This window comes from Coregonus clupeaformis, chromosome 24, assembly GCF_020615455.1.
Source record: "Coregonus clupeaformis isolate EN_2021a chromosome 24, ASM2061545v1, whole genome shotgun sequence".
In the NCBI taxonomy this organism is placed as follows: Eukaryota; Metazoa; Chordata; class Actinopteri; order Salmoniformes; family Salmonidae; genus Coregonus; species Coregonus clupeaformis.
In genome coordinates, this window is record NC_059215.1 from 25,915,037 (window position 1) to 26,059,215 (window position 144,179).

At 43.3% G+C, this 144,179-nt stretch overlaps 1 protein-coding gene across 1 annotated transcript; it reads right to left on the bottom strand.

The window, feature by feature from the left end:
• Positions 1–22,398: 22,398 nt before the first annotated feature.
• Positions 22,399–91,627, bottom strand: LOC121538375 (contactin-3). Its single transcript, XM_041846309.2, has 23 exons — positions 90,993–91,627; positions 88,603–88,738; positions 88,318–88,453; positions 85,853–86,028; positions 85,551–85,646; positions 83,035–83,238; positions 80,570–80,672; positions 80,044–80,228; positions 71,432–71,568; positions 70,740–70,869; positions 70,446–70,596; positions 66,123–66,250; positions 63,949–64,118; positions 61,364–61,481; positions 50,804–50,962; positions 50,168–50,317; positions 36,197–36,267; positions 34,367–34,601; positions 33,109–33,218; positions 30,566–30,752; positions 30,078–30,190; positions 29,638–29,803; positions 22,399–24,399 (listed from the first exon to the last, which is right to left on the bottom strand). The coding sequence occupies exons 2-23, from the start codon at positions 88,655–88,657 to the stop codon at positions 24,302–24,304; spliced, it is 3,078 nt and encodes a 1,025-aa protein (XP_041702243.1). The 5' UTR covers positions 88,658–88,738; positions 90,993–91,627; the 3' UTR covers positions 22,399–24,301.
• Between the last annotated feature and the right edge of the window lie 52,552 nt (positions 91,628–144,179).

A 144,179-nucleotide genomic window follows, 5' to 3' on the forward strand; every position in this document is an offset into this window, starting at 1 on the left:
TTCTCCTTTCACAAGACAATCCATCAACCTGGCAGGTGTGGCATATCAAGAAGCTGATTAAACAGTGTGATCATTACACAGGTGCACCTTGTGCTGGGGACAATGAAAGGCCACACTAAAATGTGCATTTTTGTCACACAACATAATGCCACAGATGTCTCAAGTTTTTAGAGAGCCTGCAATTGGCATGCTGACTGCAGGAATGTCCACCAGAGCTGTTGCCAGAAAATGTAATGTTCATTTCTTCACCATAAGCCGCCTCCAACATCGTTTTAGAGAATTTGGCACTATATCCAACCGGCCTCACAACTGCAGACCACGTGTATGGCGTCGTGTGGTCGAGCGGTTTGCTGAATCAACATTGTGAACAGAGTGCCCCATGGTGTTGGTGGGGTTATGGTATGGGCAGACATAAGCTACGGACAACAAACAGAATTGCATTTTATCGATGGCAATTTGAATGCACAGAGATACCGTGATGAGATCCTGAGGCCCATTGTCGTGCCATTCATCTGCCGCCATCATCACATATTTCAGCATGATAATTCACGGCCCCATGTCGCAAGGATCTGTACACAATTCCTGGAAGCTGAAAATGTCCCAGTTCTACCATAGCCTGCATACTCACCAGACATGTCACCCATTGAGCATGTTTGGGATGCTCTGGATCGACATGTACGACAGCGTGTTCCAGTTCTCGCTAATATCCAGCAACTTCACACAGCCATTGAAGAGGAGTGGGACAACACTCAACAGGCCACAATCAACACCCCGGTCAACTCTAAGCAAAGGAGATGTGTCGTGCTGCATGAGGCAAATGGTGGTCACACCAGATACTGACTGGTTTTCTGATCCACGCCCCTACCTTTTTTTAACGGTATCTGTGACCAACAGATGTATATCTGTATTCCCAGTCGTGTAATCCACAGTCTTCTTGGGTATGACGCTACAAGCTTGGCACACTTGTATTTGGGGAGTTTTTCCCATTCTTCTCTGCAGATCCTCACAAGCTCTGTCAGGTTGGATGGGGAGCATCGCTGCACAGCTATTTTCAGGTCTCTCCAGAGATGTTAGATCGGGTTCAAGTCCGGGCTCTGGCTGAGCCACTCAAGGACATTCAGAGACTTGTCCTGAAGCCACTTCTGCGTTGTCTTGGCTGTGTGCTTAGGGCCATTGTCCTGTTAAGAGGTGAACCTTCGCCCCAGTCTGAGGTCCTGAGTGCTCTGGAGCAGGTTTTCATCAAGGATCTCTCTGTACTTTGCTCCGTTCATCTTTCCCTCGAACCTGACTAGTCTCCCAGTCCCTGCTGCTGAAAAACATCCCCACAGCATGATGCTGCCACCAACACGCTTCACCGTAGGGATGGTGCCAGGTTTCCTCCAGACGTGACGCTTGGCATTCAGGCCAAGGAGTTCAATCTTGGTTTCATCAGACCAGAGAATCTTGTTTCTCATGGTCTGAGAGTCCTTTAGGTGCCTTTTGGCAAACTCCAAGCGGGCTGTCATGTGCCTTTTACTGAGGAGTGGCCACTCTAAAAGCCCTCTAACCAATTGTACTATTATGTGTGTTTTTCCGCGTTATTTGTAATTTATTTTGTACATAATGTTTCTGCCATCGTCTTTTATAACCAAAAAGAGCTTCTGGATATCAGGACAGCGATTACTCACCTCGTACTGGACGAAGATCTTTTCTTCAACGAGGCGGCCGCGAAGGATATCCTACAGACACCCGACAAGGCCCAAATCCCCGTCATTCGCATGAGGAAGAGACGGAGATATCATGGACGTAGGTCCGGGTGCCTTGTAAGGATCCGACGGCGAGCGAGTAAACTGCCTCTCCCATCAATCCTATTAGCCAATCTTCAATCATTTGAGAATAAATTGGATGACCTAAGATTACGGTTATCCTACCAACGGGACATTAAAAACTGTAATATCTTATGTTTCACCGAGTCGTGGCTGAACGACGACATGGACAACATACAGCTAGCGGGCTATTCGCTACATCGGCAGGATAGAACGGCTGACTCCGGTAAGACAAGGGGTGGCGGTCTGTGTATATTTGTAAACAACAGCTGGTGCACAAAATCAAATACTAAGGAAGTCTCGAGGTTTTGCTCGCCTGAGGTAGAGTATCTTATGATAAGCTGTAGACCACACTATTTACCAAGAGAGTTTTCATCTATATTTTTCATAGCTGTCTATTTACCACCACAAACCAATGCTGGCATTAAGATTGCACTGAATGAGCTGTATAAGGCCATAAGTCAACAGGAAAATGCTCATCCAGAGGCAGCGCTCATAGTGGCCGGGGACTTTAATGCAGGGAAACTTAAATCCGTTCTACCTAATTTCTACCAGCATGTTAAATGTGCAACCAGAGGAAAAAAACTCTAGACCACCTTTACTCCACACACAGAGACACATAAAAAGCTCTCCCTCGCCCTCCATTTGGCAAATCTGACCATAACCGGCTCTGATGCTCGTCGGATGTGGCAGGGCTTGAAAACTATTACAGACTACAAAGGGTAGCACAGCCACGAGCTGCCCAGTGACACAAGACTTCCAGATGAGCTAAACCACTTCTATGCTCGCTTCGAGGCAAGCAACACTGAAGCATGCATGAGAGCACCAGCTGTTCCAGATGACTATGTGATCACGCTCTCCGTAGCCAATGTGAGTAAGATTTTTAAGCAGGTCAACATTCACAATGCCGCAGGGTCAGACGGATTACCAGGACGTGTACTCAGAGCATGTGCTGACCAACTGGCAAGTGTCTTCACTGACATTTTCAACATGTCCCTGACTGAGTCTGTAATACCAACATGTTTCAAGCAGACCACCATAGTCCCCGTGCCCAAGGACACTAAGATAACCTGCCTAAATGACTACCGACCCGTAGCACTGACGTCTGTAGCCATGAAGTGCTTTGAAAGGCTGGTCATGGCTCACAACACCATTATCTCAGAAACCCTAGACCCACTCCAATGTGCATACCGCCCCAACAGATCCACAGATGATGCAATCTCTATTGCACTCCACACTGCCCTTTCCCACCTGGACAAGAGGAACACCTACGTGAGAATGCTATTCATTGACTACAGCTCAGCATTCAACACCATAGTGCCCTCAAAGCTCATCACTAAGCTAAGGATCCTGGGACTAAACACCTCCCTCTGCAACTGGATCCTGGACTTCCTGACGGGCCGCCCCCAGGTGGTAAGGGTAGGTAACAACACATCTGCCACACTGATCCTCAACACAGGGGCCCCTCAGGGGTGCGTGCTCAGTCCCCTCCTGTACTCCCTGTACCGGAGTGCCAAGTCTAGGTCCAAAAGACTTCTCAACAGCTTCTACCCCCAAGCCATAAGACTCCTGAACAGCTAATAATGGCTATATATGCATTTCACTGTAATGTCTGCACCTGTTGTATTCGGTGCATGTGGCCAATAAAATTTGATTTGATTTGATCTACCATAAAAGCCTGATTGGTGGAGTGCTGCAGAGATGGTTGTCCTTCTGGAAGGTTCTCCCATCTCCACAGAGGAACTCTTCTTGGTCACCTCCCTAACCAAGGCCCTTCTCCCCCGATTGCTCAGTTTGGCTGGGTGGCCAGCTCTAGGAAGAGTCTTGGTGGTGGTTCCAAACTTCTTCCATTTAAGAATCATGGAGGCCATTGTGTTCTTGGGGACCTTCAATGCAGCAGAAATTTTTTGGTACCCTTCCCCAGATCTGTGCCTCGACACAATCCTGTCTCTGAGCTCTACGGACAATTCCTTCGACATCATGGCTTGGTTTTTGCTCTGACATGCACTGTCAACTGTTGGACCTTATATAGACAGGTGTGTGCCTTTCCAAATCATGTCCAATCAATTGAATTTACCACAGGTGGACTCCAATCATGTTGTAAAAACATCTCAAGGATGATAAATGGAAACAGGATGTACCTGAGCTCAATTTCGAGTCTCATAGCAAAGTGTCTGAATGCTTATGTAAATAAGGTATTTCTGTTTTTTATTTGTAATACATTTGCCAACATTTCTAAAAACCTGTTTATGCTTTGTCATTATGGGGTATTGTGTGTAGATTGTTGAGAGGATGTTTTACTTTTTTAATCCATTTTAGAATATGGCTGTAAAGTAACAAAATGTGGAACAATTCAAGGGGTCTGAATACTTTCCGAATGCACTGTATATATATAATGTGTCTATAGACAGTATATAAAAGGTGTGTACAGCAGTAGTTATATAGGATGAGCTTTGACTAGAATACAGTATATACATATAATGGGTAAAACAGTATGTAAACATTATTAAAGTGACTAGTGTTCAATTACTCTATGTACATATGGCAGCAGTCTCTAAGGTGCAGGGTAGAGTACCGGGTGGTAGCCGGCTAGTAACAGTGCCTAAGGTTCAGGGCAGGGTACTGGGCGGAGGCTGGCTAGTGGTGACTGTTTAACAGTCTGATGGACTGGAGATAGATGCTGTTTATCTGTCTCTCTGTCCCAGCTTTGATGCACCTGTACTGTCTCCGCCTTGTAGATGGTAGCGGGGTGAACTTGATGATCTTCTTGGTCTTCCTGTGACACCGGGTGCTGTAGATGTCCTAGAGGGCAGGCAGTATGCCCCTGGTGATGCATTGGGCTGACTGCACTACCCTCTGGAGAGCCCCGCGGTTGCGGACGGTGCAATTGCCATTCCAGGCGGTGATACAGCCCGACAGGATGCTCTCAATGTTGCAGGAGGGGGTGAGCACGCATCCGTGGGGCCCCGTGTTGAGGATCAGCGTGGCGGAGGTGTTGTTGCCTACCTTCACCACTTGGGGTCGGCCCATCAGGAAGTCCAGGACCTAGTTGCACAAGGAGGGGTTCAGACCCAGGACCCTGAGCTTAGTGAGGAGCTTGGAGGGTACTATGGTGTTGAAGGCTGAGCTGTAGTCGATGAACAGCATTCTTACATAGGTATTACTCTTGTCCAGTAGGGATAGGGCAGTGTGCAGTGCAATGGCGATTGCATCATCCTTGGATCAGTTGGAGCGCTATGCGAATTGTAGTGGGTCTAGGGTGTCGGATAAGGTGGAGGAGATATGGTCCTTAACTAGCCTCTCAAAACACTTAATGATGACAGAAGTGAGTGCTACGGGGCGATAGTCATTTAGTTCAGTTACCTTCACTTTCTTGGGTACAAGAGCAATGGTCTTTCAGGTGTTAAAGTGGGTTCCTTTTGATCCACTGATCAATAGCATGTGTAGTGCAGCACTCTGGGCATTGACACAGACAAGTCATTATTTGGATCTGTGGTGTGTGGAGAGGAACCTTTTCTCTTCCATTCCTCTTCATATTGATCTTCGCACAGGGTCCTTTTCTCTTATTATCTTAAATGTATTTCCCTGTGTTTGATATATAGTTCCACACTATAAGGTTGGGATAGTACTGTGAAATTGTGAACATTATGATAATGGCTTTTTAGTGTAAGAGCTGTTTGAAAAGACCGCCTGAAATTTCAGCCTGTTTTGGTGGGATGGACCTTTGGCCTGCCTGGTGACATCACCAAGCGTTAAATTAGTTAATACACCAATAAGAAAGAGAGTTCCAAACCTCTCTGCCAATTACAGCTAGTTTTCAGTTTTCCCTTCCCCACGAAGACAACTCCCAGACAGTCCTACCAAAATTCTTTCTTGAGAAATTGCTTTTTTTCTAAGAAGCTATTTTGTTTCTTTTTGACCATTTTAATTGAAAACAATCACATTAAGGTACTCAATTGTTACCCAAAAATGATTTGATATTGAGATAAAAACGGCTGCATTGGACCTTTAAAAGCTTCTCTGCAACACTGGGTTGATAGATATTTCAACACATGGAGTACCTTCCTATGTTGTTTGTGAGAGAAAAGGGGCTGGACTTGAACAGTGGACACATAAATCAAATCAAAAAAGTTTTTGGGTTTAGCAGTAGTTATAGAGGGAGCAGTGAAATGCTTATGTTACTAGATCCTAACAATGTAGTAAAATGCCAGACAATTCAAATGTAAGAAAAAAAAAATTAAAAAAAAAAGACTCTCGTGGACAGACTATGTAACCATAAATGGTACTGCAGATCTATCATGATGGGATATAACGAGCAGCATTAGTTCCCGCGCTTTGGATAAATCACGATTTCACGTGTTAGCGGTCGCGTTCCACTGCTTAGACGTTGCATCATCAACCAATTGTTGCATGCCACGGTATCGACTGTGTCGTCGACTGACAGATTGCTATAATATATATGATATGGTTAGCTGATAGATAAAATACCTATCCAGGCTTTGTAAGATCTGGCAACGTCTAAGTAGTCGAACGCGACCAGTATGTTTCGAATTTTGGAAGGGGAGGGGAAATTTGGCCCATAGACTTGCCGGTAACTTGCAAAAGAGAGGGTGGAGCTCTTCACTCCGGTTCCGATCCTCGTTCTATCTCTTCTCTTAACACGTATGGACCCAGAACTTAATCGAGCATCTGACCAAATACGCAAGACTTTAGTTCTGCGTTAACCGAGATTAATGGACACATGGCTGTAATCCTGATAAATTGGTTATTATAATAGTATTATGCTTGTGTCCAGTACTATCATTTTCTTGTGATTGCAGTTATGCAATGTCTATGTGCATTTTTATGATCTAAACAAGAACTGCACATGTCAAAAATATATTTTATCTTAAAAATAGGAAGACACAGAACTAAGTCTTTAATAGCGCAGCCATGTGCACTTTATGGAAGGATCCTTTGGTCATCTGTTCAATGTCTGCAGACCAATATCAGTAGTTGGACAAACCAGAAAAAAATATGAATAGTCAATATTTATTTCATTCTACTTTCTTGGTCAAAGCAGACTGCCATTATACATTATAAGTCACACAACTCAACAACAACACTGAAGAGAAAATCCTCTGTAAATCGTTTTCCTTTAATTTTTTGTTTTAGAAAACATAAATGCACCAAACAATATTGTACATGCACAGATTCAGTATACAAGATCAGCCAATTACTTTTCATCGTGAAAACATTCTTGATACAATCTCATGGAGATCACTTAACATTTTTTTAATACTGCAGTGTCAAACATAAAGGCCAAGCGTTGCTAACCACAGCCCCTAAACTTTTTAGTCGAATAAATGTAGTTTTTTCATTTCATGAAAGACTGGCATTATAGGCTACCAATTAACTATACAATACTGTTTGATGTCAGTCTTTACTTTTAATAATGCATTAGTCAAGCTCAATAGGTTTGAATCATGTTGTACAAATATAGTGCTATAAAAGACCATTCATAAGGGAAAACTTTGCTGTCTGCTGACCAAATTGTCACAAATGTCACTCTCTGCTCAGGTATAGTTAAGAATTCTTGAATTTACTGGGGATCGCATTCAAAATTAATATTGCATTTTGGGGACAAATCAAATTAAAGTTTCCTTCACGGTTTTAAACCCTTTGAGGGCATTGGTCCATATCATAGTACATGGGCGTGACAGACCAATCAAGATGTATTTCTAAACAAGTTAGAACTCATATTTCTATCTCTTTAAAGCAACACTTGACCTTTGTGTAGAATTGTCAAAACTAAGAAAGCCCATAATCAAACATAAAATAACAAGATCTCCACAGTACTTACTGTATACATTACAAAACAAAGAAGGAGGTGACCTTTCTGCATCAAGGACACAAAGTTCATAGACTGTATATTGTGAGTTTCTAATCAGTTTCTAATCAGTTAAACATTGAAATCAGTCATAAAGATACAGTTTCTCTGTAAACACTGGTTGGTGTGTAATGAAATAAAACTGAGAGTATACAGATGAACCACGAGAAAGCCACAAAAACAAGCATATCAACAAAAACACATTACTCAGACAGCTCTCTTTAAGTTGCCAGCAGTGATAATGAGATCTGATCTTATCTTCCAACAAAGCCCTTTACAACTGCTGCCTTTTTAAAATGTATTGGTTGAACTTGGATCGTGCTCATTAGGGCACGCAATGGAAAACATTTTGCAATGGGAAGTGAAAAGGAGCCTTTTTTTCTTTTTTTCTTTAGGGGGTAGATCAGCTTTAATATTGTAGATAGATTGTCTCACCCAATGTTCAAGAACGGCCTTTTTTCCTTTATTCAGATTACAACCTCTCACTTTCAGTTATTTGAAAAGGAAATAATCTCCCAAATATCACTATTTCTAAAACAAGCCATAGAAAGTTGGTTGCAATTTCAATTTAATCCTCCAGAAACAACAGAACAAATAATGCAACAAATATTGTGGTTAAACTCAAATATACTAATTGATTTGAAAAAATGTTTGAAAAAGGTATAGTCTTCGTAAATGATATCATAGGTAGGACTGGTGGAGTTATGTTGCACATGCAGCTAACAAAAATATATGGAAATGTCGTCTCTACCCAAAATTACAACCAAATAATTGCAGCATTACCACAAAAATGGAAGAGGAAAGTGGAAGGGGGAAAAAGTAAGGAACTTGTCTGTCGGCCCTGCATTAAAGAACATAATTGGTTAAAGAAAATGGTGATACATAAAAGTATACCAGTTTCATTTGAGGTCCAAAGGATTGACAGCCGTTCCATATAGATTGCAAAATAGTTGGGAAGAGATTTTTGACCTACCGATTCCATGGCATAGTGTTTATGAACTTGTAAACGCCAGGGTAGTGGGTTCGATCCCCTGGACCACCCATACGTAAAAGAATGTATGCGCACATGACTGTAAGTCGCTTTGGATAAAAGCGTCTGCTAAATGGCATATTATTATTATTATGAACTGATACGCAAAACAACGCCGGATTAAAAACTTTGAATTTTTCAATTTAAATTATTATACAAAATTCTTGCTACCAATAGAATGTTATTTATATGGGGGATACAATCTTCCCAGCTCTGCAGATTTTGCTGCGAAGACACAGAATCATTCAATCATTTGTTTTGGTACTGTCCATTTGTAGCTTGCTTTTGGACACAGGTCCAGGAATGGCTAAAGGATTGCAATATTTACCTGGAGCTAACCCTGCAGATAGCACTACTGGGTGATCTGAAAAGTCATAGTCAATCGATCAACAATATAACAATCCTTTTAGCAAAAAAAATTATTTTCAATTTACAATCTGTAGAAACAATGAGAATAGAAGGGTTCAGAACTTATGTAAAACATCACAGTACAGTTGAAAAATATATGGCAAATAGAAATACAATATGGATGGTGTTAAGAGATAGATGGGTGGTGTTGAATGGAGTTGAAGGATGGGACTAATAACAACGAACAACAACTAATAACAACAAGATAACTAATGTAAAGCATACTGTGTCCATAATAAGTATATAGGTTATAGGTTGAGAGCTTTTGTGAAAGAGCACAGTTAGGAAGATATGGCATATAGAAGCAAACCGGATGGACATCATGAAAATGATCGGAGAGGTAGAGGGTAGAGGAAGTTCAACAGTAAAAACAAACAAAATATAATTATTGTAAAATTGACTGTGTCCATAAAATGTATATAGTATGTATAAACCAGGAAGTAGAGGCCTAAGCATTGTTGTTCACTTGTTTACTCCAATTAGGGAAGAGGTAGTGGGGTTGAAAAGTAATGAAGGGAAATATATTTTAAAAGGATATGTATATATATGTATGTATATGTATTTATGTGTATATGTATATGTACAGTGGGGAAAAAAAGTATTTAGTCAGCCACCAATTGTGCAAGTTCTCCCACTTAAAAATATGAGAGAGGCCTGTAATTTTCATCATAGGTACACGTCAACTATGACAGACAAAATGAGAAAAAAAAATCCAGAAAATCACATTGTAGGATTTTTAATGAATTTATTTGCAAATTATGGTGGAAAATAAGTATTTGGTCAATAACAAAAGTTTCTCAATACTTTGTTATATACCCTTTGTTGGCAATGACACAGGTCAAACGTTTTCTGTAAGTCTTCACAAGGTTTTCACACACTGTTGCTGGTATTTTGGCCCATTCCTCCATGCAGATCTCCTCTAGAGCAGTGATGTTTTGGGGCTGTCGCTGGGCAACACAGACTTTTAACTCCCTCCAAAGATTTTCTATGGGGTTGAGATCTGGAGACTGGCTAGGCCACTCCAGGACCTTGAAATGCTTCTTACGAAGCCACTCCTTCGTTGCCCAGGCGTTGTGTTTGGGATCATTGTCATGCTGAAAGACTCAGCCACGTTTCATCTTCAATGCCCTTGCTGATGGAAGGAGGTTTTCACTCAAAATCTCACGATACACGGCCCCATTAATTCTTTCCTTTACATGGATCAGTCGTCCTGGTCCCTTTACAGAAAAACAGCCCCAAAGCATGATGTTTCCACCCCCATGCTTCACAGTAGGTATGGTGTTCTTTGGATGCAACTCAGCATTCTTTGTCCTCCAAACACGACGAGTTGAGTTTTTACCAAAAAGTTCTATTTTGGTTTCATCTGACCATATGACATTCTCCCAATCCTCTTCTGGATCATCCAAATGCACTCTAGCAAACTTCAGACGGGCCTGGACATGTACTGGCTTAAGCAGGGGGACACGTCTGGCACTGCAGGATTTGAGTCCCTGGCGGCGTAGTGTGTTACTGATGGTAGGCTTTGTTACATTGGTCCCAGCTCTCTGCAGGTCATTCACTAGGCCCCCCCGTGTTGTTCTGGGATTTTTGCTCACCGTTCTTGTGATCATTTTGACCCCACAGGGTGAGATCTTGCGTGGAGCCCCAGATCGAGGGAGATTATCAGTGGTCTTGTATGTCTTTCATATCCTAATAATTGCTCCCACAGTTGATTTCTTCAAACCAAGCTGCTTACCTATTGCAGATTCAGTCTTCCCAGCCTGGTGCAGGTCTACAATTTTGTTTCTGGTGTCCTTTGACAGCTCTTTGGTCTTGGCCATAGTGGAGTTTGGAGTGTGACTGTTTGAGGTTGTGGACAGGTGTCTTTTATACTGATAACAAGTTCAAACAGGTGCCATTAATACAGGTAACGAGTGGAGGACAGAGGAGCCTCTTAAAGAAGAAGTTACAGGTCTGTGATAGCCAGAAATCTTGCTTGTTTGTAGGTGACCAAATACTTATTTTCCACCATAATTTGCAAATAAATTCATAAAAAATCCTACAATGTGATTTTCTGGATTTTTTTCTTCTCAATTTGTCTGTCATAGTTGACGTGTACTTATGATGAAAATTACAAGCCTCTCTCATCTTTTTAAGTGGGAGAACTTGCACAATTGGTGGCTGACTAAATACTTTTTTCCCCCACTGTATATATATATTTGCGAGAAGAAAAAAACATATTGGGGATTGGAAGTGATGCAGACAATTACATTGATGGAAGTTACGATCTATCTGCAATATTAAAGGTGATCTACCGCCTAAAAAAACAACAACAAACAAACAAAAAAAACATTGTAATTGTCTGCATCACTTCCAATCCCCCATATGTATTTTTCTCTCGCAAATATATATATATATACAGCTGCAAAATTATCATTTATGTGTTTTTTTGTAAAAATATTTTTTTTTGTTTTATTCTATAAACTACTGACAACATGTCTCCCAAATTCCAAATACAAATATTGTCATTTAGAGCATTTATTTGCAGAAAATGACAATTGGTCAAAATAACAAAAAATATGCAGTGTTGTCAGACCTTGAATACTGCAAAGAAAATAAGTTCATGTTCATTTTTAAAACAACACAACAGTAATGTTTTAACTTAGGAAGAGTTCAGAAATCAATATTTGGTGGAATAACCCTGATTTTCAATCACAGCTTTCATGTGTCTTGGCATGCTCTCCACCAGTCTTTCACATTGATGTTGGGTGACTTTATGCCACTCCTGGCGCAAGAATTCAAGCAGCTCGGCTTTGTTTGATGGCTTGTGACCATCCATCTTCCTCTTGATCACATTCCAGAAGTTTTCAATGGGGTTCAGGTCTTGATCTGGTGGTCCTCCATCCACACCTTGATTGACCTGGCTGTGTGGCATGGCGCATTGTCCTGCTGGAAAAACCAATCCTCAGAGTTGGGGAACAATGTCAGAGCAAAAGGAAGCAAGTTTTCTTCCAGGACAACCTTGTACGTGGCTTGATTTATGCGTCCTTCACAAAGACAAATCTGCTCGATTCCAGGCTTGCTGAAGCACCCCCAGATCTTCACCGATCCTCCACCAAATTTCACAGTGGGTGCGAGACACTGTGGCTTGTAGGCCTCTCCAGGTCTCCGTCTAACCATTAGATGACCAGGTGTTGGGCAAAGCTGAAAATTGGACTCATCAGAGAAGATTACCTTACTCCAGTCCTCTACGGTCCAATCCTTATGGTATTTTGCAAACCTCAGCCTGGCTCTTCTTTCCTTCTCATTGATGAAGGGCTTTTTTCTAGCTTTGCACGACTTCAGCCCTGCCCCTAGGAGCCTGTTTCGAACCGTCCTCGCCGTGCACTTCACCCCAGCTGCCAATGCCATTATTTTTGTAGGTCACTTGATGTCATCCTACGGTTGTTGAGTGACATTTGAATGAGTTGGCGGTCATCCCGGTCAGTAGAGAGTCGTTTTCGCCCTCTGCCGGTCTGTTGCTTTGTTGTCTCCAATGTCTGCTGCTTGACCTAGTTCTTATGAACCGCCGTCTTTGAAATTTTAAGGATGGAAGCAACCTGACGCTCACTGTATCCCACTGCCAGTAAAGACAGAATTGAACCCTTCTTTTCCTCACTCAAAACTTTCCTTTTCAACTCTTTTGGCATGGTCAATAGTTATTTCTTGATTAATATTACTTTTGAGGTACTATTAGCACTGTTTTTGCCATCCAGCTGGTCCTACTGCAAGAGGATAGTGATGACCACAGCAGTGGTTTTTATACTTTTCCTCGTTAAATAAGATTTGGTTCATGTGATCACCTAATCAGTACCTATGTCACGGTTCAGACAGACGACAAGAGGACCACAATTGCGACACACCAGAAAGTTTATTAAAACTTAAGGGAAAAGGGAAGTAGGGAGTGAGTGAAGGCTCCAGGGGTTATCCCGTCCAATGTGCTGGGTCTGTGCCCCCCCCCAGTGGCAGCGATGCGTCCGATGACGCCGGTGGTTGGTGGTCCAGAAGTCCGGGGTCGAAGAGTAGTCAGGAGTCGTAATGGCAGAAAGCAGGTCTGGTTTTCCTGGGGCAGAAGAGTATCCAAGAATCAGGCAGGTCCGGGGTCACAAAACAAGGGTGAGCCAGAAGCGCGAGCACACAGGTTCCGGGTGTGAGCTTTGCAGACGATCTGACAAAGGAGAGCTGAAAGACAGGACTTTAAATACTGGGAGAGGTTAGTGGGTAATGCAGCGCAGCTGGCAGAGTAATTAGAGCCGAGCAGAGCAGGGACAGGTGGAGCTAGTTAGGCTGAGTAGAGAGAGAGAGATGAGCAGAGTGGAAGATAGTGGAAACACATTAAGGTGGTAACCCGGTGGAGTGAGAGGGCTCATGACAGAACCCCCCCAAGGGACGGCCCCAGAAGTCCCAAGAGCAACACCACGCCGGGCGGGAGGAGGGGAGCCGGAGGAGGGCTAGAACTCCTCCGAACGGTCCGAGCGAACGCCCTCATCCTCGGAGGAAGCCGGAGGGCCGTGGTCGGGAGATGGGACAGGTCCCGAGACAGGATCAGGCACAGGACAGGAAGCCGAGCGGGCAGGACGGTTAGGGATCCCTCTGGGGCGGCCCCCTACGGATTGCAGGTTGATCAGGATGCCGTTGGTGGAAGGCGGTGATGAGAGTCCTATCCACAATCCGACTAGCTGGCACCCAGGTCCTTTCCTCAGGTCCATAGCCCTCCCAGTCAATGAGGTACTGGAGACCCCTACCCCTCCGTCTGGACCGAAGCAGGCGGCGGACGGTGTAAACCAGACCACCATCGACGAGCTGTGGAGGAGGAGGACAAGGCGCAGCAGGGACCAGCGGACTCTCATGAATGGGCTTAATCTTAGACACATGGAAAGTGGGGTGCACCCTCATGGAATTAGGCAGTTGGAGCCGGACAGCAGTTGGGCTAATCACTCTTATGATAGGGAATGGGCCAATGAACCGAGGTGCCAACTTCTGCGACTCCACCCTGAGTGGCAGGTTCCTTGACGACAACCACACCCTTTGACCAACATGGTAGGTGGGAGCAGGGATTCTCCGACGGTTGGCCCCGGTAGTGTAGCTGGCAACGGATCTGAGAAGTGTGGCTCGGGCCTGTGACCAGGTGCGGCGACATCGACGGGCAAACGCAAGTGCAGATGGGCAAGTAACCTCCCCTTCCTGACTGGCAAATAGAGGAGGCTGGTATCCATAAACACATTGGAAAGGGGACATACCGATGGCAGAGCAGGTCAGAGAATTGTGTGCGTACTCCACCCATGTCAATTGCTGCGACCAGGAGTGGGGGTTGCGTGAGGTCATGCATCGCAGTGCCTTCTCGAGCTCCTGATTTGCCCGCTCTGACTGCCCATTGGATTGGGGATGGAATCCGGAAGTCAGACTGACTGTGGCTCCCAGCAGGTGACAGAACTCCTTCCAAAAAGCGGAGGAGAATTGTGGACCACGGTCAGAAACTACATCCTTTGGCAGTCCGTGGATCCGGAAGACGTGTTCCAGGACCACCTGGGCGGTCTCCTTGGCGGTTGGGAGCTTGGGGAGGGGAATGAAGTGTGCCATCTTGCTGAATCGGTCAACTATGGTGAGAATGACGGTCTTGCCCCTTGAAGGGGGCAGCCCCGTGACAAAGTCAAGGGCGATGTGAGACCAGGGGCGTCTGGGCACAGGCAGGGGCTGCAGCAATCCGGCTGGGGGGCTGGCAGGACGACTTGTGTTGGTTGCAGATGGGGCAGGCTTGGACGAATTCCCCGTACATCCTTTCTCAGAGCGGGCCACCAGAACCTCTGGGCGAGCAGGTTGTAAGTGCGGGTGGAGCCAGGGTGACAAGCTAGGCGGGAGTCATGTCCCCACTGAACGACCTGGGACCTTAGGTTTTCGGGGACAAAAAGGCGGTCAGCTGGGCAAGTGCTGGGACCGGGCTGGTTACGGAGAGCTTCCAGCACCTGTTCCTCAACAGCCCAGGTCAGAGCTGCTACGATGCAGGGACTTGGCAGAATCGACACAGGATCCTTGGAGGGGTTGTCATCCTTCTGGAATTGACGGGAGAGGGCGTCTGGCTTGGTGTTGCGTGATCCAGGCCGGTATGACAGAGTGAAATTAAACCTGGTGAAGAACAGGGCCCAGCGGGACTGCCTGGAGTTCAACCGTTTGGCCGTGCGGATGTACTCCAAGTTCTTATGATCGGTCCAAACGAGAAATGGAATGGTGGACCCCTCCAGCCAGTGACGCCACTCCTCCAAGGCAAGCTTCACAGCCAGCAGCTCTCGGTTCCCTATGTCGTAATTGCACTCAGAGGGGGACAACCGACGTGAGAAAAAGGCACAGGGATGGAGCTTCCTATCCTCCGCAGCCCACTGAGAAATCACAGCACCAACTCCCACATCCGAGGCGTCCACCTCCACAATGAATTGCCGGTCCACGTCAGGCATCTGGAGGATGGGAGCGGAGGTGAACCTTACCTTGAGGGTACTGAAGGCCTTGTCGGCTGCTGGGGTCCAGGTGAAGGGTTGCTTGGTGCTGGTTAGAGCAGTGAGAGGGGCAGCAACGGTACTGTAGTTCCGGATAAACTTTCTATAGAAGTTAGCAAACCCCAGAAACTGTTGCAGCTTCTTTCTGTTCTCCGGAACTGGCCATGAAGTGACTGCTGATACTTTGGCAGGATCCATTTGGATACTTCCCTCTGCCACTATGTACCCCAGGAAGGCCACTGTCTTGACGTGAAACTCACATTTCTCTGCCTTGGCGTAGAGGGAATTCTCCAGAAGACGATGAAGGACTTGCTGGACATGGCGGGTGTGTTCAGACAGGTTTCTGGAGTAGATTAAGATGTCATCCAGGTAAACGAAGACAAACTTGTTTAACATGTCCCGCAGTACATCATTCACTAGAGCCTGGAACACAGCAGGAGCATTGGTGAGGCCAAAAGGCATAACCAGATACTCGTAGTGGCCTGTTGGTGTATTGAATGCGGTCTTCCATTCATCTCCCTCCCGGATCCGCACTAGGTGGTAAGCGTTTCTGAGATCCAACTTGGTAAAAACAGTGGCTCCCTGGAGCAACTCAAAAGCAGAGGTGAGCAGAGGGAGAGGGTAACGGTTTTTCACTGTGATGTCGTTGAGTCCCCTGTAGTCGATGCAGGGGCGAAGAGATCCGTCCCTCTTCCCCACAAAGAAGAAGCCAGCACCAGCCGGAGATGAAGATGAACGGATCAATCCTGTGGACAGAGAGTCATTGATGTAGTCCTCCATGGACCTTCTTTCAGGAGCAGACAACGAATAAAGACGGCCCCTTGGAGGGGCTGTTCCAGGGAGGAGGTCGATGGCACAGTCGTACGGTCGGTGAGGGGGCAGAGATGTGGCTCTTGCTTTGTTAAACACTTCTCTGAGACCATGGTAGCATTCTGGGACATGGGAGAGGTCAGGAGCGGAGTTAGTAGGTACTGGCCGAGGGGGTAGTGCGGCAGCAAGCAGGCAGGTTCGGTGGCAGTCCTCTCCCCACTCCCTGATCACCCCGGTCACCCAGTCGAGCTGAGGGTTGTGCCGGGCGGAGCCATGGGTAACCCAGGATGAGGGGTTGGCCTGGAGAGGGGAGCAGGTGAAACTGGATAGTTTCTTGATGGTTTCCGGACAGACCCATCAAGACCGGGGCCGTGACATGAGTGACCGATCCGAGTAAGTGTCCGTCCAGTGCCCGGGCAGGAATAGGAGGTGTCAAACGGAGGTTCTCCAGTCCCAGTTGGCGTGCCAGCTTGATGTCCATTATGTTGGCTTCGGCGCCCGAATCCACCAGAGCAGCCAGGGTGTGAGTTGAGTCAGAGAGGCGGAGGTGAACTTGCAGCAAGGGGTTTGCGGTCGGAGGACTGGATGGTCATTGAGCTCAACCGGACTCCCCCTATGCCCGGTGAGCTTCGGCTTTTAAAGGGCAGGTTACCACACGATGTCCATCACCTCCACAATAGAGGCAGAGGTTTGAGGTGAAGCGGCGCTGGCGCTCTGCAGGAGTGAGAGAGGCTCGCCCAATCTCCATAGGCTCAGACTGATCAAGCTGACTTGGGTGAGTGGCAGTAGCTGACAGGAGCCCAGTCGGATCTCTCCGAATGCCGGTAGTTGGTGGACCTTGGCGCCCCCTCTCACGACGACGGGTCTGTATCCTTCTGTCGATCCGGACAGTCAGTGCGATGGCTTCATCAAGAGTGGAAGGCAGTTCATGGGAGACCAACTCGTCCTTGATATAGTCAGCCAAGCTATGGAAGAACGCGTCCACCAACGATGGTGTGTTCCAAGAACTTCGTCTTGCCAGGGTTCGGAAGTCGATGGAATGGTCTGCGACTGTACGTCTGCCTTGTCGAATACTGAACAGTTCACGAGACGCCTCTGCGGTTGGTGAATCCAGGTCAAACACCTTCAGCATCTCCTCAGCAAACAGGTCGAAGGTTGCACATGCGGGGGTTTGACGTTCGAACTCTGCTGTTCCCCAGAGTCGAGCTCGGCCCGTCAGGTGAGTGATGGCATACCCGACCCTAGCCCCCTCCGTGGCGAAGGTCCTTGGCTGCAAGGAGAACTGAAGTCGGCAGCTAGTCAGGAATGGCCGGACCTGGGTAGAATCGCCGTTGAACCGCTCGGGGTTTCCAATCTTGGGTTCCGGGGCAGCGGCTGCAATGACCGGGGCAGGTAACTCGGAGGCAGGGCTGGTGGGCAGACTGGCTGGGGTAAGGTTGGTGAGGAGTTGGATGATCCTGGCGAGTTGTTGTTGCTGCTGCTGGGACTGCTGCTGGTGCTGCTGGAACTGCTGATGCTGTTGGTGGCCGACCTGAAGCAGAGAGGTGATGTCGCCGCTCATGCGGCCTAGCTCTCTCTCAGTGTGTTCCAGGCGTAGCATGGCGGTGGGTTGCTCAGGTTCTTCGGTTTCCATGTCGGGGGAAGTGTGCGCTGAGTCCATGATGGTCAGATCGTACTGTCACGGTTCAGACAGACGACAAGAGGACCACAATTGCGACACACCAGAAAGTTTATTAAAACTTAAGGGAAAAGGGAAGTAGGGAGTGAGTGAAGGCTCCAGGGGTTATCCCGTCCAATGTGCTGGGTCTGTGCCCCCCCCCAGTGGCAGCGATGCGTCCGATGACGCCGGTGGTTGGTGGTCCAGAAGTCCGGGGTCGAAGAGTAGTCAGGAGTCGTAATGGCAGAAAGCAGGTCTGGTTTTCCTGGGGCAGAAGAGTATCCAAGAATCAGGCAGGTCCGGGGTCACAAAACAAGGGTGAGCCAGAAGCGCGAGCACACAGGTTCCGGGTGTGAGCTTTGCAGACGATCTGACAAAGGAGAGCTGAAAGACAGGACTTTAAATACTGGGAGAGGTTAGTGGGTAATGCAGCGCAGCTGGCAGAGTAATTAGAGCCGAGCAGAGCAGGGACAGGTGGAGCTAGTTAGGCTGAGTAGAGAGAGAGAGATGAGCAGAGTGGAAGATAGTGGAAACACATTAAGGTGGTAACCCGGTGGAGTGAGAGGGCTCATGACAACCTAATTCAGTAGAATGAGGTGTGCCTGTGTTGGAATTCAACAGACACTGGAATGGAATGGCTGTCATACATGTAGAGATGCTGATTTAAGAAGAATTTGCAGTGGTCTCTTAATTTTTTCCACAGCTGTGTATAGATTGACTGTGTCCATAAAATGTATATAGTATGTATAAGCTGGAAGTAGAGGCCAAAGCATTGTTGTTCACTAGTATACTCCAATTAGGGAAGGGGTGGCGGGGTTGGAAAGTAATAAAGGGAAATATATTATTTTAAAGGATATGTATATATATATATATGTGTATGTACGTATGTATGTATGTATGTATGTATATATACAGTGAGGGAAAAAAGTATTTGATCCCCTGCTGATTTTGTACGTTTGCCCACTGACAAAGAAATTATCAGTCTATAATTTTAATGGTAGGTTTATTTGAACAGTGAGAGACAGTATAACAACAAATAAATCCTGAAAAACGCAAGTCAAAAATGTTATAAATTGATTTGCATTTTAATGAGGGAAATAAGTATTTGACCCCCTCTCAATCAGAAAGATTTCTGGCTCCCAGGTGTCTTTTATACAGGTAATGAGCTGAGATTAGGAGCACACTCTTAAAGGGAGTGCTCCTAATCTCAGGTTGTTACCTGTATAAAAGACACCTGTCCACAGAAGCAATCAATCAATCAGATTCCAAACTCTCCACCATGGCCAAGACCAAAGAGCTCTCCAAGGATGTCAGGGACAAGATTGTAGACCTACACAAGGCTGGAATGGGCTACAAGACCATCGCCAAGCAGCTTGTTGAGAAGGTGACAACAGTTGGTGCGATTATTCGCAAATGGAAGAAACACAAAAGAACTGTCAATCTCCCTCGGCCTGGGGCTCCATGCAAGATCTCACCTCGTGGAGTTGCAATGATCATGAGAACGGTGAGGAATCAGCCCAGAACTACACGGGAGGATCTTGTCAATGATCTCAAGGCAGCTGGGACCATAGTCACCAAGAAAACAATTGGTAACACACTACGCCGTGAAGGACTGAAATCCTGCAGCGCCCGCAAGGTCCCCCTGCTCAAGAAAGCACATATACATGCACGTCTGAAGTTTGCCAATGAACATCTGAATGATTCAGAGGAGAACTGGGTGAAAGTGTTGTGGTCAGATGAGACCAAAATGGAGCTCTTTGGCATCAACTCAACTCGCCGTGTTTGGAGGAGGAGGAATGCTGCCTATGACCCCAAGAACACCATCCCCACCGTCAAACATGGAGGTGGAAACATGATGCTTTGGGGGTGTTTTTCTGCTAAGGGGACAGGACAACTTCACCACAACAAAGGGACGATGGACGGGGCCATGTACCGTCAAATCTTGGGTGAGAAACTCCTTCCATCAGCCAGGGCATTGAAATTGGGTCGTAGATGGGTATTCCAGCATGACAATGACCCAAAACACACGGCCAAGGCAACAAAGGAGTGGCTCAAGAAGAAGCACATTAAGGTCCTGGAGTGGCCTAGCCAGTCTCCAGACCTTAATCCCATAGAAAATCTGTGGAGGGAGCTGAACGTTCGAGTTGCCAAACGTCAGCCTCGAAACCTTAATGACTTGGAGAAGATCTGCAAAGAGGAGTGGGACAAAATCCCTCCTGAGATGTGTGCAAACCTGGTGGCCAACTACAAGAAACGTCTGACCTCTGTGATTGCCAACAAGGGTTTTGCCACCAAGTACTAAGTCATGTTTTGCAGAGGTGTCAAATACTTATTTCCCTCATTAAAATACAAATCAATTCATAACATTTTTGACATGCGTTTTTCTGGATTTTTTTGTTGTTATTCTGTCTCTCACTGTTCAAATAAACATACCATTAAAATTATAGACTGATCATTTCTTTGTCAGTGGGCAAACGTACAAAATCAGCAGGGGATCAAATACTTTTTTCCCTCACTGTATAATATATACATACATATATATACACTTATCCTTTAAAAAAATATATTTCCCTTTATTACTTTCCAACCCCACCACCCCTTCCCTAATTGGAGTAAACTAGTGAACAACAATGCTTTGGCCTCTACTTCCAGCTTATACATACTATATACATTTTATGGACACAGTCAATTTTACAATAATTATATTTTGTTTGTTTTTACTCCTGAACTTCCTCTACCCTCAACCTCTCTGATCATTTTTCATGATGTCCATCTGGTTTGCTTCTATATGCCATATCTTTCTAACTGTGCTCTTTCACAAAAGCTCTCAACCTATAACCTATATACTTATTATGGACACAGTATGCTTTACATTAGTTATCTTGTTGTTATTAGTTGTTGTTAGTTGTTATTAGTCCAATCCTTCAACTCCATTCAACACCACCCATCTATCTCTTAACACCATCCATATTGGATTTCTATTTGCCATATATTTTTCAACTGTACTGTGATGTTTTACAAAATTTCTGAACCCTTCTATTCTCATTGTTTCTACAGATTGTAAATTGAAAATAAACATTTTTGCTAAAAGTATTATTATATTATTGATCGATTGACTATGACTTTTCAGGTCACCCAGTAGTGCTATCTGCAGGGTTAGCTCCAGGTAAATATTGCAATCCTTTAGCCATTCCTGGACCTGTGTCCAAAAACAAGCTACAAATGGACAGTACCAAAACAAATGATCTAATGATTCTGTCTCTTCGCAGCAAAATCTGCAGAGCTGGGAAGATTGTATCCCCCATATAAATAACATTCTATTGGTAGCAAAATGTTGTATAATAATTTAAATTGAAAAATTCAAAGTTTTGAATCCGGCGTCGTTTTGCGTATCAGTTCATAAACACTATGCCATGGAATCGGTACGTCAAAAATCTCTTCCCAACTATTTTGCAATCTATATGGGACGGCTGTCAATCCTTTGGTCCTTAAATGAAACTGGTATACTTTTTTATTTATCACAATTTTCCTTAACCAATTGTGTTCTTTAATGCTGGGCCGACAGACAAGTTCCTTACTTTTTCCCCCTTCCACTTTCCTCTTCCATTTTTGCGGTAATGCTTCAATTATTTGGTTGTAATTTTGGGTAGAGCAGACATTTCCATATGTTTTTGTTAGCTGCATGTGCGACATAACTCCACCAGTCCTACCTATGATATAATTTACGAAGATTATACCTTTTTTAAACATTTTAAAAAAGAATAATGTTTTTTTAATCAATTAGTATATTTGAGTTTAACCACAATATTTGTTGCATTATATGTTCTGTCGTTTCTGGAGTATTAAATTGAAATTGCAACCAACTTTCTATGACTTGTTTTAGAAATAGTGATATTTGGGAGATTATTTCCTTTTCAAATTACTGAAAGTGAGAGGTTGTAATCTGAATAAAGGGAAAAGGGCCATTCTTGAACATTGGGTGAGACAATCTTAACAATTTGCTAGAGAACCAGTTCGGATTTAAGTATAACTTTTGTATGACTGAAGCTTTTAGTGATAGGTCTAAAGCTTTAATATTTAATAATTTCTGTCCTCCGAATTCATATTCATTATATAAATAGGCCCGTTTAATTTTGTCTGGCTTGCCGTTCCAAATAAAATGGAATATTTTATTCTCATATCATAAAAAAAAAACTGTTCGCTAGGCGTAGGCAAGACCATAAGCAAATAGGTAAACTGGGTAATACTAAAGAGTTAATCAGGGTGATTTTTCCACAAATTGACAGGTATTTACCTTTCCATGGTAGCAAGATCTTATCTATTTTTGCTAACTTTCCATTAAAATGTATTGGAGTGAGATCATTTATTTCCTTTGGGATATATATTCCGAGGAGCCTTTCTTAGTCCAGGTAGTCCCTCCATGTTTGAGTCAGTTTTCTTCCATTTGGTGCCTAATAAACACAACCCAGGTTACACCATCGCAGATGTGCAACTTCATGGTTTGTTATTCTATTTGAAAGTGAGCACAAAAATGTGTCAAATGTTTGATTGCCAGTACAATAAATGGTCTGGAGCTTTTAAAAAATCCTTCCAAAAGACAGTCATCTGTGACACACAGAGAAGCAAGTTAATATAAATATATTAACAATGCACACAGGCACACACAGGCTCACACACACACACACACAACCATATTTCCATCCTGATGGAATCGTTCTGATTTAGCTCCTCTCACTGAATCCTGATACATTAATCTTCTGTGGTGTCATAGAACCATTAGTCCTATGCCCTTTCCCATAGAGGCCCCTAGGCTCACTCTAATTTATTAATATGTTTTAATTGCTGCTAAATCATGGCAGATATCAGACTTTTCATTTGTCAAGTCAGGGCATTAAATAGACCACTGTATCATGTGCTGTCAGCCGTCTGATCTAGCTTCTCTCTGCTTTATGACCAGTGAAGGTTGGTGTGTAAAGGACCGAACACCTGAGCAGTTGAGGCTACGCTGAAATATATGTAGGGCCTATAATACAATACATACGTTTCAAGAAAAGGCTAATTGAACCTTGAACAAATGATAGGCAAGTCTAGTACATATTTAGCTGACTATAGGTCAATGTCATGCATGAGTTCAATATACAGTAAGGCGCCATGGGTTTTCTTGTGGGTGAATGACTTTGCCTGCTTGGGTCTCATTTGGCACCATTTTCACCATGCGACTGGTGAGCACTCTAGCACAAAATGGCTGCCGTGCATCACCCAGGTGGGTGTCACATATTGGTAGTGGTGATGTGGGGTAAAGACAGTCCTCCTATTAAATGCAATCTATCCATCCACTGTAAGGTCAGTATTTAGATTTTGGCTCATTATAGTTGTAAGGAGCCCTCGTGATACAATCAAGTCTCTACCACAATGACAAAATGAAAACATTGAGAAAACGACTTGCACTGTCTCAAACAGCTCGTCTTATGGGTCTCATGTAGCACATAATGATACGATAACGATCACTTAAAGAGCTCTGAAATGCTGCACAACACTGACTATAAGTCAAGTGAAGCGATTTTCTTTGTCACACTCTCACACCTTCAAAGGCACAGGCACAGGCAAATGGTTGTGTCTACTCAATGAGTAAGCAAGATAACTTAACTTGGCTCAGCGAAACAAGTAAAAGTTTTCGCTTCAATGACCACCTCAGAGTACGTAAAAATTACAAAAGTCAACTTCATATCGCAACCTTGAAAGTTTAAATGACAAGTATTATTACCATAGGTAATAACTTTCATAACCAACTTTGAGTGTGACAAGGTTTAATTACAAATGAAAATATGAAGAAAAAAAAGCATGGCATTGCTAGCTTAGCATTTAGCCTACAACTAAACGATTCAAACTACTTTGGCACATGAATGGAAGTAAGGCATTTGTATCATTCAGGGCTACAAAAAGTAAATAGCGCATTCATCTGAACATCCACCTAAAATGTACAACCCAAGCAGATATCTTCAGAAGTTGACAGCACTTGACCTAACACAATGTTCATCATAACATGCGCCCAAACAACAACAAATTATGTTCCCAAATTATTGTCTTGCCTCCAAAATGGAAAGTCTGTACCATGACTTTCCCAGTTAGAAAAAATTATAATTGTAGATGGGTCATTTGGAATGGAGCAAAGACAGCTTATTTTATTTCTAAACAAGATAGTAGCCTGACGTTCTGTCACGATGTAGACCTGAACGTTGACAATGCGATGGTGAGGAGCAGAGAGACAGGGGATGTGTTCAGACTCCAGGCCCTCGAGCCTCGCGCACTCATACCTAGAACAAAGCACAACGCCAACATTAAGGATTTATGAAACAGAGATAATACCTCGTCTTAGGTATTTGACCCATGTAATGTTCTTTCGTATGTGATTTTTTTGTTCTCCTATTTTTGTTCTTGTTTTTATATAATAGAGCAATAGATAGCAGTTATGAGAGGCAGACAGATCGAATAGTGAAGGGATGGGACTAGGGAATCGAACCCTGGTCTCCAGGGGCACTTCCTGCACCACCCATGTCCTGCTAATATGATTTTGAAAACAAAAAAGAAGTACAAATACAGGATTTCTCTATATTTCAATAGAGGGGGGGAAACATTTCGTATCTGAAATGAAATTTTATAGAAAAGGCCAGTTTGGAATGCAATCCTCTCCATCCTTTTCAGTGGCTCAACACAGAATATCAATATTACAAAATATAGCTGCAAGCAGCCATGGCGGGGTTCAAACCTCATGGCACCACAGCGCCACTATCAGGACAAAATGGATTCTCGATGAGCTACTTCTGTACTCCTTAAAGCTACATCCTTAGTTGAAACAATAACAAAGCGGCACCCCGCCTCTGTTTTGGTAAAAAGCTGAGGGATGGGCCTGGAGAAATGTAACCACTCTCAAATTCATAGACAGAGCTATGGATATAAGGACTGACCAGCCATGATGTAAAAATTATATACTGAACAAAAATATAAACGCAACATGTAAAGTGTTGGTCCCATGTTTCATGAGCTGAAATAAAAGATCCCAGATAAGGTTTATTTCTCTCAAATTTTGTGCACAAATTTGTTCACATCCATGTTGGTGAGCATTTCTCCTTTGCCAAGATAATCCATCCACCTATCCGGTGTGGCATATCAAGAAGCTGATTAAACAGCATGATCATTACACAAGCGCACCTTGTGCTGGAGACAATAAAAGGCCACTCTAAAATGTGCAGTTTTGTCACACAACCCAATGCCACAGATGTCTCAAGTTGAGGGAGCGTGCAATTGGCATGCTGACTGCAGGAATGTCCACCAGAGCTGTTGCCAGAGAATTGAATGTTCATTTCTCTACTATAAGCCACCTCCAATGGTCGTTTTAGAGAATTTGGCAGTACGTCCAACCACGTGTAACCACGCCAGCCCAGGACCTCCACATCCGGCTTCTTCACATGCGGCATCATCTGAGACCAGCCACCCTGAAACTGTCTCAGGGAAGCTCATCTGCGTGCTCGTCGTCCTCACCAGGATCTTGACCTGACTGCAGTTCGGCATCGTAATCGACTTCATTTGGCAAATGCTCACCTTCGATGGCCACTGGCACTCTGGAGAAGTGTGCTCGTCAAGGATGAATCCCGGTTTCAACTTTATGGCATCGTGTGGGCGAGCGGTTTGCTGATGTCAACATTGTGAACAGAGTTCCCCATGGTGGCGGTGGGGTTATGGTATGGGCAGGCATAAGCTACGGACAAAGAACACAATTGCATTTTATCGATGGCAATTTGAATGCCCAGAGATACCGTGACGAGATCCTGAGGCCCATTGTCGTGCCATTCATCTGCCGCCATCATCTCATGTTTCAGTATGATAATGCACGGCCCCATGTCGCAAGGATCTGTACACAATTCCCGGAAGCTGAAAATGTCCCAGTTCTTCCATGGCCTGCATACTCACCAGACATGTCACCCATTGAGCATGTTTGGGATGCACTGGATCGAAGTGTACGACAGTGTGTTCCAGTTCCCTCCAATATCCAGCAACTTCGCACAGCCATTGAAGAGGAGTGGGACAACATTACATAGGCCACAATCAACAGCTTGATCAACTCTATGTGAAGGAGATGTGTCGTGCTGAATGAGGCAAATGGTGGTCAAACCAGATACTGACTGGTTTTCTGATCCACACCCCTACTTTCTTTTTAAAGGTATCTGTGACCAACAGATGCATATCTGTATTCCCTATCATGTGAAATCCATAGATTAGGGACAAATTAATTTATTTCAATTGACTGATTTCCTTATATGAACTGCAACGCAGTAAAATCTTTGAAATTGTTGCATAATGAGTTTATATGTTTGTTCAGTGTACTTTTAACCATGTTTTGAGGCTATACAGTGTTTGTTTACATTTACATTGTTTACAACATTGGAGTAAAACAAGCTTATATCTTGGGTTCTGATGGGGTACGACAGTTGAACTAAGCTCATGGAGGCATATATAAGTTATATTCTTCAAGAATCAACGGGTATACACAGTGTACAAAACATTGGGAACACCTTCCTAATATTGAGTTTGCTGCCTTTTGCCATCAGGACAGCCTCAATTCATCGGGGCATGGACTAGGCGGTGTCAAAATCGTTCCACAGGGATGCTGGCCCATGTTGACTCCAAGGCTTCCCACAGTTGTTGTATCAAGTTTTGTTACAATATAAATATCCATGTCGGATTCATATGCATTTATGCGTCAGGTCACTTTAATGTTTATTTGTCCATAACAACCTGTGTAGCTCAGTTGGTAGAGCATGGTGTTTGCAACGCCAGGGTTGTGGGTTCGATCCCCAGTATGAAAAATATGTATGCACTCACTAACTGTAAGTCGCTCTGGATAAGAGTGTCTGCTAAATGACGTAAATGTAAATGTAATGTTGTTTGAGATACTAGTCAGAGAAATGTTGTTTTGGGAGACCTTGGTCCATAGATGCTATATATCAAGTTCCATCCAGGTCAGCCCAGTGCTTCCGGAGGAGATGTCATTAAAGTGTTTCCCACAAAATTCTAAATGGTGGAAAATCCATAATGGCGAACCTATGTACCGAATTTTGCGACTCTAGGTCAAACGGAGTGAGGGGCATTAGCTTAAAAAAAAAATCATTTTCAATTGTGTGTTATAGCGCCACCATCTGGCCAACTGGCATGGCATTGCATGAGAGGGTTTCTCGAAGCTTTGCTGCTTGATCTCCTAATAATGAACTTCATCAAAAACAATAAACAGTGCTGGCTCTAGCCTTTAGGGGGACCCAAGCGAGCTTCGCTGCTTGAACCTCTAATTAGCATTTAAAGGAAAGGAAGAGGTCTCCTCCTGTAGTCTCCCAGGAAGGTAATATAGTATCCAGAGAGAAGGGAAGCGAAACTTAGTGACAGAGATAGATTGTGCTGCATATTTCAGCAAAATACGAGCCTGCGGAGCCCAAAAGAGGGAAAAGTCTCTTGGCTAAATTATCAAGTTCCTAAATGACTTAATCTAGAGAAAAACTGTTGAAAAACTGTTTTCAGCTTGATGGAAACAGTGTTTCCAGTGCTATCTCAGCTGTAACTACCTGATGGTAATAGAATGGTAATATGCACTCACATAATATACAGTTGAAGTCGGAAATTTACATGCACTTAAGTTGGAGTCATTAAAACTCGTTTTTCAACAACTCCACAAATTTCTTGTTAAACTATAGTTTTGGCAAGTCGGTTAGGACATCTTCTTTGTGCATGACACAAGTAATTTTTCCAACAATTGTTTACAGACAGATTATTTCACTTATAATTCACTGTATCACAATTCCAGTGGGTCAGAAGTTTACATACACTATGTTGATTGTGCCTTTAAACAGCTTGGAAAATTCCAGAAATGTATGTCATGGCATTAGAAGCTTCTGATAGGCTAATTGACATAATTTCAGTCAATTGGAGGTGTATCTGTGGATGTATTTCAAGGCCTACCTTCAAACTCAGTGCCTCTTTGCTTGACATCATGGGAAAATCAAAAGAAATCAGCCAAGACCTCAGAATAAAAATTGTAGACCTCCACAAGTCTGGTTCATCCTTAGGAGCAATTTCCAAACGCCTGAAGGTACTACGTTCATCAGTACAAACAATAGTACGCAAGTATAAACACCCTGGGACCACGCAGCCGTCATACCACTCAGGAAGGAGACGCGTTCTGTCTCCTAGAGATGAACGTCATTTGGTGCGAAAAGTGCAAATCAATCCCAGAACAACAGCAAAGGACCTTGTGAAGATGCTGGAGGAAACAGGTACAAAAGTATCTATATCCACAGTAAAACGAGTCCTATATAGACATAACCTGAAAGGCCTCTCAGCAAGGAAGAAGCCACTGCTCCAAAACCGCCATAAAAAAGCCAGACTACGGTTTGCAACTGCACATGGGGACAAAGATCGTACTTTTTGGAGAAATTTCCTCTGGTCTGATGAAACAAAAATAGAACTGTTTGGCCATAATGACCTTCGTTATGTCTGGAGGAAAAAGGGGGTCGCTTACAAGTTGAAGAACACCATCACAACCGTGAAGCACGGGGGTGGCAGCTGTGGGGGTGCTTTGCTGCAGGAGGGACTGGTGCACTTCACAGCATAGATGGCATCATGAGGAAGGAAAATAATGTGGATATATTGAAGCAACATCTCAAGATATCAGTCAGGAAGTTAAAGCTTAGTCGCAAATGGGTCTTCCAAATGGACAATGACCCCAAGCATACTTCCAAAGTTGTGGCAAAATGGCTTAAGGACAACAAAGTCAAGGTATTGGAGTGGCCATCACAAAGCCCTGACCTCAATCCTACAGAACATTTGTGGGCAGAACTGAAAAAGCGTGTGTGAGCAAGGAGGGCTACAAACCTGACTCAGTTACACCAGCTCTGTCAGGAGCAATGGTCCAAAATTCACCAAACTTATTGTGGGAAGCTTGTGGAAGGCTACCCGAAACGTTTGACCCAAGTTAAACAATTTAAAGGCAATGCTACCAAATACTAATTGAGTGTATGTAAACTTCTGACCCACTGGGAATGTGATGAAAGAAATAAAAGCTGAAATAAATCATTCTCTCTACTATTACTCTGACATTTCACAATCTTAAAATAAAGTGGTGATCCTAACTGACCTAAAACAGGGACATTTTCCTAGGATTAAATGTCAGGAATTGTGAAAAACTGAGTTTAAATGTATTTGGCTAAGGTGTATGTAAACTTCCGACTTCAACTGTAGATATAACTAGTTTTGGATATAAGCTGAGACAAGACTCTTGGTCCCTCCGAACTTGCTTCTCCTTTGTGCGCAGATCGTATTAAATCTACAAAACATTTCCAAGATCCATCCATTTCTAATAACCTGACCCAGTCCCGATGGGGATTGAAACGTCACATTGTCACATTAAGTTAGTCCAAGGGCCTGTTGTATTTTGTTAATATCTTCATTAACAAATATATTTTAGCTGAACCCAGATTAGTTAATGCTTCACATTATGAGCAGCTTACTTAGTTTGTGGATGCGGATGGGATCTGTGGCTGGGCCGAGCCCTCCCTCGCTCAGCGACCTGATGTGAATGACATAGTCGTCGTCGTCAACAAGGGTCAGCTCGGCTGTGGAATTGTTTGTCAAGAGCATGTTCTCTTCCTTATGTTTCAGACTCCTATAAGACAGCTGATGGGGGAAAAAGAGAAAACATGGAGTAGCATTCTTCATTATCAGCAAGTTCTCTCTGTCTGGTGAAGAATTAGGATGGGATTTATCATTAGAAACTATACAAGGTGGTGGACCAGACGACCACGCAAGGTATGTGATTCTTCCTGGACATAACGGAAATATGTAGGTATTGATCAATAAGTACAGCAGATATTGATAAATATGTAGCTGGACTAATTTGCCATTACTAGTTTTGAAGTAAGTGGGAAGTCTGAGGATAATATAAACTCACCTGATAACCGGTGACCTCTGACTCTGTTTCCATGGCTACCACCGGCTCCCAGTATATAGTGATCTGGGAGCCAATCAAGGTCCACTCAACATTTAGAGGAGGTTGTCCAGGTGCTGTTGGACACAAGCAGCATTCTGTCATTAAGTTTCTTTGTATGTTACCATAACAAGTCATGACCTCTCCCAGTCATCATCACCAGTCATTGTATCTCTATGGCCTGGCTCATTCTACTCAACACACTTTTCTCCTGACAGCTACCCACCATGCAGTTAGAATTGACCTTTAAATAAGAGCTATTTCCCAACCACTGCCTTGACAAAAAGTAAACGTGCTGAAATAGAACCCTACATAGAATGGAGAACCCTACACCCTCTGTCCACTACACCTTTGTCCAGTTTATTAACAAATGTTCCCTTTTGCTGAGCAATTGATGGAATTCCCTCCATTGACCGTCTAGGTCCGTATTTTAGTGTGTTCAAGACACCTACGTGATTTCTTGGTGGTGGCGTTGATGGCTGGGAGGAAAGGGCCAGTACCAGCTGTGTTGAAAGCGCTGACTGTGAGAAAATACTGAGTGTTTCGCCCTAAGCCACTGACAGTGACCGAGATTTGACTCCCAGGTACCCTCACTTTCCCCATTGTCTCTGGCTTGGTGTCATCCTCCCAGTACACCACCTGTTGAAATGGGAGGAAATGGGAGTTTATCTTTTAATGTATTACTTGAATAGGGACAGAAGCAAACACATTGACACACTGAATAAACAACCATCCGATGTTACAGACTTGTGGACATGTGGATACATCTCAAACTGGGGATTTGGTTTATGCTAATTCTGAGCTCTGATTGGCTATATGCCTTTTACTCCCGCCTCGCTCAAGGTAATTATTTTCATGAATCCCGAAGAGTGATGCTTTAAGCAAGAACTTGGTTAAGGTTAGGTTTAAGGTTAAGTTTAGGGCAGTGCTGCCAATTCTCACACATTGGGCGTGAGACACACACATTTGACCCTCTTCACACGCCACACCCCTTATTTCTCACGCATTGGAAAAAGTACTGCTTCTATTTTCTATTTAATCCAGTGAATATTCAGGGCATTGACTTTTCAACCGCGGCAGCTTCACCTGGGAGATACATAATTTTCCTGCCACCGCACTGTGAACCGCAGCAAATTTAAGCTTGTGATTGGTTTAGTAAGGGTCCGGGACAAAGGCGATTGGATGCGCGTTAGTAAAGAAAGACCTCCCACGATTAGAGTGGAGAAGGCAGACACGACAGACTGGACAAGCACGTTCGTTCTACACTGAACAAAGTTTATGAACTCAATTATCAAAGAGCAGCACAGCAACTTGTAGCACTGTTTTTGTACACATAATTGTCAACAAATTAATTTGCTGTCACTCCTGCCCCTGTCGCAAAATGCTTCCTTTTGACAGCATGTGATAATATAGCCTACCATAGTGATTTAATTCACCACTTGCATTAGCCCAGATCCATAGGTTACATTATTCACCTTGTTTGTTCAGCAGGAATTTTGGAAGGGTGACCTGATTTGTCTTACTATATTATGAATATAATTTTGCCCAAACTGATTGTGAACCCAAACTGATTCTAGTGGGGGGAGGAGGGGGCAATACATTGAAAGATAATTGGGTTGGCTATATCATCTTGTCTTCAGGAGATCTTATTGTCTGTTTAATGTATTTGGTCTTTCACAATAGCTGATTTAAGTCATTAGAACAATATCCATCCCCTACAATGGGCTAAAATATAGACTAATTGGTGTGCCTATCTCAGCAAGAACACTACTGTTATTCCCCATACTTTTTCTATTTGACTTTTTACCAATTTTGCTTGTGTAATTCAATTTGAAATCTGATATGTCAATATGTCTTAGATAAAAAATTTTTTTTTTTTTTTTTTTTACAATTCAATGAGGGCTATTCAATGAGGGCTATTCATTTTTGTAAGCATTTATGGACAGTGCTGAATATAGGCTATGTCATAAAATGACAATAGGCTATATTGAAATGCCCCTTGCCTCAAATATCCTGTTTTGTCATTGTATTATTGTGCATACGGTGCTAGGCAGATATGGTAGGTATAAATGCAAAAGATCTTGCCTATGTAAAGAAAGATGATGGAAAGGTTTTGCAAATCAGCCTCAACCACCTGAAGATAGATATTCATTAGATCTTTCTTGAATGTGGGGTAATTTGTAGAAATCAAATGTCACATGAACATGTTCAAATCCCCAGTATTTGGGAAACATAGATCAGGGGTGGCCAACCCTCTTGGGGAGCTACCTCTATGTAGGAATTTCTATGTTCCTATTTTAAAGGGATAGTTCATCCAAATTAATGAAATATTTACATGTTTGTTTCTTATGGACAAGGAGAGACTGCAATCCATCCTATGGTTAGCCATAGCATTTTCCACCAGTTAGCCTACTCCAAATTTCATGCCCAAATAATCTCAAAGTAACTTCAAACCAAGTTGTTGAGATTTGAGTGTGTATTCAACTTTAAATTAATCCTGATTTAAAAATATGCGTATTCCAACCTGGTCATGGGCCAAAGCTGTGTGAAAATATATAGAATTGCAGGAAATTAACTTTTTGGGTGGAGCATTCAGATTTATGATAGGAAATCTCACTCCAAACTATCTTCAAAAGTTGGCAGCGATGGTTTAGGGTTAAGGTTCCGGAAAGTGGTTAAATGCTTGGCATGTTTCTGGCCCAAAAACACAGCCTGGGTTATGTGTTTGTGGTGTTGAGTACAGGTGACAGGAAGTAAAAAAACAGGTAGATCAGCAATTTGCTTTGTATTCTTTAAAAGGGCCAAAGTGCTCTCAGGATGCTGCTGTGAAGGCCTGTATATTTTGCCACACAAGTCATTCAATTAAATCAGCCGTTTCCATGGGAACATGACGTTTTGAAGTTGAGGCTTTGAGGTACACTGTAGGTGACGACAGGCATTGTAATTGTGTTGCACAAACTCGCTGTTTCATTTACATTTAAAACAGGAAATGTACCTCGTAGCCGAGAACTCTTTCAGGAGTAAAGGAGAGAGCCTGCCAATTCACTTCAATTTCTGAGGCGGAAACACTTCTGGCCCAAACTCCCCCTGGCATACCACTTGGCTCTGAAAAGACAACCAAGGAGAGTTTCACCCATTATTGAAAAACAGCCAAGGCAAACGACTCTCCAGGCAAAGACAACCCCTTTCAAACAAACATTTCTGATCCTTCAGTTTATTGTATTAACTTTGGTACTTTATTTAAAGTAACTGTTCAGTGAAAATCTCACTTTTAAAAGTTAATATTCTGTTAATTCATACCCAAATAATGTTGTTGACTCATCCTATACTTGTATTTGTGGGCAAAGCATACATTGGAGAAAAAACACTTCACAAACTCCACTTCAAACTTGTATCTCAAACAGACCTTTTAAAAAATGCTTGCTATTTCCTCATAGAGGATTATTACATTTACATTTTAGTCATTTTAGCAGACGCTCTTATCCAGAGCGACTTGCAGTTAGTGAGTGCATACATTTTTCATACCCTCTTGGGGAGCTACCTCTATTATGTCATCTTCCTGAAGAGGATGAGCTGGCCAATCAGCGGTCTACTCAAATTAATATGTTTTATGACTGGTATACGCCCACACCACTCCAACACAGAAAAGCTGCTTTTTAACATACTTAATTCCCATTTTCTGGATGGAAAACTATTTAACTCATATTGTAATTCATTATAGGTCATATTTCATAGAAATCTGGAAACACTGGACAGTTACTTTAAGATGGTCCCCTATAGATGGTTTATAGATATTCAACGAACTAAACTAATTATCCACTAACCCTAACTCTAGCCCTATTCCTTGCATGTTGTTGTATATCAATCAACAGAGTTGCAGTTGATAGTTTGAGTATTTGTAGACACTGTTTAGGGGGCTATCCAAATAAAATGGGGTACCCTTTGTTTTGATTGATTTATAGTTACATTTGAGTATATTATCATAATGTGAACCTCCCTAACATAACAATACATTCTTTCAAATATGTGAAATGGGTCTGTGTCTGAAATGGCACCCTATGGCTCAGGTCAAAAGTAGTGCACTATATAGGCAATAGAGTACCATTTTGGACACACAGTTCAATAGTCAAACAGTCTGGCTACATGGAATAAATCCTATCATACCCTTTCAAATTAGTGGTTGTGGAAACCAATGAAGCAAGGAAAGGAAAATGTTTAAGACTGTTGGGGAGTAGACATGGTTGACCTCTCACCTTCCTCTGCAGAGTAGATGGTGACCACGGGACTGAACGGGCCCTGCCCTTTGCTGTTATAGGCTCCCACCTTCACGTGGAAGGGTGAGAAGGGAGCGATGCTGTCATTCCGGTACACATAGCGGGATGCCCCCGGAGCGGAGGTGGCGACGTGGGTCCAAGTCATCTCACCGAGGCCACGGAACGCGATGATGTAACCGAAGCTCTCACCGTTCTGCAGTTCCTCGGGAACAGGCTGGGAGTGAAACACAAAACTATAGTGATATTAAAACACATACAAAACACACATTCAGCGAGTCATCACGCCAGACACAATCACATCCAATCTCATACCCATGGAAGAAGTGCATGACCTGCAAATGTGTTTTCTTTGCTACCTGACCATAACTGAAATGAGCAAGAAAAGCAGATATTAAAACTATTGGGCTCATTATATATTTCCCTGCAGCCTTTTTAACGGAACATTATTCCCACAGTTCTTGAAATTAAACCTTTTCAATAATAACACTTTAGGTGAAGAGTTGTGGACTACAGGAAAAAGAAGAGGACCGAGCACGCCCCCATTCTCATCGACGGGGCTGTAGTGGAGCAGGTTGAGAGCTTCAAGTTCCTTGGTGTCCACATCACCAACAAACTAACATGGTCCAAGCACACCAAGACAGTTGTGAAGAGGGCATCACAAAACCTATTCTCCCTAAGAAGACTGAAAAGATTTGGCATGGGTCCTCAGATCCTTAAAAGGTTCTACAGCTGCACCATCGAAAGCATCCTGACTGGTTGCATCACTGCCTGGTATGGCAACTGCTCGGCCTCCGACCGCAAGGCACTACAGAGGGTAGTGCGTGCGGCCCAGTACATCACTAGGGCCAAGCTTCCTGCCATCCAGGACCTCTATACCAGGCGGTGTCAGAGGAAGGCCCTAAAAATTGTCAAAGACTCCAGCCACCCTAGTCATAGAATGTTCTCTCTGCTATCGCACGGCAAGCGGTACCGGAGCGCCAAGTCTAGGTCCAAGAGGCTTCTAAACAGCTTCTACCCCCAAGCCATAAGGCTCCTGAACATCTAATCAAATGGCTACCCAGACTATTTGCATTGCCCCCCCTATTTTACATTGCTGCTACTCTCTGTTTATTATCTACGCATAGTCACTTTAATAACTCTAACTCTGACTAACCGGTGCCCCTGCACATTGACTTGGTAGCGGTACCCCCTGTATATAGCCTCGCTATTGTTATTTTTACTGCTGCTCTTTAATTATTTGTTACTTTTATTTCGTATTATTTTATATTGTATTATTTTGTGATTTTATTTGGTATTCTTTCTTAAAACTGCATTGTTGGTTAAGGGCTTGTAAGTAAGCCCTGTAAGGTCTACACCTGTTGTATTCGGCGCATGCGACAAATAAAATTTGATTTGATTTGAGTACAATTCTTAATGTATTTAGCTTATATAATAATTACATTATTTGTTTGGCACTTATGACGCCTAAACATTTGTTCTGATGTAACTTTGCAGTACTGCAGTTTGCAGCAGTGTGGGATTTCCAAGGTTCGGATTTGATTGAATTGTACCCTTTTAACCATTCAAAGTATAATTAATTGAAAACTGTGAGGTGTCATGTTCTGCTTGTGTTTGCCAAGGGCTTATATGGGCGCCTCAACTAAGGAATTACAAGCGCTGCTCCGGAGCCACATTTCAACTGCCCTGGATTTACAACACTCACAAGCCAACTAACTGATTTAATGTAAAATAATAAGCACCCTTTTTAATGACATGCAAGTAAGGACAACAGCTGCCCTTTAGAGGAGACTGGAGCATAAGATGACTTACCTCCCATGTAACAACCAACTCCGATCTGCTGCCGCCCCCTCCTCCAACATCAGTGGGTGCAGCATCAGGAACTACACAACAGACACCATGTTTATGACAACACTACATTTACATTTTAGTTATTTAGCAGATGCTCATATCCAGAGCGACTTACAGGAGCAATTAGGGTTAAGTGCCTTGCTCAAGGGCACATCAACAGATTTTTCACCTAGTCGGCTCGGGGATTAGAACCAGCGACCTTTCAGTTACTGGCACTATGCTCTTAATCACTAAGCTACCGCCCGCCCACTAGACTGCCATGTGGGCACGTCTTTTGTTTCAAATAGCTTGAGACATTTGTATTGTCAAAGCTATTTGAAGCAGAACTGGGTTCAAATAATATTTGTTTTGCTTTATACTTTGAACATTGATTGAGCCTGTCTGGAGTTCCAGATGGTTGGGGTTTGTACTTTTGGGACATCCAATTCCATTGGTTCCACTGCGCCAGGCAAGCTCGTTTAAACACGGCTTAAGTATCTTTTATAGAAACAAATACTATTTGTGCCCGGGCCCGATTGGAGGAGGGTTGTAATCCAACAGCTGGGTAATTCCACCAGTTGAGTGCCTTTTGGGTAGTGTAATTTGCACCTATAACATTCTGTCATAAAGAGCACATGTTCAACTTCATAAAAAACATGTTTTCCCATTTCAAGAGGTTTAATGAAGAAAAATTAATAAAGTAAGTGCCAATTAAAGTAACAGGGTTGATGTAACAGGATTTAAATTAATCTTAAATCAGCCATTTCCCCTTGTGACATGGGGAATGGAAGCTTGTTGTGTGCAACAGGGAGGGGCAATTGAATGCAAGCTTCACACATTTTTTTTTACTGCTAAAACATTTCTAGCCTTCCTATCTATGGGTAACAGGGTAGACGTGTTATGGTCATCTGGCTCAGTTTTCCACCACAAAACACCAGAAAATGGCCAAAAGGAGTAGATCCAGCTCAGCTGCTTTTACACTATGATTTGAGTACTAGTTTGATCAATGTTTTTTTTATTTTTTTTAAGGAATAGTTTCACCATATTAAAACGAGTGTTCAGTTAATTTAACAGGGTTGACCTTAAAATGAGGGACAAAGGTCAATTAATCTCTAATCACATTAAATAAATAATAATCTTCAGAAATGACTTTGTCAAAGCAAAGTAACTAGGGCTATACAGTAATGGTGAAAACTCTGGGAATTGTTTGGGTTAAGTGGGTAACGTTAAAACTCTTTCTAGAAGTCAGAAAAACATGAGGGACATGTTTGAAAATCAGATTTATTAACTTTTCCATGTGGTCTATATTAAAGGCATGAGTAAGTAATTTCAGAAGGTAGTAGATTCATTACTTACCAACAACAGCTGCAAATCCCAATAAAACTACATCACGTTTTGAAGTTCACTTGCTTTGTCTAATAACACTATTATGAATCTAGCAAAGATGTTTGTGGGTCAGAGTGCAGTATTTATTTTTGTCTCATTGCACAAACTTTTGCTAGCAAGTTTCTCACACTGGCTATAGCCGGGTGAGGGGCAGGCCTGCCTGGGCAAATCCAGGAGGGTTGCCTAGCAACCCGTGACTCGGAAAAGAGGAACATCTGCATGGTTTCCACTAGTTACCACAACGTCAAAATATGTGGCTATATCGTATAAATTCATGAAAACAATGGTCTTAATTTAAGGTTAAGGTCAGGCAAAAGTTAGCAGTATGATTAAGGTTAGTGTTAAGGTTAGGGCTAGATTTTAAAAAACACATTTTAAGAAGAGAAATTGTAGAAATAGGCGGAGTTTATGACTTGTGGCAACTAGTGACGACCTGCCTGCATCATCCATGCTATCCGGGATCCTTGGGACGTCTCTGCATAGCGCGACAAATTCCCTTGATTCAATGCTAGGTTCGGACCAAGCAAGAAATGTAATGTCAGCGCTTGACTTGGGATGAAAGAGGCGCAGGAGCAGTGGTGACCCGTCATTCAGGGCAGGGGCAAAGCCCCACCTGTTTTGACCCCCACCTGTTTAGCTAAAACAAATATATATACAAAAAAAGAGTGTGCCTGTTTTGCATGTTATTTTGGCATTAATACGTGTCACATATCAGTTTGCAAACAATGTAAAAATATATAATCTTTGAGTTAATAAAGCCACATGCAAACATGGTCTCTTTTTTGCTTTCTTGAGTAAGGCAGCTCCAAAATGCAGGTGTTTCAGCCTAGCTCAGTGCTTTCTGTGGTGGTGGGACAGCCAGCATAAAATACAGAGCGTAGGGGTCTCTATGTGCTCCGTGATTGGCTCAGTGTTCTGTCACTCATTGGGACACTACGTCACCGCAAAATCTATGGGTAGAGCTCGAAAATTCAAGCCCCTTGGGTGCTGCCATAGAGTTACATTAGAAGTGCACATCCAAGAAGGCTCAAGGTCATTTGCCACAGATAAAAATGACGTAAAATCACGTTATATCTACCGTAGCTTTGATTGGACTGATCATGTCAACATCATACTTTCAAAATCTTAGCTAGCAAGCTAGCAGTCATCATCATGAATCAAGTCGACAATTTACTGGCAAATCCTTTTCAATCCTTGTCATATGAAGAGAAATTATAGATAAAACATATCAGTGCTCATCGGCCATTAACATTACAAAACAAATTGTAAATCGCAAATTCAACAATGAGTGGTTTTGAAGGAATCAGTGGCTAACTGCGAGCGTTGCAAAGCAATCACTAGCCTGCTATTCAGTAGAGTGGTCCAAGTCTGGGTTTAAGGGTTTCTTTTCCAAGCTTAAAAGGATAAACATTCAACACGATGGGCCAGAAAAGGTAGAATACATTGGCCATGCTGTCAATCCAGCATGATTTTTGCTATGTTTAAAACAACTGGAAACTCGGAACTGGGAAATCTCAGACTTCAATGAGTTCAAGACAACTGGGAACTCAGGAAAAAACGAGCTCCGACTGGGAAAATACGTTTTGAACGTTCATGCAACTCAAAATTCCAAGTCGGGAACTCTGGCCTCTTTCTAGAGTGCCGACCTGAAGATCACTGACGTCATGATTTGTTTTATTCCGAGTTCCCGGTTGTCTTGAAAGCACAATAAATCCAGAGAATACCAGACTTTGATGACAAAGTTTGATGAGCCCAGCACAACAAGGTGAGTCCAAAAATGTATTGTATGCTACTGCATAAATGATGTAACATGCCAGGGAGATATGTATACTGTAGCTAAGAAAGTAATACTAAGTGTATGTTGTGTAGTAAGCTGTTAGTAGCCCATGTGCCTCACCCTAATAATTTGGTCCTTTTCCCCCTCCTAACTTAGCCTACTGTTCTGACTTGGTGGTGCACATGTAGCCTATAGCCTGTTTTAGAGAACTGTCATCATCGAATATCGTAAGAGCTTTCATTGTCTGCTTATATGCCCCCTTTATTTATCCTACTGTTCTGACTTGGTGTACAGGGAGAATACTGTAAGAACGGCCCATGTTCTGAATTCTGTCACTGTACATTTCAAAAGTGCTGAACAAATAGTTATACTGACTACGTCCGTCCTGTCTCACTCATTAATGTCTTAATCGAAATTACGGATTGCCTCTTATACGCTCGTCGTCCCCTTATGCCATAGGTCGTACATCTCAATTGTCAGTAGAAACCACATTTGTTTAAGCAAGTCAGCCATATCAGCTATGTTTTTTTAAAAGGCGGTAAATTAGGCTGAATGAACTGTTTCGTTGCCAGACAAGGCTCCACTGATAGCCAGGTGTAGCAGTGGTAAGTATTCACTCCATTGTGCTGAAAAGAAAGCTCTGCTGTTGAGACAGCTTTATGTAGGCCCTAACAGTTTGTGGGCACAGTTTGTTACCGTTATAGTGCAATTAATGTATTGTTTAGTGTTGTGTTGTGTTGTGTTGTGTAGTGGCTTTGCTGGCATGCATCCCAATTATTTGGGGGAGTGTCACGCCCTGGCTCTGGGGACTATGTTATGTTGAGCCAGGGTGTGTAATTCTATGTTTGATTTTCTATGTCGGGCTGAGTGACTCCCAATCAGAGGCAACGAGTGTCAGCTGGGTGTCTCTGATTGGGAGCCATATTTAACTGTCTGTCTTTCACTTTGTGTTTGTGGTTTCTTGTTCATTTCGGTTTGTGTTAAACTGTAGACGTCACGTTATCGTTTATTGTTTTGATCGTGTGATCAGTAATAAAAAGATATGTTCACCTTCAACGCTGCGCCTTGGTCCTCATCTCTAACCAACGATCGTGACAGGGAGTTTGCCCCACCAATGCTAAAATCGCCACTGTACAGAAGCTGTCTTTTTTCATGTCGGTCCATTAGACTATGTTCACAGAAATTCCCAAATGACATTATGCTATTCAGACCTCGGATTATTCACTGTTAAGGGTTCATAAACATTTTGACAGATGGAATCTCATGACTTTTCCATGACTTCTCCATCACTTTTAACCACATTTCCATGACCAATAATTGGTGGCGTCTATGTAGCCTACATGGAAAAGTCTGCATAAATGTCTTATTGACACTAGAAGGCTGCTGGTCTCTGATCCCATGTAGGCCTACTATCTCCTGCCGTTGTGCCCTTGATCACTTAACCCCCCACAAAGTAGAATTACTGCACTGTAATTCTGTCGAACAAAAGCCTGCATACCCAGTAGCTCTCCTGGAGGATGGTTGACCACCCTTGATATAAAATACTGCAACATTACAACCAAATACTTTTGTCATTATACAATTATTCCCTCATTCAATGAATCAGGGATAACATGGATAAGGCAGGCTACTTCAATGCAAGGTAGCTAACTAAGACATGTTTATCTATAACCTGATAAGGCTAAAATACAGTATTCATGTTTCAGGGGAGGTCTATGCACAGCATGGAAGTTATTTGTTAATTAGGCTATTCTTAGTATTTTTAACATTGTCGGAATTACATGGCTAGCCTGTTTAATAGCGGGGAATCCTAGCTTTCCAATAATGATGTCAGATATATTTCTCAACAGTGCCGGTGGAAAGGCTACAACGAGTCTACGACGTTAATGCATATAGCTAGCGAGATAACTAGACATACTACAAGCTATGTTTTGAATTGACTATATAGTTAGTCTAATTATTTTCTAGGCTACCTGCTGCTGAAATGTCTCACTCTCTCTCCTCGAGCAACAGCCCATTCGCAATGGCACACATGCAGATGATGCACAGCACACACAGAGGGACGCACTGAAGGGTAGGCCTAATTCTGATCATGGCTGATATGTAGATTTTTAAGTGATTGATCATATATTTAAAAAGAAAAACACATTAAAATTCCATGACTTTTCCTGGATTTTCATGACCGTAAGAACCCTCATTTCGCAATTTGGAACAGCGCATACTGCACATTCAGGCTGGCGCATTCTCAATCTGTGAATTCTCAAACTCGAACAGACTACTGCCACGTATACACCGGATTCACAGACCAGCGGCAAATAAACTTGAACAAAGAAGAATCAGGATATGAATGCCCACTCTCCATTGTTATTCAATGCAGATCCCGCCTTCATTCCGCTTTGATCAACCTTTTTTTGACGCTGTATGTGTGAATCCAGGCTGGTGATAAGCCACTTTGTTTTATAGAGGAGGTGCCGGGACCGCGCTCTGGACAGCTCCGGCCCAAGTCAAGCACTGAGTCAGATGCATCATAATACCCCGGAAGTAAAGCCACACTGGGAGCCAGATTTTTTACGGAATTACATTGAAAATAATGGAGCAGGGTGGAGCAAATTAAAACAGAATTCAATGTGATCACAACTCTAGTAATAAATTACATAAAGACAGTACCAGTCAAAAGTTTGGGCACACCTACTCATTTAAAGGTTTTCTTTATTTTTTTTACAATTTTCTACATTGTAGAATAATAGTGAATACATCAAAACTATGAAATAACACATATGGAATCATCTAGTAACCAAAAAAAAAAGTGTTAAACAAATCAAAATATATTTTAGATTTTAGATTCTTCAAAGTAGCCACCCTTTGCCTTGATGACAGCTTTCCATTCTCTCAACCAGCTTCATGAGGTAGTCACCTGGAAATATTTTACAACAGTCTTGAAGGAGTTCCCACATTTGCTGAGCACTTGTTGGCTGCTTTTCCTTCACTCTGCGGTCCATTCAAACCAAATCAAATTCTCAAATCTGGACTCATCAGACCAAAGGACAGATTTCCACCAGTCTAATGTCCATTGCTCGTGTTTCTTGGCCCAAGCAAGTCTCTTCTTATTATTGCTGTCCTTTAGTAGTGGTTTCTTGGCAGCAATTCGACCATGAAGGCCTGATCACGCACTCCTCTGAACAGTTGATGTTGAGATGTGTCTGTTACTTGAACTCTGTGAAGCATTTATTTGGGCTGCAATCTGAGGTGCAGTTAACTCTAATGAACTTATCCTCTGCAGCAGAGGTAACTCTGTGGCAGTCCTCATGAGAGCCTGTTTCATCATAGCGCTTGATGGTTTTTGCAACTGTACTTGAAGAAACTTTCAGAATTCTTGAAATTATACGGATTGACTAACCTTCATGTCTTAAAGTAATGATGGACTGTCGTTTCTCTTTGCTTATTTGAGCTGTTCTTGCCATAATATGGACTTGGTCTTTTTCCAACCAAAACATAATTACTAGCAAAGACTCGCAGCCCAATTCATAGGCTTACACTACACATTGAACACACCTGGTTAGTGGGCTAATTAATTAAATGACAATTAACATAAACATTTCTATGTCTCTATACAGTATTCATGTTAAGAGATATTCATCTCACCGTATTTCTCCAATGCCAAACCAGTCTTGTTTGCAACGAAACTGTCGCTGTTAGCAAATAATCCACCCCAGACATGAGGCCTGAGTCCGATGCAGAATTTGAAGCTGGCTACTCGTCCGTGGCTTAACCCAAAAGCAGAAGGTACAAGTGCGTCCCTAAAAACTGCCTGGGCTTAAAAACATATTATCTTTTACATAACATGAATAGCTCAATTGATAGCAACAGTCACATTGTGATTGTATTATATTACTAAATACTTCCCAAGGAAAGTCAATATTGTTGGTGTCCTCGACTGCAGAAGGTCGTAGCTCAGCCTCTGAATGTCATAGACTAACCAAATATACTGTATCTCCATGTGCATCGGAGTCGCGTCTTTCTTGTGTATTTTACAGCTCGTTAATCATTATGTTAATCATCAAGTTTATCATCGTTATTGATTGCTTTAGATAATCTGGATCCATTTTATTTCCTCCTACAATTGTAAGCCAACAAGGGGTATTCTTTTTGCTCTTTACCCCTTCAATTCGAGCCCTGGTTTCAGCCAAACACCAAGCCCTCCACAGACATGGAGGTGGGCCTGGTGACAGTATTTGAGGAAATAGCTAGGCCTACCGACAAATATATGAATAGCATAATTGCATCTGTCAAACAGGTAAGCCTACCTCTTATTTCTTAAATGGGGCTCCAACAAAGTCCTCTTGTTATTAAATTAGCCTACTCAGCTTTCAGCATCGGGTGCTGTCGTCCATATTGATTTTAGAAATAGCAATCCACACACAAGTGGTGGCTGCATCTCAACTAATCTTTTTTTCTAATTTATCCATTTATATTCCATTCTCTTGTTTTTATCATGGACATATTCTATCCTTTATGTAATTAAGCTTTCACGTGTGTTTTACACTTTTTATCAAGTGTGTTGATGCTTGCTTCTAAATACGGCATATAATTTGACCTCTGTAGGTTGGAATTCTTGTTTCCTATTCCCTGACGAAAATAAGTTGTTACTGGGGTTTATTATGATTTCTTTGTGATATTTTAGTTAAATCGAATTCTACAAATTAAATTGCTTTGCCCAAAGCATCTTATAAAATTGAAATGGGAAAATAATGGACCCATGAAAAAAAACGCTGAAATAGCTCGCCAATACCGTCCACTATTCAGACCCCTTGACTTTTTCCACATTTTGTTATGTCACAGCCTTATTCTAAAATTGATTACATTTATTGTACCCCATAATGACAAAGCGAAAACAGGTTTTCAGAAATGTTTGCAAATTTATTAAAAATAAAAAAACAGAAATACCTTATTTACATAAGCATTCAGACCCTTTGCTATGAGACTCGAAATTGAGCTCAGGTGCATCCTGTTTCCATTGATCATCCTTGAGATGTTTCTACAACTTGATTGGAGTCCACCTGTGGTAAATTCAATTGATTGGACATGATTTGGAAAAGGCACACACCTGTCTATATAAGATCCCACAGTTGACAGTGCATGTCAGAGCAAAAACCAAGCCATGAGGTCGAAGGAATTGTCCAACGAGCTCAGAGACAGGATTGTGTTGTGGCACAGATCTGGGGAAGGGTACCAAAAAATTTCTGCAGCATTGAACATCCCGAAGAACACAGTTGCCTCCATCATTCTTAAATGGAACCACCAAGACTCTTCCTGTCACAGATACAGCCGAGGCTGCCCCTCCTCCTTGCTCAGGCAGGCTTCGGCATTCGTCGTCACCGGAGTACTAGCTGCCACCGATCTATGTTTTTGTGTCACACTAGTCCTGTCTTTATTATTCACACCTGTTACTCATTAGGCTTATTGGTTTCCCTATATTACCTCTGTTTTCCCTCCTGGGTTTGTGCGTGATTGTTCATTGTTACGTCGTCTGTTGAGCTGTTGTTTTGCTCTTCCCTGCGTGGAGGGTTTGATATGGTTTACTTTGTGTTTAGTAAAGCCATACTTTTCTCAATTCTATGTCCTGCGCCTGATTCCGTTTCACCACTTCACCCAGACGCTGACACTTTCTAGAGCTGGCCGCCCGGCCAAACGGAGCAATCGGGGGAGAAGGGCCTTGGTCAGGGAGGTGGTCACTCTGACAGAGCTCCAGAGTTCCTCTGTGGAGATGGGAGAACCTTCCAGAAGGCCAACCATCTCTGCAGCACTCCACCAATCAGGCCTTTATGGTAGAGTGGCCAGACGGAAGCCACTCCTCAGTGAAAAGGCACATGACAGCCTGTTTGGAGTTTGCCAAAAGGCACCTAAAGGACTTTCAGACCATGAGAAACAAGATTCTCTGGTCTGATGAAGCCAAGATTGAACTCTTTGGTCTGAATGCCAAGCGTCACGTCTAGAGGAAACCTGGCACCATCTCTACGGTGAAGCATGGTGGTGGCAGAATCATGCTGTGGGGATGTTTTTCAGCTGCAGGGACTGGGAGACTAGTCAGCAGGATTGAGGGAAAGATGAACGGAGCAAAGTACAGAGAGGTCCTTGATGAAAACCTGCTCCAGAGTGCGCAGGACCTCAGACAGGGGAGAAGGTTCACCTTCCAACAGGACAACAACCCTAAGCACACAGCCAAGACAACACAGGAGTGGCTTCGGGACAAGTCTCTGAATGTCCTTGAGTGGCCCAGCCAGAGCCCAGACTTGAACCCGATCGAACATCTCTGGAGAGACCTGAAAATAGCTGTGCAGCAACACTCCCCATCCAACCTGACAGAGCTTGAGAGGATCTGCAGAGAAGGATGGGAGAAACTCTCCAAATACAGGTGTGCCAAGCTTTTAGCGTCATACCCAAGAAGACTCAAGGCTGTAATCGCTGCCAAAGGTGCTTCAACAAAGTACTGAGTAAAGGGACTGAATACTTATGTAAATGTCATATTTCCGTTTTTTTTTTGTTGATAAATGTGCAAAGATTTATACAAATCTGTTTTTGCTTTGTCATTATGGGGTATTGTGTATTGATGATAAAAAAATGTTGATACATTTTAGAATAAGGCTGTAACGTGACAAAATGTGGAAAAAGTCAAGGGGTCTGAATACTTTCCGAATGCACTGTATTACATTTATTAGTAGAATTGTGACCAAAGACCTTCCGAAAATACTTGATACAATTTTTTTCCACCCTGCTCCATTGTTTTCAATGTAATTCCATTTCAAATTTCGCTTCCAGTGCGGCTTTACTTCCGGGGTATTATGATGCATCTGACTGTTCGTTCTCTTTACATTACTTGGGACCAAGGCCCAAGGGTTCCGGTCTAGAAGCATGCTTTTCACTGTACCCAGAGGACACTTTCGGTATTGCAGTTTAGCTGAAGTCCAGGCCAAAAATACAATTCTCATAGAAGCTCCCGTAGAGAAGTCAAATGAGCAAATAAGACACTTTACAAAAACATCCATTACATTTTTCAAGTAATTGTCTTACAGGCTGATTTTTTCCATCACTCACAGCCGAAGATACAGTGAGGGAAAAAAGTATTTGATCCCCTGCTGATTTTGTACGTTTGCCCACTGACAAAGAAATTATCAGTCTATAATTTTAATGGTAGGTTTATTTGAACAGTGAGAGAAAGAATAACAACAACAGAAATCCAGAAAAACGCATGTCAAAAATGTTATCAATTGATTTGCATTTTAATGAGGGAAATAAGTATTTGACCCCCTCTCAATCAGAAAGATTTCTGGCTCCCAGGTGTCTTTTATACAGGTAACGAGCTGAGATTAGGAGCACACTCTTAAAGGGAGTGCTCCTAATCTCAGCTTGTTACCTGTATAAAAAGAAACCTGTCCACAGAAGCAATCAATCAATCAGATTCCAAACTCTCCACCATGGCCAAGACCAAAGAGCTCTCCAAGGATGTCAGGGACAAGATTGTAGACCTACACAAAGCTGGAATGGGCTACAAGACCATCGCCAAGCAGCTTGGTGAGAAGGTGACAACAGTTGGTGCGTTATTCGCAAATGGAAGAAACACAAAATAACTGTCAATCTCCCTCGGCCTGGGGCTCCATGCAAGATCTCACCTCGTGGAGTTGCAATGATCATGAGAACGGTGAGGAATCATCCCAGAACTACACGGGAGGATCTTGTCAATGATCTCAAGGCAGCTGGGACCATAGTCACCAAGAAAATAATTGGTAACACACTACACCGTGAAGGACTGAAATCCTTCAGCACCGGCAAGTTCCCCCTGCTCAAGAAAGCACATATACATGCCCGTATGAAGTTTGCCAATGAACATATGAATGATTCAGAGGAGAACTGGGTGAAAGTGTTGTGGTCAGATGAGACCAAAATCGAGCTCTTTGGCATCAACTCAACTCGCCGTGTTTGGAGGAGGAATGCTGCCCATGACCCCAAGAACACCATCCCCACCGTCAAACATGGAGGTGGAAACATGATGCTTTGGGGGTGTTTTTCTGCTAAGGGGATAGGACAACTTCACCGCATCAAAGGGACGATCTTGGGTGAGAACCACCTTCCCTCAGCCAAGGCATTGAAAATGGGTTGTGGATGGGTATTCCAGCATGACAATGACCCAAAACACACGGCCAAGGCAACAAAGGAGTGGCTCAAGAAGAAGCACATTAAGGTCCTGGAGTGGCCTAGCCAATCTCCAGACCTTAATCCCATAGAAAATCTGTGGAGGGAGCTGAAGGTTCGAGTTGCCAAACAACAGGCTCGAAATTTTAATGACTTGGAGAAGATCTGCAAAGAGGAGTAGGACATAATCCCTCCTGAGATGTGTGCAAACCTGGTGGCCAACTACAAGAAACGTCTGACCTCTGAGATTGCCAACAAGGGTTTTGCCACCAAGTACTAAGTCATGTTTTGCAGAGGGGTCAAATACTTATTTCCCTCATTAAAATGCAAATCAATTTATAACATTTTTGACATGCATTTTTCTGGATTTTTTTTTTGTTATTCTGTCTCTCACTGTTCAAATAAACCTACCATTAAAATTATAGACTGTCTTTGTCAGTGGGCAAACTTACAAAATCAGCAGGGGATCAAATACTTTTTTCCCTCCCTGTATTACAATTTTATATTAATCCACTCTGTCATGTTTCTAGATGACCTGATGACGTCGTCACAGCTCGCTCTGCTCCAGTGCGCACTAAGTGCTAGTGCGCAGGCGTAATCAGCTCTCTAAAACCGAATCTAGACAACCACGAACGCTGTCTCTAGTTCATATATACAGTGAGGGAAAAAAGTATTTGATCCCCTGCTGATTTTGTACGTTTACCCACTAACAAAGATATGATCAGTCTATAATTTTAATGGTAGGTTTATTTGAACAGTGAGAGACAGAATAACAACAACAAAATCCAGAAAAATGCATGTCAAAATGCATGTAAAAAATTGTATAATTTGATTTGCATTTTAATGAGGGAAATAAGTATTTGACCCCTCTGCAAAACATGACTCAGTACTTGGTGGCAAAACCCTTGTTGGCAATCACAGAGGTCAGACGTATCTTATAGTTGGCCACCAGGTTTGCACACATCTCAGGAGGGATTTTGTTCCACTCCACTTTGCAGATCTTCTCCAAGTCATTAAGGTTTCGAGGCTGACGTTTGGCAACTCGACCCTTCAGCTCCCTCCACATATTTTCTATGGGATTAAGGTCTGGAGACTGGCTAGGCCACTCCAGGACTTTAATGTGCTCCTTCTTGAGCCACTCCTTTGTTGCCTTGGCCGTGTGTTTTGGGTCATTGTCATGCTGGAATACCCATCCACGACCCATTGTCAATGCCCTGGCTGAGGGAAGGAGGTTCTCACCCAAGATTTGATGGTACATGGCCCCGTCCATCGTCCCTTTGATGCAGTGAAGTTGTCCTGTCCCCTTAGCAGAAAAACACCCCCAAAGCATAATGTGTCCACCTCCATGTTTGACGGTGGGGATGGTGTTCTTGGGGTCATAGGCAGCATTCCTCCTCCTCCCAACACGGCGAGTTGAGTTGATGCCAAAGAGCTCAATTTTGGTCTCATCTGACCACAACACTTTCACCCAGTTCTCCTCTGAATCATTCAGATGTTCATTGGCAAACTTCAGACGGCCCTGTATATGTGCTTTCTTGAGCAGGGGGACCTTGCGGGCGTTGCAGGATTTCAGTCCTTCACGGCGTAGTGTGTTACCAATTGTTTTCTTGGTGACTATGGTCCCAGCTGCCTTGAGATCATTAACAAGATCCTCCCGTGTAGTTCTGGGCTGATTCCTCACTGTTCTCATGATCATTGCAACTCCACGAGGTGAGATCTTGCATGGAGCCCCAGGCCGAGGGAGATTGACAGTTATTTTGTGTTTCTTCCATTTGCGAATAATCGCACAAACTGTTGTCACCTTCTCACCAAGCTGCTTGGCGATGGTCTTGTAGCCCATTCCAGCCTTGTGTAGGTCTACAATCTTGTCCCTGACATCCTTGAAGAGCTCTTTGGTCTTGGACATGGTGGAGAGTTTGGAATCTGATTGATTGATTGCTTCTGTGGACAGGTGTCTTTTATACAGGTAACAAGCTGAGATAAGGAGCACTCCCTTTAAGAGTGTGCTCCTAATCTCAGCTCGTTACCTGTATAAAAGACACCTGGGAGCCAGAAATCTTTCTGATTGAGAGGGGGTCAAATGCTTATTTCCCTCATTAAAATGCAAATCAATTTATAACATTTTTTATATGCGTTTTCCTGGATTTTTTTGTTGTTATTCTGTCTCTCACTGTTCAAATAAACCTACCATTAAAATTATAGACTGGTCATTTCTTTGTCAGTGGGCAAACGTACAAAATCAACAGGGTATCAAATACATTTTTCCCTCACTGTAGCTCAGTGGTTTGGACCAAATAGCTAGCGTGACAGCTAAAATGACTTCAGTAGTATCTAACAAAAAAACTACATTATGACATTTACTAATCATAAACTATTTCCCTACAATAGAAATGTGGGTACATTTGAAGACATAAATCTAACTTACTCAACCTTTAAAGGGCACTTTCATTAAATATAACTGGATTTTAAAATTCAATATGGTGCACAATTTCTACTTAAAATCAAAAGGGACGCAAAAGGCACTATTTGTGGAATGACCCAGCTACTTGTCATGAAAAGTTTATGAAGCGTTTTATGGAGTGGAATTTGCGTGAACAACTCACCTGCATCCTCTGTCCGTGTCTGGAGGGAGGTGGGACTGGGCTCACCCACTCCCACGCTGTTCTTTGCCACAACTCGAAACTCGTACTCCACCCAGGCATTGAGATCCACCACCGTGGCCGTCAGTGTGTTGCCATCAATTACCTCAGGAACTAGGGACAAAGGGAAATAAGGCTAAGATCAGGCATCACATCAACGTAGATAAACCTTAATTTCAATAGGAAAGTCCCTTAAGGTAAAAATATATATACACGGTTCCCTTTAATCCGAGGATAGGGCATCTATATTATCTGTTGTTGTGGCTCAACAGTAAATATTCTTTCACATGTTCATTATCAAATGCAGTGATGACACTTATGGATTTTGGGAACTGGCCAGCCGGCCTAGAAGACCGCAATTTTTACTAGCCCGGTTCCAAAATCTGTGCGAAGCGATATTTGAAAAGACAGAATTTCACTATTGGGCAGGCTAGTTGGGCACATTTTCTGCTATCCCAGTCTGAAAAGAACTAGCCACGGGCTAGTGGGCTAGCTTAATTTCCATCCCTGATGAAATGTATGATCTATCAGTCAATTCTGCACAGATAAACAAGAAGTCTCCAGTAACACAATGATTTCTAGATCAATGTCCAGGCCTACCTGTGTCCACCCTCTGCCAGCCAACAGTGAAGGGGGTCCTGGTCTGGATGAGGTAGCTGGTGATGGGGCTGCCGTTATCCCTGCCGGGGCTCCAGGAGAGCTGGGCTGTGCTGTCCGTCACCTCATCCACTGCCACTGTGTCTGGAGGGCCAGGGGGGCCTGACTCGATCGCAAAATAAGCAGAGTTAGAGTCCCCCCTACTGTACACGCACACACACCTCTTCATTATCTGCTGCTGCAACAGCTCCTTAAATCAGTTGCCATCCACACTGAGCCAATCTCAAATGACTCCCTATTCCCTATACAGTGCATTACTATATGCACACAAGACTTTGGATAAAAGTGTCTGCTAAATGACATACAGTGCCTTATGAAAGTATTCATACCCCTTGACTTATTCCATATTTTGTTGTGTTACAGCCTGAATTCAAAATTAATTAAATAGATGATTTCTCACCCAACTACACACAATACCCCATAATGACAAAGTGAAAACATGTTTTAAGAAATGTTAGCTAATTTATTGAAAATGAAATACAGAAATATCAAATTTATGTATGTATTCACACCACTGAGTCAATACTTTGTAGAAGCACCTTTGGCAGCCATTACAGCTGTGAGTCTTTCTGAGTAAGTTTCTAAGAGCTTTCCACACCTGGATTGTGCAACATTTGCCCATTATTATTTTCAAAATTCTTCAAGCTCTGTCAAATTGGTTGTTGATCATTGCTAGACAACCATTTTCAGGTCTTGCCATAGATTTTCAAGTAGAATTAAGTCCAAACTGTAATTTGGCCACTCAGGAACATTCACTGTCTTCTTGGTAAGCAACTCCAGTGTAGATTTGGCCTTGTGTTATTGGTTATCGTCCTGCTGAAAGGTGAATTAATCTCCCAGTGTCTGGTGGAAAGCAAACTGAACCAGGCTTTCCTCTAGGATTTTGCCTGTGTTTAGCTCCATTCCTTTTCTTTTTTTATCCTGAAAAACTCCCCAGTCCTTAACGCTACAAGCATACCCATAACATGATGCAGCCCCCACTATGCTTGAAAATATGGAGAATCGTACTCAGTAATGTGTTGTATTGGATTTGCCCCAAACCTAACACTTTGTATTCAGGAAAGAATTGCTTTGCCACATTTATTTTGCAGTATTACTTTAGTGCCTTTTTGCAAACAGGATGCATGTTTTGGAATATTTTTATTCTGTACAGGCTTCCTTCTTTTCACTGTGTCCATTAGGTTAGTATTGTGGAGTAACTACAATGTTGTTGATCCATCCTCCGTTTTCTCCATAGCCATTAAACTCTGTAACTGTTTTAAAGTCACTATTGGCCTCATGGTGAAATCCCTGAGCGGTTTCCTTCCTCTTCGGCAACTGAGTTAGGAAAGACGCCTGTATCTTTGTAGTGACTGTGTGTATTGATACACCATCCAAAGTGTAATTAATAACTTCACCATGCTCAAAGGGATATATAGATTTTTTTGTTACCCATCTACCAATCGGTGCCCTTCTTTGTGAGGCATTGGAAAACCTGGTCTTTGTGGTTGAATCTGTGTTTGAAATTCACTGCTCGACTGAGGGACCTTACAGATAATTGTATGTGTGGGGTACAGAGATGAGGTAGTGATTCAAAAATCATGTTAAACACTATTATTGCACACAGAGTGAGTCGATGCAACTTAGAGACGGATCAAAATGTACAGAATGGTTACCTGGAGAAAAATGTCATGCTTTTTTAATTTCAGTGAAGGGGAGGGTTTAGTATTTTTTAAAATCTAGCCAAGGGGAGGGTCATGTAATTTGTAATTGATGAAATTTCAATATTTCTCAGTGTTTTAGAATTAGTTGCTTATTAGGCTATACTGTATATCGATGTGTGCCCAATGCCGCCCCTCACCTCTGATTCTCCGATGGGTGCAATATCAATTACGTCTTTAGGCTATTTAGTGTGGTCTCAATCAAATTATCCATAGCTTATAGGCTATAGGCTACGAAATGCATGCTCGGAGAAGCACAGAGCAAAGTTATACAGTATTTCTGAGATAGCTGCTGGGATGGTGTAAATAAAACTAGGCTGCATTGCACACCGCAATGGATATTCCAACCCTGAGCCCCGGCCTGCTCTGCTCTTTCTGATCAAATACTTTTTTGTGTGCTACTTAAACAATGGCTGTGCTGTGTAGAGATACGGTGGCAGTTCAGGAGGAGAGCCAAAGGTTTCTTTCAATTTTGTTGTTGTTGATTAGGCCCAGTAATGCACTATCTTGAGTTCTGTTCAGTTTTAGAAGGAGAGCTTAAAGATGAAGAGGACCAGAGGTCAACTTTGATAGCTTGCTCCTACTATAATAGATTTTTATTAAAAACATTATGTTTCTTGGCTATGATGTATTTATCAAAGGTATTGACCTCACAATAAGCCAGATTCTAGTAACTTACATTGTAGTGCTGAAACTTGAAGCAGCAGCAGTGGCACAGTCGGAAATGGACAGCTCATGGTGCTGAAAGAAGGCAAATTCGAGTAGGCATAATTCATTTCAACCGTCTTCATTTTAATTAGACTTTACTAACAACAAGAGGGCTTTGTGTTGGAGCCTATTTCTTTCTATTTAAGAAATAAGAGGTAGACCTACCTGTTTGACAAACGTAATTAGGCTACAGACTGCTATATCCATAGATTTTTGGGTCAATTCCTCCAACCACCACTTTAAATAGCCTACCTCCATGTCAGTGAAGTGGCTGTTAAATTAAAACCAAGACTCGAGGGGGTATGAGAGGGTATGCCATAGGCCTACATTTTATTAAAGAAAATGACAAAAAGCACAGTCCTACCCCTTGTTAGCGTACGTTTTTGAAGAAAATAAAATGGATCTGATTATATAAAGTGATCTATAACAGCGTTTTGGTCCGCAATGCTTTATGCTAGAAACAAGCTGTAAAATACCCGGGAAAGACATCACTCCGATGCATATGGGGATATCATTGTTTTGTTTCTTTGACATTTAGAGGCTGACTTTGCTTGGGAAGTAATCTAATTATGTCACTATCAATTGATTAAGCTATTCACTTTCTGTATAATAGATGTTTAAACCCAGACAGCTTTTAGGGAAACACTTCTGACCATCTCTCAATGGGTTAAGCCACTGAAGAAGAGTAGCCAGCAGTTAAAGCTTACATTTTTCTGTGTCGGTAGGCCTACTCTGTCTGGGCTTGAAAGGTAGGCCTAACTTTTGAAAGTAACATGCTCAGATTCCTAATGACGTCTCAGATTTAATTATTTGCAAACATGGACAGTTTCTTTACAAACAAGACACACTGATTTGGCATTGGAGAAATATGATAAGATGAACACATTGTCACGAATACCGCCGAGGCTGCTCCTCCTTGTTCGGGCAGGCTTCGGCGTTCGTCGTCCCCGGAGTACTAGCTGCCACCGTTTGATGTTTTCGATGTTTGTTTGGTCATGTCTAGTTTAGTGCACCTGTTTCGTATTCTGTCCTGATTATGTCACCTATAAGTTTCCCTGTGTTATGTTTTGTAGTTGTGTGTTATTGTCCGCCTGTCGTTTTGTTGTGAGGTTCGGTACTTTGTTTATGAGTGTTTTACGCATTTCGCGTATCTGTTCGCCTCCGTTGGTTCGAGGCCATTTATGTTGTATATTGTTCAAATACTTCAGTAAAGTCGTTTTGACTTATCCGCTGTGTCCTGCGCCTGACTTCACCACCACATCCACATCAGTACCGTGACAGAATAACACACCATAAATATAAATAAATATGCCATTTAGCAGACGCTTTTATCCAAAGCGACTTACAGTCATGCGTGCATACATTTTTGTGTATGGGTGGTCCCGGGGATCGAACCCACTACCTTGGCGTTACAAGCGCCGTGCTCTACCAGCTGAGCTACAGAGGACTATGGAGTCAGCAGGAGCAGCGGCGGGAACCGAGTCGCTTGAGGATCGGGTCAGCTGCCAGGACGCCAGGATCCAGCAACTCGGATCCGCTATGCAAGAAGTAATGAACACCCTGCGCCGATGGGAGAGAGGAGGCTTGCCCACATCTCCTCCTACCGTACCACCACCATCGGTCAGCTCCACCATACCAGCTCCGGAGTCCAGTGGTATTCGGCTCTCGCTCCCGAGGGCATATGATGGCACCGCAGCCGGGTGTCAGGGGTTCCTCCTTCAAGTGGAACTCTACCTGGCAACCATACACCCGGCGCCCTCGGGATACGAGAGCGTTTCCGCCCTCATCTCCTGTCTCTCCGGAAAGGCGTTGGAGTGGGCCAATGCCGAATGGAGGGGAATAGACGCCGCCACCATCAGCTACGCGGAGTTCTCCCACCGCTTCAGGGCTGTTTTCGTTCATCCCCCTGAGGGTAAAGCGGCAGGGGAGCGTCTGTTCCACCTTCGACAGGGGAAGAGGAGCGCACAGGAGTTCGCCCTGGATTTCCGGACTCTAGCGGCGGATGCGGGGTGGAATGAGAGGGCCCTCATCGACCACTATCGGTGTAGCCTGCGTGAGGACGTTCGACGAGAGTTGGCCTGCAGGGACACCAATCTAACCTTCGACCAGTTGGTGGACATGTCAATCCGTCTGGATACCCTGCTGGCCACCCGCGGACGTCCAGAGTTGGGGCCGTCCATTCCATCCCCCAGCACCTCCGAGCCGAGCCCTATGGAGCTCGGGGGTGCTGGCGCTAGAGAGAGGAGGAGAGAGATTCCGAGGGAGGCCGCCCCTGCACCAACTGTGGTCGTAGAGGACACACTGCGGCTAGGTGCTGGGGAGGGTCTCCAGGGGTTCGAGGCAACAGGTCGCGCACTGGGGAGTCATTCCAGGTGAGTAGGCGCCCAACTCACCCAGAGCTCTCTGTTGTTCACTTTTGTATACCTGTAGTATTTCCTCAGGTTGCATCTCAGTCCCAGCATAAGGCGCTAGTCGATTCAGGCGCAGCTGGGAATTTCATTGATCGTAATTTTTGTGTGAGGTTAGGGATTACCCTCCTGCCCGTTGATGCACCCTTCCCTATCCATGCCCTAGATAGCCGTCCGTTGGGATCTGGGTTGATTAGGGAGGTCACAGCGCCACTTAAGATGAGGACGCAGGGGGGTCATGAAGAGATTATTCAGTTGTATTTGATCGACTCTCCTGCGTATCCCGTGGTACTGGGGCTTCCTTGGTTAATCGCCCATGATCCCACCATTTCGTGGCAACAGAGGGCTCTCAAGGAGTGGTCTAACCAGTGTGTCGGGCGATGTTTAGGTGTTTCCGTAGGGGCGACCACGGTGGAGAGTCCGAACCAGGTGCCCGCAATGCACATTCCCCCCGAGTATGAGGATTTGGCACTCGTGTTCAGCAAGACTAGGGCGACGCGATTGCCACCTCATAGACGGGGAGATTGTGCAATAGACCTCCTGGCGGGTGCGGCACTTCTGCGGAGCCATGTGTATCCCTTGTCTCAAGAGGAGACGGCGGCTATGGAGACATACATAGCCGAGTCTCTGAGACAGGGATACATACGGTCCTCCACTTCCCCTGTGTCCTCAAGTTTCTTTTTTGTGAAGAAAAAGGATGGAGGGTTGCGCCCGTGTATTGATTACCGTAATCTCAATCAGATCACTGTTAAATACAGTTATCCTCTTCCTCTGATTGCGAGTATGACGGAATCATTACGCGGAGCGCGTTTCTTCACAAAACTGGATCTCAGGAGCGCTTACAACTTGGTGCGTATTAGGGAGGGAGATAAATGGAAGACAGCATTTAGTACCACCTCGGGTCATTATGAGTATCTCGTCATGCCATACGGGTTAATGAATGCTCCTTCAGTCTTCCTATCCTTTGTGGACGAGATCTTCCGGGACTTGTATGGGCAGGGTGTGGTTGTGTACATTGACGACATTCTAGTGTACTCTTCTACACGAGCCGAGCATGTAGCCCTGGTACGCCGAGTGTTGGGTAGGCTGTTGGAGCATGACTTGTATGTCAAGGCAGAGAAATTTCTGTTTTTCCAGGAGTCCATCTCCTTCTTGGGTCATCGGTTGTCCGCGTCAGGGGTGGAGATGGAGATTGACCGTGTGTCAGCCGTGCGTAATTGGCAGACTCCAACCACTGTTAAAGAGGTGCAACGGTTTTTGGGTTTTGCCAATTACTACCAGAGGTTTATCCGGGGTTTTGGACAGGTGGCAGCTCCCATCACTTCCCCTGCTGAAGGGGGCCCGGTGCGTTGCAGTGGTCGGCTGAGGCGGACAGGGCGTTTGATAAACTGAAGAACCTGTTCACCTCGGCTCCGGTGCTGGCGCATCCGGACCCCGCTTTAGCGTTCCAAGTGGAGGTGGACGCGTCAGAGGCCGGAATTGGGGCAGTATTGTCTCAACGCTCAGGCACGCCTCTTAAACTGCGCTTTTTATTCTAAAAAGCTCAGCCCGGCGGAACGAAATTATGACGTAGGGGACAGGGAGCTGCTAGCCGTAGTTCAGGCCCTAAAGGTGTGGAGGCATTGGCTTGAGGGGGCTCAACACCCTTTTCTCATTCTGACTGACCATCGTAACCTGGAGTACATCCGGGCAGCTAGGAGACTGAACCCTCGTCAGGCTAGGTGGAACATGTTTCTGACCCGGTTTGTTTTTAAGCTTACTTACATCCCAGGGTCCCAGAACGGTAAGGCAGACGCCCTGTCCCGGCGGTATGACACAGAGGAGAGGTCCATTGAGCCCACTCCCATACTGCCGGAGTCTTGTCTGGTGGCACCGGTGGTGTGGGAGATCGATGCGGAAATCGAGCGGGCGTTACGCACCGACCCTACTCCTCCGGAGTGTCCAGTGGGGCGGACGTACGTGCCATTCGAGATCCGCGATCGTCTCATATATTGGGCTCACACGTCACCCTCCTCTGGACATCCAGGTATTGGCCGGACAGTGCACGGCCTTAGTGTTAAGTACTGGTGGCCAACATTGGCTAGGGACGTGAGGGTTTATGTCTCCTCCTGCTCAGTGTGCGCCCAGTGTAAGGCGCCTAGACACCTGCCCAGGGGGAAGTTACAGCCCCTGCCCGTTCCACAACGGCCGTGGTCTCACCTCTCGGTAGACTTTGTCACTGACCTACCCTCCCAGGGGAATACCACTATTCTGGTCGTTGTGGATCGGTTCTCTAAGGCCTGTCGTCTCATCCCAATGCCGGGTCTCCCTACTGCCCTACAGACCGCTGAGGCTTTGTTTACCCACGTCTTCCGGCACTACGGGGTTCCCGAGGATATAGTGTCCGATCGAGGTCCCCAATTCACCTCTAGAGTCTGGAGGGCGTTCATGGAACGTTTGGGGGTCTCGGTTAGCCTTACCTCAGGTTTTCACCCTGAGAGTAATGGGCAGGTGGAGAGAGTGAACCAGGATGTGGGTAGGTTTCTGAGATCGTATTGCCAGGACCGGCAGGAGGAGTGGTCGGGTTATATCCCTTGGGCAGAGATTGCCCAGAACTCTCTTCGCCACTCCTCTACTAACCTGACCCCTTTCCAGTGTGTGTTAGGGTATCAGCCGGTTCTGGCACCATGGCATCAGAGCCAGATCGAGGCTCCTGCGGTGGATGAGTGGTTTCGGCGCTCGGAGGAGACGTGGAACGCTGCACACGTCCATCTGCAGCGGGCTATCCGTAGACAGAAGGCGAGCGCCGATCTCCACCGCAGTGAGGGTCCAGTGTACGCACCTGGAGATCGAGTCTGGCTCTCGACTCGAAACCTGCCCCTTCGTCTGCCCTGCCGGAAGCTGGGTCGGCGGTTTGTGGGGCTATTTAAAGTCCTGAGGAGATTGATCGAGGTATGCTACAAGTTACAACTGCCTAATGATTATCACATTAACCCCTCGTTCCATGTGTCTCTCCTCAGGCCGGTTGTAGCTGGTTCACTCCAGGACAGTGAGATAAGAGAGACTCCTCCGCCCCCACTGGACATCGAGGGGGCTCCGGCGTACTCAGTCCGGTCCATCGTGGATTCGAGACGTCGGATGGGGGGTCTACAATATCTCGTGGAGTGGGAGGGGTACGGTCCGGAGGAATGGTGCTGGGTGCCTAGGAGGGACATCTTAGATCCCTCCCTCCTGACGGAGTTCCACCGTAACCATCCCACGCGCCCTGCTCCGCGTCCTCCTGGCCGCCCCGAGGCCGGGTCGGCGCACGGCTGGAGCCGCGCGGCCAAGGGGGTACTGTCACGAATACCGCCGAGGCTGCTCCTCCTCCTTGTTCGGGCAGGCTTCGGCGTTCATCGTCCCCGGAGTACTAGCTGCCACCGTTTGATGTTTTCGATGTTTGTTTGGTCATGTCTAGTTTAGTGCACCTGTTTCGTATTCTGTCCTGATTATGTCACCTATAAGTTTCCCTGTGTTATGTTTTGTAGTTGTGTGTTATTGTCCGCCTGTCGTTTTGTTGTGAGGTTCGGTACTTTGTTTATGAGTGTTTTACGCATTTCGCGTATCTGTTCGCCTCCGTTGGTTCGAGGCCATTTATTTTGTATATTGTTCAAATACTTCAGTAAAGTCGTTTTCAGTACCGTGACACACATCTCTCTGTCCATTCTTAGCCTGTAATTTTGGTAATTTGTGTGGTATTAAAAAAAGACACCGCTAATATGTACAATTATGTAGAATTGCATGACATTTTTATTAACGGCAGACCTGCAAATACAATGATAGATTCATGCAATGCTTTTACTATAAAGGAGATCTTTACACCCCCACGTTGGTCTGCGAATCCTCAAAATTGACGCATTGCTATGTAATGCTTAAAAGACAAAGAACTGTTTCTAAAACTGCATATCTTAGGATCTGGCCTGTCTAAGAAGTGGGGGTAAACATGTTCTCTACTATCCACTTTGTTTTAATTATTATTTTGGGTGTAGGGGAGGGTCACTTGTTTTGTTTTTTCCAGAGGTCCGATTTTCTCCACGTAACCCTTATTATAAATAACGTTCACTCCCTTATAATGTGATTGTTAAGCAATATTTACTCCTTAACTTATTTAGACTTGCCATAACAAAGGGGTGGAATACTTGACTCAAGAAAAACATAATTCTACTTTGACATTATGGGGTATTGTGTGTTCAGGCTGTAACACAACAAAATGTGAGAAAAAGTCAAGCTCACTATGTGCTGTAATGGAAAAACCCTATTAATAAGGAATAGGAAGCCACTTCAGGCCTATACATTTTTTTCACTCTAACTCTCCTCCTCTCACTTGCACTCATCAACAATACTGTAGTAGTCACAGGGCTACATTAAAAGGTGAAAATGAAAACCATCTCGTAGCCTTCGAGAACCCACGTTTTTATTATTTAGTTTTATTATCTGACCAATTAGAGGGGCTGAAGTTTAAAGCTCATCTGCTGTTTCCTGTTGTAATGAAGGTGTCTGTTCGCCAAAGCTAATACATAGACCACCAGAGAACAATGAGAGTTGTTTAACAACACCCACCTTTGTTCTTCAAAGCCTAAACACCATACTGTAAATATATGTTCTATAATAAAGACATGCTAAATATATTATATTTAGAATGTCAACATCAGCTTAATTTTTACGATATCGATCTATGTAAAACTCATTAGCTCTTCCCGATAAGAAGCTTTGATATGTCGCCCTCATTAAAACCTATTAATGGAACATACAATCAAGGATCAATTCTTTATCTCGTTAATTATATTTTCTTGGCAGGGGCCGAGAGAATGCTGTCAGAATCTCAGGGGCGTTAAAATAGTATGTGATTAAAATGAACATACTAGATTTGTTTTGTATTAGGCATCACTACAATGGGAAGAAAACAAATGTCCCCTGTTTAATACAGTACACTGTATGGACATATTTAGGTAATCTACATTCACAACACCTTTATGAAACCAGTCATAACACATTCATGAGTATTGTAATATGATTCATAACAACCTTCATTAAAAAATATATCTACAAAATAAAAGTCAATTTTCATTTCAGAACTAAAAGTTATCAGTAACACAGAAATATATGTTTATTTATCTATTGTATAACATACATTCGTATTTTTTCAGCCACAGTACCCAACCCCCTCTGTGTTACCCTAAGAACACATTTTTGGCAGAGAACATGTTGTAAGCCCAACATGACATTTACGATTGATGCTCTAGGACAGAACTCGCTTTAGGCCAGGTAGGCCTGCTCTGTTTCCTTCAGATCCGCCATCTACTGGATATTGTGACTGAAAAGATCTGTAATTCAGTAAGATAATATCGATGACGACTCAATGTACAACCTAAGCTGATATTCGCAAAATGTTTATCATACATTTATTATAAATGTGTAATGTAGTCCTTAAAGGCCCTCTCTCTCAATAGTTAAGAATGCCTGCTGTGTGTCAGTTGTACGTTTCCCACTAGCAACAACAGCTCACTTACATGATGCTATTCTATGTGTCTATAATTAAGCTAACCACTATATTCCCTCGTAATGGGTGCTACTAAATGGGCCTTCAACCCTACTCTCTCTGTGTTTACAGGAACTGACTCAAGTTATAATTAGTGAGTGGTAATTCTGCGAAAAGGAGGGTTTCTTACCTTTTACAATCAATATGGCCACTGCTGACAGGCTCTCCACATCCGTGTCCACCACGCAGATGTACTTTCCGGCATGATTCAACTGGATGTTTCTGATCATCAGATCCCCAGCTGTCCTCTACAAAGGCAATCATAAGAAATCCCAAACAACTTGGGTAAGTAAAAGGGCATTTGTAATGTAACCCCCTCCTGCTTCTATGGGTCTTCTGGCAGTTTTCTCCACTGTAAATAAAAAAAATGTGGGCCCTGTAGACTTTCATTTCTGAAGACGACTGCCAGCAGTGAATTCTAAATTAATGGTGGAATGTCTTCCTTTGGCTGTGGTGGAGGGAAAGTGGCGAGGCTGATCTGGTTTAATTATGGAAATTAATTCCTTGAAGCGGGTAAGTTAAGTTGATAATCTCTTTGGATTTGGGGACATTATAGAATTTGTGAGGAGTGAATCTCATTAGCGATAAGAAAATTGTCAGTCACACACACATATGCCCGATGTATAATCTCTCAGAGTGTGTGGGTGTTCCATATCTTCCAGTAGTTTTGGGTTTTTTGCAGTCCAGGCACTGCATGACGTGATTGTATCCCACTGATATCCAATACAATTGAAGATCTGTTCCAAGACCTTGATCAGTGATAATTTTGCAGCTGAACATCAAAATATAAAACCTCAGAGGATACAACAGAGGCAAAATATTAATGTTAAGTTGAAAAAGCTCTGACACTGTAAAATGTCCTTGAAACCAAAGATGCAGTAAAAAGTTTAATATGTTTTGATCAGGCTAACCTAATAATTAATGTTGGGCTACCATTGACAAAACTACAATTGGAACAATTGATTGGAGACTGATCAAAGACTACTCTTGCATTTTTCGAATGAATGAGACAGACAGACAATGACTAGTTTAATATTTGCGTGGGAGCCAGTGAGTGAAAGTGCCAGAGAAGCTTGAAAATCGAGACTCAACAAGTGTTTTAATTACTTCCTGTAACTTCCGTGAGCATGAGGAAGATTCGGACAGAAGCCAATGGGAACGTGGCACTTTCTTATTTACAGAAAGTAAATCGCATATCTCTCAACTTTCAAGCTTCTGTGGCACTAGCACACATTGGCTTGCATGGATATTGCGCAATAATGGGTAGGTGCTATTGACCACAGTAACCAACCCAGAGCTACAACTAGCCAAAGGCCCTGCTCAAAAAATACTTTAAGAATGCCTGCTTCCTTCCTTGAAGGATCTGATCGGATCCCTCATCTGACATGGCTGCATTTTTATTTAAATCTTAACCAGACAAGTCAATTGAGAACAAATTCTTTTTTACAATGACGGCCTGGCTGGATTGGTTAAAGGTATGTGATAGAGCCATTGCTTACAGAAATCATTGTGTTAGGAAGAGTCTGCGCGTTTAAAGTATTTGAACAGGGCCAAAGTCTCCCCTAAAAACAAATAGGGGAAACCAGGGGACACCTCACTTACACAGCACTTGCAAACTCTGGAGTTGAAGAAATGGGACCTAAGGGTAGGTAACAACACATCTGCCACACTGATCCTCAACACGGGGGCCCCTCAGGGGTGCGTGCTCAGTCCCCTCCTGTACTCCCTGTTCACCCATGACTGGACTACAGGAAAAAAAAGAGGACTGAGCACGGCCCCATTCTCATCGACGGGGCTGTAAAGGAACAGGTAAAAAGCTTCAAGTTCCTTGGTGTCCAAATACACCAAGACAGTCGTGAAGAGGGCACGACAAAGCCTTTTCAAGGAGACTGAAAAGATTTGGCATGGGTCCTCAGATCCTCAAAAAATTATACAGCTGCACCATCGAGAGCATCCTGACTGGTTGCGTCACCGCCTGGTATGGCAACTGCTCGGCCTCCGACCGCAAGGCACTACAGAGGTTAGTGCGTACGGCCCAGTACATCACTGGGGCCAAGCTTCCTGCCATCCAGGACCTCTATACCAGGCGGTGTCAGAGGAAGGCCCTCAAAATTGTCAAAGACTCCAGCCACCCTAGTCATAGACTGTTCTCTCTGCTACCACACGGCAAGCGGTACCGGAGTGCCAAGTCTAGGTCCAAAAGACTTCTCAACAGCTTCTACCCCCAAGCCATAAGACTCCTGAACAGCTAATCATGGCTACCCAGACTATTTGCACTGCCCCCCCACCACCACCCCATCTTTTTACGCTGCTGCTACTCTGTTAATTATTTATGCTACATGTGGGTAGAGTCACTTTAACTCTACCCACATGTACATATTACCTCAACTACCTCAACTAGCCGGTGCCCCCGCACATTGACTCTGCACCGGTACCTCCCTGTATATATAGCCTCCCTACTGTTATTTTATTTTACTTCTGCTCTTTTTTTCTCAACACTTTTTTATTGTTGTTTTATTTTACTTTTTAATAAAAAAATAAATGCATTGTTGGTTAAGTGCTGTATGTAAGCATTTCACTGTAATGTCTACACCTGTTGTATTCGGCGCATGTGGCCAATACAATTTGATTTGATTTGAAATTGGACTGAATGGAGAAAGATATGCCAGATGTTCAAAGAAATAGTGTAGAAGACAAAGTGTGTCGGTCACTCACCCCTCCCACTAGCTCAAAATGCCTGTCTGTCTTGGTGATGAGCTGTCCGTTGAAAGCCCAGGAGAAGAAGACGTCAAGGATGGGGTCACAGGCGATCTGGCAGGGCAGCACGATGCTCTCACCCACTATGATCTCCATGTCCACTGGCCCCTGAGTAATTCTGGTTGGGTCTGCCCAAAATGTACAAACAATCCCACGCACAAAGCACCAGGGATGGGGTCAATTTCATTTCAGTCAATTCAGGAAGTAAACAGAAAATTCCAATGTATGATCAAATGCTATTCTGTCAAGCTTTCTGTGTTCAATAACAAGGTAATTATGGATAGTGGAACTGTTACACCTACTGTCATAAACAGACAGGTTATGATAATTCTTACAGTATTCAGGCCATCATTATGGAAGTATCACAACGGATTAGCCAAGTAAAGGGTTATTAAACAGGCTTGTCACTAATAAGAGCTGATACTGTTTGCTGACATGACTCAAATAATATTTTGTAATCCTGAAAGCAATTACAATACCCAGATAAATCCTATAAAAAAGCAGAGGTGATTGATACTTCGAGGTGGTGGGACTGTTATCCACAAGATGGGTTAAACCACACACACACACAGCACATGCTGACCACACAATAAGGGCCCTGAGTTGCAACCACTACAGCCATTGTTTGTCGGAGGCCGCTGCGCTTCAAAAGTCAGGGCAATTAATTACAGCCTTGCTAAATCTTGCTAAATGAAATCAATGAATTAGAAAATAAAGAATGAAGGGATAAGAAATATATCACTATTGCAGGGATTTTATTTGGAGCCTCGGCATTAACAATGATATCTAAAAGATGTCTCATGAGTCTCTATATATCTATTCTCTGAATTAAATCCTCAAAAAATGCAACTACCACAGTACGGTTTAAAAATAAATGCAGTGTTTGGCAGCCAAATTATTGGACAGTTACCACTCGGGTCACCTGTTAAACTCTGAGGGGTATCATTTGAAAGCTACAGCCCTTGTCTTTTTGGATATTGAACTAAAATCTTACTGCTGGCAATGTCATAATCTCCACCCCCCACCAAGCCTCCATAAAGGCCATAAATCATGAGCTATGGTCATATTCATAGAGTACGCTATGCAGGTCAAGTCACCAAAATTGCAAACATTTAGTAAAGCAATGCATTTCCTTTTCTATCCACATTTCCTTTGTATGCATCCTCCACATGCGCCATTGATCGATCTCACTAATTTACAATAGGAAAAGTGAATGGGAAAATAATCTTCACCTGTCTGTGTCTTATTTTAAAACACTAACCCAATAACTTGAAAGGCCTGATTCCTATGGTAATTTTAAAATGTCAGGCTTGAAAATCATTTTGGCACTGTGACTCACTACCCAAACGAGACGCAACTGGTTTCAAGTAGCCAAGAGTCATGTGATCTCCTACTGCTCTCTAGTGGATGAACTGGGAATCAGACAGGGGATATATTTGCATCAATGCATAGGTAGAGACTAAAGCTTTCTCCTCATTATGTATATCATTCTTGTAAGACAAAAAAACATTCCTGTAAGACAAAAAATTACATTGCACAAGCCCTGCGCTTTTAAAATAGCTGTGTGCATGCTTAAACGGCAATTTTTTTTTTTTTACAAATCCTTTTGTAACATTAATTTATTTCAAACCTAAAAAAGTAGTCACAGTTCTTACCTTTCTAACAGTACTAAGCATGTGTTTGTAGGACTTATAGTTTAAAAAAACAAAATGTACTTTATGAGGGTAGTATACAATATTATGCATAGTTTAGAAAATGCCACCAGAGGACGTCAGAGTTTAAGAGGTTAATAGTTGCATGAGGAACCTGGAAAGCAACCAACTCTTCTAGAAATACACTTCAAAATGGGCAATAAAAACATCCTTTTACGACAACTTTGTTATTTCGGCTCAGGGGCATTTCATTTGTTTGAGTCAATTGGTTGGCTGCATCCAAGTATACAAAGGTCAAGTAGTTTCACAAACACCTTTCCAATGCATTATTATACCTACTGCAAAATGGCCATTAGGGTGTACTCTACAGTAGAGAACACAGCTCAGCGCGATGAAATTAGCTCTTACCTTTGGTAACCCTTGGTTAGACAGAGCGTAGGTTTAGTTAGGGCTAAACTACTGTGTAATGCAACACCTTACCTGTGATGAGGAGTCTTCCAGTGGTGCTGGAGGCCCCAAATCGGTTTCTGGCAAAGCAGGTGTAGCTGCCTGCATCAGACTTGGTCACATTAGTGATTCTCAAAGTTCCATCTGGAGAGAGAGTGATTCTGTGGGGGTAAATGGAGAAGCTGGTGACACGGGTGGGATTTGAACCCCCGTCTCCCACGGGCGAAACCAACGTCTTAACTGTTAGTCTAATAGGAAATTCCATCTGGGGCCGAGGCTGACACTAGTATTAGTATTATTTATTAGGATCCCCAATTAGCTGCTGCCGAGGCAGCAGCTACTCTTCCGTGGGTCCAAACAGAAATCAAAACACAACAAATAAAATACATAATATACAAAACACAACATTTACATCACAATTTAGTCACTTAGCAGATGCTCCCATCCAGAGCGACCCACAGCTAGGGCATTCATCTCATGATAGCCAGGCGAGACAACCACGCATCACATATCACTACATAATACAATACAATGCAAAATACATATAAATGTCTGTGTCTACTCACAGTCCCCGTCGTGCCGTATGGTGTTCTTTTATCCGTTTTTTAAATCTGATTTTATTGCTAGCTTGAGTTACCTGGGGTGGCAGAGAGTTCCATGTAGTTATGGCTCTATTTAATACTATGCGTTTCCCAGATTCTATTCTGGACCTGGAGACTTTGAAAAGACCTCTGGTTGCATATCTTGTGTGGTACCGATGAATGTCCAAACTGCTTAAGCAAACTGTTCGTGACTTTCAACACATCAACACCTCGCACAAAGACCAATAGTGATGCAGTCAATCTCTCCTCAACTTTGAACCAGAAGAGATTGACAAGCATGTTTCAGCCAGTCATCAGTCATTTGTGTCAGTGCCGAGCATGTTGAGTGCCCTTTCCTATAAGCATGCTGAAAGTCTGTTGTTATTTAGTTTTCTGTAAAATAACATTGTATTTGGTAGAACACCATTTTTTCCAAAAGTTTGCTAAGCACTGGTTGATTGGTTGGCTGTTTGAACCATTAAAGGGTGCTTTGCTATTCTTGGGCAGGATGCTTTAATATTCTCCCAGGCAGGGCTACCTCATCAGGAGACCGTAAGGCCGACTCACGTCCGCTACACTGGGTCATTTTCATAAAGGCATTGAACGGAAAACATTTAAAAAGGTTTTGTAATGGAAAACGAAAATGAGTTTGTCTGTTTTCTTGCCTAATGAGTATGACCCTGTTTACATTGAACTTGTCATGTGTTAAACCCTATCAACACCAGTGGGCACCAGTGCCTAAAATTATATCAAAGAAATCTACCCACTGGGCACACACTGGTTGAATCAATGTTGTTTCCATGTCATTTCAATGAAATTACATTGAACCAACGTGAAATAGACAATGAATTGACGTCTGTGCCCAGTGGGTAAATTCTAACCCATTGAATTGTGTCTGTTATTCTGAACATTCTATTTCAACATTTTTAGAGCACACCATCAATTATGAAACTAATAGCAAGTCATTGACATTTAGATCTTTTCTTGATATGATTTGGTTATATAAGTAGAGATTACTTTTTTAAGTATGCTCTTCCTGTCACGACTTCGGCCGAGGCTGCCTCCCCTCCTTGTTCGTGCAGGCTTCGGCATTCGTCGTCACCGGAGTACTAACCTCAAGTTTCTTCTTTGTGAAGAAGAAAGACGACGGTCTGCGCCCGTGCATTGATTATCGGTCACTGAACAAGGAGACGATTAGATTTAGTTACCCTCTCCCCCTCATTCCTCCAGTGAATGAGTCAATGCATGGGGCGCACTTCTTCACAAAGCTAGATCTCAGGAGTGCATACAACCAGGTGTGTGTTCGAGAGGGGCATGAGTGGAAGACAGCATTCAGCACAACCACCGGGCATTATGAATACCTGGTGATGCCCTACGGTTTGATGAATGCTCCATCTGTCTTCCAGTCCTTTGTGAACGAGGTGTTTCGGGACATGCTTGGGCTCCTTCCTCGGATACCGCATTACCACCTCAGGTGTGGAGATGGAGGGAGATCGCATTTCATTGGCTCAAAGGGGCGAAACACCCTTTCCTCGTTTGGACGGACCACCATAACCTGGAGTACATCCGGGCAGCGAGGAGGCTGAATCCTCGCCAGGCCAGGTGGGCCCTATTCTTCACCCGGTTTGATTTTACATTGTCATACATTCCGGGTACGAAGAACGTGAAGGCAGACGCACTGTCTCGGCTGTATGACACAGAGGAGAGGCCCAGAGACAACACCCCCATACTCCCGGCCTCCTGCATTGTGGTGCCGGTAGTATGGGCGATGGACGCGGATATAGAGCAGGCATTACGCACAGATCCATCTCCACATCAGTGTCCAGCTGGGCTGCGGTACGTGCCTGCTCTTATCCGTGATCGTCTGCTCTTCTGGGCACACATGTCACCCTCCTCTGGTCACTCAGGTATCGGCCGTACAGTACGCTGCTTGAGCGGAAAGTACTGGTGGCCTACCTTGGCTAAGGATGTGAGTCTCCTCCTGCTCGGTGTGCGCCCAGAGTAAGGCACCTAGGTACCTCCCAGAGGGTAAGCTACAACCATTACCAGTTCCACAACAACCATGGTCTCACCTTAGTATTGATTTTCGAACTGATCTTCCCCTCTCCCAAGGTAACACCACCATCCTGGTCGTTGTGGACCGCTTCTCCAAGTCCTGCCGCCTCCTTCCTCTGCCCAGTCTCCCCACGGCCCTGCAGACTGCGGAGGCCCTGTTTACTCACGTCTTCCGGCACTACGGGGTGTGGATATAGTGTCCGACCGAGGTCCCCAGGTCACGTCCAAGGTTTGGAAGGCGTTCATGGAACGTCTGGGGGTCTCGGTCAGCCTGACCTCTGGGTTCCACCCCGAGGCAAATGGGCAGGTGGAACGAGTAAATCAGGATGTGGGTAGGTTCCTGCGGTCCTACTGCCAGGACTGGCCGGGGGAGTGGTCGGTGTTCTTGCCATGGGCATAATATGTCCAGAACTCTCTCCGCCACTCCTCTACTAACCTAACACCATTCCAATATGTTTTAGGTTACCAACCGGTTCTGGCACGTGGCACCAGAGCCAGACCGAGGCTCCTGCGGTGGATGACTGGTTTCGGTGCGCGGAGGAGATGTGGGACGCTGCCCACGTTCACCTCCAGTGCGCCGTGCGTCGTCAGAAGGCCAACGCTGACCGTCAACGCAGTGAGGCCCCGGTCTTCGTACCGGGGTATCGGGTCTGGCTCTCGACCCGGAATCTGCCCCTCCGCCTGCCCTGCCGGAAGCTGAGCCCGCGGTTTGTGTGGCCGTTTTTAGTCCTGAGGAGAATCAACGAGGTTACGTATAGGTTGTTACCCCCCCCCCCGATTACCGTATTAACCCCTCGTTTCATGTGTCTCTCCTCAGGCCGGTGGTGGTTGGGCCGCTCCAGGAGTCTGAGGTGCGGGAGGTTCCTCCACCTCCTCTGGACATCGAGGGGGCCCTGGCGTACTCTGTCCGTGCCATCCTGGATTTGAGGCATCGGGTGGAGGGCCTTCAGTACCTCGTGGAGTGGGAGGGGTACGGTCCGGAGGAACGGTGCTGGGTCCCGGTGAGGGATAAATCCTGTGTGGGGTGGGCTCGGCCGGGGTCGGCGCGCTGCTGGAGCTGCGCATCGGGGGTACTGTCATGACTTCGGCCAAGGCTGCCTCCCTCCTTGTCCGGGCACGCTTCGGCGTTCGTCGCCACCGGAGTACTAACCACTGCCGCCCCAATCATCATCACAATTGTCTTGTCTTGTCAATCACACACACCTGGTTCTAATCCCCTAATTAGTCTGTGTATAAGTGTTCCCTCTGCCCCCTTGTCCTTGTGGGTGATTGTTTATTGTGGAGGTTAGTGAAGCTCGGTGGAGCTCGTGTATTTTATATCGACGGGAGTATTTTCCTGTGTGCTTTGTATTTTCCAGTGCACCTGTTTTGTGCCCTGGAGTGTGTTTGACGCATTTCTGCATAAACCTGTATTTTGCGGATTAAAGCCTGTTATTCCGTGATTTACCCTCCTGTGCCTGACTCCTTCAACACCACCTCATCACACTTCCTTCTTGAAAAAAACATCTACAAGGTCTTTATCTTTTTGGAGCTTGTATGTACTACCAAAGAAAACCGACCAATTGAGAAATACATCCTTTCTTGCAGAAATCAGTATCTTCTTGTACCTGTCTAAATAAGGCTAAAATAAATTAGGAACAGATCATCGTCTAAAGCACTAATATGGGTGGAGAAGAAAGAAGGAATCAAACCATATATAGAATGTACTGTAAGACGTTACCTGTCATTGGTGTGGATAGGTTGGTTGCCTTTCTTCCACAGGATGCTAGCGGTGGGGTATGCTTGGGGCTTACACTCTAGAGTCACTATGGTGCCGGCCTTGGCTTTAAGCAGGGCTCTGAGCAGGTTACCAGTGAAGTCTGGAGGAGAGGCTGAAGGGACACAGGAAATGTAAAAAACATTATTATTGACCCCATTATTATTGAATCCCTCTAACCTTTCAAAGAACAGTAATATGACCTTGCCAATTTGTTGGATAGTCACACGTTTTAGAAATGGATAAAAGCCACCATACCTAAGACCATGAGCTCAGTGCTGAAATAGATGACGCCATATTTATTCTCAGCCACACACTGGTACATCCCGGCATCAGACAGGTTCAAAGACGAGATCAACAGGACCCCATTGTCAACATGGACCCTCTCCTGCAAAGGCACAGACACAAGTAGCATGTGGAGTACAAGTAAATGTTAAGGTCATTTGAACATTATAGAATAAAACACACTTATTACAGTAAAAATAACCATTAGGAGGGTTTTGGTAAGGAGTAAAATTATACAAAATATCCCGCTAATGTAAAGAATAAAAAAGTGGTACAAAAGTGCATGTGGAAGAAACATCTAGATGCACTTCTCTGGGGTTTAAGTTTGGTCTGCTACCGTGTACTTTTCACAGTAGATTAACTAAATCTGCAGAAGCTTGAACATGGGCTATGAATAATGGAGAGTGTTTGCCTGTTCTCTTGAAATGGAGCAGCTTGTAGAGAGTCTGATATGCTATCTCTTTTCTTACACACACGCTATATCTCTCTCGATGCACACCCATGTCACAGGTGCAAGGCAATGTTTCAATGTAAGGAAGGTGCCTGGACAATGCTTATACTCCTAAAAGTTGGATTTGATTGTGAAATGTTCAGTGTGCTAGCACCTTCCTTTCTGTAAGATGGACAAAGAACTCATGAGAGATGGATGGGAAGGTGGGGTTTACCTCAGTGATCAGCACTTGGCCATTTTTCAGCCAGTTGTAGGAAGGTTTGGGCTTCCCGTTGGCCCTGCACTCCCAGTGAAGCCTCTCCTCTATGGCTAGGGCTGTGTCTCTCATGGTCTGAATCCACTGAGGTTTGGCTATGAAAGATACAAAATACTCCATGTCAATGACTGACTGCATATTAGTAGAGGGTTTTAAAGGGGAAGTCCTCTTACAGTTTTTCCTCGATTGCTTGAACACTGTGAAGAAAACTGGGATCTACGTGATCAAAACTGGGATCCACATGGCCAAAACAATAACCTTTTCTTACAGTTAGTCATTTCACATCGTTTTCACACTAAATGCAATTGCTAAACACTTTTTTTGCAAAACAGTAGACAAAATGTTTTATTTATTCAATTTATTTTACCCATATTTTACCAGGTAAGATGACTGAGAACACATTCTCTTTTACAGCAAAGACGTGGGGAAGATTTACAGGGAGAGGGGAGGGGATGAATGAGCCAACTGAAAGCTGGTGGTGATTAGGTGTGTAACGATCCCGGCAGTCTGAGTCGGGTCCTGTCTGGTGACTAGTTTTTCCTGTTCGTGATCTCCAGTTTCCCGAGGGTTCGGGAACGCTCCGGGGAGCTCTCTTGTTTTCCGCACCTGCATCCCATCAGCAATCTGCACACCTGGTCCTGATCATCACCCTTCTTAGGCTCTGGCCGAACATCCAGTTCCTGCCGGATCGTTAGCCATGAACAGTATGTTTGTCCGTGTATCAGCCTGGAAACATCTAGCGTTAGTTTTGTTGTTTTGCACCTTGTTGAATTGCTGTGTACTTACCTCCGTTTTGTTCTGTCTGCAGTCTCTCACCCGGAACCTTCACCCAACCTCTGCCTGATGGTCGGGCGGCTGCCGAGCCATTTCTGGACCCACCACTGCACCCTCAACAACCCATCCACGCCACCCGCCCTGTTCCCTGGATTATTCAGCCTCACTCGGGAGTCTATTCAATAAACACTCACCTTTGTCTCAAAGTACCTTGTCCTGGTCTGCTTCTGGGTTCTGGCTTAGTAAACCGTGACAGAACGATCCGGCCAGTAATGAACCCAGCGGACCTGGACTCTGTTCGCGATGCCATTACCCATCAGGAGAAGATGTTGGGCCATCATAGCACGGAGCTACAGGAGATCGCGTTGGCAGTTCGGAACCTTTCTACCGGTCTGACGGAGGTCCAGAACCAGCGCGAAGTTTCGGTGGAGGATCCACTACCGGTTTCACCCATCTCGCCTGCCGCTTCTGGAGCGGTGTCCTTCCGTGAGCCCAAGGTTCCGACGCCGGATAAATATGAGGGGGAGCTGGGAAGATGCCGTTCTTTCCTTATGCAGTGTGGGTTAGTGTTCGATCTACAGCCCTACTCTTATGCCACAGACAAGGCTAGGATAGCCTTTGTGATTGAGTTGCTGCGTGGTCGAGCGCTGGAGTGGGCTTCAGCCGTTTGGGAACGACAAGACCCCTGCATGGCTTCATACCCGGGGTTCACGGCCGAGCTGAGGAAGCTTTTCGACCATTCCGTCCGAGGGAGGGACGCAGCTAGGCGCCTGTTTTCAGCTTCACCAAGGAACTCGCAGCGTGGCCGACTTCGTGATCGAGTTCAAGACGTTGGCTGTGGAGAGTGGGTGGAATGAGGAGTCCCTGCAAGCGGCCTTCTACCAGGGTCTGTCGGAGCAGCTCAAGGATGAGTTGATCTCCTATCCGGAGCCTAGTGACCTGGACAGCTTGGTAGCCTTGTCTATTCGGGTGGATAATCGAGTCCGAGAGCGAAGGAGGGAGAAGCAATGGGGTCCGTCCAATCGATCAGCTTCTCAGGTTCCAGTCGGGTCGGGGATTGGACCAGAATACGTCGATCATCGTCCACCACACAGGATTAGTGGAGAGGTCCTGTCTCCCGATTCGGAACCAATGCAAGTAGGGCGGCACGGGTTAACCAAGGAGGAACGCCAACTCAGACGTAGGACTAACTGTTGCCTCTACTGTGGTGGTTCGGGACATTACCTCGCCACCTGTTCCCGGCGGTCGTCAAACTGCCCGGCTCGCTAAAGTTGGGAGGACTTTTAGCGAGCCAGTTTCAACCTCTCAGTACCTCTGTCAGACCCCGTTTCCGGCTACCCTTGTGAACAGGAATCAGAGCTTAGCGATTAACGCTTTTATCGATTCAGGTGCCGATGGAAGCTTTCTTGATGCCGAGTTGGTGGAACAGCTGGGGCTTTCAAGGAGCAATTGCCGGAAGCCATTGAAGCGACCACTCTGAACGGCAGTAGTCTGGCACGTATCACGATGAGGACGGAACCGGTTAAGATGCGGTTGTCGGGGAATCATTCTGAGATGATTTCATTCTTCATTCTGCCGTCTTCCCATGTTCCTCTGGTCCTTGGATACCCCTGGCTGAAGGAACACAATCCCACGTTCGATTGGGTGACGGGCAAGGTAACGAGTTGGAGCCTTGATTGTCATGCTAACTGTCTCAAGACTGCCTGCCCCCATTCGGTTCCCAGTCAGGTGATTGAGGCTAAACCCCCAGATTTGTCCCTGGTTCCCGAGACATATCACGATTTGGGGGAAGTTTTCAGTAAGCAGAAGGCTCTGTCACTCCCTCCCCACCGACCATATGATTGTGCCATCAACCTGTTCCCGGGAGCTGTCTACCCCAAGGGAAGGTTATACAGTATCTCCCGACCTGAACGTGAGGCGTTGGAGACCTACATCAAGGAGTCCCTAGCGGCTGGTCTCGTTCGTCCCTCGTCATCACCCCTGGGGGCAGGATTCTTCTTTGTGGGTAAGAAGGATGGCTCTCTTCGACCGTGTATTGATTATCGGGGGTTGAATGCCATCACGGTCAAGAACAAGTATCCCCTGCCCTTGATGAGTTCTGCCTTCGACTCCTTACAGGGTGCTACGGTGTTCACCAAGCTAGACCTACGCAATGCGTATCACATGGTCCGGATCAGAGAGGGGGACGAGTGGTTGACGGGTTTCAATACACCGATGGGTCACTTCGAGTATCAGGTGATGCCGTTTGGACTGACCAATGCTCCAGCGGTATTCCAGAGTATGGTGAACGACGTCCTGAGAGATATGATCGGTCTCTTTGTGTTTGTTTACCTGGATGACATTCTGATCTTCTCGAAGGAACCTTCCCGACCACGTCCAGCATGTCCGGCAGGTTCTGCAGCGATTGTTGGAGAATCGCCTGTTCGTGAAGGCCGAGAAGTGCGAGTTTCACGCCCACACGACATCCTTTCTCGGGTACATCATCTCCAGGGGAGAGATTAGGATGGACCAGGAGAAGGTTAGAGCGGTTCTGGAATGGGCCCAGCCCGGTACGAGATTGCAGCTCCAGAGATTTTTGGGGTTTGCGAATTTCTACCGCAGATTCATCCGGGATTACAGCCGTGTGGCCGCTCCGTTAACTGCCTTGACTTCCAGTATCAGGACCTTCAAGTGGAATCCGGAGGCGGATCGAGCGTTTCTGGATTTGAAGAGGCGATTCACCAACGCACCGATTCTCTCTCAACCGGACACGGCCCGTCAGTTCGTCGTTGAAGTGGACGCGTCTGATGTGGGAGTTGGCGCCATCCTGTCGCAGCGATGCTCCACGGACAGTAAACTCCATCCCTGCGCCTACTACTCTTGTCGCCTTTCGCCTGCGGAGAGGAATTACGATGTGGGTAACCGGGAGCTTCTCGCGGTGAAACTTGCCTTGGAGGAGTGGCGCCACTGGTTGGAGGGGCGGAGCAACCGTTTATTGTCTGGACTGACCACAAGAATCTTGCTTACGTGCAATCGGCTAAACGTCTCAACTCCCGTCAGGCCAGGTGGGCGTTGTTTTTCGGACGATTCAAGTTTTCCCTGACGTTCCGACCTGGATCTAAGAACGGCAAGGCGGACGCCTTGTCCCGGATGTTCTCCAAGACGGAGGAGAGTGGGTCCAAGACCGAGACAATTCTCCCCGGAACTGCGTCGTGGGAGCAGTTACGTGGAAGATTGAGGAGGAGGTGCTGGCGGCCCTTCGGACTCAGCCCGGTCCCGGTAACGGTCCACCCGGTCGGTTGTTTGTGCCTGAGTCGGTTCGTCCTGCTGTCCTCAAATGGTCCCACGCCAGCAAGATGGCTTGTCACCCTGGCGTGGCTCGGACAATGGCGTTTCTTCGCAGACGCTTTTTGGTGGCCTGCCATGGCCGAGGATACTCGGGGTTTTGTTGCTGCCTGTCCAGTGTGTGCGCAGAATAAGAGTACCAATCGGCCCAGCTCTGGACTACTTCACCCCCTTCCTATTCCCCGGCGACCATGGTCGCATCTGGCCCTGGACTTCGTCACTGGGTTGCCCGCTTCTGAGGGGAACACGGTCGTTCTGACTATCGTGGACAGATTCAGCAAGTTCGCCCACTTTGTGCCAATTGCCAAGCTTCCCTCTGCCTCGGAGACGTCCGAGATCCTGGTTAGGGAGGTTTTCAGGGTCCACGGTTTGCCCAGTGATATCGTTTCCGACCGTGGCCCTCAGTTTACCTCTGCTGTCTGGAAGTCCTTCTGTTTGGCCATTGGAGCTACAGTCAGTCTCACATCTGGTTTTCACCCCCAATCCAATGGTCAGGCGGAGAGAGCCAACCAGAAGATGGAATCCACGCTACGCTGTCTGGTCTCTTCCAACCCCACCTCCTGGGTCTCTCAGTTGCCTTGGGTTGAGTATGCCCACAATACTCTCCCTACATCTGCCACTGGGATGTCTCCCTTCCAGTGCCTGTATGGCTACCAACCTCCCCTGTTCCCTTCTCAGGAGAAGGAGCTCTCAGTGCCTTCTGTTCAGGCCCATATTCGTCGTTGCCACCGGACCTGGCATCGGGCCAGAAGGGCACTCCTTAGAGTTTCGGACCGGTATCAGCTCCAGGCGAATCGTCGCCGGATCCCCGCTCCCACCTATACCATCGGAGATAGGGTTTGGTTGGCCACACGGGATCTTCCGTTACGGACTGAGTCTAGGAAGTTGTTACCGAAGTTCATTGGTCCGTTTGTGGTGGAGAAGGTGATCAATCCAGTGGCAGTTCGACTCAAACTACCGAGGACGCTCAGAGTCCATCCCACCTTTCATGTCTCCTGCCTCAAGCCTGTCTTCCTCAGTCCTCTGTTGCCTCCTCCGCCTCCTCCTCCTCCTCCTCGGATGATCGGAGGTGGTCCTGCCTACACGGTGCGTCGCATCATGGATTCCAGACGGCGGGGCCGGGGTTTCCAGTATCTCGTGGACTGGGAGGGGTATGGTCCTGAAGAGAGGAGTTGGATTCCGCGGCGACAGGTCCTAGATGCTGACCTCATCAGTGATTTCTACCGCCTCCATCCTGGCGCTCCGGGAGTCCGCCCGGTGGCGTTCGTCGGAGGGGGGTACTGTAACGATCCCGGCAGTCTGAGTCGGGTCCTGTCTGGTGACTAGTTTTTCCTGTTCGTGATCTCCAGTTTCCCGAGGGTTCGGGAACGCTCCGGGGAGCTCTCTTGTTTTCCGCACCTGCATCCCATCAGCAATCTGCACACCTGGTCCTGATCATCACCCTTCTTAGGCTCTGGCCGAACATCCAGTTCCTGCCGGATCGTTAGCCATGAACAGTATGTTTGTCCGTGTATCAGCCTGGAAACATCTAGCGTTAGTTTTGTTGTTTTGCACCTTGTTGAATTGCTGTGTACTTACCTCGTTTTGTTCTGTCTGCAGTCTCTCACCCGGAACCTTCACCCAACCTCTGCCTGATGGTCGGCGGCTGCCGAGCCATTTCTGGACCCACCACTGCACCCTCAACAACCCATCCACGCCACCCGCCCTGTTCCCTGGATTATTCAGCCTCACTCGGGAGTCTATTCAATAAACACTCACCTTTGTCTCAAAGTACCTTGTCCTGGTCTGCTTCTGGGTTCTGGCTTAGTAAACCGTGACAAGGTGGCCATGATGGTATGAGGGCCAGATTGGGAATTTTTGCCAGGACACTGAGGTTAACACCCCTACTCTTACGATAAGTGCCACAGGATCTTTAGTGACCACAGAGAGTAAGGACATCCGTTTAACGTCCCATCCGAAAGCTGCACCCTACACAGGGCAATGTCCACTTCACTGCCATGGGGCAGTCTCTACTGTATCTGCTATCTTTAGTAAAACAAAGATGAACTTGGCTTCACAGTGAGGAACAATGTCATTGTTTTTGTGCAATTCTCTGTTCAAACAGAGTCACCTTCTGTAAGCTACAACAGCAGCGCCATCATGCACTTGAATGCACTAGGGATGAGGGAATTCTTACAGAGATCTCACAAAGGTCTTCACCTGCAATGCTCCCAGACTGTAATGATCATAATTCTAAATCAGTTTAACAGCCCAACTCACCTCTGACCTATTCCCAGCACCAAACTGGGTTTCAAGGAGCTTTCACAGGAAGTCATTTAACACCATTGTTACTTGTTAACATGCCCAATTCACTCTGCAGCACCATCCTGTCAACTCCAATTACAAAAGTGTTATTTGCCTCAGCCACGAGACCGTGGACAAGAAAAGGAAGCAGAAGCTATCCAGGCAAAAAAAATGAAATTATTGAAGTTAAAATTATAACCAAATAAACTTCCAATATGAGACTATGCCTGTCCCAACTGGAATTGCTTTCTACCAGAATGATAACTGAAAATCAAAAATAGAGTTGCCTGCAATGCTTACACATAACAACAATGCACACTGAACAAAAATATAAACGCAACATGTAAAGTGTTCGACCCATGTTTCATGAGCTGAAATAAAATATCCCAGAAATGTTCCTTAGTGAGCATTTCTCGTTTGCTAAGATAATCCATCCACCTGACAGGTGTGGCATATCAAGAAGCTGATTAAACTGCATGATCATTACACAGGTGCACCTCATTACACAGGTGCTGGGGACAATAAAAGGCCATTCTAAAATGTGCAGTTCTGTCACACACCACAATGCCACAGACTGCATGAATGTCCACCAGAGTGCTTGCCAGAGAATTTAATGTTCATTTCTCTACCATAAGCCGCCTCAAACGTCGTTTTAGAGAATTTGTCAGTACATCCAACCGTCTCACAACCGCAGACCACTTGTAACCACACCAGCACAGGACCTCCACATCCGGCTTCTTCACCTGCGGGATCGTCTGAGACAAGCCACCCGAACAGCTGATGAAACTGTAGGTTTGTACAACCGAAGAGTTTCTGCACAAACTGTCAGAAACCGTCTCAGGAAGCTCATCTGCTTGCTCATCGTCCTCACCAGGGTCTTGACCTGACTGCTGTTCGGCGTCGTAACCGACTTCAGTGGGTAACCGACTCACCTTCGATTGCCACAGGCACGCTGGAGAAGTGTGCTCTTCAAGGATGAATCCCGGTTTCAACTGTACCGGGCAGATTGCAGACAGCGTGTATGGAGTTGTGTGGGCGAGCGGTTTGCTGACGTCAACGTTGTGAACAAAGTGCCCCATGGTGGTGGTGGGGTTATGGTATGGGCAGGCATAAGCTACGGACAAAGAACACAATTGCATTTTATCGATGGCAATTTCAATGCACAGAGATACCGTGACGAGATGCCCATTGTCGTGCCATTCATCTGCCGCCATCACCCATGTCGCAAGGATCTGTACACAAATCCTGGAAGCTGTAAATGTCCCAGTTCTTCCATGGCCTGCATACTCACCAGACATATCACCCATTGAACATGTTTGGGATGCTCTGGATCGACGTGTACGACAGCGTGTTCCAGTTCGCGCCAATATCCAGCAACTTCGCACAGCCATTGAAGAGGAGTGGGACAATATTCCACAGGCCACAATCAACAGCCTGATCAACTCTATGTGAAGGAGATGTTGCGCTGCATGAGACAAATGGTGGTCACACCAGATACTGACTGGTTTTCTGATCCACGCCCCCACTACTTAAAAAAAAAAAGGTATCTGTGACGAACAGATGCATATCTGTATTTCCCAGTCATTTGAAATCCATAGATTAGGGCCTTATTAATGGATTTCAATTGATGGATTTCCTTATATGAACTGTACCTCAATCAAATCTTTGAAATTGTCGCATGTTGCATTTATATTTTTGTTGAGTGTAAAATCAATAAACAAACAATATATTATTACATTATAATACCAACAGTGGCTGTACTTTGCCAATGAGTAGTAGCAACAGTAATATAATGAGAGCCTGTGCATTATCTTGAGTATAGCACAGCTTTCATAATGACCAATAGTTGGTGTTCATGGGTTGTAAAATTTAGTGTACATTTTCCAAATGGATAAATCCATCCCTCTTGAAAGTAGGATGGTATGCTTGTTGTATTTGATGTCCTAACAAATGATTGCTGACCATATATGGATTGTTTTTACTGTTTGTTGTGTTGTTGCCATGTGTTTTTGTCCTTTTGTATTGTGATGTCTGTCTTGTTTTGTAACTTTATTGTACATATCATTTTCATTATCTATCGCTGCATTTGCCCCTAGCCACTTAACAGGTTGTCATTGTAAAAAGGAGTGTTTTTAACTGACTCGGCTGATGGTTAAAATTATATTTGCGATCCCACAGCGTGACAGTACCGTGGAAGGCCAGTCGGCCTGTAGCGATGTTCTTCCCCATCTTGTTTTCGGCCACACACTCATAGCCCCCCGTGTCATCCTGTTGGAAGCTGGGGATCTCCAAGACGGCATTGGAGTACTTCATCTTCACTTTGCTGGGGAACGGGACTCCATTAGCCCTCTTCCACGTAATCTCAGCGACAGGGCTAGGAAAGACAGAAAGCAAAACATGTCGACTCCACAAAACATGTAGACTCCACATCTTCTCTGTTAGACTATATCTAACAAGATTTTATGCAACTTATTTTCGTATTCTATACATTAAATAAAGAGAGAAAGTCATTTGAAGAAAGTATGCATGTGGCCCTTCACAAACCGACGTTGACAATCATTGTATTCAAAAGCTATTCTGACGAATAATAGAGAGATGCCACAGTCTAACAAACATAATTGCCCTAGTGACACTGCTCTATAAAAATCCCAAAATGCTTTGAGTGAGTGAAAGAAGAGGGAAGATTGAAAACATGCTCCAAGAAATACAGCTTACTTCCCAAGAGCAAAACACTCCAGTATAACCACTGATCCTTTTGCTGCTGGTACGGTGTCAGGGAAATGAACTTCTATTTTCGGCTCGTATTCTCCCATTACTCCTATGAAGTACAAGTACAAGTAGTTGTTGTTCATGCTTCCATTATTGGTGTGGGTGTACAAAATCAACATGCGCGATGGCGCACGCAGGTGCCCGGTCTAGTCAGCGTGTTAGAAAGAGTGTTTATGCATGTATTATTTCTGTTAGTTTTACTATGCTTTTGTTTGGCCTCACAACGCAAGGTATACAGTGAGGGAAAAAAGTATTTGATCCCCTGCTGATTTTGTACGTTTGCCCACTGACAAAGCTATAGACTGATCATTTCTTTGTCAGTAGGCAAACATACAAAATCAGCAGGGGATCAAATACTTTTTTCGCCATCACGCGCATGTTGATTTTGTACACCCACACCAGACGCGATCAGGACATGCAGGTTGAAATATCACAACGAACTCTGAACCAACTGTATTAATTTGGGGACAGGTTGAAAAGCATTAAACATTTATGGCAATTTAGCTAGCTAGCTTGCTGTTGCTAGCTAATTTGTCCTGGAATATAAACATTGGGTTGTTATTTTACCTGAAATGCACAAGGTCCTCTACTCCGACAATTAATCCACAGATAAAAGGGTAAACCGAGTTTGTTTCTAGTAATCTCTCCTCCTCCAGGCATCTTCTTCTTCTTTGGACTTTATATGGCGGTTGACAACCAACTTTAATGTGCATGTGCATTATCATCACCAACTGTACTGGAGTGTGGACCTCAGTTTATCTTTCAATCACCCACGTGGGTATATGCTCCTAAAAACCAATGAGGAGATGGGAGAGGCGGGACTTGCAGTGCATCAAGCGTCACAAATAGAAACAAGTTCTATTTTAGGGCCTGTCTACGCAATACTTGAATAACATGTATGTGTACATTTATTTAGCAATGTGTGGTCAGCCAGACCGCCAGCGTTGCAAAATACATTTACACATACATGTTATTCAATCATTGCACCAACACTGCTCTCGCGAGTCAACGAGCGTCTGTGTAGCCAGAAGTTGGTTCTATTTGTTACGCTCGACGCGCTGCATGTCCTGCCTCTCCCATCTCCTCATTGGTTTTAAGGAGCATATACCCACGTGGGTGATCGAAAGATGAAAGGAGGTCCACACTCCAGTCCACTCGGTTTACCCTTTTATCTGTGGATTAATTGTCGGAGTAGAGGACCTTGTGCATTTCAGGTAAAATAACAACCCAATGTTTATATCCCAGGACAAATTAGCTAGCAACAGTAAGCTAGCTAGCTAAATTGCCATAAATGTTTAATCCTTTTCGACCTGTCCCCAAATTAATATAGTTGGTTCAGAGTTAATTTTGATATTTCAACCTGCGTGTCCTGATCGCGTCTGGTGTGGGTGGAAAAAATCAACATGCACGTGCGCCCGGTCTAGTCAGCATGTAGGTGAACTGAACGGCTACTCCACTTAAAGGTACACTATGCAGAAATCACTCCGCCATTTCCTGGTTGCAAAAATTCTAATAGTTCACCTAATTTCAGTTTATGTGACAAAACAAGCAATTTAACGTAGATAATCATTGTACCATCTAAACTGCTGTGAAATATATTTTCCATAACCAAAAATATTGTATTTTCTGCTATTTGAAACTGGTGTACAAAAACTAAAGTAAAAGAGGCAAAAACTACACTTAAGAATGGGAAGCATAGAAATAGCTCACATAAGACAAATCTACCGCTTCTTAGACTTCTTTTAATGAGAATAACAGATCTATAACTCTTATTTCTATGTGAATTTGGTCGTATCGCCCTAAAAAGTTACATATTGCAGCTTTAAGCATGCATGTCGAGGGAGTGTAGTGAAATAACAGCAACAAATAATTTAAAGCCTCAGTTCCTGGGTGGAATACACTAAGGTTATCTCTTGAGGGTCTGGTTGATTTTGAACGTATGGTTAATGTTTAAATGTTTAATTCAACCCAAAGGCAGTGTTTACTTTCTGCAAAAGTGTGAAGAGCTAAATACATACTGTAGCTATAAGGAACAGTTAATTGGATTCCTCCAAGTACAGGCAGTTGTTAAAAAAGCCAAGTAAGAAAATAAGGCACCTGGATCATCGGTGATAAAGCCTATATAGTGCTATAATGAACATGGCCTGGCAACTAAACAATGCATACCAGGTAATAACAATGTTAGCTTATACGAAGGGGGTATACTGTACATAACACCTTCATGAATGTTGCTGTATCATTCATACCACATTCATAACACATTTATTCAACATCACGTATAAGGTGTCTTCAAAATAAAAGTCATTTTTTATTATACTACAAAAAGTTATCTGGCTCAATGAAAGCCTACCTACGCCTGCTACCTGTATGTTATGAATCATTATGCAAGGTCTTCTGATGAATAAGCTCACCGTCTTTCCTCAGGACCAGAGATGTTGGTGAGCTGTGAACTTTGCCCTTTGTGATGCTGTTCATCACCACACAGGTATAGTTGCCCACATCTGAGGGCTCCACTTTGGCGATGTACAGGTTGCCAGTCTCCTGAGATACGAAGCGCCGGTTGTCTTGCTGGACGAAGTATGGGTATTCATTGAAGACCCATGCATAACTAAGGTCTAGAAAGGGAAATGAGGGGGAGATTTAGCCAACTACTGATATGACGTAACATTCAAAACTTGAAACCAAGAACACAAATGCTGTATTTATACAGGCAGCCCAGTTCTGATCTTTTGCCCAATTATTGGCAAAAGATCTGATGTGATTTGTCAAAACACCAATACCCTATGAAAGTTACACTCATTGTTACTTCCGGGATCCTCGTTTTGTAGGCTAAGAATGGGCTTCAAATTTGCATCCTCAAATCCATGAAAACGTGGTCTGTCACACCCTGATCTGTTTCACCTGTCTTTGTGCTTGTCTCCACCCCCTTACAGGTGTTGCCCATCTTTCCCATTATCCCCTGTGCATTTATACCTTTGTTCTCTGTTTGTCTGTTGCCAGTTCGTCTTGTTTCGTCAAGCCTACCAGCGTGTTTCTCGTACTCCTGTTTTTTTTAGCCCTGTTTTCTAGTTTTCCAGTTTTTTATCTTTCTGCCTGCCCTGACCCTGAGCCTGCCTGCCGTTCTGTACCGTTTTGACACTGACCTGGACTACCGACCTCTGCCTGCCCTTGACCTGTCCTTTGCCTGCCCCCTGTTTATATAATAAACGTCCGTTATTCGAACTGTCTGCATCTGGGTCTTTTCCTGAGCCGTGATAGTGGAATAATTAATTTATATATTAAAATGTATAAATGTGTTTTCGAATGAATTTACTTACCATGTGCCAATTTTCAACGTATTTGACGCCCAAGAAGAAGCACGAAGCCGAAAAGTTACAACTCTTTCATTTGAACTACAGACATAAACTACAACTCCCTAAAGGTATTTCGACAGCTTGCCAGTATTCAAAAACATATTTATTTTACATTTTCAAAAAGTACTGGGTGGCAACATTCAGCAAAAAAAAAGAAGCATAATCTATTATGAAACACATCAAATGGCCTGTAACTAACGGGTTCTTACCATCCTGTAGGTCCTCAGCTCGAGCAGGCGCCCTCCAGCATGCTAACAACGCTGCAGGAGACTTTTCTACTTCTTGAGCATCAAATATTTTGATAAAAGGCATCGGGTGTGAGTAAATCAATAAACTAATACAATTATAATTTTATATATCTTAAATGACCGTATTTTCATTAATTTTATGATATAATCTTGAAGCCCATTCAAAAGACCCGGGACATGACGTAGGATGACTTCACTTTCACAGGGTATTAGTGTAAAAAAGATCTGAATTGGACCGCTTATGTAAACACAGCCATAAAGATAATGTATCTTTGGGATGGATTTGATTTGGATTTGATTTGTGTATCAAGGGTGACATAACCACTCCCTCTGTAGGGTGACTGGCCAAATGTGACATAATGCAACATGTCAATTTCCCAAAATGCTATGCTTTATAAAGGGTGGCATAACCCCTTACACCTGGCGTCACGTGTTTTGAGGAAAGCTCCCAAAGGGATGGAGAGAGGACAAAAGGGATCATGAGACATTTACATTTACATTTTAGTCATTTAGCAGACGCTCTTATCCAGAGCGACTTACAGTTAGTGAGTGCATACATTTTCATACTGGCCCCCCGTGGGAAACGAACCCACAACACAGGCGTTGCAAGCGCCATGCTCTACCAACTGAGCTACACGAGGCCAGTATGAGACAACCCCTACCATCAAATTACTTCTTCCTCAGTGCCAACATGCACGCAGTCAACATCCATATACGTACACACTGCTCTCAGATGTTATATATGTTAAATATGTTTTATTTATATATATGTTATCTATATATTAAAGTAAATAAATTGCATTCTTAATGTAAAACCTACTCATATTTCAGAGCACACAGTAATTTTTCAAAAGACACCAAGACTGCCCTAGTAGCATCTACAGACTAATCGTTGTAGTGTCCTAAAGGAGACCTGGGTAAGGCCAAAGTCTCACAGATGTGCCAACTTTATTTAAATATTTCTTAATTCCCCAAAACAACCTTTCTATGGACTTCATTTGAGGAAGATTAAAAACATCATGACTATCTTTAGGCCAAACTGGTGTGGAATTGCCCTATATGTAACTTCATTGAGCAACACAATCAATCTAGGACGATACTTTAGGATGATTTGGACATGAAGCCTTTTTGACGATTTGAGTTTTGTGCTATAAGTTGAGAAAATTGACCACATATTTGTAAAAAATTGCACCAAAAGCATTGATTAAACTGTAATATGACTGCAGAATCATTCTTAAGTAGTAGTGCTAAAGTATAGTTGAAATGCCATGTCGATTCATATAGGACTGTCAAGTGTAAAAGAAGATAACAAAAGTCATTCAATACCTCCTGAGGAGGTGGGTGTTCCACAGAGTAACACAACTCCTTGTCCTTCTCGAACTGACACCGCACTTCTTGTGTGGAGTTTAAAATGATCCAAGTCTAGAAGAGAAACGGGTCAATTTATGACGTCTTAGAATATAAATACAGCACACTGATGACACTCATTTCCCCCTATGAACCACCTGCATGTAAAGCATTATAATGCATTTATAAGGTATGGTGTGTTATTATCAATGGTGACAATGTAATAATGCAATATAATGCAGTGTCACAGGAGGCAGTATTATGGCCTGTTCTTAACTTACAGGCAAACTGTAGGCTTGCTCTTCTGCTGAGAATGGCTCCTATTGTGTTATAGGCCGTACACTGGTACCTTCCCCCATCCTGGTAGCGGTCCAGATTTCTTATGATGAGGTTGCCCCCAGACAACCGACGCCGGTGGTCCAACTCCAGATTTATGAGAGTTCCATTCAGTGACCATCTGTGAGGGCAGAAATACCATCAGCTGCTGGCAATATTCACAGCACATCTCCATCTATTGACCACAGTGGATTTATGGGATCAAATTGAAAACTAAAACTCAATAAAGGCAGCAACCGTTATTTGGATGGTACTTAAAGTTCATTGATATTTTGAGGTCAATGAAAAAAAATAACATATACAGGTAGGTACGGTTTATGGTTGTTTGTTGCTTTTGTTGTTTTGTCATTTCAAATGAAGGGACATACTGTGCATGAGTCTTTACTATGTCAATAGTTGAAGTACATATCAATATCCATAACCATTCATAACAATTTGTAAATCTTCAAGCTAAGATAAATAAGAAGAATGTCTGTTGAGATAAGTCCATGTCCCAGGCCATCTACTTTGTAGATCCAGCTATATCCTACAATCTAAAATGAATGAAAATACTAAGAACCATATCATTACCAGATTTGTGTTATCCTTTCCATTCATTTGGAGACATATTGTATACTGTAGCTGGACCTACACAACGGATGGCATGGGACTTGGACTCATCTTGACAGACTTCTTTTGGAGTTTGAAGACATCCAACAAACTTAAATGATGTGTTATGTCCTTTTAATTATATGTAAATGCATTCATAATATTTAGTGTTATTTCAGTTTTACGGTTGATATGGATATCCCATCCACTTAAGACAAACTCTCAAATACATTGTTTCCACTCTCCACAGAGGCCTATGGGTCAAAAATACACATACTATAGTCACAAACAGTAACACCTTGTTCTTTCTCGATTGGTATAATATGCTCAGTTCTTCTCTCTTTAAATAAGAATATTAGCACCCTCAAAACCCACAGCAGGTGCAAACTCACACTACCCACACAGCAATGCTTTCACACATTCCTTTCATTGCACCCTTTCTGCACTCTCATAGAAAAGAGGAGAATAATAAAAGCTGGTACAGCACACCAACAAGTCCAAGGAAAATGTCAACGTCATTCATTTCCTAAATCTCGCAAATCTCAGTTTTGGAAAATACTGACTTTATGACCAAAGTTATCCTACTTATACTTTTTATTCAATTTTGGGACTACAATGGATGTTTATGACTACTGCCGACGCCACAGGCCGTTTTTAACCAGAGAAGTAGTTTTTTTGGTTCAGCCGCCCTTTAAACATAAATATGTCATAGTATTTGAGAGGTAAAGCACCTTGAAACTCAGTCCATCAATCCCGCTACTCTATCATGGCAATTAATTGATAGGATTTGATGACCTGGGGCTCTTGACAAACAGAGGAAGGCAGAGGCTCTTATTAGATCACAGACGGTGACTCGTGGCATATATATATATATATACTTGTGTTATTATTTTTCAAAAAATATTATCTTTGCATTGTTGGGAAGGGCCTGTAAGTAAGCATTTCCCTGTTAGTCTACACCTGTCATTTACGAAGCATGTGACAAATAAAATGTGATTTGAATTATGTAGTTCAGTTTCTCTTTATCTCATATAATAAACACTGTTTACATGTTCACTGATTATATGAGTCCAAATATGCAGCACAAGACCAATGTCTTTTTGTGTTTTACCTCAGAAACCCTGTTTCCAGCTTTGGGGGTATGAGAGCATGAGTGGCAGGAGTGACAGAGAGAGAGAGAGCAAGAGAGAGTGTGAGAGAGAGAGCGAGAGAGAAGATAAAATGGAGGGAGCAGTGTATTCCATTTACACTTCAAGAGAGGAGCTGAGGAGGTGTTGAGGGCATGTGGTGCAGAGCACAGCAAGAGATGCAACGCTAAACACGCTCGTCTCGCCTTTAATCAGCAAATGGAAATACCTCATCTTAGCTGGGGGGATACCAACCACATGCGATTATGAACGTAGCGTGAGCTCAATACCACTTTTATTCTTCTCATTTACACTGGCTGTGCTGGAGTACTGTGGGCTACACAGCAAAGACAGTTGACAGTCAATGCTTGTTTGTTTTTGTTTGCGCAACTGGTTTGGAGCATCTGCGTTGTCTGCAGCTGGGTTTCACCCATTGTTTCATCCCTCCATAAAACAGCAACAAGCTATTAATGTGAAAAGCATGAGCAGTGGAGAAGCGCCACATAAACCTGACCCATTAAAGTCCCTGATCGGCCAGACAGTCAAAACACCTCATTTCACAGGTGTTAATTAGTTGCTGATTGAGAAGCAAAGATGAAAACCAGTAGACCCCGCGGCACTGGTGTAAAACGTAGTAATAGCCGTAGTCGTAGTCATATAGAAATTCAAGCCAGGTGAGTGAGTCTGAATCCTACCTGTATTGAGGAGGGGGGATTCCTTTAGCGTCACACGTAAGAGTGGCCTCCTCTTCTATAGAATCAACAGGGATAAACAAGTCACCGGGTTCCATCCTCCATCTTGGACCATGGAATGATCCACTGTCCAAACATTCTGGGGAAGACATAGTCGTCAATGTAGCAGAATGTTTAACTCATATATTCTGGTTGTGACATGATTTCCAGCTTTTTCGGATGTCACACTCGAATCGTAAATGTTTCCTACAAAAGAATCATTACACATCAAATATATTATTTTTCTACCTGCGAGACAGTCGATGATTGATAGTAGAAGAAGCTGTTTCCATGGTAACGTCATATTTGGCAGCGAAGGACGAATGAGACTTTCATTCAATAAGCTCTAAACAACACTCTTTTCTCCGGAACAGACAGTCCTGACCTGTAGGAGACAGTCATTACAGCAAAAACACCAAACTCAGCAGACATGTCACCTCATGAAAACGTCAAATATACTGTATCTATTTTCGTGCTTAGCCATCATTTGGACAGGCAGGCGAGACGGATATGGAATTGACATTGGCACCATAGAAATATTGAGTGATGGAATGTTGGAAGTGAATGTGGGAACCTTCCATTTCTCTTAACCCACGGCTTTTTCAATCTCCAGTTTCAACATTCCCATTGAGCAACAGCATTAATTAATCCTGTGTATTCTGATATAGAGACAAACAATACGAGCGAGCAAGAGAGCACTCAGAGGCATATGGGACAAGACAGACACCAATCTATTAGGAGACCAACTGTTGACCCAGCTCCACAGAGAAATATCTATCCTCTCAGGCCCAAGGAGCCTGGACCTGTGAATTGGGTGCCATCCAATCAATTAGTCTCACCGACACCAGCATGTCTTGCCACATGCTGAGGGAATCTAGAGAGCTTGATGAGAAATCCATTCCCTACAGGTACATGATCAAGAGCGAGTGGCTGGACATTGCGTGGTCTGCATTGCAATACTAAGGTTAATTGCAGTAGAGCAGTGATTCCCAAATACAAATAAACTAGACACAAATAAACTGAAGAAGAACGAAACCCACACAAATGTGATACCACACAAATGCTCTCTCTCTCTCTCTATCTCACACACAAACACACACACACACACACAGATTCAAACATGTACTCATAAGCCATGATGTACACTTCATTTAAGGTCTAATCCTCGGGCTAGTCTGCTTTAGTGGCATAGTTAAAGGGGCTAATTGTTTGTCGGCTGCTATAATGTCAGATTTGTAAGGTCTCAGGGAGTATTTCCTCCAGTCTTTCATGTTTGCTGGGTCCTTTCTCCTGCTAGAAGTCTCCTAAATTGGATTGTCCACGCCTTCTCTCATGAAGAATGCTGAATGCTTTACCTCTCCAGTAGGTCTACAGTACAGCCTTGAAAACTGTATAGGCTTCATTGTGGGCTGACGATTGTTGTGTGATAGGTGTTGTGTAAAATAAGTTGTTCGAAACCTGAGCTGCTCAATCAACGGTTTCATCTGTTTGGTCGCCATACATAAAACTCACATCACGTGACACCACATGTGCTGGTGATAAATAGGCCAAACATTGTAGCAGGATGAATGACAGATGATAAGGCGTAGTGTCACTTCCTGTATCACAGCAATTGAAACCCATAAAAGCAGCACATCTCTCTCTCTCTTCTACTCTGCATCTGCAAGTAACCAAATAACACAGCATTTCAACAGCAAGGCAACCCAAACTGAAAGAGGCCACATCTGCATTCATAACAATAATAGACTTCCCACAGACTTACTTAATGGAAGAATATGCATATTACTTGATTATTGTTTTATTTCCCCAAGCATGAAACCAGATAGACTCATTCATTCAGAGCCATATCTTGGCAGGTTAGTCAGAATCTCTCTGAATAGAGAAATGTTCAAGATACTGAACTAATAGGCACCCACTCATCGTTTGTCCCTTGAAAAATGTATCATTGAGCAGCAGCTCATTGGAAACTAAATGGTTCTATCATGGCAATGTAATGAATATTCAATTCACATGCAGCTTTGAGTGCAACCCCCATTAGGCCTATGTACAATTTTACATCTATGTTTGTTACATTTGAAATGGTAAAATTAGATGTGATGTCGATAGATGTTGATAACACCTATGGGTTCTATAGGAAGGACAAAGAGATGTAAAAGATGGGGTAGGAAATATACAAGAACTCAGCCCATTTAACTGACAAACAAGCATTAGGCTGGCTATATGTCAAACAGCTTCAGAAATGAACTGCACAAAACAACAAATGTGTATCAATGGCAAACATTGTGAGTGCTTGCAGTTTCTGCGAGTAGCCTAGGCTATATGTTCCTCAAACCTCAATCAACGTTAATCAAACCAAACACACAAACCATTCTATTTCCAATATGTATTATTATTAGTAGTAGTATTATTATTAGCATGTTATTGTTATATTGAGCTTATAATTTAGAGGAAAAACCTAATGTCAAAGCCTATGGGCATATGGCTTTGGTAGAAAGATGCCTACCAAGAAAACGAATTAGGCTACCAATCAAAGAACAATTTATTGAAAGTAAATCGGTTGTATTGTCACTATGGCCATCATAATGTATATCCAGCCATACATGCATGGCCACACATGCCAAGCTTTATAATTTCCTTACCTAGCGGCCGTTTTCTCCTTATCTTGAAATATATTCAGACCAGCAATGCACTAAATCAATCCTTTTAGCCATAATAAATAGTTGACCCGCCACGGACGCGTTTTCCACCGATTTATGTCGGAAACACAAGCTCGTTCATACAGGTGAAACCGAAACACTGGTCAGGCAGTGTAAGAAAAAAACAGGCAATGAACGAAGGCACTATATAGGCAGGCGTCTCATAGTCTACGTCGCTTTCTCCTTCCCAAAAACAACACCCACACAGTTGCTCATGAATCAAATCGGCAACCTTACGAAAGATGAGTACAAACGCTGCCCTATCTCCGAGCCACATTCATGTCGGCAAATGATGTTAAAAAGAGTCTTGTGCGGAGATCTACGTATTTCTTGTGAAGTAGCTATAGCAGACGATAGAAGCAGAAAATATGGAAATGTATGGCAGACGCACCTGCCGAAGAACTGCGCCAGTCTTCGCCAGAGATCTGAGCTGACAGAAAAACTGGGGACATCACTGCGTAAAAATGAGCAGGATATCAAAATGTATCGATAGGATTGTGAAAATTGACATGTTGATAACTGCATGGTCAGCCTGGTCTCTTAGACTAGATAACATAGTAAACGTACATTTGGAACACTCAAATTAGTATGTTAGCCTATGTTTCGTTTGATATGGTTACATAAGACAGAAGGTTACTTCAATCGGTTGGAGTGGGTGGGTGGGCGTATACCGCGAATGTCTAGCAACCCAAAGTTAGAATCTCATCATGGACAACTTTAGCATTTTAGCTAATTAGCAACTTTGCAACTACTTACTACTTTTTAGCTACTTTGCAACTACTTAGCATGTTTGCTAACCCTAACCTTAACCCTTTAACCTAACTCCTAACCATAACCTTAACCATAAAAGCCTAGCTAACGTTAGCCACATAGCTAACATTAGTCACAACAAATTGGAATTCTTAACATACGTTTGCATATTCGTAACATATTGTACGAATTGCAATTCGTAACATATGATACAAATTGTAATTCGCAAAATATCATACAAAAAGAATGATGGACATCCAGAAATTAATATATACCATACGAAACTTAACAAATCACACTAATACAGGACACCTACAGCACACAATGTCACAGGAAGGTCAAAAAGATAATCATGGCCAACAACCACCCTAGCCACTGCCTGTTCACCCCACTATCATCCAGAAGGCGAGGTCAGTACAGGTGCATCAAAGCATGGACTGAAAAACAGCTTCTATCTCAAGGCAAATCAGACTGTTAAATAGCCTTCACTAGCACATTAGAGACTGCTGCCTATATACATAGATTAGAAATCACTGGCCACTTTAATAAATGGAACACTAGTCACTTTAATAATGTTTACATATCTTGCATTACTCATCTCATATGCATATACTGTATTCTATACTATTCTACTGTATCGTAGTATATGCCGCTCTGACATTGCTCATCCATATATTTATTTATATATTCTTAATTCCATTGCTTTACTTAGATTTGTGTGTATTGGGTATATGTTGTGAAATTGTTAGATATTACTTGTTAGATATACTGCACTGTCGGAGCTAGAAACACAAGCATTTCGCTACACCCGCAATAACATCTGCTAAACACGTGTATGTGACCAATACAATTTGATTTGATTTGATTTAATTGCAGTGTCTTGGATTTACATTTACTATGTTATGTCTGCAAGTTACCAAATAACACAGCATTTCAACAGCAAGGCAACCCAAACTGAAAGAGGCCACATCTGCATTCACAAGAGTCCTGGATGGCACGGTATATATTGGATACTTGAAACAGCATTGCACAGTGTGGATCCATGGCGGTCCGAACCTGACCCAATGCTGGTGTAGACTGAATAGATGCTATGATCAATTATTGTGGGCTAATCTTAATTATGTGTAGTAACCTTTCAACTGATAAAAGTTTTAGGAAAATATTGACATTTTAATGCACTTGATAGGCTACAGTAGGCTAATTAAACATGAATAAGCGATCTATCAATTATATTTTACATGGTTTGAGTGTGTCATAATAACTCCCCTTGATCTGTAGGCTACTGCATAACAAACTCGTACCTGATCACTCTGTTATTTCCTAGGCTAAAGGTTAGACAGGTGGGCCAGCGACTGGAAGGTCGCCGGTGTAAATCCCAAATCTGATGGGGAAATCTAGTGGGGAATGAGCTGGTAACTGGAGGATTGCTAAGATGAGTAACCTAAATGCCAGTTCCTGCCGTTTTGCCCTTGAGCAATGCACCTTCTGGTGTACATTGTGTCATAGTGCAGATGGTTCTGAGTTTGTGTCCTGGGTCAGTTATATTTGTATTCTAACATTCCTTTCACACAGAGTAAAGGAATAATAATCAACACTCTACCAACGTGTTAGTGTATGCTACTATTCTGATGGCAAAGTAAGATAGGCTATTACTCTAGTTCAAGTCATATAGAGAGGACATCTCTTCCCCACTGTATAACTGTAGTTCATAATTCATCTTCAGACAAGGCCCATATATTATCAGCCAGTCTGTCTTTAACACGCACATACAACACACACACACACACACACACACACACACACACACACACACATACACACATACCCAGTCAATACCTGGGACAAACCCAGTGAATCAAAATCTCTTTTTTACTACAGTCAGTGCCTGTGTAGTCTACCGGATGCCTATTAAACACACATTGATCATCCTCTCTTCAGCCCAGGATTCTTTAACATGGCCAGGGCATCGTTAATAATGCTCCATACAGCCACCATTTGACATTTCCTTTAATTATCTCCGTAATGTATTCATGCGCTTGATCCTAGGAGCTTGTTGTGAAAAGCCGCCTCTAGGAATATTTGTATCCCGCCTCGAGGCCCCACGGATTAGCGCGAACCCTGAAGGTATTACCTCCGTCTGTATGTGTGTGTGTGTTAAGCTGTAAAAGTCATTAGGCCTTATTTCTCAACCGTTCAGAGAAGTGAATGTAAATGCTCCACCACGACTAGCTTGTCTAATACCCGGAGTTATAAAGAAAAGTGCAAATGGTTGCAAGATAACATGTTAATAGCACAATTGAGCAACCTCCATGTTTAACCCAGTTTTAGAGAATAACAGCCTCAATTCATTTGCTCCTTCTGCATGTCTATCTTTGAGCTAGCCAAGCAGCTCAACTCCTCCATGGAGTTGAGTATAGACTTGTTTTTTAAATTAACCTCCAACTCCTTCGAGTCGCTATGTATTGACTTAAAAAAGTAAAATTCTTAAACCCTTACTGTGTACCTATGTTGTTGAGTGCCTTTCTTTGCTTGATGAAATTCATACTTTTTAATATAACGTTAATCAAATACAACCACCGACTGTTTCCTTGTTGAGATTCAATTGGCACATTGGCATGCTGAGTTGCCATCTTAGGCAACAGCAATGAGGAAACAGTCAGTGGTTGTATTTGATTAACGTTATATTATGGAGAATGGATTTCAGCAAACAAAGAAAGGCCCTCAACAACAAATGGAAAACATAGGTACATGGAAAGGGTTTAAGAATGTACATTTTTTAAGTTTCGACGAGTCGGAGATTCATTAAAAAAACTCTAGTCTGCGCTCAATTCCATGGAGGAGTTGAGGTACTTGGCTATCTTCGAGCCAGACAGTAAGACTCAGCCGTTTCTACCAAATAAGTTGAATTTTAATACACAAACAACTAAATGTCCAAGTTTTAAAATTCCCTTTTAACACAAATATGTTGTGTGAAATATTCACAAGTTACCTTTATCTAGTTACTTCTCATTTCTATCTTCAATACCGTGCAAGCAATGAAGCAAAAGTAAACTGTATCAAACTGCTAATCTGTTTCCACCCTAACTTTGTATTCTAGACTACACAAGACTTTACAACGATTTGTACAAACCTTTTATGAACGTGGCTGTAAATCTAAAAATAAACGTTGCTTGGTCGTTGAGCTGTTTGCTAATTTAAGTATGCACTGAGGAAGGATGCCCTCCTGGGGTTGCTTCATTAATTCCTACAGTCTATGGTTGACTGTTGGTGTAGCCTTACTTCATTAGCCAGGATGGTTTCAACAGCCTTGCCTAAGACTAACGACCCGGCATACCTTTTATTGCCCGCTGCAGCTCCATGCTTGTGGGTCCATTAGGTCCGAGTACCTTGAATTCATTCTCTCTCTCTCTCTCTCTCTCTCTCTCTCTCTCTCTCTCTCTCTCTCTCTCTCTCTCTCTCTCTCTCTCTCTCTCTCTCTGAGGGAGTCCAGGCCACATTAAAGAAGGGAGAGATCCAGTAGGGGATAAATCCTCTTCTTGGTTCTTGTGGTCAATACAGTTTGGGTGCTTCTAGAGGACAATTAGAGACCTGCTTTGGGAGGACTGGGCTATAATCCCACAACCTCAGACAGCACTATGGCCACTATTCAATCAAAACCGCTACCTGGGTGACTGGGGTTAGTCCAAATCAAGGTACATTTGCTGCAAGAGAGTATGTTTCAATTGTTATGCACTATATATTGTTATATATAGTGTAATATATAATAATATAGTGTATTATACTTACATTTACATTTTACATTTTAGTCATTTAGCAGACGCTCTTATCCAGAGCGACTTACAGGAGCAAACTTGCTATAAGCTTTAGTAACAGCTAATGTCGCCTTATAAAAGCCTACATAAATTATTAAGTGGTTCATAGAAAGTGTTACAAACATGATTTTAACAAATACATTATAATACTAATGTTCACTCTCACAGAGGAACAGGTGGCATGCATCTCCCACCGCATCCAAGTGCAAAGCACATGTTGGCTGTTAAAAGCTTCACTGACAAAATCAAATGGAGTGATAACTGAATGGAGATTTAATCGAATGTATTCAGAACAAGAGTTAGTTTGTCAGTGTATTAGTAAGGATCATACTACAGTCAGTGTCCAAGCACCATACCAAGGATTTTCTATAGTATCCCACTGGGCACAAACTGGTTGAATCAACGTTGTTTCAACGTAATTTGTGAAGTGGAATCTACATGGAAAATATTTTGGATTTGAAAAAAGTCCTCAACATTAACTGTTGTTTTGAGGATGAAATTACAACCAAAGGATTATATCATCATGGTAACCAAATTTCAACAAGACAAACCTTGTATGAAATATGTTGAATTTGTACCTAGAAAACAACTTCAGATCTTTACTTTACCAATCAGTGCAGATAGAGCAGCATGCTATGGAGCGGGTAAGCAATTTAATCTATATAGGAAAGTCGTTAAGAGCTAATTGTATTTTGCCGTAACAGCACGGTTTAATCATAATGGAAGACAAACACACACACTGTGCTGCCAGTCACTTTGTAGGGCACGAGAGACAACTGAAATGTTGCCGGTGAGGAGAGAGTGCGAGAGGATGGAGGACGCTTGCCTTGGAGGAAGCTTGCCTTGAAGAGCTGGGCATATTGTTATGACATGCATTATCTGAATTAGGCCCACATAATTATATCTATGGAGGAGCGGCTTCTATGGAGGAACTTTGAATGTCTTTGAATTTCCGAGTTGGTTTAACGTTGGACCAGAGAAAACGTTAGATAGCTAGCTAACATGCTTGTGTGTGCAGAGCAGCACTAGAATTAAAAACACATCTTACCATTTTGTAGTTAATAAATCCAATGTGAAATGTGATAACTATGGTATCCTTAACTAGCATTGAAAAGGTTAATCCATTCTTTTAAACATCTCTCCCTAATTTCTGAATCATGCTTGTAATGTTGTCAGTAGGCTACAGTAACCTATGCTTCAGAGGGGAGGGGCAGGTAGCCTACACACACCCACTGACACAGATTTCCAGCTGGCAGGCAGACGCTGGAATACATTTTTGAGTGAGAGTGAGGGCTTTGCTTTTAAAATAACTTCTGTCCCGGAACAGTATAGATGTCAGGTAGATGTAGGTGGGTGTGGTGGTGGAATCAGGTGCAGGACGCAGAACGTTAGTCCAACAGACTTTAGTAGATGCACACAAAAACAATCACGAATAAATGCCCTGAGGCGAAAACTCCGCACGTAGGCGAAAATAACGGGCGCACAAACAGGTGCGACAAAACACTCCAAACAATATGGAGAAATAGCTCAACCGAGCAAACAGTAGAATAACAGCCTACCGGCACGACAGTAAAACAATAACACACAACACTAGACAAACACAACGAGAACTTATAGGACACTAATTACACTAAACGATAACAGGTGTAACAACAATCAGACAAAAGCAAACGAACATAGAAACATGCAACGGTGGCAGCTAGTATTCGAGACGACGAACGCCGAAGCCTGCCCGAGCAAGGAAGAGAGGCAGCCTCGGCCGAAACCGTGACAGTACCCCCCTTGACGCGCGGCTCCAGACGTGCGCCGACTCGGCCTCGGGGACGACCAGGAGGACGCGGAGCAGGGTGCGTTGGGTGCCCACGATGGAATTCCGTCAGGAGAGACGGGTCCAAAATGTCTCTCCTCGGCACCCAGCACCGTTCCTCCGGGCCGTACCCCTCCCACTCCACTAGATATTGGAGACCCCCCATCCGACGTCTCGAATCCAAGATGGACCGCACGGAGTACGCCGGTGCCCCCTCGATGTCCAATGGGGGCGGAGGAGTCTCCCTGATCTCACTTTCTTGGAGTGGGCCAGCTACCACCGGCCTGAGAAGAGACACATGGAACGAGGGGTTAATACTTTTATTCTCAACAGGTAATTTGTAACACACCTCGTTCAACCTTCTCAGGACTTTAAATGGCCCTACAAACCGCCGACCCAGTTTCCGACAGGGCAGGCGGAGGGGCAGGTTTCTGGTAGAGAGCCAGACTCGATCACCAGGTGCGTACACCGGTCCCTCACTGCGGTGGAGATCGGCGCTCGCCTTATGACGACGGAGGGCCCGCTGCAGGTGGACGTGTGCAGCGTTCCATGTCTCCTCCGAGCGCCGCACCCACTCATCCACCGCAGGAGCCTCGATCTGGCTCTGCTGCCAAGGTGCCAGAACCGGCTGGTAACCCAACACACATTGGAAAGGGGTTAGGTTAGTGGAGGAATGGCGTAGGGAATTCTGGGCCATTTCGGCCCAGGGAACGTACCTGGCCCACTCCTCCGGCCGGTCCTGGCAGTATGTTCTAAGAAACCTACCCACATCCTGGTTCACACGTTCCACCTGCCCATTACTCTCCGGGTGGTAACCCGAGGTGAGGCTCACCGAGACCCCCAACCGCTCCATAAAAGCTCTCCAGACTCTGGAGGTAAATTGGGGACCTCGATCAGACACAATATCCTCGGGTACCCCGTGAGTGCCGGAACACATGGGTGAATAGTGCTTCGGCGGTTTGCAGGGCAGTAGGAAGGCCCGGCATAGGGAGCAAACGACAGGCCTTAGAAAACCGGTCCACAACGACCAGTATAGTGGTATTCCCCTGTGAAGGAGGAAGGTCAGTGAGGAAATCCACCGAGAGGTGAGACCATGGTCGTTGTGGAACGGGCAGGGGTAGTAACTTACCCCTAGGCAGATGTCTAGGCGCCTTACACTGGGTGCACACCGAGCAGGAGGAAACATAAACCCTCACATCCCTCGCCAACGTGGGCCACCAGTACTTGGCACTAAGACAGTGCACTGTCCGGCCGATACCAGGGTGTCCAGAGGAGGGTGACGTGTGAGCCCAATAGATCAATCGATCCCGAACCTCGAGCGGAACGTACTTCCGACCCTCCGGGCATTGAGGTGGACTAGGGTCGGTGCGTAACACCCGCTCGAGTTCAGCATCGACCTCCCACACTACCGGTGCCACCAGACAAGACTCCGGCAGTATGGGAGTGGGCTCCACGGACCTCTCCTCCGTGTCATACCGCCGAGACAGTGCGTCTGCCTTACCGTTCTGTGACCCAGGGATGTACGTGATCTTAAATGTGAACCGGGTCAGAAACATATTCCACCTCGCCTGGCGAGGGTTCAGCCTCCTCGCTGCCCGGATGTACTCCAGGTTACGGTGGTCCGTCAAAATGAGGAAAGGGTGTTGAGCCCCCTCAAGCCAGTGCCTCCACACCTTTAGGGCCTGTACCACGGCTAACAGCTCCCTGTCCCCTACGTCATAGTTTCGCTCCGCCGGACTGAGCTTCTTGGAATAAAAAGCACAGGGGCGGAGTTTAGGTGGCGCGCCGGACCGCTTGCAAAGCACGGCTCCTACACCGGCCTCTGACGCGTCCACCTCTACCTGAAATGGCAAAGAGGGATCCGGATGCGCCAGCACCGGGGCCGAGGTAAACAGGTCCTTCAGCCTCCCAACCGCCCTGTCCGCCTCGGCTGACCACTGCAGACGCACCGGACCCCCCTTCAAAAGAGACGTTATGGGGAGCTGCCACCTGTCCAAAACCCCGGATAAACCTCCGGTAGTAATTCGCAAACCCCAAAAACTGCTGCACCTCCTTCACAGTGGTTGGCGTTTGCCAATTACGCACGGCTGACACCCGGTCTACCTCCATCTTCACCCCCTGATGCAGACAACTGATAACCCAAAAAGGAGACCGACTCCTGGAAGAACAGACACTTCTCTGCCTTGACATACAGGTCGTGCTCCAACAGCCTCCGCAACACTCGGCGCACCAGGGCCACATGCTCGACTTCGGGTAGGCGAGTACACGAGAATGTCATCTATGTACACGACCACCCCCTGCCCCTGCATGTCCCTGAAGATCTCATCCACGAATGATTGGAAAACTGAAGGAGCGTTCATCAACCCGTATGGCATGACAAGATACTCGTAATGGCCCGAGGTGGTACTAAAGGCTGTCTTCCATTCATCGCCCCCTAATGCGCACCAAGTTGTACGCGCTCCTGAGATCTAATTTAGTGAAGAAACGCGCCCGTGCAATGACTCCGTCATGGTCGCAATCAGCGGGAGTGGATAACTGTACTTCACCGTGATCTGATTGAGACCACGGTAGTCAATGCACGGGCGTAACCCTCCATCCTTTTTCTTCACAAAAAAGAAACTCGAGGACGCAGGGGAAGTGGAGGGCCGTATGTATCCTTGTCTCAGAGATTTGTCTATGTAAGTCTCCATAGCTCTCTTCTCCTCCTGAGACAGAGGATACACATGGCTCCGTGGGAGCGCAACTCCTGCCTGGAGGTCTATCGCACAATCTCCCTGCCTATGGGGAGGCAACTGCGTCGCCCTCGACTTACTGAACACAATAGCCAAATCCCCATACTCAGGGGGAACGTGCAATGCGGGCACCTGGTTTGGACTCTCCACCGAGGTAGCCCCTACGGAAACGCCTAAACATCGACCCACACACTGGGCAGACCACTCCATCAGAGCCCTCTCCTGCCACGAAATAAATGGGTTATGGGTACTCAACCAGGGCATGCCCAGCACCACCGGATACGCAGGCGAGTCGATCAGAAATAGCTGGATCATCTCCTGATGACCCCCCTGCGCACACATCCTAAGTGGCGCCGTGACCTCCCTGATCAAGCCCGCACCCAACGGACGGCTATCTAGGGCATGAACGGGGAAGGGAACGTCAACAGGGAGAAGGGGAATCCCTAAGGCTAAACAAAATTTCTTATCAACAAAATTCCCAGCCGCGCCTGAATCTACCAGCGCCTTATGCTGGGAATGAGGTGCTTCCTGTGGAAAACGCACAGGCATACAGAAGTGTGCAACAGAGAGCTCTGGGTGAGTGGGGCGCCTACTCACCTGGAAGGACTCCCCAGTGCGGGACCTGTCGTCTTCTCCCCTAGGAGGCCATCCCCAGCACCTAGCAGCGGTGTGTCCTCCCCGACCACAGTTGGTGCAGGAGATGGACCCCCTCGTCATCCGACCCCTCCTCTCTCTAGCGCCAGCGCCCCCGAGCTCCATGGGGCACGGCTCGGAGGCGCTGGAGGGTGAAATGGACGGACTCCCCTCGGGACGTCCGCGGGTAGCTAGCAGGGTATCCAGCCTGAGACATGTCGACCAACTGGTCGAACGAGAGGCTGGTGTCCCTACAGGCCAGCTCCCTACGGACGTCCTCACGTAGACTACATCGGTAGTGATCGATGAGGGCCCGCTCATTCCACCCTGCATCCGCCGCCAGAGCACGGAATTCTAAGGCGAACTCCTGGGCACTCCTCCTCCCCTGCCGGAGGCAGAACAGACGCTCCCCCGCCGCTTTCCCCTCCGGGGATGGTCAAACACCGCCCTGAAGCGGCGGGAGAACTCGTCGTAGGTGATGGTGGTAGCGTCGATTCTCCTCCACTCTGCGTTGGCCCATTCCAACGCCTTACCGGAAAGGCAGGGAGATCAGGGCGGACACGCTCTCGTGTCCCGAGGGCGCCGGGTGCACGGTGGCCAGGTAAAGCTCCACCTGGAGAAGGAATCCCTGACACCCGGCAGCGGTCCCATCGTAGGCCCTCGGGAGCGAGAGTCGAACTCCTCTGGGTTCCGGAGCGGGAATGGGCTGACTTGCCGATGGTGCGGGCAGGGAGGATGGTGGTGGAGGTGTCCCTCGGGTCTCCCAGCCTCGGATGGTGGTAATCACCTCCTGCAGTGCGGACCCCATCCGCAGGATCTGGTCATTCTGCTCGCGGACCCGGTCCTCCAGCGTCGCCTGTGCTGCTGCGGCTCCTGCTGATTCCATTCTTGGGTGTGTTATTCTGTCAGGTAGATGTAGGTGGGTGTGGTGGTGGAATCAGGCGCAGGACGCAGAACGTTAGTCCAACAGACTTTAGTAGATGCACACAAAAACAATCACGAATAAATGCCCTGAGGCGAAAACTCCGCACGTAGGCGAAAATAACGGGCGCACAAACAGGTGCGACAAAACACTCCAAACAATATGGAGAAATAGCTCAACCGAGCAAACAGTAGAATAACAGCCTACCGGCACGACAGTAAAACAATAACACACAACACTAGACAAACACAACGAGAACTTATAGGACACTAATTACACTAAACGATAACAGGTGTAACAACAATCAGACAAAAGCAAACGAACATAGAAACATGCAACGGTGGCAGCTAGTATTCCGGAGACGACGAACGCCGAAGCCTGCCCGAGCAAGGAAGAGAGGCAGCCTCGGCCGAAACCGTGACAATAGATCACTTTTGTTTCCGGTTCATGTTCTGTTCCTCAAATAATTTCATTATTTTCTGGGTTTTGGTTCTGTTCCCTCAACCGGTTCCAACCCTTGGTTTTAACCAAGCCCTGCTTAGCTATGATATTTGTCACTGACTATTACCAATTGTGCTATCGTTAGAATGATTGTTGAGAGATCTCCACTTAAAAACAAAATAGATTCACTGTTGCTATCGAAGTCATTCGGCAGGTAGCTTAGTGGGTAAGAGCGTTGTGCCAGTAACCGAAAGGTCGCTGGTTCTAATCCCCGAGCCGACTAGGTTAGAAATCTGTCGATGTGCCCTTGAGCAAGGCACTTAACCCTAATTGCTCCTGTAAGTCGCTCTGGATAAGAGCGTCTGCTAAATGACTAAAAATTAAAATAAATAATTCCAAAGGGTAGGTTTAACAGAGCAAATTAATTTTGACCATACATTATCACTCATATATCATTAATTATGCTATTTAGGCCTGAGATGGAGACGTGAATCCATCATATCAATTATTAATTTGTGGACAAACTGGAATTAAAGCCAGACTAAGTAAGTGACACAGATGGAACTATCAAGTTCAAGTTCAAGTTTATTTATTCGTCATATACACATGATATACAGTGCCTTCAGAAAGTATTCATTTGTGGCCTCCCGAGTGGCGCAGCGGTCTAAGGTGTCACTACAGACCCGGGTTTGATCCCGGGCTGTATCACAACCGGCCGTGACCTGGAGTCTCATAGGGCGGCGCCAGGGGCGGTGTGTTCAATAGGGCGATATGGGCGACGCACTGCCAAACGGGAAAAGGAAGGGATTTTTTTTCTAATCAATTATATCACGGCAACAGTAGTTATCAGTGTTGTAATCTAGACGTCTGATCTGCCACAGTGCCACTAAATGTCCAATCAGGCTAAAGTCGTGCTTCAAATGCCCCCCCTTTTGGGGGCGATTTCAGTCAGGTTGAAAATCGCCCAGAAGTCTGTCATAGACTCCCATGTAAAATCTATTTTTTTCAAATATCAGAGCTTTCAATACAATCTCTATGGGTTTCTGAGGGCTTGCACTTTACGCTTTCGTCATACGTAACGTAACCATGAACGTAACTAAGAAAAGAGCGGGTAGCCTCATCAATCAATTCACTACTACTATCAAAATGGCTAGGCTTCAGTGCAACTCGATTGTGTCTTTGAAAGAAGTTCCTTTTTGTCGGCGAACAAATGAAGATAAATTGGCAACGAAACAATTAGGACCTCCCAGACCAAATTTAATAATTCAACAGGTTTCTACTAAAGGGGGGAAGTCCTACACCCGAGGATTTTCCAAAAATTGGTACGAACGAAAAAACCTGGCTAGCAGGCTGCGATGTAGCTAATGCAGTCTTCTGCTACCCCCCTGCTTACTCTTTCACCCTGAAGGCGGCACGGCAGACAGCACCGCTTGGACAGCGACTGGTGTGTAACGGACATGCACCATCTTTCAGGAAAGATTAAGAAACATGAGCTGTCAAAGACCCACATGGATAGCTGTTTGAGATTGTCTGCTTTGGGGAGAGTGAACATTCCCACTCAACTGGATGAGGGATACAGGCTAGCTGTCCGCCGCCACAACGATGAGGTTAGTGTTGATAATCACAAGTTTACTGGAGAACTGAAACTGACAAGGCTGACAAGATAGGACCCTTTTGTCCATTGTTATTGGATAGGAACAGAACTTATAACCAGCTCCTGACCTAAATAGATCTTAGCACAACATTTTACTCAACATATCATATTCCATATTCACTATAACAAATATATTTACTACGACATTAGCAAGAACCGCCACATCCTCAGCCGGCTAATCCAGTGTGTGAAGTTTTGCGGAGTGTTTGAGTTAGCTTTGCGAGGCAAAGATGAAACTGAGGGCTCCACCAACCCTGGTAAGCCAACACTTTTGAGATCAGTCAATAAATGCTTCTGGTATTGACTTATATGCTGCCCCTGTCTTCATGTTGTTGCTGGACATATCTTTTTTAAAATGTGTGTAGGTCACCTAAATCATCAGAAAAATTGCCCCCCCTGAGAATTTTTTCAGGAGCCGCCACTGGGCGGCGCATAGTTGGCCAAGCATCGTCCGGGTTAGGGGAGGGTTTGGCTGGGGAGGCTGTACTTGGCTCATCGCGCTCTAGCGACTCCTTGTGGCGGGCTGGGCGCCTGCAGGCTGTCCGTGGTCATCAGTTGAATAGTGTTTCCTCTGACACATTGGTACGGCTGGCTTCCAGGTTAAGCAGGGGATGTTAAGAAGCGAGGTTCGCCTCCCGAGCCCGTTGGGGAGTTGCAGCGATGAGACAAGATCAAAATAAAAACATATTTCAAAAAAGTATTAATTCCCCTTCACTTATTTCACATTTTGTTGTGTTAAAGCCTGAATTCAAAATGGTTGAAAAAATATATTCTCGCCCATCTACACACAATGCCCCATAATGACAAAGTGAAAACATGTTTTTAAAAATGATTGCACATTTATTGAAAATTAAATACAGAAATATCTCATTTACATACACTACCAGTCAAAAGTTTGGACACACCTACTCATTCAAGAGTTTTTCTTTATTTTTACTATTTTCTACATTGTAGAATAATAGTGAAGACATCAAAACTATGAAATAACACATATGGAATCATATAGTAACCAAAAAAGTGTTAAACAAATCAAAATACATTTTATATTTGAGAATCTTCAAATAGCCACCCTTTGCCTTGATGACAGCTTTGCACACACTACACATATGATTCCATATGTGTTATTTCATAGTTTTGATATCTTTACTATTATTCTATAATGTAGAAAAACCCTTGAATGAGTAGGTATGTCCAAATTTTTGACTGGTACTGTAATTATTCACACCCCTTCGCTATGACACTCCAAATTGAGCTTAGGTGCATCCAATTTCCTTGATCATCTTTCAGATGACTCTACAAATTGATTGTAGTCCACCTGTGGCCAAGTCAATTGATTGGACATGATTTTGAAAGAAACACACCTGTCTATATACACTGAGTTTACAAAACATTAAGAACACCTTCTTGATACACATGGGAAACTGTTGAATGTGAAGAAACCCAGCAGCGTTGCAGTTCTTGACACAAACCGGTGATGAGCCTGGCACTTACTACCATACCCTGTTCAAAGGCACTTAAATATTTTGTCTTGCCCATTCACCCTCTGAATGGCACACATACACAATCCATGTCTCAATTGTCTCAAGGCTTAAAAATCATTCTTTAACCTGTCTCCTCCCCTTCAGCTAAACTGATTGAAGTGGATTTAACAAGTGATCAATCAATAAGGTATCATAGCTTTCACCAGGATTCACCTGTTCAGTCTAAGTCATGGAAAAAGCAGGTGCTCTTAATGTTTTGTACACTCAGTGTAAGGTCCCACAGTTGACAGTGCATGTCAGAACAGAAACTATACCATGAAGTTCAAGGAACTGTCCTTAGATCTCCACCATTGGGAAATGGAAGAAATACGGAACTACCCAGACTCTGCATAGAGCTGGCCGTCCGACCAAACTGAGCAACCGGGCAAGAAGGACCTTGGTCAGGGAGGTGACCAAGAACCCAATAACCACTCTGACAGAACTGCAGAGTTCCTTGGCTGAGATGGGAGAACGTGCCAGAAAGACAACAGTCTCTACAGCACTTCACCAATCTGGGCTTTATGGGAGAGTGGCCAGACAGAAGCCACTCCTGAGTAAAAGGCACATGACAGCCCACCTGTAGTTTGCAAAAAGGCATGTGAAAGACTCTGAGAGCATAAGGCAAAATATTCTGTGGTCTGATGAGAACAAATTTGAACTCTTTGGCCTGAATGCAAAGCGCTGTGTCTGGAGAAAACCAGGCCCTCATCACCTGTCTAACACCATCCCTACCGTGAAGCATGGTGGTGGCAGCATCATGCTATGGGAATGCTTTTCAGCGGCAGGGACTGGGAGATTGGTAAGGATAGAGGGAACAATGAATTGAGCCAAATACAGGCAAATCCTTGATGAGAACCTGCTTCAGAGTGCAAATTACCTTAGACTGGGGCGAATATTTATGTTCCAACAGGACAATGACCCCAAGCATACATCCAAAACAACGCTGGAATGGTTTTAGAACAAGAATGTGAAAGTCCTTGAGTGGCCCAGCCAAAGCCCAGACTTGAATCCCATTAAAGATCCATGGAAATAATTGAAGATTGCTGTTCACCACCACTCCCCATCTAATTTAACAGAGCTTGAGAAAATCTGCAAGGAAGAATGGGATAAAATTTCAAAATCCAGATGTGCAAAGCTGATACAGACATACCCAAGATGACTCAAAGCTGTAAACGCCACCAAAGGTGCTTTTACAAGGTATAGACTCAGGGGTGTGAATAATTATGTAAATGAGACATTTCTGTATTTAATTTTCAATACATTTGCAAAAATCTCTAAAAACATGTTTTCACTGTCATTATTGGTTATTGTGTGTAGATGGGTGAGATGTTTTGGGGATTTAATCCATTTTGAATTCAGGCTGTAACACAACAAAATGTGGAATAAGTCAAGGGGTATGAATAACTTCTGAAGGCACTGTACATGGAGTAAACAGTGCAATGAATTGCTTACTTGCAGGTTAACCTCTCGACAGCGCAACAACAATAAAGAAAGTATAGAAAGGGTAATCAAAAAAAATATGATAAAATAAAAACTCAATGAGATAAAATAAAATAGTAATTCTGCAAGAATATAATACAGAATATAATACAAGAAGCTCTCAACGAATTAAGACAGATATTTACAACATGTGCCGGGGAATTGTGCAATAGATTGTGCAATAATAGTAGGCATTGTGCAGTATAATAAATAGGAGTTCATTAGCAGCAGTCATAAGCGTGTGTGTGTGTGTGTGTGTGTGTGTGTGTGTGTGTGTGTGTGTGTGTGTGTGTGTGTGTGTGTGTTTGAGCCTATGTGTAGGTGTGTGTGGGTGAATGCATGTGTGGTAAGGTGCAGAGAGTTAGGGTTTAAGAGTGGCTTGTGGGTAGAAACTGTTCCTGAGCCTGGTGGATCGAGACCCGATGCTCCGATACTGGGTTGTGAGGGTTCCTTGATGATGTTGCGGGCCTACCTCAGGCATCATTTGGAGTATACTGTATGTCCAGTATGGGTGGGAGTACGGTCCCTGTGATGTACTGGGCCGTCTTCATTTTATACAGTAATTTTTGCTCATCTTTATCAAGAGTATCAATAATTTCAGACCCCAATGTATCATCAATGGTACTATTTAGGCCTACATAGCATTTGAAAAGTCATCAACAGCTATTGATTCAATTCAACCCAGAATTTAACTAATGCTGAACTAATGGCACATTTATTCAACTGCCTGAGGTAGTAGAGGCGCTGTTGTGCCTTCTTGACCTGGGTGGTGGTGTTGTTTCCATGTCAGGTTCTCAGTGATGTGGACACAGAGGAACCTGAAGCTACTGACTCTCTCCACTGCAGTTACGTCGATGGAACTATCCAAGCAGAAGAGAAATGTCCTTCAAATGTTGATATTTGGATGAGTTGACAACCAAACACAATTCAAAATCACTTTTGAAATACAATAGCCTATTAACTTGCCGACAAGTTAACAAATTATATGTTGGATTCCCGTCTCCAACTCAACTAAAAATAAAAGTTAAAGAATGTGATTAAGCCAGTGGCTCAGATGGAACTATCCAAGCAGTAGATCCATCTCCTTTAAATGTTTATATTTGGTTGTGTTGTCAACCAAACACAATTCAATATTTCTTTGTAATACAGTAAAAAGCTTAGTTAAGGCTATCTTATAAACTAATGTAACATTCAACCTTAAAATGAGAAACACATCCATGGCCACATTTTGAGGTTACTGTAACTATAAATATCTTCTTATGTTGCTTGGATTACAGTCATCAATTAACATAAATCAACATTTATGTCCAATCCATTACCATTTACTGTCAATAGTTACAGTGAAATATCTGTTATGTAGCAGATATGAAATAATCAATGTGTTTCCACCATGGGTGTTTTCTGGCACTAAAAGGTAGCCTTGATAAAAATCAAACAGTGCAAGCTGCACCTGTGTACTTAAATTATGCACGGAGATATCGGACTTCTAAAAAGGGGAATAAGTGCAGGGGAGAACAACCCTGACACTTTCAGGCCAACAAATCAAATTGTATTTGTCACATACACATGTTTAGCAGATGTTATAGTGGGTGTAGCGAAATGCTTGTCAACATGGTGTTGTCCTACACAAAGATACATGATGAAATTAAGAATTTCATGATTTTCAGTTGAGATATCTGGGTCATTCCATGAAAAGAGTACCTTTTGATATTTTAAGTCAAAATTGTGTACCAATATTGCATTTTAAAAGCCTGTGATGTGCCCTTTAATATAGACCTCATGTCAAATGTAATAAATCATATTTTCTACAAAATTCATCATTTTGACATTTCCCTCTGTGCACCCTCTGTGACTTCTTGGAAGATTTTAACCCATTGAACCCCAACATTTCTCCATGTTTTCACCATAATTGAAAAGCCCTAGTTATGCCCTAGTTATTTTGTTGATTTGACAAAGTCATTTCTAGAGATTATTACTTATTTACTTATTAGTGATTAATTTCTGTCAGTCCCTAATTTTAAGGTCAACCCTGTTACGTGAACTGAATTAACGTGTTAATATGGTTAAACTATTCCTCTTTTTTTTGAATAAGCATTGAACATCTAATGGTGAAATCATAGTGTAAAAGCAGGTGAGCTAGTTCTATTCATTTTGGCCATTTTCTAGTGTTTTGTGGTGGAAAACGGTGCGGGTCGTGCATAACACTTCATAGATAGACAGGCTAGAATGTTTTATCAATGTAAAACATTTTTTTAAGCTTGCATTAATTTGCCCCTCCCTTTTGCACACAACAAGCTTCCATTTCCACTGTCACAAGGGGATTTTTGGCTGATTTAAGATGTAATCGTCAACCCTGTTACGGTCAACCCTGTTACTTTATTTGGCACTTAATAAGCACTTACTATAGTCATTTTTTAAATGTATTATTAAATTAAACGTGCTCTTTATGACAGAATGTTAAAATTGGGTGAAATAACACATTTTGTTTGCAAAGTTATACTTCCCAAAAGGTACTCAATTGGTGGAATGACCCAATCTTCAACTTAACAATAGCATCATTGTACCAATGATATAGCAGGTATAATATTTTTCATCAGCTATGTTGTATCGACTGGAGTATACATTGTATAGACACTGCTACTGTACCAAAGTACTGATAAATCCCTAAGTCATAATTATCCCATACGGATATTCTATATAAACCCGTTCTATCTAAAATGGGGAGATACAGAAAATGTATTTTGCTGCAGTGTTGCTCATTGGAAATACCATAGGGACATGGTGGTGCTTACATCGGGATCAACAATGCTTTGGAAGTTATTTGACTGCATTTACTTACAGAGAAGCCCCATCTACTGGTCTTTTGTTACAGCACAGAACAGAACATTGCCACAGTGTGTTGTGTTCAATTTGACAGATTCCCCATTCAAGCAAGCATGGACAGATCTACAGTATATTCCTTAGACATAGAGAACCATGCAAGGTTATATGCGGGTGTTGGAAATTTCAGGGCTCTTATACTGTGTTTGAATATTTCATCCTCTTCTTTGACACTGGTCTGGGAAATAGAACAGTGTCCTCTGGTGGACTGTAGTGAAAGTACTGTGGAAGACGTAGGAGGACCATAGTTCCTCCTATTCCCTGCCAGACCATTTGAATTGGTCCTATGTGGCTTGTGGATTCAATTACCACAAGGATCATAAATACAAAAACTATTCTGCAAGCTCACTTTGGATAAAGGCAGCTAAGTTGCATTTCATTCCCTTGCAGCCAAACTGTCATTATAGTTTATTTATAGCTCTGCCTATGACCCCGTATTAGTTATTTTGGAAGGCACTATCCATGCTATCTACAAAAACAGACAAATCCTTAGCATGTCAGTTAATGGCCTGGCCAACATTACCTGGGAAAGGCCAGATGAACAGTTTACTGTTAACATAGTGTAGTTCTAACTGGCTGAGCGCCAAAAAGGATGTACAGTGGGGAGAACAAGTATTTGATACACTGCCGATTTAGCAGGTTTTCCTACTTACAAAGCATGTAGAGGTCTGTAATTTTTATCATAGGTACACTTCAACTGTGAGAGACGGAATCTCAAACAAAAATCCAGAAAATCACATTGTATGATTTTTAAGTAATTCATTTTCATTTTAATAATAATTGTATTGCATGACATAAGTATTTGATCACCTACCAACCAGTAAGAATTCCGGCTCTCACAGACCTGTTAGTTTTTCTTTAAGAAGCCCTCCTGTTCTCCACTCATTACCTGTATTAACTGCACCTGTTTGAACTCATTACCTGTATAAAAGACACCTGTCCACACACTCAATCAAACAGACTCCAACCTCTCCACAATGGCCAAGACCAGAGAGCTGTGTAAGGTCATCAGGGATAAAATTGTAGAGGCTGCACAAGGCTGGGATGGGCTACAGGACAATAGGCAAGCAGCTTGGTGAGAAGGCAACAACTGTTGGCATAATTATTAGAAAATGGAGTTCAAGATGACGGTCAATCACCCTCGGTCTGGGGCTCCATGCAAGATCTCACCTCGTGGGGCATCAATGATCATGAGGAAGGTGAGGGATCAGCCCATAACTACACGGCAGGACCTGGTCAATGACCTGAAGAGAGCTGGGACCACAGTCTCAAAGAAAACCAAAATCCTGCAGCGCACGCAAGGTCCCCCTGCTCAAGCCAGCGAATGTCCAGGCCCGTCTGAAGTTTGCCAATGACCGTCTGGATGATCCAGAGGAGGAATGGGAGAAGGTAATGTGGTCTGATGAGACAAAAATAGAGCTTTTTGGTCTAAACTCCACTCGCCGTGTTTGGAGGAAGAAGAAGGATGAGTACAACCCCAAGAACACCATCCCAACCGTGAAGCATGGAGATGGAAACATCATTCTTTGGGGATGCTTTTCTGCAAAGGGGACAGGACAACTGCACCGTATTGAGGGGAGGATGGATGGGGCCATGTATCGCGAGATCTTGGCCAACAACTTCCTTCCCTCAGTAAGAGCATTGAAGATGGGTCGTGGCTGGTTCTTCCAGCATGACAACGACCCAAAACACACAGCCATGGCAACTAAGGAGTGGCTCCGTAAGAAGCATCTCAAGGTCCTGGAGTGGCCTAGCCAGTCTCCAGAACTGAACCCAATAGAAAATCTTTGGAGGAAGGTGAAAGTCTGTATTGCCCAGCGACAGCCCCGAAATCTGAAGGATCTGGAGAAGGTCTGTATGGAGGAGTGGGCCAAAATCCATCCTGCAGTGTGTGCAAACCTGGACAAGACCTACAGGAAACGTATGATCTCTGTAATTGCAAACAAAGGTTTCTGTACCAAACCAAAGTTCTGCTTTTCTGATGTATCAAATACTTATGTCATGCAATAAAATGAAAATGAATTATTTAAAAATCATACAATGTGATTTTCTGGATTTTTGTTTTAGATTCCGTCTCTCACAGTTGAAGTGTACCTATGATAAACAATTACAGACCTCTACATGTTTTGTAAGTAGGAAAACCTGCAAAATCGAAAGTGTATCAAATACTTGTTCTCCCCACTGTAAGTTACATTTTCAACAACTGTACAGGATCTTTACTGCATCTAAAACAGCCCAAGTGGTTTTAAACCCCACATGTTTTCTAAAAGATTAGCTTTCAGCTAATATCATTTTCAAATAGAATGGAAAAACAACAACATTTCAAAGCATTTCAAATTGACTGAAAATGTCGCTTGCGTCTTTTTGGCACCAACAAAATCAAGTCCTTTACTGTAACCCTATGTCTAATTTGCATCACTTTTGCCCTTTTGGCACACTGGGTCTACATGTTTTTACACTATATTTCTATAAAAGAAAGGATTTCAGAATGGTATTTTTTTCTGTGGATAGAGCTCACCAAGAGCTTTCTAGAGCCAGTGATTATGACCAAAGCCTTATATTTTCTCAATAAAATGCTCTGGGCCCATATTCATAAAGTGTCCTAGAGTAAGAGTGCTGATCTAGGATCAGCTTTGCCTTTTAGATTATCATAAATGGACCGGGGGACCAGCACTCCTAATTTGAGACACTTAAGGAATACCATACCTGATGATGACAATGGGTTATAGAGTTGAATGGTGTATAGCTGTCCATGGACCACTGGGCTGTCCATGGACCACTGATATCACTAGAGGGCAGAGTTGTACTACAGGAAAATCAGTTGTCTGGTTGGTAATAATAATAATAATAATAATAAAATGCCATTTAGCAGACGCTTTTATACAAAGCGACTTACAGTCATGCGTGCATACATTTTTTTGTGTATGGGTGGTCCCGGGGATCGAACCCACTACCTTGGCGTTACAAGCGCCGTGCTCTACCAGCTGAGCTACAGAGGACCACATAGACTCACATAGACCACATAATCTCACATAGACAGACACCCTATTTTCCCATTTGCTCTGCATCCTGGCAAGCGAGGCTATCAAGTTGGTCATAACCTTGTTTAATCATCATGACAACACAACGTTCTATGCTATATGCACTTTTCATTTGAACATGATCTGAGTTCTTTGCTTTACCTCAAGGATGAGAGGTCAGCTTTAAACCAGAAGAGCTGTACTTGTGACGGTACAACATCTTAAGAACGTAAAATTGCTTTTTCTGAGATAATTTTTTATCCCCGCGCTGCTGACGCCTATTTTGGTCCGCTCATACAGGAGTAATAAAGGCCCAGTACACTACTTTTGTTTTGTTTTAAAATTCTGATTTATCAGGGGGTGCTGCAGCACCCTCAGCACCCATACTTCCTGTGGCTATGTGTAAAAGCTCTCTTTTCAGAGGTTACATTTTGATGATTTCATGGGTTGATTTTAATTCTGTACTGGTGGTAAAAGCTGTTTAATTGAATGTGACTAACACTACATTAAGTTGGATAGTAAGTCTCTCTCATCAGTCATATTATGCATTTCACATAGGAGGGCTATAACGTCGCTATAACTTAGGGAAAGAGAGCTGTGACATCCGTGTAACATTTACAATCTCTTTCCATCCTCTGTGCTCTGAGTGAGCTTAATCCTGTGAATTAAACAAAGTTATCTGCCATTGACACAATTCATGAACTAAACTGTATTCTATGGACTGGAAATGTGGGAGCCTATAAAACTAGTCTGCCGTCCATTGACTTATTCTCTGCGATTCAAAGTCAAATAATTTGTCATAGAACGTGTGCCACCTCAATCATCTGGTATGAAGGGTGTCCTTTGTCAAATGCCATCCTCCAATTATTCTCTGTGAATTGGAGTTACTGCAGTATTTGTTGAGGTTAGATGAAGAAAATAAATGTCCAGCCAATATGTGAAATGTCTTTAGATATGTGGAGAGGGCAATAGCATGCATGACTGAACAATGATTGCCCTCTATAATCACCAATAACAAATGTAATTGGAATGTATAATGAAGGTTAGATCTATCTTACTGAATATGCAGTATGCCATGTGTGACCAACCAGGGTTTGGACCGGGTCTCCAGCAAACCACAAGACTGTATTAGCATGCTGAGCTAAAGCCTAGGCACTAGCTTGGGAAGCAAGCAAAATGTTTCACGTCTCAGGCAAGGACAAGGTTACTCATCACACTAGAAGGGTTCCGAACCACACCGTAAAAAGTAAACAGCGCTGTTGTTCATCTGAAGAGATTTTTCTGATTGGTATGATAAAAAAAATCGGTTTTGGTTCATTTAACCTATTCTATTAAATTTGGCAGAAATCAAATAACGAATTTGACAGATCAATGTGATTTTTGGAATTGAATGAAAGCTTCTAAATTGCTTTCAAAACCCCATGCGCATGCACATTGCATAGCGGTGGGGGCAATGTATCAGAAGAGTTGGAGGCATGGCTTATTGGGGATGTGGCTTTCATTTTGTTATTTTGGCCACCTGTGAGAGTGAATCATTCCAGTTAATGTGTTCTGTTGCATTTGTTTTTCCAAGGAAAAATGTGTACACTGCCAGCACTGAATCGGTAGTGATACTTGCATAAGCGCAAGTGCTACTAATGAGCCTGGTGAGGTTTCCATTGTTAAGACAGTCACCATTTGGATATAATGTTGTGGCCAATACATTTTGTATAAGTCTTTTGTTAATGAACCAACTTAATGTTTTTATTTACAGAGTACTGATTTAATTGCTTGTAACCTTATTGAAGAAATTTGGATGTGTAATTCCAAAGTGAAAAATCTACCTGGAACAAGATGAAAAAATGGGTTGTATATACATGACATCTTCGTTTATATTTACCATTATGTTATTTAATGACGTGGGTACCAAAGGTGGCCTCACCTGTGAATATTCTGTATATCAATCTGTCTAATCAAAAGCTGAACGCAATTACCATAGTTTTTCTCGACAGTTTGCATGACAAGGAGTTGTATGCATTTGTTTCCGAGGTAGAAGTTATGCAAACGTTTGGGTCATTCTCTTGACAACCGGCAAAGTGATTTATAGGCAAAGTGATTTATAGGCTAAGTGATTTATAGGCAAAGTGATTTATAGGCTAAGCATCGCGGACTGCTCTGGAGGAGCGCAAGCTCGCCATCATTCAAAGTTGATTGAAGCACCAGATGCAAATCATCATTACATTGGATTTACTTTATTTTACTGTAAAGCCAAGTATTATTTAACATACATGGTCCATATTGAAGTGTCAGTGTAATAATTTTTAAATCTAGATTATACGTAAGGCGGCCGTCATACTGCATATGAACTTGCGCACAGACTGAAACTGTTGTATGCGAGTTTCACATTCACAAAACTATTTGGATGTTGCATTAATTTTGTTTTATTTCTGAACATGGTTTAGCATGAATATGCTCGAACAACATCTATAGTGCTTTTGATCGTGCATTATAACGAAACGTGTACGTTTGTCATGGAAAATTCACAGTTCCATTTGCCCATGCCTGTCCTCACGAGTGACTGTATTCAAAGTATGAAGCCATCTAGTTTTACAGACATTTTCGGTTTACTTTTATGTTTTTTTTCTGGGCAGGTTTATACATGTAATGTGTTACATAAATCTGCTTTAACCTTGACTGATAGATTATTGCGTAAATTCTCCCCTAAAGGCTTCTTCTACTCTTTCTCTTTTGTCCCTCTTCATAGGACTAGGTGTTTACAAGTTTTTTTGGAATTTAGGCCTAGCCTACTGATAACGCTACTGCTGCATACCTGCAGCCCACTAACATTACAACTATGTGGCAACACTTTTACACTTTGGCCACATGAAAACCTTTACTCTGTGCTCTCAGTTTGTACCAGTGTGTCATTTAAGATTAGGGAGGACGATTTCTATTACAGTATTTTGGATGACTGTCATTCATATTCCATTCATCCAGCTCAATGTAACATCAATAGGTTTAGGCTACTACATGATACTCAAATTTTCCCTATAAATGAGGTTGCTACAACCTAGCCTACGAATTAAAGTTTATAACGTAGGTGCACAGGTCGAGAGACAAATGGGAGTAATCAAGGTGACAGACAGTGACACATTAAATACCGCCTTGCACACTCTTGCCTGCATCTAGCTGGTCTAGGGTGTAATCATTAATCCAAACAGTTGCAAACAAGAGTTTCTATTGGACAAATTCAGGTAGGTTTATCCCCGTTTCATATTGTTCGCTTACACACCTGATCACCGGCACACACAGTTCACTTTCATAGCAGCCTCATACAAACAGCGTTATCACTTTGCTCATTGTATAATTCCTTCTCGCATCTACACGCTCTCCTCCACTCACCTTTTACCTTCACTTGTGGACTTCAGTGCACAACACAGCAGCTGTCTGTGACAAGGCGAAAAAACCTTTCCAAGCAAAACCTTTTTTACCACATAACCACTAACTGATACACACAGCCTATATCATTGTCAATGTCATCATATTAGCTAACGTCATAGTCAACATAGGTACTAGAACTAACATGTTAGTAAACCCGCTACAATCACGCAGTACAGTGTACAGCAAGCAGTTTAGCAGTTACACCGGCGGGCCCCAGTGGCAATACATTTATAAAACCAAAAGCTTACCTTTACTTGGAAGAGTTCCAGTGTTGGATAGCAATAGCCAGTTAGGTAACATAAATAGCATTCCTCTCTGTTTGAGCCGGGTGCTTGAGTAGGATAAATTAGCTAGCTGCATTAGCTAGCTAAGTAAGTGAAATTGAAAGTAAAAAAAAAAAAGTTATATATATATGTATATAGCGCTCTCTCTCTCCGCTACTTTTCCTTAATTTAAGAAATTAATTTGTTCAAAACTGTTCAACTATTTTCATTCTCTCTCTTTGTCAACTACTCACCACATTTTATTTAGGTTGGAGGACATCCTCCGGAAGTTGTCATAATTACTGTGTAAGTCTATGGAAGGGGGTGAGAACCATGAGCCTCCCAGGTTTTTGTATTGAAGTCAATGTACCCAGAGGAGGATGGAAAATAGCTGTCCTCCGGCTACACCGTGGTGCTACCCCAGAGAGTGCTGTTGAGGCTACTGTAGACCTTCATTGCAAAACAGTGTGTTTTAACTCAGTTATTTGGTGACGTGAATATATTTAGTATAGTTTTATCTAAAAAGGATAACGTTTTTAATGTTTCACTATTTTTATTTGTATGAAATTCACTGAGTAGGATAGTCCTCCCCTTCCTCCTCTGAGGAACCTCTACTGGTCTGTACCAACACCAACCCAAAAGTGTTCAAGCTGTGAGTGTTCTCTCTCTATCTCCTTCAACTGAAGGAGAATAAGAGGAGGTTTCCCAGGGCATTGGCCACGGTCGGTCCTCTGAAGCTTGGCTATTCAGTCCACTGCAGCTTTGTACAGGGAAGTGGGTCGAGCCTCTTTCATTGTGAACCAACTTGACTGCCATGGGGTAATTGGGGAGTCCAGGGATACTCAAACTCCCCGCTGTGCTGTGATGTTGGAGCCAGCGTTCAATGAATACATTTACAGCACACCAAACTGCTACATAGGAATTCTTTTTCATTCAGTCATGTCCTGCAAACTTCTATCATAGTTTAGTTCACACTTAGGCATGCTCTCTCAGTTCCTTTCCTTGTCATTCATTCAAAGCAAACACAGAAAGCTGCACACACACACACTGTTACAGGCTTTGGTTTTTCTCTTGATTTCATTTTTGCTGTTGGTTCTCTTTGGGTGTGGCGTACTGATTGGAATCATCCTCGTTGGTCAGGATGTGTCGCACCTATGCTAGCACAGCTGATATTTAGGGGCTGCTGGCCCATTGCTTCAGTTGGAAAAAGAGATGTTGGAAGAGCTACACCTCTGTTTAGATCTTCTGCTTTAGGTTGTTTAACAGAGCCTTTACCTTTGTGTTTTCCCCTGTTTGTGTTTGCTCCACTTTTGGTTTCACTACCTATCCTAAGTTGGTGTGGGTTTTTTATTTTAGTTGGTCTGATATCAGGCAAATCCAGTTGGTGTCCATGATGGGCATCTTTTAAGACCCAACTGAAGTTACTTGGTCAGCACTCAGTAGGCCCTCCATGGATGCCTTTCAGAACCCATTTTAAGATCCCACCTGTTTCATTTCGGTTGTCAGTGGCTCATTTGTTAGTTACCTTTTTCTGTGGAGCAAAGTTTTTTGGTTTCTTATTGGGGAATGTAACAAAATGGGGGCTCGTCTGGGATCTTGTGTCCCAGGTTTGTTGTAGTCGCTAAAATCACTCTGGAGCAGTGGAAAGTTGCATAAACACAAATAAAATGAAATCCTGGGGTATGCCTACTACCATGCTCCACACTCATGCTCCAAGTGCATTCTCCGAGGACGTTCTCTTGAGTACGTTCTTGTGAGGATGAGAGTGTGGAGAACACATAAAACATTACATTTGAGAAGCACTCGAACTCCCCCTACTGTATTACCTCACGCTGCACCTCCCCATTCACTGAACCTTCTTCCAGCCAGGACAATTGTACCAATAGAGACGAAACAAGATATACACAAAGCAAACTTTTTACTTCATAATTATCAGCTAGCTATATGTGAATTGTAATAATCTAGCTAGCCAGCTCGTTATACAGGCAAAAATGACCTAAAACTAATGGTATGCAAGGTAGATGTAAAATTTTCGTGGGTAGCTAGCTACCCATTCTTCATGGCTAGCTAGCCAGTTAGCCCTATTGACTTACAATGGACTTACCCATTCACTGAACGTTCTTCCAGCCAGGACAATGGCAATAGAGATGAAATAAGATATACACAAAGCAAATGTTTCACTTCATAACTATCAGCTAGCTATATGTGAATCGTAATAATCTAGCTAACCAGATAGTTCAACAGGCAAAAATGACCTAAAACTGATGTTATGCAAGGTAGATGTCAATTATTCATGGGTAGCTAGCTAGCAACAATTTTTCGTGGCTATCTGGCTAGCTAACAGTAGTAGCTAGCCAGTTAGCCCTATTGACTTACTATGGGCTTGCGATCTACGCACACTACAGTGGGTATTTTAAGCAGGTAAACATGCCAAAATTAACACAGCATGTATTTATTAACGTATCAAGATAAAATATTGTAGTCAGGCAACATGAGATGTGAATGGGTAACATTTAATTCAAAAGTCGGCTGCCATTGATTTCAAGAAATGTTGCATACTTTTTTAAATGGTTGCATCATATTTCTGCGCATACTTTCCATTGAAGCGTGCATCGATGCATGCTTCAAAATATGTACAAATGGAGTACGCATTCGAGAAGTGCCCTCCGTGCTCCATTTTGCATACTTTAATTTGGACTCATACTCTGACCCTCCATGCTCCAATTTGCGTGCTCGGAGCATGGTAGTATGCATTTTGAGAAACACCGATGGACTTCAAAGTGAAAGCATTTGAAGAAAAGCCCACTTGGGAAGTACTAGACCGATGTACCAAGGTGTACCAAGGGGGATCTTACTCTCGAGAAAGCTGCAGTCCTTGCATATGAGTTTGTGTTGACACATAAAACTACCTTCACAAACAAAGCACCCAGTAGTTATCCCTACAATCTAGAGAAGATCAGATTTTTTCCCCATTGCCCATAAAAAGGATTGGCAGAAAGGGGGATACGAAGAACTAGTTGTTTGTCATTACTGCTGTGAGAAAGGACACATTAGTCGTGTCCAAATACCCATACTAGCGTACTACATACTTAAACTGCATACCATTTACTCATCGTTGTATACTATTTAGCACGTACTGTTTAGTAAAAAGAATGCAGCATGCCATGGCTGCAACGCACTAGCGGCTCCTGATTGGCTGAGTAGGTGAGGCGGGACTGAGTGCGGGTGGATTTTTCCATATTCAACAGACATGCATCGCATTAACCATTTCCAATTTGATAAATGTTTCTCTAAACTCTGAATAGGAATGGAGTTATAGACCTACTCAGGCTGGTTATAGGCAGACTACACATTCAACCTATACCGTAGTAGACCATACACAGTAGCCTATTTAAAAAGGACTGAGACAGAAACAGAACATTTTGTTCCATTTCAACATATTTATTAGTGAAACCAAAGTGCTGTAACATATATACATTAAATCAAATAGCCTACTACACACACTAAAACTTTTCAAATGTTCAAATCAAAAGGCTATTGCACAGAAAAAGTTGGACAGTTTGGTGCATTGCAAATTCAGAACCGCTGGACAGCAATATAATAAACTAAAGCACTGATAATTGAGAATGAGATCAGAATGACTGCTAAGGCTTGATCCATAAAGTAAATCATTAAATAGGTAGCCTAGCCTACAAAACTGAAATAATCCATTCAAATCAAAAGGTCTGATTAACATGACATCAATAACGCAGGCACATCCAGAGTTCCCGGTGCCGACACATTCAGAAATCAAAAGTGGTATAGTATTTAATGTAAAAGCTCTGACGAAGGCTAAGAGAACAATAAACACTTTTCAGTGAGAAACCAGTAATCCAATTTGGGTAAAAATTAAATAAAAAATACTTATGTTTTCAAAGATGTAGCCTATGATGCACTTCTTGTGATCATTTTAAGGAGAACAAAAACTACTTAGCATACATTTGAACACCACAGCAGAAGCTTCGGGCATCTTTCCAATTAAGTAGCCTAGTTTTGTTGTTGGCTAGTTGAAGAGAACTAGGGCCTATCACTCGTAGCCCACCTCTTCCAATGCATTGTGGAAAAGTGTGCATCGAATTCTACTCGATGAAGAGCCGAAATGAGTATAATTTCCGTTGTTTCCCGCTATTCGTTGATTTCGGTAGCACATCCCCATATCTAATTGATCAACTGTTGTCATTCTCAGCTGTGCCAACTCAGACAAATGTACTAGAGCATGACATTGACGTTGGGGACTCGGTCCCAATCAAACAGCATGCCTATTGAGTGAATTCTGAAAAGAGAGCGAAACTCTGCAGTGAGGTGGAGTTCATGCTTGCGCACGGCATTGCACAACATGGAAACAGTCCCTAATGTTCGCCCTGTATATTAGTACCTGCGTTTTTGTCCGATTTCTGCAAACAATGCCGTTACTGATTCAGACTTGTACCCTTGGCCCAGGGTTGACAATTGTGTGGACTTTGTTGACGCTGCTAAGTATGTTAGAAAGTTTGATCTGCTGGAGGGATATTGGCAGGTCCCTCTAACTTAGTGTGCCAAAGAACTGTCTGCTTTTGTCACTCCTGATGGTTTGTTTTCCAACCTTCATCTTCCGTTCAGTTTACGAAATGCCTGAGGCATGTTACAAATGCTCATGAACATTGTGCTACGTGGTCTGGAAAATGCAGAGGCGTATTTGGACGATGTGGTGGTATTTAGTGCCACCTGGCCAGAACACCTTGAGAAGAGTAGGAGCCTGTTCGAACGATTTGTGGTGTGCCAAGGAAAAGTCAGACCGGTCATGGCAAAAATGGAGGCTATGAATAACTTTCCTGTGCCAACTTCTTGCCAGGAGCAATGCCGATTCTTGGGGATGACTGGCTACTACCGGGCATTTTGCTAGAACTTTGCCCAAGTTGTCGCCCCACTTACGGATTTGACCAGTACCAAAATCACTTTCCGTTGGAGCCCAGACTGTCAAGAGGCTTTTGAAAAGAAGATAGCTCTTTTAGTCTCTGCACCGGTGCTTGCCGCTCCAGATTTCCGTCGTCCATTCTCTTTGTACACAGATGTCAGTGATGGCTGAGCAGGTGCTTTGCTCCTACAGCAAGACAACAACTATGTTGAGCATCCAGTGGGGTACTTTTAGAATAAGTTGGCCTTCTTTCAAAAACACCACTCCATTGAGAAAGAAACACTTGCTCTTCAGCACTTTGAGGTTTATGTGTCGGTCTCTACCCCACTAGTTGTGTATACCAATCAAAACCCTCTACAAATTGCTGACTCATTCGCTGGAGTCTGATATTGCAACTTGGTGGCTGATTGTCTTTCAAGGGTGGGCAGTCAATACGATTTTTGTGTTCTGTGTTTTGACAGTGAGTAGACCTGGCGCACATTTTGTTTTGACTGCATGTTTTGCCGTATTGGGGATGTACGTTTTCCCACTAAGCATTTACTGTCAGGCGACGTCTTTTGTACAAAAAGACCGGCTGTCTTTTTAAGGTCTGTTTTGGTATGGTCTGACCGGCCTTGATTTCAACGTCCAGGGACATTGATTGAACCCAATCATAGACATCTACAGTATGTTTCACAAGTTTGGACAGCACAGTACAGTAGAGCACAGCAGAGTACAGTACATTACAGTACACAATAAAGAAAAGTTTAGTATAGTACAGTAGAGTACAATACAGTAGAGCACAGTAGAGTACAGTAAAGTAAAGAAAAGTATAGTGTACTGTATTGTACCCTACTTTACTCTACACTACTGAACTAAACTGTACTGTTCTATTTTCAAAATTTCTTTACTGTACTGCGTACTGTATTCTACTGAATTAAACTGTACTGTACTCTACTGAATAAAACTCTACTGTCCTGTACCGTACTGTATTGTACTCTACTATGCTCTTCTGTATTAAACTGCCGTACTGTAATGTGATGTTCAAACTTCTGAAACATAGTCTAGATGTCTATGATTCATTCGAATTTGGATCTGGTCCGCACCGACCAAATGTGTACTTGTTTGTGGGTGGAGCTCAGTAGAATAATACCCAGCATGCTTTGCAAGTGTTTGTTTTTATACTGAACATAAATATAAACGCAACATGCAACAATTTCAACGATTTTACTGAGTTACAGTTCATATAAGGAAATCAGTCAATTTAAATAAATCTATGGATTTCACATGACTGGGCAGTAGCGCAGCCATGGGTGGGACTGTGGTTGTGAAGCCATTTGGGACCAACACTTTACATGTTGCGTTTATATTTTTGTTCAGTATATAAACGCAACATGTAAAGTGTTGGCCCCATGTTTCATGAGCTGAAATAAAAGATCCCAGAAATGTTCCATATGCACAAATAGCTTATTTCTCTCAAATGTTGTGCTCAAATTTGTTAACATCCCTGTTAGTGAGCATTTTTCATTTGCCAAGATAATCCATCTACCTGACAGGTGTGGCATATCAAGAAGCTGATTTAACAGCATGATCATTACATAGGTGCACCTTGTGCTGGGGACAATAAAAGGCCACTCTAAAATTTGCAATTTTGTCACATGACACAATGCCACGTCTAAAGTTTTGAGGGAGTGTGCAATTGGCATGCTGACTGCAGAAATGTCCACCATAGCTGTTGCCAGATAATTGACTGTTCAGTTCTCTGGCATAAGCCGCTTCCATGTTGTTTTAGAGAATTTGGCAGTGTCCAAATGGCCACACAACCGCAGCCCACGTGTAACCACGCCAGCCCAGGATGTCCAAATCCGGCTTCTTCACCTGCGGGATCATCTGAGAACAGCAACCTGGACAGTTGATGAAACAGGAGTATTTCTATTTGTAATGAAGCCCTTGTATTGGGAAAAACTCATTCTGATTGGCTGGGCCTGGCTCCCCAGTGGGTGGGCCTATGCCCTCCCAGGCCCACCCATTGCTGCGCCCCTGCCAAGTCATGTGAAATCCATAGATTAGGGCCTAATGAATTTATTTCAATTGACGGATTTCCTTATATGAACTGTAACTCAGTAATATCTTTGAAATTGTTGCATGTTGCGTTTATATTTTTGTTCAGTATATAATTTTACAAGCGCTGAATTCATTAGATTATTCCTGACTGTTTTCAATGCAGTGTATTGACTGTTAGTTGTACAACAAAGCTTATTTAGAGAAAACATTAAAATTGAGATACAGTATATATCGTGAATCACCCATAAGTAAAAAAAAATAGAGATATGATTTTTAGGCCATATCGTCCAGCCCTACTCTGTAGCCACATGCCATGTGATCTTTTTTTAATTTTAATTTTAATTAATTTTTCTAAATTGTTCTAAATGTTCCCTTTATTACTTTCCAACCCCACCACCCCTTCCCTAATTGGAGTAAACTAGTGAACAACAATGCTTAGGCCTCGACTTCCAGCTTATACATACTATATGCATTTTATGGACACAGTCAATTTTACAATAATTCTATTTTGTTTGTTTTTACTCCTGAACTTCCTCTACCCTCAATCTCTCCGATCATTTTCATGATGTCCATCCGGTTTGCTTCTATATGCCATATCTTTCTAACTGTGCTCTTTCACAAAAGCTTTCTATCTATAACATAATTACTTATTATGGACACAGTATGCTTTACATTATTAGTTATCTTGTTGTTATTAGTTGTTGTTAGTTGTTATTAGTCCCATCCTTCAACTCAATTCAACACCACCCATCTATCTATTAACACCATCCATATTGGATTTCTATTTGCCATATATTTTTCAGCTGTACTGCGATGTTTTACAAAAGTTCTGAACCTTTCTATTCTCATTGTTTCTACAGATTGTAAATTGAAAATAAACATTTTTGCTAAAAGTATTATTATATTATTGATCGATTGACTATGACTTTTCAGATCACCCAGTAATGCTATCTGCAGGGTTAGCTCCAGGTAAATATTGCAATCCTTTAGCCATTCCTGGACCTGAGTCCAAAAACAAGCTACAAATGGACAGTACCAAAACAAATGATCTAATGATTCTGTCTCTTCGCAGCAAAATCTGCAGAGCTGGGAAGATTGTATCCCCTATATAAATAACATTCTATTGGTAGTAAGAATTTTATACAATAATAGAATAGAAAAATTATAAGTTTTGAATCTGGCGTCGTTTTGCGTATCAGTTCATAAACACTATGCCATGGAATTGGTACGTCGAAAATCTCTTCCCAGCTATTTTGCAATCTATATGGGACGGCTGTCAATCCTTTGGTCCTTAAATGAAACTGGTATACTTTTTTATTTATCACAGTTTTCTTTAACCAATTATGTTCTTTAATGCAAGGCCGACAGACAAGCTCCTTACTTTTTCCCCCTTCCACTTTCCTTTACCATTTTTGCAGTAATGCTGCAATTATTTGGTTGTAATTTTGGGTAGAGCAGACATTTCCATATGTTTTTGTTAGCTGCATGTGCAACATAACTCCACCAGTCCTACCGATGATATAATTTACGAAGATTATACCTTTTTTAAACGTTTATTTAAAAAAAAATGTTTTTTTAATCAATTAGTATATTTGAGTTTAACCACAATATTTGTTGCATTATTTGTTCTGTCGTTTCTGGAGGATTAAATTGAAATTGCAACCAACTTTCTATGGCTTGTTTTAGAAATAGTGATATTTGGGAGATTATTTCCTTTTCAAATAACTGAAAGTGAGAGGTTGTAATCTGAATAAAGGGAAAAAGGCCATTCTTGAACATTGGGTGAGACAATCTTACTAATTTGCTAGAAAACCAGTTCGGATTTAAGTATAACTTTTGTATGACTGAAGATTTTAGTGATAGGTCTAATGCTTTAATATTTAATAATTTCTGTCCTCTGAATTCATATTCATTATATAAATAGGCCCGTTTTAATTCTGTCTGGCTTGCCATTCCAAATAAAATGGAATATTTTTTTCTCATATAATTTAAAAAACTGTTCGCTAGGCGTAGGCAAGACCATAAGCAAATAGGTAAACTGGGATAATACTAAAAAGTTAATCAGGGTGATTTTTCCACAAATTGACAGGTATTTACCTTTCCATGGTAGCAAGATCTTATCTATTTTTGCTAACTTTCTATTAAAATGTATTGGAGTGAGATCATTTATTTCATATGGGATATGTATTCCGAGTATATCCACATTACCATCAGACCATTGTATTGGTAAACTACATGGTAATGTAAAAATTGTATTTTTTAGTGATCCAATACGTAATATACAGTGAGGGAAAAAAGTATTTAATCCCCTGCTGATTTTGTACGTTTGCCCACTGACAAAGACATGATCAGTCTATAATTTTAATGGTATGTTTATTTGAACAGTGAGAGACAGAATAACAACAAAAACATCCAGAAAAACACATGTCAAAAATGTTATAAATTGATTTGCATTTTAATGAGGGAAATAAGTATTTGACCCCTCTGCAAAACATGACTTAGTATTTGGTGGCAAAACCCTTGTTGGCAATCACAGAGGTCAGACGTTTCTTGTAGTTGGCCACCAGGTTTGCACACATCTCAGGAGGGATTTTGTCCCACTCCTCTTTGCAGATCTTCTCCAAGTCATTAAGGTTTCGAGCCTGATGTTTGGCAACTCGAACCTTCAGCTCCCTCCACAGATTTTCTATGGGATTAAGGTCTGGAGACTGGCTAGGCCACTCCATGACCTTAATGTGCTTCTTCTTGAGCCACTCCTTTGTTGCCTTGGCCGTGTGTTTTGGGTCATTGTCATGCTGGAATACCCATCCACGACCCATTTTCAATGCCCTGGTTGAGGGAAGGAGGATCTCACCCAAGATTTGACGGTACATGGCCCCGTCCATCGTCCCTTTGATGCGGTGAAGTTGTCCTGTCCCCTTAGCAGAAACCCCCCCCCCCAAAGCATAATGTTTCCACCTCCATGTTTGACGGTGGGGATGGTGTTCTTGGGGTCATAGGCAGCATTCCTCCTCCTCCAAACACAGCGAGTTGAGTTGATGCCAAAGAGCTCGATTTTGGTCTCATCTGATCACAACACTTTCACCCAGTTCTCCTCTGAATCATTCAGATGTTCATTGACAAACTTCAGACGGGCCTGTATATGTGCTTTCTTGAGCAGGGGGACCTTGCGGGCGCTGCAGGATTTCAGTCCTTCACGGCGTAGTGTGTTACCAATTTTGTTTTGGTGACTATGGTCCCAGCTGCCTTGAGATCATTGACAAGATCCTCCCATGTAATTCTGGGCTGATTCCTCACCGTTCTCATGATCATTGCAACTCCACAAGGTGAGATCTTGCATGGAGCCCCAGGCTGAGGGAGATTGACAGTTAATTTGTGTTTCTTCCATTTGCGAATAATCGCACCAACTGTTGTCACCTTCTCACCAAGCTGCTTGGTGATGGTCTTGTAGCCCATTCCAGCCTTGTGTAGGTCTACAATCTTGTCCCTGACATCCTTGGCGAGCTCTTTGGTCTTGGCCATGGTGGAGAGTTTGGAATCTGATTGATTGCTTCTGTGGACAGGTGTCTTTTATACAGGTAACAAGCTGAGATTAGGAGCCTCAGCTCGTTACCCGTATAAAAGACACCTGGGAGCCAGAAATCTTTTTGATTGAGAGGGGGTCAAATACTTATTTCCCTCATTAAAATGCAAATCAATTTATAATATTTTTGACATGCGTTTTTCTGGATTTTTTTATTGTTATTCTGTCTCTCACTGTTCAAATAAACCTACCATTACATTTATAGACTGATCATTTCTTTGTCAGTGGGCAAACGTACAAAATCAGCAGGGGATCAAATCCTTTTTTTCCTCACTGTAGCTATTTAAAAATATATATCTATTCAAATATCTTGCATATCTTATTTTCCATCATTATCAATTAATATGCGTAATAATGTCAGCAGTTCATGTGTAGGATTTTAACCTATAACCCATTTTTGACAAGCAATTATTATTTTAGCAAACAGTTATTGTGGTTCATCCTATATTCTCCCTAACATTCTTACCCCCTTGCAACAGATGTGGGATAAACACACACGCACATACTCTAACACACTCAACCCCTTTCCTCCACAATCAACCATAAGATCAGATGCTCAACGGTTGTTACATCCCAGAGCCCAACTCAAGAAAGGATCTGATTTACGAATGCATATACACTTACAGCTGTTTGAGAAAGCATGCAAGATTGAGCAAAAATTGACAACAATGTGAGATTTGATTAATCTATTTAATCTATGTCAAGTCCTAGGTGATGGAGATCAGATCCACCCTCTTCATGTGATCTTTGTCCCCACCCTTCCACTAAGCCTGCTAGATAGCTAGAACAGCTAATTACCCCTTAGCTACTCCATATACTGTAATTGTCTAATTGAACCCTGCTGGGAAGGGATTAGAACCTAGCCAATACCTGACTTTGTAGGGATAGCAAAGTGGCGGAGGTATTCCATAATGTGCCATTCCAATACCTCAATCATTATAGGAGGACTGCATGAGTCAAATGCATTTTAGAATAAATGCTTGAAAGAATGCTTAAATGAAAGAATGCTTAAATGTGGTGTGATGGTGACACAAAGCCTGGCAAACAGTGGTATGCTGTCAATGTCACAGCCTGTATGAACATCCTTTGTTGTTATCCATTAGGAACAGCACAGTGCTCTGTAAGAGCTTTATCTGGCAGGGAGGCATTCCTGAACCACTTATCAATGTAGCAAGGGGGTAAAGCCTTGTGTCAGTCCAAGATAATTAACACAACAGTGGAAACAACCTGCAGGGCAGGCTGTGCCAAGCCTTAAGATGTTTTCTGCTGAAAGGATAGCGTCTAAATACCAAAAAGCCAGAATAATCCAATTTACTCGTAAAATGGAACCATCTAGATTGCAAATAACCTTGCTCCATCCCTACCATTTCAGGGGGGATTTCTCAGAGCCTAATGTCTGGGTTTATATTATGCTAACCGTTTCAGTCAGCAGGAATCTGGTTCCTTCTTGGGGCCTACTTACTCTTGGGGGCATGGGCATGGGTATGGGGGTGTGGAACCCCCTTGTGTATGAACTGTGTAAACATTGGAGTTGAATGCAATTGATGGTGAAGAAGAGCATCCTCTTAGAACCAGACCGTGGTGTCTTCTCCTCTAACAATCCTGAAGATGTTTCTCAGAAATATAATCTTATGAAGCTGGAGTTTGGTTTTTGGTATGGAGCCTTGCTTGGCGATCTCTGAAAATATATTTTACCTGTTATTAACTAACCTTATCATTATGTTTGATCATTATTAAGGTAATATACTGTATATTGATATTTTTCCACGCTTTGCGTTCCTATTAAACTGATATTGTAGCTGGACTAGTTTGCCTACATTTATTTATTCATGTAGAAATGTAATTCCAAATAAATGTGAACGTGCATGAAGATGGCAGAATTCAGATATAACATCATTGTTTTAGTACTATCCACTAAGTTTTTAAACTACAGCGTGCGATACGGTTCAATGTGCCAATAAATAAGCACAATCTACTTTTTTGGTTTTTCAAAGTGCCGGCATCTTGAAGCTAAGATTTGTATAATGTATACTCTGCTAATGACCATACAGCTAATTACCATACAAACAAAAAGAGTAACGGAGAGCAATGTACACTGAACAAATATATAAACGCAACATGTAAAGTGTTGGTCCCATGTTTCATGAGCTGAAATAAAAGATCCCAGAATTTTTCCACATGCACAGAAAGGTTATTTCTCTCAAATTGTGCACAAATGTGTTTACATATCTGTTAGTGAGAATTTCTCCTTTGCCAAGATAATCCATCCACCTAACAGGTGTGGCATATCAAGAAGTTGATTAATCAGCATGATCATTACACAGGTGCACCTTGTGCTGGGGACAATAAAAGGCCACTGTAAAATGTGCAGTTTTGTCACACAACACAATGCCACAGATGTCTCAAGTTTTGAGGGAGCGTGCAATTGGCATGCTGACTGCAGGAATGTCCACCAGAGCTGTTTCCAGATAATTGAATGTTCATTTATCTACCATAAGCCGCCTCCAACGTCCGTTTTAGAGAATTTGGCAGTACGTTCAACCGGCCTCAAAACCGCAGACCACGTATAACCACGCCAGCCCAGGACCTCCACATCTGGCTTATTCACCTGCTGGATTGTCTGAGAACAGCCACCCGGGCAGCTGATGAAACTGAGGAGTATTTCTGTCTGTAATAAAGCCCTTTTGTGGAGAAAAACTCATTATGATTGGCTGGGCCTGGCTGCCCCTGCCCAGTCATGTGAAATCCATAGAATGTATTTTTATTTCAATTGACTGATTTCCTTACATGAACTGTAACTCAGTAAATTCGATAATTGTTGCATGTTGTGTTTATATCTTTGTTCAGTATAACATACTGTACGGTGAACTTAGCAAAATGAGGAATTAATGTTAAGTGCATAGGGGCCGCCATCTTTATGCACCTCCACTATTGTGTTTGACATTATCCTGCTTGTAGAATTAGGTGCAGAAAGTTGAGATTATGCACTGGCCTAGGTCACAATAAATCACTCACTTTTGGTGTGAGCAGCCATCACAAAAGGACTTAATGTTTGAGAAAAACAAGAACATGACCAATGCAAAAAAGTATTGCTTTCCCAGAGAATGACAAGAATTAGAATGAGTTTAACATAGTGCTAATACTCGTCATAGAAAGCACTCAACCAGATCAACTATTCAATAGTACTGTTGAAGCAGATAATCTACAGATAATGCATACATGCATACATTGCATAATCTTCATGGTGAGTGACTACGAATTTGCTTGTGAAGAGACTGAGGAATCTGATTTGGTGCTGATACAGGTTATATTTGCCATGCCCAACAGTCTTTTCGCTCCAAACTTAGATTAGACAGATAGTAATGGTACTCTACTGTTTGCAATTATATGGTTTGATTGAAGTATGCACGCACACATGTATGCAAACACACCAGCATTTTTATTTTGTTCTATGTGTTAAAAGAGCAATTTGTCTGTGGCCTCACCGCTGAAAGCATGGTTGATGGTCCTGCATGGATTGCTCCCAGGAACCTGACTGTTTCCTGCTGTGTGACAGTTTGCTCTCCCTCTCTGCCTCTATGGAACCCTGATACACACTGGATTCTCTCCCCCTAACCCAAGTCCCAATAATTAGGTTAATGGTGCTTTGTGAGATTTGTTTGGGACAATTTCACTACTGGTGTGTGCCTGGCTCTATGTTCCCAGAATGCAGTATAGTTCATCTTTGAATTGTGAAGGACAGAAGTTTGAGGGACATCTTTGGAGTTCATTCTCAATAGCTGATTCTCTGCCTTTCAGTCTTTAGTCGTTAACTTTTTTTCTTGTAGCAATGGAGGTTTGGCATTCTCATCTTGTTAGTATGCATAGCCATCATTTAAGCATTCAAAGGCGCAATATGTAGTTTTGTGGGCGACCTGACCAAATTCACATAGAAATGTGAGTTATAGATCTGCCATTGTCATTGTAAGGAAGTCTGATAAGCGGTAATTTGTTCTATGTGTGCTATTTCTGGGCGATTCTCACAAAACTGGCACTTTACAAAATAAAACATTCCTCTTGGATAACTAAGATTATGATCTGTTTGATAATTATTGTTATGTGTATTGAACAGATATTATGCACTTTACCACAATTTCCACAACTACCAAGGCAAAAATTATCATTACTGCAACAGTTTTTTTAATTCCAAAAAGGTAATAAACAAACCAATTTGTAATATTTTTTAAACATTGCTCACTGTCAAGTGAATTTCTATCTCTAATTCAACCTAAGCTTGAATCATTACCAGAGGTTGTAAAGCTCTGGTTTTAATCATCAATGATTCAAGGTCCACAATCCACAAGTAATTATGGGTAAATTTATTCAAGGAGAGCTCTGCTCAAAAACACAAATATACTGTTTTTATACCCCTTGACAAACAAAGGCACTATGCTCCTCCCACCTTTAGGGTTCCCGCCTTCCCCCTTGAATGGTTAGTAACGCCCCCTCTGTTAGTGGGTTGACACTACATGATAATTCTAACATTTATACTGTGTTTGGGGTGAAATTCTTTAGTCATTATTTTTAAAATCCAAATTAATCTAACACTCACCTAATGAAAAGGCCTGAGTTAAACATACAGTGCATTTGGAAAGTATTAAGACCCCTTGACTTTTTCCACATTTTATTACGTTACAGCCTTATTTTAAAATGGATTAAAAAATATATATAATCCTCTTCAATCTACACACAATACCCCATAATGACAAAGCGAAAACAGGTTTTTAGAAATGTTTGCAAATTTATAAAAGAACATTTACAAAAAAATATGTACCTTATTTACATAAGTATTCAGACCCTTTGCTATGCGACTCGAAATTGAGCTCTGGTGCATCCTGGTTCCATTGATCATCCTTGAGATGTTTCTACAACTTGATTGGAGTCCACATGTGATAAATACAATTGATTGGACATGATTTGGAAAGGCACACATCTGTCTATATAAGGTCCCACAGTTGACAGTGCATGTCAAAGCAAAAACCAAGCCATGAGGTCGAAGGAATTGTCCGTAGAGCTCCGAGACAGGATTGTGTCGAGGCACAGGTTTGGGGAAGGGTACCAAAAGATGACTGCAGCATTGAAGGTCCCCAAGAACACAGTGGCCTCCATCATTCTTAAATGGAAGAAGTTTGGAACCACCACCAAGACTCTTCCTAGAGCTGGCCGCCCGGCCAAACTGAGCAATCGGGGGAGAAGGGCCTTGGTCAGGGAGGTGACCAAGAAGAGTTCCTCTGTGGAGATGGGAGAACCTTCCAGAAGGACAACCATCTCTGCAAAACTCCACCAATCAGGCCTTTAAATGTTGTACTCATTCTGTATAAAATGGGAAATTACAAGGTTGGAAAATGTTGTTGACCTCTAAAACATAATGATTAAGAATGATTAAATTACTAATATGTTGTTGTTTTACAATTTTAAGAACTCTTGAAAAAATATGCTCTATCAGACGGTTGAGTTGCTCATTAAAGGAATGCTATTAAGTCAAAGCTAGTGATAATGGACGATAGAGAAATATTGTTATGGGATTTGTTGTCTGTGCAAATACAAAAATCCTTTAAAATCCATATAATTATTTACTGTCTGTCTGTTATCTTCAATATCTTTCACAATATAATTCAGTACATGTACTTTTACTGGTATTCTAAGCATATAAACTGCTAACTAATATTCATATTTTGACACACAAATGTATCATATTTTATTAATATTTGATATCAGTTCTCATTTAACTAGGCCTAACTTCCGTTATAAGTAAATGAAGCAGACTTAATGGAAAATAAGATATCATTTTTTTAGATTATTTAGAAAGTCTATGCAGAGTAAACTTTAAAAAGTATATTTGCATTGACTGGTTGAGATGTTTGCGATGCATTATCTATCAAAGTTTAAGTCATGTAAACAAAAAATATTCATTTATGGCTTATAATGAGGCTAAATACACATATTTTGCAGAACAATAATTTCTGATATTTTTAAGTTTAGTGTTTGTGTCTTTTTACTTTCAGATTTGTGGTCCTCTGTAGCTCAATTGGTAGAGCATGGTGCTTGTAACGCCAGGGTAGTGGGTTCGATCCCCGGGACCACCCATACGTAAAAATGTATGCAACATCTCCGATCATTTTCATGATGTCCATCCGGTTTGCTTCTATATGCCATATCTTTCTAACTGTGCTCCTTCACAAAAGCTCCCAACCTACAACCTATATACTTATTATGGACACAGTATGCTTACATTATTAGTTATCTTGTTATTATTTGTTGTTAGTTGTTATTAGTCCCATCCTTCAATTCCATTCAACACCTCCCATCAATCTTTTAACACCATCCATATAGGATTTCTATTAGCCATATATATTTCAACTGTACTGTGATGTCTTACAAAAGTTCTGAACCTTTCTATTCTCATTGTTTCTACAGATTGTGAATTGAAAATAAACATTTTTGCTAAAATAATTATTATGTTTATTATTATTATGACTTTTCAGATCACCCAGTAATGCTATCTGCAAGGTTAGCTCCAGGTAAATATTGCAATCCTTTAGCCATTCCTGGACCTGTGTCCAAAAACAAGCTACAAATGGACAGTACCAAAACAAATGATCTAATGATTCTGTCTCTTCGCAGCAAAATCTGCAGAGCTGGGAAGATTGTATCCCCCATATAAATAACATTCTATTGGTAGCAAGAATTTTATATAATAAATTAAATTGAAAGATTCTAAGTTTTGAATCCGGTGTCATTTTGCGTATCAGTTCATAAACACTATGCCATGGGATCGGTACGTCAAAAATCTCTTCCCAACTATTTTGCAATCTATATGGGACGGCTGTCAATCCTTTGGTACTTAAATGAAACCGTTTTTTTTTTTTTTTAAGTTTTTTTGTCAATTAGTATATTTGAGTTTAACCACAATATTTGTTGCATTATTTGTTCTGTCGTTTCTGGAGGATTAAATTGAAATTGCAACCAACTTTATATGGCTTGTTTTAGAAATAGTGATATTTGGGAGATTATTTCCTTTTCAAATAACTGAAAGTGAGAGGTTGTAATCTGAATAAAGGGAAAAAGGCCATTCTTGAATATTGGGTGAGACAATCTTACTAATTTGCTAGAGAACCAGTTCGGATTTAAGTATAACTTTTGTATGACTGAAGCTTTTAGTGATAGGTCTAATGCTTTAATATTTAATAATTTCTGTCCTCCGAATTCATATTCATTATATAAATAGGCCCGTTTAATTTTGTCTGGTTTGTCGTTCCAAATAAAATGGAATATTTTTTTCTCATATAATTTTAAAAACTGTTTGCTAGGTGTAGGCAAGACCATAAGCAAATAGGTAAACTGGGATAATACTAAAGAGTTAATCAGGGTGATTTTTCCACAAATTGACAGGTATTTACCTTTCCATGGTAGCAAGATCTTATCTATTTTTGCTAACTTCCTATTAAAATGTATTGAAGTGAGATCATTTATTTCCTTTAGGATATGTATTCCGAGTATTTTCACATCACCATCAGACCATTTTATTGGTAAACTACATGGTAATGTAAAATTTTTATTTTTTAGTGATCCAATACGTAATATAGTACATTTGTCATATTTTGGTTGTAATCCAGAGAGGTTGGAAAATGTATTTAGATCCTCTATGAGGCTGTGGAGGGATTCTAGTTGTGGATTTAAAAGAAAACATGAATCATCAGAGTCCAATGACACCTTTGTTTTTAAGCCCTGGATTTCTAATCCCCTGATATTATTGTTGGATCTGATTTTAATAGCTAACATCTAGATGGCCACAATAAATAGATATGCCGATAGTGGACAACCTTGTTTCACTCCTCTTGACAGTTTAAAACTTTCTGAGAAATAGCTATTATTTACTATTTTACACCTAGGGTTGCTATACATGATTTTGACCCATTTTATAAGAGATTCTCCAAAATTGAAATGCTCTAGGCATTTATATATAAACCCCAGTCGTACTTTATCAAATGCCTTTTCGAGGTCTGCTATGAATAGCAGGCCTGGTTTCCCAGATTTTCCATAGTGTTCTATTGTTTCCAATACTTGCCTTATATTATCTCCAATGTATCTTCCATGTAAAAAACCTGTCTGATTAGAATGACTAATATCCTACATTACTTTTTTAATTCTATGCGCTATATATTTTGCTAGAATTTTTGCATCACAACACTGAAGTGTAAGGGGCCTCCAATTTTTTTAATGGACTGGATCTTTATATTTTCCTCTTGTATCCTGTTTCAGTAATAATGAGATCAGACCTTCTTCTTGAGTGTCAGATAATCTACCATTTACATAGGAGTGGTTAAAACATGCTAATAACGGTCCTCTTAGTATATCAAAAAAGGTTTGGTATACCTCGACTGGTATGCATTTACATTTTAGTCATTTAGCAGACGCTCTTATCCAGAGCGACTTACAGTTAGTGAATACATATTTTATATATATTTTTTTATACTGGCCCCCCGTGGGAATCGAACCCACAACCCTGGCGTTGCAAACGCCATGCTCTATCAACTGCGCTACATCCCTGCCGGCCATTCCCTCCCCTACCCTGGACGACGCTGGGCCAATTGTGCGCCGCCCATGAGTCTCCCGGTCTCGGCCGGCTGCGACAGAGCCTGGATTCGAACCAGGATCTCTAGTGGCACAGTTAGCACTGCGATGCAGTGCCTTAGACCACTGCGCCACTCAGGAGTGCGCACTGGTGCCATCCAACCCTGGAGTTTTCCCGGACTTAAAGTCTTTAATTGCATCCAGATGTTCCTCCTCTGTAATTTCACCTTCACATGAGTCTTTCTGTATGGCTGTTCATTTTACATTATCAATAGAAAAAAAATAACTACAATTAGCTTCAGTTAGAGGAGATGGAGGCAACTGAAACAAAAACATATGCTTAAAGTACTTTGTTTCCTCCTTCAAAATATCATTTGGTGAATCATGATTTACTCCGTCAATTGTAACCAGTTTCATTAAATTATTTTTGGTAGCATTCCTATGTTGAAGATTAAAAAATAATTTGGTTCATTGTTCGTAATGGATTAGTTCACTGAGATGGGCGCGAAAAATAATAAAAATATATAAATTTGTTACTACTCTACAAAAATATATCGTGGTCGACCAACAGCCTATCGACCAAACAATCGACCAGTCGACTAATTGGGGTCAGTCCTACCTTTTTATATGTTGCATAAACACAACCAGTCACAATGTTTTAATCTGATTAGGCTACTTAAAAAATCTCCTGTAGGCATGCACATGTTCGTCCCAAATATAATTCCAGCATCCTCAAAATGGCTTGACATTAACCAGGTTTCCATCCAACCTTTTTATGTGAGTAAAGTATGTTGGATAAAAAATGTCACGACATCATCAGAAAACATGCAGTTAATTAGGCTACAGATGAAATAAGTTACGATAATAGGGTTTACCATGATTTTTGAATGACTACCTCATCTCTGCACCCCACACATACAATTATCTGTAAGGTCCCTCTATCGAGCTGTGAATTTCAAACACAGATTCAACCACAAAGACCAGGGAGGTTTTCCAATGCCTCGCAAAGAAGGTCACCTATTGGTAGAGGTGTAAAAATAAAAAAGCAGACATTGAATATCCCTTTGAGCATGGTGAAGTTATTAATTACACTTTGGATGGTGTATCAATACACCCAGTCACTACAAAGATACAGGTGTCCTTCCTAACTCAGTTGCCATGAAGCCAATGGTGACATTAAAACAGTTACAGTTTAATGGCTATGATAGGAGAAAACTGAGGATGGATCAACAACATTGTAGTTACTCCACAACACTAACCTAATTGACAAAGTGAAAAGAAGGAAGCCTTTACAGAATAAAAATATTCCAAAACATGCATCCTGTTTGCAACAAGGCACTAAAGTAATACCGCAAACAAATGTAGCAAAGCAATTCACTTTTTGTTCTGAATAAAAAGTGTTATGTTTGGGGCAAATCGAATACAACACATTACTGAGTACCACTCTCCATATTTTCAAGCATAGTGGTGGTTATGGGTATGTTTGTAATCTTTGAGGACTGGGGTTTTTTTTAGGATAAAAAAGAAACTGAATGGAGCTAAGCACAGGTAAAATCCTAGAGGAAAACCTGGTACAGTCTGCTTTCCGCCAGACACTATGAGATTAATTCACCTTTCATCAGGACAATAACCTAAAACACATGGCCAGATCTACACTGGAGTTGCTTACCAAGAATACAGTGAAGGGTCCTGAGTGGCCGAGTTACAGTTTTGACTTACACCACCTGTCAAAACTTTGGACACACCTACTCATTCAAGGGTCATTCTTTATTTTTACTATTTTTTACATTGTAGAATAATAGTGAAGACATCAAAACTATGAAATAACACATATGGAATCATGTAGTAACCAAAAAAGTGTTAAACAAATTAAAATATATTTTATATTTGAGATTCTTCAAATAGCCACCCTTTGCCTTGATGACAGCTTTGCACACTCTTGGCATTCTCTCGCCCAGCTTCATGAGGTAGTCACCTGGGGGGGTATACAGAAGTCCATATTATGGCAAGAACAGCTCAAATTAAGCAAAGAGAAACGACAGTCTGTCATTATTTTAAGACATGAAGGTCAGTCAATAGGGAAAATTTCAAGAACTTTGAAGCTTTCTTTAAGTGCAGTCACAAAAACCATCAAGCGCTGTAAGGGTTGGTGTGAGGTGTGACCCAGGTGCGGTGCAGGATATACAGTAGGCAGTAGGCAGCGATGGTGAAACAAGGATCTTTACTGGTGGTCCCGAAACCAGAATAGAAAATCACGATAAAAGAAAGGCGGAGCAAATAAGTCTCCAAAAACCATCTGACAGCCAAAATACGAAATAATACCTAAGACTGAAACAAATAACGGAACAGGGAGAACACTTCTCAAGTACCTGTTCATAGGTCTCCGATCAGACACTGCGTAGTACTGCTGGACATATAGAAACTAGCAGAGAAAACTGAGCAAGGGAACACAGGGAAGTGGGGGCATAAATACAAAGGTGAACAAGTAGACACAGGTGACACCAGTAAGATAATGATTAGTCCAGACTGTGAGTGAGGAGGTGCCTAAGGTTGTCGGAGGATGACACCTAGTGGGTCGCTCCGGAACTGCGACCCCCTCCTGTAACAAAGCGCTATGATGAAACTGGCTCTCATGAGGACCGCCACAGGAATGGAAGACCCAGAGTTACCTCTGCTGCAGAGGATAAGTTCCTTAGAGTTACCAGCCTCAGAAATTGCAGCCCAAATAAATGCTTCATAGAGTTCAAGTCACAGACACATCTCAACATCAAATGTCCAGAGGGGACTGTGTGAATCAGGCCATCATGGTCGAATTGCTGCAAAGAAACCACTACTAAAGGACACCAATAAGAAAATGAGACCTGCTTGGGCCAAGAAACACGAGCAATGGATATTAGACCGGTGGAAATGTGTCCTTTGGTCTGGAGCACAAATTGGAGATTTCTGGTTCCAACCGCCGTGTCTTTGTGAGTTGCGTTGTGGGTGAACGGATGATCTCCGCATGTGTAGTTCCCATCATAAAGCATGGAGGAGGAGGTGTTATGGTGTGGGGATGCTTTGCTGATGACACTGTTAGTGATTTATTTAGAAATCAAGGCATTCTGCAGCGATACGCCATCCCATCTGGTTTGTGCTTAGTGGGACTATCATTTGTTTTTCAACAGGACAATGACCCAACACACCTCCAGGCTGTGTAAGGGCTATTTGACCAAGAAGGAGAGTGATGGAGTGCTGCATCAGATGACCTGGCCTCCACAATCCCCTAACCTCAACCCAATTGAGATGTTTGGGATGAGTCGGGCGGCAGAGTGAAGGAAATGCAGCCAACAAGTGCTCAGCATATGTGGGAACTCCTTCAAGACTGTTGGAAAAGCTTTCCAGGTGAAGTTGGTTGAGAGAATGCCAAGGGTGTGCCAAGCTGTCATCAAGGCAAAGGGTGGCTATTTGAAGAATCTCAAATATAAAATATATTTTGATTTGTTTAACACTTTAAAAGAATAATGGGCAAATATTGTACAATCCAGGTGTGCAAAGCTCTTAGAGACCCAGAAAGACTCACAGCTGTAATCGCTGCCAAAGGTGATTCTAACATGTATTGACTCAGGGGTGTGAATACTTATGTAAAATAGATATTTCTGTATTTCATTTTCAATAATATATTTAATCAATTTCAATTCAGGCTGTAACACAACAAAATGTGGAACAAGTCAAGCGGTATGAATACTTTCTGAAGGCACTGTATGTCTATCTATGTAATGTGTCTGTATCTATGTAATGTGTCTGTATCTATGTAATGTGTCTGTATCTGTGTAATGTGTCTGTATCTATGTAATGTGTCTGTATCTATGTAATGTGTCTGTATCTATGTAATGTGTCTGTATCTATGTAATGTGTCTGTATCTATGTAATTGTAAATGTATTTATGTAAAAAAAGGGACCACAATGGAAATAAGTCCCTGACTTTATTGTGCAATCTTTGTACTGTGTGCATATATGTATTAATTTTAACTGACAAATAAAATCAATTCATCAATCCAAACAGCAGTCGTTTGGTAGGGAGGGATGTATTTTCTGTTTGTCGAGATTGACATAGTCTATTTATTGTGGTGTTGAAAACGCAAACCATGATATTGAAGCTGAGGTGGGACCAAGTCACTATTATTCGAGTTAGAAGCAAGTCAAAGTCCGAGTTGCAAGTCAAGTCCCAAGTAAAACGGGTCAAGTCTTCGAGTCAAGTCCAAATCGTGCATTCTAAGAGCAAGTCAAGTCAAGTCACACATTTTTTTCAAGTCAAGTAATCTATAGATGCAATGACTTGTTCAACTACAAATCGTTGTCTATTTATTGCTAGAGGACTCCTGATATATCCAGGAGTGATAAGTTGAATTTTGGTCTTTATTTGTTGTTGTCTAGTACTGTCTTTTTGCTAGCTAGGGCCATCTACTTTATGTACTGCCTGTCTTCCCAGTAGCCTACTTGGTGTGTGAACTGCTGACTGCTATTAACTTGCAGATGATTGTTGACACATCAACCAGGATTAAGGGGCAGGGCAATTTGTGACTGTTGTTGTTATTGTTATCAGTGGCTGTTTTGGAGGGGGGAGTGGTTTCTCTTAGGCAAACACCGGGAGGTGTGCTCTTCACCTTTGCAAGGCAATTAGCAGTTAGTACTTCAGTCTCCCCTGTTCTCTCACCCACAGCTGTAAACGGCGGTCACGTTGCAAAACTAAGACCGTCGCAGAAACAAAGACGGTTCTGCCGAGTTGTCCTGCCGTGTTATTCAAGGAAGTAAAAAGAGGAAGGCTCCACACGACTCTCTCACTTGAGTATCTTACCTAGTTATTTTCAGATTTCATTTTGCTCTTTTGTAGCTTTGTCAACTATGTGTGTGTTTTATATCCCAGTTTGCTCCTCTCCCTGCAGGCTTTACAGATGCTCCCTACTCCTTGGCTGCAACCCTTCTAATTGAGTGTACCCTGCGCGCACAACCCTTGTGGAATTCCTGGTCTCTGGCAGCATTTGGAACTGCTGATCTGCGGTCAAGAACACCAAGTTCATATCAGCCTATGCTGCCCTTCAGTCCCTTGACTTTTTGGCCCTGACGGAGATATGGATCACCTCAGAGAACACTGCTACTCCAGTTGCTCTCTTAATCTGACTATGTTTTCTCTCATAATCCAAGAGCATCTGGTCATTGTGGTAGTGGCACAGGGCTACTCATTTCTCCTAAGTGGAGATTTTCTATTTTCTCCCTCTCTCACCTGTCTATCTCCTCATTTGAATTCCATGCTGTCACTGTCCACTCAAGTTGAACATTGTTGTCATCTATCGCCCACCAGGTGCCCTTAGAGAGTTACTTAATGAGATTGATACCTTGATGAGCTCATTTCCTGACGATGGCTCACCGCTCTTCGTACTTGGCGACTTCAACCTCCCGTTGTCTGCCTTCGATTCATTTCTTTCCAACTCTCTATTTCCCCTCCTTGCCTCTTTTGACCTCACCCTTTCCCAGTCCGCTTCCACTCACAAGGCAGGCAATACGCTTGACCTCATCTTGTCACGGATTCTGCCGAGGCTGCTCCTCCTCCTTGCTCGGGCAGGCTTCGGCGTTCGTCGTCCCCGGAGTACTAGCTGCTGCCGTTCGATGTTATCGGTGTTTGTTTAGTTTTGTCTGTATTGTTTACACCTGTTCATCATTATTTTAATTGTTTCCCTTATAATTACCCCTGTCTCTCATCTGTACTTTGTGTGTGATTGTTTTCCCCTTCACGGTTGTCTATTTTGTGAGCAGGTTATTTCCTCCCTGCGTGGAGTTATTTTCTGTGTCCTTTTGGATCCTTTTTGTATTAAAAGTACGTATCCGAGAGTTCTGTGTCCTGCGCCTGACTTCGTTTACCGCATCTCACAGACAGTCGTGACAGAATCACACACCTTACCATGGAGTCAGCAGGAGCGACGGCACCAACTGGATCACTCGAGGAGCGCGTCCTACAACAGGCAACGATGCTCCAAAATCTTGGTGCCGCTATGGATAACGTTATGAACACTTTGGGACGATGGGAGAGAGGAGGTTTGCCCACACCTCCTCCAACGATACCATCACCATCGGCTACTCCTATCGTCTCACATCCGGAGTCCAGTGGGATTCGGCTCTCGCTCCCGAGGGCTTATGATGGCACCGCAGCCGGGTGTCAGGGTTTCCTGCTCCAGGTGGAACTTTACCTGGCAACCATTCACCCGGCACCCTCAGGATACGAGAGCGTGTCCGCCCTCATCTCCTGTCTGTCCGGCAAGGCACTGGAGTGGGCCAACGCCGATTGGGGAGGGATAGACGCCGCTACTGTGAACTATGTATAGTTCACCCGCCGCTTCAGGGCAGTGTTCGATCATCCCCCGGAGGGGAAGGTGGTGGGTGAGCGTCTATTCCACCTCAGACAGGGGAGGAGCGCGCAGGAATTCGCACTGGACTTCCGGACTCTGGCTGCCAATTCGGGATGGAATGAGAGGGCCCTCATCGACCACTACAGATGCAGCCTGAGGGAGGATGTTCGTCGAGAGCTGGCCTGCAGGGACACCAACCTAAGCTTCGATCAGCTGGTGGACATGTCGATTCGCTTGGATACCCTGTTGGCTACCCGCGGACGTCCAGCGCTGGGGCCGTCCATTCCATCCCCCAGCACCTCCGAGCCGAGCCCTATGGAGCTCGGGGGTGCTGGTAGTAGGGAGGCCAGGAAGGAGGCTGTCCCCTGCACCAACTGTGGCCGCGGAGGACACACGGCGGTTCGGTGCTGGGGAGGGTCTCCTCGGATTCGAGGCAGCAGGCAGCGCACTGATGAGTCATTCCCGGTGAGTAAGGTCCCAACTCACCCAGAGCTCTCTGCTGTTCATATGTGTATCCAAGTGATGTTTCCAGAAGTTTCTTCTTACTCCCAGCATAAGGCGCTAGTCGATTCAGGCGCAGCTGGGAATTTTGTCGATCGCCATTTCTCATATAAGTTAGGGATCCCTATATTACCAGTCGATGTGCCCTTCCCTATCCATGCCCTAGATAGCCGGCCTTTGGGGTCGGGATTGATTAGGGAGGTCACAGCGCCACTGAAGATGAAAACGCAGAAGGGTCATGAGGAGACTATACAGTTGTATTTAATTGACTCTCCTGCGTTTCCAGTGGTGTTGGGACTTCCCTGGTTAATATCTCATGACCCCAACATTTCATGGCAACAGAGGGCTCTCAAGGGATGGTCTGATCAGTGTGTGGGGCGGTGTGTAGGTGTTTCCGTAGGGGCAACGACGGTGGAGAGTCCGAACCAAATGCCCACAATGCACATTCCTCCTGAGTGTGCCGATTTGGCAAGCGCCTTCTGTAAGAAGAAGGCGACTTAATTACCACCTCATCGACAGGGGGATTGTGCGAAAGACCTCCAGGTTGGCGCGGCGCTCCCTCGCAGCCATGTGTATCCTCTGTCTCAGGAGGAGACGGCTGCTATGGAGACATATGTCGCCGAATCCTTGAGAAAGGGATACGGCCTTCCACTTCTCCTGCGTCCTCAAGTTTCTTTTTTGTGAAGAAGAAGGATGGGGGTTTACGCCCGTGTATTGATTACCGTGGTCTCAATCAGATCACTATTAAATACAGCTATCCTCTCCCTCTGATTGCTAGTATGACGGAGTCATTACACGGGGCGCGCTTCTTCACAAAATTGGATCTCAGGAGCGCTTACAACCTGGTGCGCATTCGGGAGGGAGATGAGTGGAAAACAGCCTTCAGTACCACCTCGGGTCACTATGAGTACCTCGTCATGCCATACGGTCTAATGAATGCTCCTTCAGTCTTCCAATCATTTGTAGATGAGATTTTCCGGGATTTGCATGGACAGGGAGTAGTGGTGTGTATTGATGACATTCTGATATACTCCGCTACACGTACCGAGCATGTGTCCCTGGTACATCGGGTGCTGGGTAGACTGTTGGAGCATGATCTGTATGTGAAGGCAGAGAAATGTCTGTTTTTCCAGGAGTCCATCTCCTTCCTGGGACACCGGTTGTCTGCGTCAGGGGTGGAGCTGGAGATTGACCGCGTTTCAGCCGTGCGTAATTGGCAGACTCCAACTACAGTAAAGGAGGTGCAGCGGTTTTGGGGTTTTGCCAATTACTACCGGAGGTTTATCCGGGGTTTTGGACAGGTAGCGGCTCCCATTACCTCCCTGCTAAAGGGGGCCGGTGCGTTGCAGTGGTCGGCTGAGGCGGACAGGGCGTTTAGTCATTTGAAGGACCTGTTCACCTCAGCTCCGGTGCTGGCACATCCGGATCCCTCTTTGGCGTTCCAAGTCGAGGTGGATACGTCCCGAGGCGGGGATCGGTGCTATACTGTCTCAGCGCTCGGGCACGCCTCCAAAACTCTGCCCCTGTGCTTTCTATTCTAAGAAGCTCAGTCCGGCGGAGCGCAATTATGACGTGGGGGACAGGGAGCTGCTAGCTGTGGTCCAGGCCCTGAAGGTGTGGAGACATTGGCTTGAGGGGGCTAACCACCCTTTTCTCATTCTGACTGACCATCGTAACCTGGAGTACATCCGGGCAGCGAAGAGACTGAACCCTCGTCAGGCTAGGTGGGCCATGTTTCTGGCCC

Coding starts and splice junctions, on each gene's coding strand:
- LOC121538375 (XM_041846309.2), bottom strand. CDS start 88,657: ATGACGTTACCATGGAAACAGCTTCTTCTACTATCAATCATCGACTGT. Junction 70,597..70,739: donor CACTGAGCTCATGGTCTTAG/GTATGGTGGCTT, acceptor GTGTCCCTTCAG/CCTCTCCTCCAGACTTCACT. Junction 34,602..36,196: donor AGTTGGTTGTTACATGGGAG/GTAAGTCATCTT, acceptor TTTCACTCCCAG/CCTGTTCCCGAGGAACTGCA.